The 144179-nt window shown below is 38.1% G+C and overlaps 1 pseudogene; it reads right to left on the reverse strand.

Annotated features, from left to right (window-relative positions):
- Positions 1-1986: 1986 nt before the first annotated feature.
- On the reverse strand, positions 1987-80117 carry LOC100139931 (EMI domain-containing protein 1-like; annotated as a pseudogene).
- Positions 80118-144179: the final 64062 nt, after the last annotated feature.

Here is a 144179-nt window from a genome sequence, read left to right on the forward strand (position 1 = left end):
TAACAGTAGATAGTTGAACTAGAGGGGGAGAAAGGACATCTGAAGAGAGACCTGAGTGTTAGATGGCTAATCCCTGTGGAAGTTGAATTCACAATGATTGATGACAGGTAAGGGGAGGGAGGAGGACAGAGTCTTCAATGAAATAAGTGAAGTTGTTGTTGCTCAGTCTCCAGGTCGTGTCCGCTCTTCACGACCCCATGGATTGCAGCATTCCAGGTTTCCCTATTCCTCACCATCTCCCAGAGTTTGCACACGTTCAGGTCCATTGAATAGGTGATGCCATCCAGTCATCTCATCCTCTGTCACCCTCTTAGCCAAAGTACTGTAGCTTCAACTTCAGCATCAGTCCTTCCAAAGGTTATTCAGGGTTGATATCCTTTAAGATTGACTGGTTTGATCTCCTTGCTTTTCAAGGGATTCTTGAGAGTCTGTTCCAGCACTACAGTTCAAAAGCATCAATTCTTCAGCGCTCCACTGTGTCCAGATCTCACATCCGTACATGACTACTGGAAAGATGATACCTTGACTGTACAGACCTTTGCTGGCAAAATGATGTCCTTGATCTTTAACACACTGTCTAGGTTTGTCATAGCTTCCCTGCCAAGAAGCAATCATCTTCTAATTTCATCACTGCTGTCACCATCCTCAGTGATTTTAGTGAAGTACCATGAAGTTCAAAGTATGAGGCTGTTGGACTTTTAAACTGAATTTTTCAGCTTTAAAAGGAATCTAGAAAGTGAGGTTGTAAAGAAAAACTACAGCTGCTCACTGAATAACTTTAAAACTAAACAATCTCATTTCAAGAACATAGAGATTCACAAGAACATAGAGATTCTTTTTATTTGATATTCTATAAACTGAAGCATAATTACTTCAATCTTAGCATGACAAAACTCTTCTAAAGCCTTAGAAAAAAATGATGATAATATACAAACTATCTCCACTATGCAAGCTTGACCCCAGAATCTCTATTTGGAATGCATTCTATTCTTCTAGCTTTGTTTTTATGAGCAATTGTACGACAACACATAATTCCATTTAAATAGATACATAGCACTTAATAAGAGTTCAGAATTCTTTGCTATGCCTTATTGATCTAGGCAAAAGAAAAATAAATAAATAACAATGTTATCCCTAACAAAGTGATAAATAAATGATTTACAAAGGAAAATACTGTTTCATTATGGGTTCCTTGCCAAATCAGGTGATTAAAACAAACTAGCAAATTGCTAAATGTTTTTCCCAATAACACAAATACTGAGATAGAAGACATACAACTTTGGAAAGACTATCATGTATCAAGAGTTGGGCTTAAAGAAGAGATGCCACCTGGTGTCTCTAGTTCGTTTTTTAATTTTTTTGGCAGTCAGGCGGAGGCCTTTATTGGCTGATACACATCTACCTGCTGGAGCGGTCACAGGCGGTTGTGGGAGCAGGTGGTCCCCTCCTCCAGGCCCCCGGGAGGGACTGAGGGTTCAGTGGTCAGAACTGACACAGGAGCCCTGAACACCCAGTCAGATCAAGTAGCTTGACCTCAGGGTCAGGAACCCAGCACCGGAAAACAGGGAGAGGAGGGGTGCAGGTGGGCTCCCCAGGATTGGCTGGGGAGTGGGGAGGCCGGACTTCCCGTCCTCGTCATCCCCGGAAGTGTGGAGGGCCGGGCAGTTGATGAGATGACAGAAGCTCCAAACCTGCCGTCCCTGCCGCAGACCTGCATCACCCCGCTTCACAGAGGGCAACTGAGGCCCAGGGCCCTGAGCCCTCTCACCTGGTCCACACCTCCCTCTCAGGCCCCAGTCCCTGCTCAGCTTCATAGAAGGCAGACGCGCAGTGAGTACCAGGACCAAGACCCCCACCCAAAGGCCTAGGTGGTGCAAGGGACCCTGAGGATATTAATAAATATGGACTGACCCCAGAGGCAGTCGGCCCAGTCCAGGCTGGGAAGGGAAGCCTGGCCTGGCCCTCCCCATGGGGCCACCACCACCCTCAGTTTGTCTTGTCTCGGCTCCTGGGGGCCAGGATCCTGTAGCTGGTGGTGTGTCCTCCCCTTTTGCCCTTCAGGAGGCTGAGGGTGCCCCTGGGGGTGGCAAGGCTTGTCCCTGACCCCTCTGGTTCCAGTGGGCTCTTCTCATCAAAGTCTCCTTTGCAGCCAGGTTCTCCCCACTGCCCCCATGGAGCCTTGGGGGCCGGGCTACCCTTGCAGTCCTCTTTGGCTCTTCTCTCCAGGGTGGCCTGAGATTTCTTTAGGTACAGTGGGGCCTGGGGGTCCCCTATGTCCAGGACTCCCAGGAATGCCCATGGGGCCAGGAAGTCCAGGAGGACCCATGGATCCCGGGGAGGTGGGGGGGGGTGCTGGGGACCCAGCCGGTCCAGGTGGCCAGTGGCTGCTGGTCTCAGTGAAAGTGTTAGACAGAAACAGGTCCTCAGGCTGGGAGATCCGGGTGTAGGGTGGTCCAACAGGGGCTGGGGGCTGGGGCAGGGAGGCCAGGGGGGCCAAGAGGGCCTGGGGGCACTGGAGGTCCCCTCTCTCCAGGGTACCCACAGCTCTGGCCTGACCAGAGCTCCCTGGGGGGCCCTGCAGACCTGATGGACCTCTCATCCCCATTGGGCCCCCACTGCCGGGGTCTCCTGTGGGGCCAGTGGACCCAGGAAGCCCCTGAGCACCAACTCCATCACCTCAAGGGAATGAAGGAGGCCTCTGGTTTTCTCTGGCTCCCAGCAGCCCTAGAAGGCCTCCATTCCCGGAGCTGCCCTGGGCAACTGGGGATCCCCAAGGCGGGGCAGGGTCCTCGGGGGGGCAGCTGGGGTCGGGGCCCTGCCCACTCCGTGACAGTCAGCCCTGCCGGCTTGGCCTCCAGCGCCTTCAGCAGCTCCGTCAGTTCGACACTTTGCTGCAGGTGAGAAACCAGAGAAGCCTGTGGGCCCCAAGGGCCAACCGCCAGGTGGCGGTGCCCGACCACCCGGGCACCACGGAATCAGAGGAGCCTACAACTTCGTGGCAGCTCGGCAGCGAGGGCCTGGAGGCTGCATATTCACTGGCAGGCGGTCACCGTCTTGTACATCACCTTGTACGTGGGTCTTAACCCCCATCCTGTAGCTGTCACTCAGTCGTGTCCGACTCCCGCGACCCCATGGACTGTAGCCTGCCAGGCTCCTCTGTCCATGGGATTCTCTAGGCATGAATATTGGAGTGGGTTGCGGTTTCCGTCTCCAGGGGATGGATCTTCCCAAACCAGGGATCAAATTCGGGTCTGCTGCATCGCAAGCAGACTGTTTACTAACTGAGCCACCAGGGAAGCCCCTGTAGCTGTTGGCCACCTGATGGCGAAGAGCTTACTCATTGGAAAAGACCTGTTTCAAAACTTCTGATTTTTGTGTACTCTGTTTTTTCCTTCTCACAGTTTGTATCAGTCCAGCACAAGCCATCATCTGCTTGAAGGACAAAAAAGCAGGATGAAGAAATCCTGAGTACAGAATCTAAAATGAGTGAATGAGTTAGCCATAATTTAACATATTGTTCATTTTCTTTGGGTTCCTGTTAAAATACTGACTAGTGTTAGGTAATATTGTAAAACAAAACATGTAATGAAAAATATGTTTTCATTGCCTAATATACATTCTTGGAATCCTAGGCTGAAAGACAGTGATATAAATCATATATATATATATATATATATATATATATATATATATATACACACACACACACACTCACATACACAGTTCTTATATACACACTCACACACACACACACACACAGGCTTTGAATTATTTTTTCCCTTTCCTTACCATGTGACAGTGGATAGATTTCAATGTAGCAAAAGATGATATCTCCCACTTTTATTGTTTAGATTACAATAATGAAACTTAACTCAGAAATTTATCAAAGGAAGGAAATACAATCTGAAAGTTTGTGATGAAGTTAGGGAGACTGTGGTTCAAATTTTCATTAAAATAGGATTAACATCATATAACTCTAGCAACAGTGTTATATTAGAAGCCATCAGATAACATTGTTGCTTTAAATCAGAAGCATGAGTATGAGGGAGAGCTGTCTAACAAATGTGCATCTGTCAATCTTAATGCTTTATGATTCCTACAAATACATAATTAAGTGAAGAACTGCTAGTAATCATTTATGGTTATTAGATCATAAAATTTAAAATATGGAATCAATTTGACAGAGTCTGGAAGAGAAGAATGCCATATTAAAGAGCTCTCATACTGAAATAGTTAAAATTAAACTTTAATTCTAATTTTCCCACTTATAGGGCATATAATTTTGAGAAATTCAGTTAATTTATCTAAATCTCAGATTCTTTCTTTGTAGAAATATTATCAAACCTATAGATTTGTAAAAATTAAATACGTCTCATATATAAAACAGAACTTGGCTTGCAAGAAGTAAACCTCAGTTAATTATGTATGCATAACAGTATATGCCAAAGAATTGATGCTTTTAAACTGTGGTGTTGGAGAAGTCTCTTGAGAGTCCCTTGGACTGCAAGGAGATCCAACCAGTCCATTCTAAAGGAGATCAGCCCTGGGTGTTCTTTGGAAGGAATGATACTAAAGCTGAAACTCCAGTTCTTTGGCTACCTCACGAGAAGAGTTGACTCATTGGAAAAGACTCTGATTCTGGGAGGGATTGGGGGCAGGAGGAGAAGGGGACGACAGAGGATGAGATGGCTGGATGGCATCACCAACTCGATGGACGTGAGTTTGAGTGAACTCCAGGAGTTGGTGATAGACAAGGAGGCCTGGCGTGCTGTGATTCGTGGGGTTGCAAAGAGTCGGACACGACTGAGAGACTGAACTGAACTGAACAGTGTATGTATTTGTATGTATATATATATATATATGTATATTTGTAAATGCCTTCATATGGCTAGATGGATATTCAAATAGGTTTTCTCATTCAATATCCATTGCCAAATAATATTATCCTACAAAATAGCTTACTCCATTAAAAGGACACATGCACAACTCAAAATAAGAGAATTGTTTCTCAAGTAGCATGCTAAGTATATGCAGGAAAATTATCACCCACACTAGATTCTATCTTACAAATTTCAGAAAATCAGTTAAGATCCAAAAGTAACTTGGCAAAAGGAATTGAACTTACCAGGTCAACACATTGTGAATCTAATCTTTTACATTTTGTATCTACTTTGCTGCATGTTTTTTTTTTTTTTTTTGGATTATACAGTTTTATGTTCCTAGGCCACTACAAAATAGAGAAGTGCCTGCTAAACTGCATTAATTGCTCTCAATATAGCTTTAAAATACGCTGTAATATTGCCTTAATCAGACTGTCTCAATAACCTTAGCAGCTCATTGTAGAGCTGCTGGATAAAAGAATCTTAGAAAACTGACTCAAAATTACTTGATTTCAGACTGTGCACACCTAGGTGACTGATCATATTCTAGAAATGGTGTCTAAATTTGGAAGCTCACAAACTCACCAGGCCTGTAAATTACTTGTATAATTAAAATAAGTAGCTGCTTTCTTTAATGTGCAATTTTATGAGAAAGTAACTCTTAATACTATATTAGAACTGAACATGGAACAACAGACTGGTTCCAAATAGGAACAGGAGTATGTCAAGGCTGAATATTGACACCCTACTTATTTAACTTATATGCAGAATACATCATGAGAAACGCTGGGCTGGAAGAAGCACAAGATGGAATCAAGATTGCCAGGAGAAATATCAGTAACCTCAGATATGCAGATGACACCACCCCTATGGCAGAAAGTGAAGAGGAACTAAAAAGCCTCTTGATGAAAGTGAAAGTGGAGAGTGAAAAAGTTGGCTTAAAACTCACCATTCAGAAAACGAAGATCATGGCATCTGATCCCATTACTTCATGGGAAATAGATGTGGCAACAGTGGAAACAGTATCAGACTTTATTTTTTTGAGCTCCAAAATCACTGCAGATGGTGATTGCAGCCATGAAATTAAAAGACGTTTACTCCATGGAAGAAAAGTTATGACTAACCTAGATAGCATATTGAAAAGCAGAGACCTTACTTTGCCAACAAAGGTCTGTCTAGTCAAGGCTATGGTTTTTCCAGTGGTCGTGTATGTGAGAGTTGGACTGTGAAGAAAGCTGAGCACCGAAGAATTGGTGCTTTTGAACTGTGTTGTTGGAGAAGACTCTTAAGAGTCTCTTGGACTGCAAGGAGATCCAAACAGTCCATCCTGAAGGAGATCAGTCCTGGGTGTTCATTGGAAGGACTGATGTTGAAGCTGAAACTCCAGTACTTTGGCCACCTGATGTGAAGAGCTGATTCATTTGAAAAGAACCTGATTCTGGGAAAGATTTAAGACAGGAGGAGAAGGAGATGACAGAGGATGAGATGTTTGGATGGCATTACTGACTCAATGGACATGAGTTTGGAAAACTCCAACAGGGATGGACAGAGAGGCCTGGCATGCTGCAGTTCATGGGGTCAGACACAACAACTGAACAACTGAACTGAAATGAGAAGATAAATTATCTTCATCTGCACAGTGATATGTTTTGGGAATAATTTATAAATAGCAATCAGTTTCACATTCTCCAGTTTTTTTCTGTTGTATACTAGTGGTTTTCAACCCTGGTGCGGCAACGTCCTCCCTAATAACAATCATCAAAGTATAAATTAAAAGAAAACTGTACCATCAATGTGCTCCCCAGGTAGCTCAGTAGTAAAGAATACACTTGCTAGTGCAGGAGACACAGGAGATGCAGGTTCAATTTCTGGGCTGGGAAGATCCCCTGGAAGAGGAAATGGCAATCCACTCCAGTATTGTTGTCTGGGAACTCCCATCATCAGAAGATCCTGGCCAGCTACAGTCCATGGGGTCACAAAAGAGTCAGACATGACTTATTGCCTGAGCATACATACACATACCATCAAAAATTGAGAATACCAAGTGTTCCTGAGAAAGTGTTGATATAGACATTTAATAATTTTCTCCTTAATATTTTTCTGAGGTTGTTTTCATAGGAAGCATTCTCCAGTTTCTAAGCACCGGAATTCTATCATTTGGTAGCTGAAGAAAAAAACAGGCTTTGGGAGCCTCAGCTTACAATATTGCAAAAGAAAACTACAGACAGAATTAACAAGTAAAATATGGAACAATGTCATTTTTTATTGCACCACTTGCAGACTCTAAAATTTGTTAATAATTTATTCACAGATAAAGCATTTATCTCTTGTTTTTCAGATTTTGTGTTCTCTCTAAATCATAATAGGCATTACTCATGTTCAGTATCTAGGTAAAAATATTTGTCATATACCCTTTTATGGCTACAGAATATGCAACATTTTCTAAGCATCCACTAAAGACAAATGCTATAATTCTCAGTGTTAGTAAAGTAGCAAGTGCTTATGTTTTTATACTTCAGTTTCTTTAAAGGCCACCAACTCTTGAAAATAGGACTCAGTTTCAGTATGGCAAAATTTGAAGACTTAATTTTGGCAATTGGATCTTAAAACTATTAATAAGTCATACATGCACATGATAAATTCTTGCCAATAGGTTAACATATTCCTTTAGCTGGTTAAAATAAAATCCACTCATAGGTTACATAAAATAGTTATTCTAAAGTCACTATCCCAGTGATCTTATCATTAACTTGCCCAATTATCACTAAATTTTCTTGTAACGTTAATTAGGAAGTTGGTCTCTCTAGCAGAGCTAGAAATTTTATAAGGTGGGACAATTGTGGTTCTTCATGTCATGGATATGTCTCTTTCCCTAAGGGAATTGTCAGGAGATAGTTCATGGCTGGGGTGCCATTATCCATCATCTATCAGTTAGACAAATTACCTTGGAACCATGGAAAAACCCAACTTCTACAAATAAAAAATAAACCTTTTCAAATTATTATAATTTACATATGACATATAATATTATTATGCCCTGCAAAAGTTGAATTTTTAGTACAGTGTCAGTTTTATTAATAAATCTGGTTACCCAGAAACAGTAAAAATCTTGGTAAAATAACCCAAGGACAGGGACTACTAAAGGGAAGACATTTTTAACTGAGTAGGGTAAAGTAGAAATTACCACTTTTGCAAACCAGAGGTAGTTAATTGATGATCATTTTAAAGAATATTTTCAACTCCAGCTGTCTCATTGAAATACCTCTTATACCAGGAACTGTCATCTCTACTGGGAATTTCTTCCTCAAAACAATTGACAATAAGAGCAAATTTAATAATGAGACATTTAATAACAGAGAAATCATGAATTAATATTGTATCTTTGTGGGGCTTTTTATACAATATGACAATAGCAATAACTTGGCAATGTCTGTCAATTTCACTGAGGCAGTAGTACTTATTACTCATCTGAACTAGGAGTCGAGAACAAAAATTCCAGCTCAGTGAAGTAACTAGCATTTCCCAAGATACTTGCTTTTAGGCATAACTGTTGACAGTGGTCATCGGGTGATTTTCTTCAAGGGAGAAGAGGGGATTAGCAATCTTGTCCAACTCCTACACTGTTTCAAGTAGGGAGACTTTTATGATGAAAAGTTAGTTTTGTGCTCTGACTAGTGAATGAAGTACAAAAGATCTATACATAATCTATGGGAGGTGAGAGGAAAGTGAGAAAGAAAATAAATTACTGTCTCCTATTGATAGGCAGGAATGCTGCCCAACTGGAGACTATGTTAACCACACAGTACAAAATGGAACTCATTAATAGAATGTTTGGATAACGCAGGAAAAAATTTGTTTGAAATTTAATTTTACTGGTCAGCAGGAAGAGATTAAGTTTGAGGGTCGACCAACTGCTTACAGGGTCTTCTTATCCATCATCACTGCCAGAGTGAAATTCAAGTAAGAAGTGGGTTGCTGGTCATGTTTCTAATAATTAAAATAAATTAATATTACAAAATTGGTTAATGGGTGCCACAGACATTTTCTAATATTTAGAGCATAGATCCAAGATGGTAGATCTTGGCACTTGACAACAAATTAATAGATAGGAGACCATAAGGCTTTTCCAGTGAAGATTTAGTGATGTTTTTAGTTGAAAATCCTTAATAAGAATAAGATTCCCAGACGTTTACCATGACACTGTTTGTCCAAGTCAACCTGTGAAAAGAATTCTGTTGACTCATTCTGATACTTTGTAGATATAGTGGCAATGATATCAAATCAAGATGACAGTGGAATGCTGTGGACACAAACCAACTTGACATGCTTAGAGTAATGAATAGAGATAGCTTTCCTGATAGGGATATGGAAAGAATGATGTGAATTTCATTGGTATTTAGGATGTAAATTGGATCAGAGTTTATAATGGACTCTATAAAAAAAGAAAAAATATAAAATGAATTATGAGTGTGAGTATTCTGACTTGCAGGTATTTACCAAAACAAGACACACTATAAAAAGACCAGGGGTGGCTGTTTTATTTGTTCACTCTTTTTCCTCCATTGGGATGGAATTAATGAAATTATGAATTTCAATTTGGGCATGTTGAGCCTGAAATGACTTGGAGATATCCAAGTAAACATCTTATAAAATCTGTTGAATATTCTGACCTGGAGCTCAAAAAGGTGAATAGAGAGGAGAATGTGGGTGGCATAAATATAGCATGGTGGAAGAGTGTGTGTGTGTGTTTTTTTTTTTTTTTTAAGGCAATAAGAAAGGCTTACTTGAGAAGAAGGTAAATATCAAAGAAGAAAATGAATAATTATTAGATGAGAAGATAGGATGTGATGGGAAAAAAGATCTGTACTCAGAAAACTGTAAGATGCTGATGAAAGAAATTAAAGATGACACCAACAGATGGAAAGATATACTGTGCTCTTGAATTGGAAAAATAAGCATTGTTAAAATGATCATACTACCTAAGGCAATCTATTTATTAAATGCAGTCACTATCAAATTATCCAAGGCATTTTTCATAGAATTGGAACAAAATTAGTATGGAAACATAAGACCCATAATTGTTCATAACAATCTTGAGAAAGAAGAGTGGAATTGGAGAAATCATGCTATCTGACTGATCTTTACTGAAAATCGACATTAATCACAATATGGTGCTGGCACAAGAACAGACACATATATTGATGGAATAGGATACAGAACCCAGAAATACACCCACATGCTTATGGTCACTAATCTATGGCAAAGGAAACATGAATATACAATGGAGAAAAGACAGTCTCTTCAATAAATGGTGCTGAAAACTGGACAGTTTCATGGAAAAGAATGGAATTAGGATATGCTCTAACACTATGTTAAAAAATAAAGGCAAAATAGATGAAAAACCTAAATGTAAGATTGGAGGCTATAAAATCCCTAGAGTAAAACATAGGTGTTTGTGCACACACACGTGTGTGTGTGTGTGTGTGTGTGTGTATGTGTGCTGAGTCATGTCCAACTCTTTGTGGCTCCTGGACTGTTAGCCTACCAGGCTCCTGTGTACATGGAATTTTCCAGATAAGAATACTGGAGTGGGTTGCCATTTCCTACCCCAGGGGATCTTTGCCACTCAGGAATCAAACCCATATCTCCTGCATCTCCTGCATTGGCAGGGAGTTTCTTTACCACTAAGACACCTCAGAAGTCCAAAACCATACATGGAATACTCTTTGATATAAATGCAGCAATATTTTTTTCAGATTCTTCTCCTGACCTAGGGTAATGGAAATAAAAATAGACAAATGGTACTTAATAAAACTTAAAAGCTTTGCACAACAAAGAAAACCATAAACAAAATGAAAAAAACAACTTAAGGACCAGGAGAAAATACTTGCAAATGATGTCACCAACAAAGGATTAATTTCCAAAGTACAAAAATAGCTCATAATGCTCAATATCAAAAAACCAAACAACCCAATTAAGAGATGGACAAAATACCTAAATAGAAATTTCTCCAAAGGCATATAGAAGGCCAACAGGCACATGAAAAGATGCTCAATAAAAGTAATAATTAGAACAATGTAAATCAAAACTGCAATGAGGTATCACCTTAAACAAGTCAGAATTTCATCATTAAAATGTCTACAAATAATAAATATTGGAGATGGTGTGGAGAAAAATGAACCCTCCTACAGCATTACTGGGTATGTAAATTCATGAAGCCCCTATGGAAGACAATATGGAAATTACTTTTAAAAACTTAAGATAGAACTACCAAATGATCCAGAAATCCTACTCCTGGGAGTATATATGGAGAAAACTCTAATTTAAGAAGGTAAGTACACCCCACTATTTGTAGCAACACTATTTACAAAAACCAAGACATGGAAGCAATCTAAATGTCCATCAACAGAAGACTGGATAAAGAAGATGTGGTATATGCACACAAATGCATACAATGGAAAGTTAACTCAGCAAAAAAATGAAATAATGCATTTGTAGCAACATGAATGGATCTAGAATCATCATATTAAGTGAAATAAGTCAGACAAAGACAAATATCATGTAACATCACTTATATGTGGGAATTATAAAAATAATACAAGTGAACTTATTTGCAAGGTCAATAAAGACTCACAAACACAGAAAAAAAACCTGTGGTTACCATTTTTGGTAGTGGCAGTGGTGTGCAACATAAATTAGGAGTTTAATTTATAAACACATTGTACTATATATAAAATAGATAAACAACAAGGACCTACTATATAGCACTATGTTCATTATCTCTTAATAACCTGAAAATGGAAAATAATCTGCAAAATAATAGATATATAACTGAATTATTGTACCTCTGAAACTAACACAACATTGTAAATTAACTATACTTCAACTCAGTTGAAAAAGATAAAGAGGATGAAAAAGCTGGTTTTGACGGAACCAGTATATAACAGCCTTAAAATCAGGCATTGAATTTTGATTAGGTATGATTGTTACAGTCAGTTTAAATCATCTTGAGTGCTTGAGCACAGGGACTTGATGTTGTTCAAGTTGAACCCAGTGAAAAATTTGTGTAGTAGAAATTGGAAAAAATATGAAGACATAAAAGTTGGGAGTTATGCAGAACATCTAGGAGTCTATTATAGAATTTAATGTAAAAAGTAACAAAACCATGAAATGGAATGGAAAAGAGTAGGCAGGAGATAGATAGCAACATTTTTAACCGGACATGGAACAACGGACTGATTCCAAATTGATAAAGGAGTTCACCAAGGCTGTATATTGTCACCCTGCTTATTTAACTTATATGCAGAGTACATCATGAGGAATGCTGGACTGGAGGAAACACAAGCTGGAATCAAGATTGCCGGGAGAGATATCAATAACCTCAGATATGCAGATGACACCACTCTTATGGCAGAAAGTGAAAAGGAACTAAAGAGCCTCTTGATCAAAGTGAAAGAGGAGAGTGAAAAAGTTGGCTTAAAACTCAACATTCAGAAAACTAAGATCATGGCATCTGGTCCCATCTGCTACTGCTGCTAAGTCGCTTCAGTCGTGTCCAACTCTGTGTCACCCCATAGATGGCAGCCCACCAGGCTCCCCCGTCCCTGGGATTCTCCAGGCAAGAACACTGGAGTGGGTTGCCATTTCCTTCTCCCTGGTCCCATCAGTTCATGGCAAATAGATGGGGAAACAATGGAAACATTGAGAGACTTTATTTTCTTGGGCTCCAAAAACACTGTACATGGTGACTGCAGCCATGAAATTAAAAGACGCTTGCTCCTTGGAAGAAAAGCTATGATAAACCTAGACAGCATATTAAAAAGCAGAGATACCACTTTGCTGACAAAGGTCTGTATAGTCAAAGCTATAGTTTTTCCAGTAGTCACGTATGGATGTGAGAGTTGAACTATAAAGAAAGCTGAGCACTGAAGAATTGATGCTTTTGAACTGTGGTGTTGAAGAAGACTCTTAAGAGTTCCTTGGACTGCAAAAAGATGAAACCAGTCAATCCTAAAGGAACCTGGTCCTAAATATTCATTGGAAAAAAAAAAAAAAGCTGAGTGCCAAAGAATTGATGCTTTTGAACTGTGTTGGAGAAGACTCTTGGACTGCAAGGAGATCCAACCAATCTATTCTAAAGGAGATCAGCCCTGGGATTTCTTTGGAAGGAATGATGCTAAAGCTGAAACTCCAGTACTCTGGCCACCTCATGCGAAGAGTTGACTCATTGGAAAAGACTCTGATGCTGGGAAGGATTGGGGGTGGGAGGAGAAGGGGACGACAGAGGATGAGATGGCTGGATGGCATCACTGACTCAATGGACGTGAGTTTGAGTGAACTCCAGGAGTTGGTGATGGACAGGGAGGCCTGGCATGCTGCGATTCATGGGGTCGCAAAGAGTCAGACACGACTGAGCGACTGAACTGAACTGAAAAGATTCATTGGAAAAACTAATGCTGATTCATTGGAAGAACAATACTTTGGCCACCTGATAAGAAGAACTGACTGAAATATTGAAGGCAGGAGGGGAAAGGGGATAACAGGATGAGATGGTTGGATAGCATAACCAACTCAATGAACATGAGTTTGAGCAAGCTCCAGGAGTTGGTGATGGACAGGGAGGCTTAGTGTGCTGCAGTCCTGAGTACACACAGGACTGAGTGACTGAACTGAACTGAACTGAGACAGGAGATGGTAATGAACTTCATTCTACAGTATTTTCTGTTGTTTTTGCATAATTTATTTAAAATTTTTCTATTCAGGTTTTTGGAATCAGATATCCTAGGGTTATTGTCTTGTTTTCCTGTTGAGTCTGCCTGCAGAGGGATCCAAATGGGAAGATACTCTCATTAAGAAGCTTGTTGAACCATTTGTCTAACTGGAAGGCTATTTTCTGTGTCTCTAAGTAATGGTAATTACTTTGAACTTTATTTCTGAAAGAAGGAGTGAAAAAATTTATTCTATTGTCTGAAAGAAGAATATTTGCAGTGGAAGGATAGCTTTGCTTTGCTTCATTTTGTCTCCCTCTCCATCAATTAAGTAACACTAACAAATTAAAAAAAAATTAAGGTGTTTTTCTTACAAAAATAAAAATAATGGAAGTGTTCATCAACATTCCCTCCTTCTAGCTAAATGTGTTTTTTTGTTTGCTTTTAATCCATTCAGTTTTTTCTCATGCATTATGTATTATAAACAAATTGGAACAGAAAAACAATATTATTTTAAAACAACTTGTATTTTGAAAATTAATCTAAAAAACAATTTTTATTCTACTTTGTGCCATGTTGAGCTTTCTTCTTGTTTATCTCTTAAATGTTTGGCTTTAGAACTTTCATATAAGAAAATTAAACTATACTATATTTACTTGAAATTATACTCACAATTTTCCACAGCTGTGGAAAATTCTTCAAGAGATGTGAATACCTGACCATCTTACCTGCCTCCTGAGAAACCTGTGTGCAGGTCAAGAATCAACAGTTAGAACAGGACATGGAACAACGGACTGGTTCAAAATCGGAAAGTAGTACTTCAAGGCTGTGTATTGTCACCTTGCTTATTTAACTTATAAGCAGAGTTATTGCTGTTCAGTCGCTCAGTCATATCCAACTCTGTGACTCCATGGACTGCAGCATGCCAGGCTTCCCTATTTTTCTATTGACTCAGATGATGAAGAATCTGCCTGAAATTCAGGAGACCTGGGTTCAATACCTGAGTTGGGAAGATCCCCTGGAGAAGGAAATGGAAACCTACTTCAGTACTCTTGCCAAGAGAATTTCATGGACTGAGGAGCCTGGAGGGCTACAGTCCCTGGGGTCGCTGAGAGTCGGACACAACTAACACTTTCACTTTTTTCAAATCAGAATTTGCAAGATTAAATGATAAATTTAAATTCATTTTTTTTCTCATATCATTTAAACAAAGTCAATTAAGTTAAATATTAAAAACCAATGAATCAAAGAGTGGCATAAAATAGTAATTAGAAAATAATTAGCTAATAAAGTAAGATGGCAATGGAGAAGTCATCAAATGACAGTATCAGAACCAGAACATTAATGAGAACTGACATTGAAGGATAGACATACCAAATATAAAAACAGCTATGATTGAGTGCACATTCCAAAGGCTGATTCCAGTGACAATTTCTCCAGAGTTCAAGGACTCTTCCCAGTGCTGACTTAGTATAATTAGAGGAGAAAAATGAGTATCTTTAAAATTATGCTACTCTAGAGACAATTTCCTAGTAAATAAGTTTATATTTAGAAAATGATTAATTTGAGCTTCTTCAATTTTAGTTATCTGTTTAAAAATGATCATGATTTAATTTTCTAAACAGAAATGATTAAAATGCATACACACCATGCATTAGGAGTTCCATGTGCCTCTTCACAGCTTAAAGCAAGAGAAAAATCTAGTATGTTGTTAAGGTCAGGTCAAATACGAGATGGAAAGAGTAAAATAAATAGCTAATATGATTCCTGTATCTATCAGACAAATACAGAATCAGTAGAATGTGTGTATGTGTGGTGTGCATAAAGACATTTATTTCAAGGACTGATCTTGGCTTACACAAATGTAGGGTCTGGTCAAGGAAGTCTGAAATCAACAGGGCAGGTTGGCAGGCTGTTTACTCTCAGATAAGAGTTTATGTTGGGGTCCACAAGTGGGCTTTCTTCTTCCTCAGGGAAAAGCTATTTTTCTAAGTTCTTTTGGCTGATTACATAAAGTCCACTCAAAGTATGAAAGCTAATCTCCTTTAATGGAAATAAACTAATGATAGATATCAGTCACATCTACAAAATGCCTTCACAGCAACACCTAGGTTAACAACAATTTTGTTAGTGTTGAATAGATAATTGAATGCTTCAGTCCTAGCCAAGTGGACACATAATAATTACAATTCCCAACACTCACCTGTTTCCAGAAGCATTTCTTCTTAATAGTGAAAAGTTTTTAAATCAAACCTTTTCGGGAAATATTGTCTAAGTCTTAGCAGTTAGTTCCTCCTCTATGAATAGTCCTTGTGCAAACAGAAATATGAAAAGAAACAGAGTAAAAGAGAAGAAAAGATTAGACTGTGGCTATTTGACTTCTAGACTTGCTATAAATAAAGACAGTGTGGTTCTGGCAAAAGAGTATTCAACTACATCAATGCTACTGAATAGAGAGTCCAGAAATAGACCTCTATAAATACAGTCAACTAATCTTTGACAAGAAACAAAGACAATACAATGGAACAAAGATAATCTCTTTAATAAACAGTGCTGAAACAACCGGGCATCCACCTGCAGAAAAAATGAATGACTTTATATGCTTCAAAAAATGAATGCGTAATGGATCCTAGATATAAATGTAAAAATGCAAAACTATAAACTCCTAGAAGACAGCACAGGAGAAATTGCTGATGACCTTGAGCATGACAATGTCTTTTTATATACCAAAGATGGGATCCATGAAAGAAATAATTGATAAGCTGAAATTTATTAATATTAAAATTTCTTCTTTGCAAAGCTCAATGTCACAGACTGGGAGAAAAATATTTGCAAAAAGCACACTGATGAAGGACTGTTATCCAAAATAAAGAAACCTTAAAACTCAAAAATAAGGGAAAAAAAACCTGATTTAAATATGAACCAAAGACCTTAACAAATATGTAACCAAGAAAGGATATGCAGATGGCAAACAAGCATGTGAAAAGATGTTCCACATCCTAAGTTCTTAACCCCAATAAGATACAACTGTGTAACTGCTAGAATGGCACAAATCTGAACACTGACACCATCAGATGTGGGGAGAATAGAGAGCAGGAGACGCTCACAGTTATTGCTGGTGGGAAAGTAAAATAGCATGGTCACATTGGAGAATAGTTTGATGTTTTACTACAGAACTAAATGTACCCTTACTGTATGATCTAGCAATCATACTCTCTGGCATTTATGTAAAACGTTAGAAACTTACATCCCCATATTGATTTTTATAGCAGTTTTATTCATGACGGCCAAAACTTGAAAGCAACTAAGATGTCCTTCAGTTAGGTGAGTGGTAAACTCGACTGTGGAATATCCAAACAACGCAACATTATTCGTTACAAAAAATAAATCAAGCCATAGAAATATATGAAAGAGACTTAAATGTGTTAATATGTTGCTGAGTGAAAGAAGCTAATCTGAAATGTCTACCTATTGTATGATTCCAACTATGTATCATTTTGGAAAAGGAAAAACAAATTATGGACACAATGAAAAGTTCAGTGGTTGCCAAAAGTGATTTTGGCAGGGAGCAAGGAGGAAGGATGAATAGACAGAACATAAAGGATTTTGAGGGCAGTGGAAATACTCTATGATATTATAATGATGGATATAAGTCATTATACATTTTTCCAACTCCAAGGGTTGGACCCTAAGGTTAACTGTGGTTGATTATGATTCATTTATACAGTTTCATCTTTAAGACAAATGCACCATTCTGGTGAGTGATTTTTTTTTCAATTGATAAATAATTGACATAAACATTATGTAAGTTTAAGATGTACCTCATGTTAACTTGGTATATTTACATACTGCAGTATAATTTCCACCATAGAATTAGCTAACATCTCTGCTGCTGCTGCTAAGTCACTTTAGTCGTGTCTGACTCTGTGCAACCTCATAGATGGCAGCCCACCAGGCTCCTTTGTCCCTGGGATTCTCCAGGCAAGGACACTGGAGTGGGTTGCCATTTCCTTCTCCAAGCTAACATCTCTAGCATGTCACATAATTATCTTTTTTTTGTGTGTGGTGAGAACAATTAAAATCCAGGTTCTTAGCAACTTGGAAAATTATAATACTGTATTGTTGGCTATAATTACTATGCTCTACAGAGGCTTGTGCTGTAAACATTTCCCCAATCTCCCTATTTTTGTGTCCTGAAACCACCATTTTACTTTCTCTCTCCATATACATATACATACACACACACAAATAATATATATATATATATATATATATATGTATAGGTTCACAACATATATATATATACATATATATATATTTTGTTGTTGTTGTTAACAACAAAACTGAGAGGAAAGTACAATTTCCCATAAACCCCCTATGCCTTGTATAGGGAGTTAAACCCCTATACAATATATAGGGGTTATATGTGTTATAACCTTCAATTAAGGTTATACATGTATAACCTTCCTGTATTATCCCCTTCAATTTCATAGTAACAAATATTTTCATTATGTAACATCGTGCTGTTGTTCAATCACTAAGTTGTGTCCGACTCTTTGCAAGCCCGTGGACTTCAGCATGCCAGGCTTCCCTGTCCTTCACTGTCTCCTGGAGTCTGCTTAAGTTCATGTCCATTGAGTCAGTGATGCCATCATGTAACATCATGAAATCACCAAATGTTATGATTTTTTATGGTATACATTTCTTTCAGTTTTTTTTTTTTTTTTCTTATTCCACACTATGGTATGGAGCTAAGGTCTGTAGTCTGTGTTCTATGAAGTCTTCAAATTTTCTGCTGCCTCTGCATTCTGCCCAGGTGGCAGAACCGGCAGCTGTCTTGGAGAATGTACACTCACATATTAAAAAGCATCAGCTAGCATCCTTTTCATGATGCCCTTGGGTATCTCTTGGCTGAGAAAAATTGTGAAAGTAATGAGTTTTTTTTTTTTTTACTTCTTGAAAAGCTAAACTTTTAATGGTACTTATGTTACCTTCTACTCAGTCTGTTTAAAAAAATACTTTTTTTTTCTGCCTAATAACACAGCTAAAGCTGTGGTCATTCCTCATTCTCAGACTACTCTCACACTCTACTTCACCAGCAGAGCAATTTCCCTTGGTAACTCTTTCAGATATTGCCCTTTTCTTAATTAATTAAAAACAAATAAACAAAAGAGGGAAGGAAAGACAAAGTAACTTTGATGTGAAGACATTCAGTATTTTTTTTTCCACACAGATCATCACTGATGCTCCCCAGATAGTCAGTCAAAATATAAAAGTATTTACTCCTCATTTCCATAATGACACCCCTACCCTGGCACATGTTTATAAACAGGTGATGCTAAGAAGAACTGAACATGATTGATACATTCAAAGTTTCTACAGCATGACTCTAGTAATGTAAGAACTGTTTTATTGTCAACTACACAGACTATTTAAGGGGTGGACACTCAAGACAAATAAAGTGGCTCACTTCCCTCCTCACCACCTTTTGGAGATCATAGGATCAGGATCCATTATTCACCTGAAAAATCCTGAGAGTTTTTATGATATTCAGAATGTTTTTTTAATCAGTTTTTTATTGCCTAAGGTTTAAAGTACAAGCGTGAGCAAAAAAAAAAAAAAAAAAAAAAGTACAAGCGTGAGTGACCATTGGCAAGACTCTTCTAAAATATTTTGAAGTAACAGTCAGTTTAGTTGAGTTCAGTCGCTCAGTCGTGCCTGACTCTTTGCAACCCCATGGACTGCAGCACACTGCATCTCCCTGTCCATCACCAACTCTCAGAGTCTACTCAAATTTATGCCCATTGAGTTGGTGATGCCATCCAGCCATCTCATCCTCTGTCGTCCCCTTCTCCTCCTGCCCTCTATCTTTCCCAGCATCATGGTCTTTTCAAATGAGTCAGTTCTTCACATCAGGTGGCCAAAGTATTGGAGTCTCAGCTTCAGCATCAGTCCTTCCAATGAATATTCAGGACTGATTTCCTTTAGGATGGACTGGTTGGATCTCCTTGCAGTCCAAGGGACTGTCAAGAGTCTTCTCCAACACCACAGTTCAAAAGCAGCAATTCTTTAGCACGCAGCCTTTATGGTCCAAATATCACATCCATACGTGACTACTGGAAAAACCATAGCTTTGACTGTACTGACCTCTGTGAGCAAAGTGATGTCTCTGCTTTTTAATATTATGCTATCTAAGTTTGTCATAGCTTTTCTTCCAAGGACAAAGCATTTTTTTTTTTCATTTCATGGCTGCATTCACCATTCATAGTGATTTTGGAGTCCAGGAAAATAAAATATTTCACTGTTTACATGGTTTCCCCATCTATTTGCCATGATCTTAGGGTTTTGAATGTTGAGTTTCAAGCCAGCTTTTTCACTCTCCTCTTTCACCTTCATCAGGAGGCTCTTTAGTTCTTTGCTTTCTGCCATTAGGGTGGTGTCATATGCATATCTGAGATTATTGATAAATCACCTGGAAATCTTGATTCCAGCTTGAGCTTCATTCAGCCTGGTATTTCTCATAATATACTCTGCATATAGTTTAAATAAGCAAGGTGACAGTATACAGCCTTGATGTAGTCTTTTCCAAGTTTTGAACCAGTCCATTGTTCCATGTCTGGTTCTGTTGATTCTTGTCCTGAATACAGAGTTCTCAGGAGGCAGGTAAGATGGTCTGGTATTCACATCTCTTTAAGCATTTTCCACAGTTTGTTGTAATCCACACAGGCAAAGGCTCTAGCATAGTCAATGAAGAAAAAGTAGGTGTTTTTCTGGAATTCTCTTGCTTTTTTTATGATCCAACAAATGTTGACAATTCGATCTCTGATTCCTCTGCTTTTTCTAATTCCAGCCTGTAAATCTGGAAGTTCTTGGCTCATGTACTGTTGAAGTCTAGCTTGGAGGATTTTAAGCATGACCTTGCTAGCACGTCAAATGAGTACAATTGTGTGGTAGTTTGAACATTCTTTGTCATTGCTCTTCTTTAGGATTGGAATGAAAACTGACCTTTTCCAGTCTTGTGGCTGCTGCTGAGTTTTCCAGTTTTGCTGGCATATTGAGTGCAGCACTTTAATAGCATCATCGTATAGGATTTGAAATTGCTCAGCTGGAATTCATCACCTCCACTACCTTTGATTGTAGTAATGCTTCCTAAGATTCACTGGACTTCACACTCCAGGATAAAGTACAGTAAAAATATTGCTTTCTAATTTTAACAAAATTCAGTTGTCCATTTGTGAAAATTAAGTGACATGGATGAAAATGAAGAGAAAATACCTGAGAATAGAATGACCAGCCAGAGGCAGTTTTCTGAAATGAGAAAGGCATCGATTAATTTCCCCACTATCTATTAGTTAAGGTGTCTAAACTCTCAGGGCTGCAGTTTTTCAGTATATAAGGAAGAATATTCTCTTACAGAGATTCTGCAACTATTAGGATCAATATATGTGAAGTTCTTGGAATATAATGCTTAGGTTCTCTGGCATGAATGTTAAAGGTTCTTTTTAATATTTTTAATAATTTTTTGCTCTTGGGCAGAATTAATTTCTCTTGGGTAAGCTACTGCTATAGAAAAACTAATAGAAAAAAGTAATAACCTATAAAGCACTAATGAGACCGAAGCTCTTGATGTAAAATAGGTTTAAGCTCTATATTTTAACATGGTTTTCATATTATTTCAAATTCTTGAACTATTAAGTAGATGCAAAAGTAATTGCAGTCTTGCATTGTTGAAATTTACCATTTCATATTGGGATATATTCTCAACGTGGTCACCATTTTACTGCACATTTCTCACTTTATGTTTTTTGCTCATGACTTGTTAAATATGCAGGGTGACAATATACAGCCTAAATGTATTCCTTTTCCTATTTGGGACCAGTCTGTTGTTCCATGTCCAGTTCTAACTGTTGCTTCCTGACCTGCATATAGGTTTCTCAAGAGGCCAGTCAGGTAGTCTGGTTTTCTAATCTCTTTCAGAATTTTCCAAGTTAAATGTGATCCACACAGTCAAAGGCTTTGGCATACTCAATAAAGCAGAAATAGATGTTTTTCTGGAACTCTCTTGCTTTTTCTATGATCCAGTGGATGTTGGCAGTTTGATCTCTGGTTCCTCTGCCTTTTCTAAAACCAGCTTGAACATCTGGTTCATGGTTCAAGTATTGCCGAAGCCTGGCTTGGAGAATTTTGAGCATTACTTTACTAGCGTGTGAGATGAGTGCAATTGTGCGGTAGTTTGAGCATTCTTTGGCATTGCCTTTCTTTGGGATTGGAATGAAAACTGACCTTTTCCAGTCCTGTGACCACTGCTGAGTTTTCCAAATTTGCTGGCATATTGAGTGCAGCACTTTCACAGCATCATCTTTTAGGATTTGAAATAGCTCAACTGGAATTCTATCACCTCCACTAGCTTTGTTCGTAGTGATGCTTTCTAAGGCCCACTTGACTTCACATTCCAGGATGTCTGGCTCTAGGTGAGTGATCACACCATCATGATTATCTTGGTCCTGACGATCTTTTTTGTACAGTTCTTCTGTGTATTCTTGCCACCTCTTCTTAATATCTTCTGCTTCTGTTAGGTCCATACCATTTCTGTCCTTTATCAAGCCCATCTTTGCATCAAATGTTCCCTTGGTATCTCTAATTTTCTTGAAGAGGTGGTTGGTCTTTCCCATTCTGTTGTTTTCCTCTATTTCTTTGCCTTGATTGCTGAGGAAGGCTTTCTTATCTCTCCTTACTATTCTTTGGAACTCTGCATTCAGATGCTTATATCTTTCCTTTTCTCCTTTGCTTTTTGCTTCCCTTCTCTTCACAGCTACTTGTAAGGCCTCCCCAGACAGCCATTTTGCTTTTTTGCATTAGGAAAAGGAGTACATAAAGGCTGTATATTGACACCCTGCTTATTTAACTTATATGCAGAATACATCATGAGAAACGCTGGGCTGGAAGAATCACAAGCTGGAATCAAGGTTGCCAGGAGAAATATCAATAACCTCAGATATGCAGATGATACCACCCTTATGGCAGAAAGTGAAGAGGAACTAAAAGGCTTCTTGATGAAAGTGGAAGAGGAGAGTGAAAAGTTGCCTTAAAGCTCAACATTCAGAAAACTAAGATCATGGCATCTGGTCCTATCACTTCATGGGAAATAGATGGGGAAATAGTGTCAGACTTTATTTTTTGGGGCTCCAAAATCACTGCAGATGGTGGCTTCAGCCATGAAATTAAAAGACGCTTACTCCTTGGAAGGAAAGTTATGACCAACCTAGATGACATATTCAAAAGCAGAGACATTAATTTCCCCCAAAGGTCCGTCTAGTCAAGGCTATGGTTTTTCCAGTGGTCGTGTATGGATGTGAGTGTTGGACTGTGAAGAAGGCTGAGTGCCGAAGAATTGATGCTTTTGAACTTTGGTGTTGGAGAAGACTCTTGAGAGTTCCTTGGCCTGCAAGGAGATCCAACCAGTCCATTCTAAAGGAGATCAGTCCTGGGTGTTCATTGGAAAGACTGATGCTGTAGCTGAAACTCCAATACTTTGGCCACGTCATGTGAAGAGTTGACTCACTGGAAAAGACTCTGATGCTGGGAGGGATTGGGGGCAGGAGGAGAAGGGGATGACAGAGGATGAGATGGCTGGATGGCATCACTGACTTGATGGATATGAGTTTGAGTGAACTCCGGGAGTTGGTGATGGACAGGGAGGCCTGGCATGCTGTGATTCCTGGGGTTGCAGAGTCAGACACAACTGAGCAACTGAACTGAACTGAATGACTGTTATTTACTGTATGTTTGTTATTGTTGTTGTTGTCATTGTTAATTTTCAGTTCAGTTCAATTCAATCGCTCAGCTGTGTCCGACCCTTTGCGACCCCCTGGACTGCAGCATGCCCCGCCTCCCTGTTCGTTACCAACTTCTCTGTGACAACACCAGACCACACGTCACACAACAAATGCTTCAAAGTTGAATGAACTGGACTACAAACTTTTGCCTTATTTTAGGCTAGGAAAATACTGTTAGACCCAAAAGCAGTTTGAGAGAGTTTCTTTTTGAGTTCAAAATGGGTCATGAAGCCGTAGAGACAACTTCCAACTACACAACAAATTTGGCCCAGAAACTGCTAATGAATGTACAGTGCAGTGTTGGTTCAAGATGTTTTGCAAAGGAGGCAAGAACCTTGAAGAAGAGGATCATGGTGGTCAGCCATCAGAAGTGGCAATGACTGATTGAGAGCCATCATCGAAGCTGAGCCTCTTACAACTACATAAGAAGGTGCAAAAGAACTCAGTGTTGACCATTCTGTGGTCATTCAGCATTTGAAGTAAATTGGAAAAGTAAATAGGTGCCTCATGAGCTGAACCAATTTTAAAATCATTTTAAAGTGTCATCTTCTCTTATTCTATGCCACAACAATGAACCATTTCTTGATCAGATTGTGATGAAAAATGAATTTTATATGACAGACAACTGGTGATGATCAGCTCAGTGGTTAGACTGAGAAGAGGCTCCAAAGCACTTCCCAAAGCCAAACTTGCACCAAGGAAGGTCATGATCACTGGTGGTCTGCTGCCAGTCTGATCCACTATAGCTTTCTGAATCCTTATAAAACCATTACATCTGAGAAGCCTGCTCAGCAAATCTATGAGAGGATCTGAAAACTGCAATGCCTGTAGCTGGCATTGGTCAACAGAAAGGACCCAGTTCCTCTCCATGACACCAGACCACAGGTCACACAACAAAATGCTTCAAAGTTGAATGAATTGGGCTATGAACTTTTGCCTCATTTGCCACACTCACCTGGCCTTTAGCCAACTAACTGCCACTTCAAGCATCTGGACAACTTTTGCAGGCAAAATGCTTCCACCACCAGCAGGAGGCAAAGGCTGCTTTCCAGGAGTTCATAAAATCCTGAAACATGGACTTTTATGCTACAGGAATAAATAATCGTGTTTCTCATTGGCAAAAATGTGTTGATTGCAAAGGTTCCTGTTTTGATTAACAAGGCTGTGGTTGAGCCTAGTTATGATGATTTAAAATTTACAGTTTGAAACTTCAATATTATGTGTGATAATGTTGAAGTTTTCTGAGAATATTTAAAGCAACTTGTGCAAAACAATTTTTGTGAGTGGTATAGCAAAGAATAAGTTTAATGAAATAATTCCATACAATTATTACTATTTTAAAAAATAAGGTGGGATTATTTTAAAGGAGAATAATATCATATTAGTTTACACACACATATAGATACATATTTAGGTAGATGATAGATAGATGGATAGATCAATAACAAACTTTGTTTATCTGTGTGTTTTCTATAGTGGTGAGTATAAGATATACAGAATATGCAAATTGGCCAGATTGGATTAGTAAAGTTAATGAGGGAAATCAGTGAGTTAAACAACTTTACAGTTTTTCATTATGCTACATGATAGCTTTGCTATGTACAAAGCTATTCTTCCCTACTTACATGGTTGCAAACCTTTTTATATGACCAAATTTTAACCTGTGTTTTCAAATTAGACATTGCTATGAATTATACAAATTTCCCAGTCAAATGTCTAAGAATTACAGATGAAATGAAAAAAATGTTTAAAAATTAAGAATGGTGGTTTTTGTGTTGTTTTATCAGATGGTTTGCAACAAACAGGATTTATCTGGATTCAAATTTTAATTATATTAATAACCTTTCTTATTGTTATGTGGAGTCATAGTATTACAGGGTATTTGGGGACTTAAGAAAAGAAAAATTCCAACAAATAATACACGGCCATTATAGTAAGTACTTATTTTATAATTATGTTAATTTTAAGACCAATGCATTTTATATTTCAACTGAGGATAAAATAAGATTTGGAGTCTCCTTACCAATGCAATGCAAGAGACCCGGGTTCAATTCCTGGATTGGGAAGATCCCTTGAAGAAGGGAATTGATACCCACTCCAATATTCTTGCCTGGAGAAGTCCATGGACAGAGAAGCCTGGCAGGCCACAGTCCCCGGGGTTGCAAAGAGTCAGACATGACTGAGCAACTAACACTTTCACTAACAATTTATTAACATGAAATGAAACCCTTAGGGGTTCTCAAGTCAATAAAATAATGTCATAGAAAAAGTTATAAAATGACATCATTAGGTAAAACTTCTAAAACCAGTCATCATAAAGTAGCATTTTATTTTTCTGTTCAGTTTAATTCAACAATTATTTATTGAGAGAGTAATATGTGCCTAGCTTTGTTCTATAGTATCCCACAAGTGCAGAGTAAGAAGAGGGCAAGATTTTGCCTCAGTTAACTATAGAGTTGATAGAAATGCAATATTTGAATATTGAATCAATAACCTTGCAGCAATGTATATATATAAAGCTAGAGGTGAGACTATAACTTAATTTGAAAGCAAAAGCTGAGAAGGGCCTTTCATAATACTTGAGTCCAAATATATGTGCCCTGAGTAGTCATTAAGATGAAACGATAATATCTGTTACAAACATCTGAATAGGGCTTATGATGAAGCTGGGACTCATCCTAATTTTGAAGAGTGGTCAACTTAGGAAAAACAAAGAGGACATCATCTAAAGAACAAACACAAAACCATAAGAAAATCTAGAGATGTGCAAATGGAAACTGTGTACAGATTGATATAAAGAAATAGACAACTGAATAAGAGAAATCAGGCTTTCAAAAGTACTATCATAGGAGATGAGATAAGGTTGTACAACTGTGAAAGATCACATGTACTGTGAATATTATTTGGAGAGGGAAACGGCAGCCCACTCCAGTATTCTTGCCTGGAAAATCCCATGGACGGCAGAGCCTGGTAGGCTACCGGCCATGGGGTCACAAAGAGTCGGACACGACTGAGCGACTTCACTCTTTCACTTCTGAAGGAAAATTTAACTCTTTATGAGTTTTTGAGCAAAGGTGTATCTGTTTCCCTGGAGAAGGAAATGGCAACCCACTCCAGTACTCTTGCCTGGAAAATCCCATGGACAGAGAAGTCTGATAGACTACAGTCTGTTTCTGCACTATACTGTAAGTTTGAGTCAGATATGTAGTAAACATAATTCACTTTACATTGGCTAATATACTGAAACATTGCATGACTTAAATTCATTATGTAATTATGAAATTAAGGGAGTCTCTGTATTCCCACTGGGCTACTGTCCACCAGGTGACTGTCTGCGGACACATGGGACAGTAGCTGGCAGTGAGTCACCTGTATCCTGCCTCACTAAAATAATGGTCTGTAGAAAATGTTTAAAAGACTATCATAAAGATTTGGCCATTTTCCTAGTCATACTTCCATTAACCTGAAATCAGCACATGTTTATTTTGTGGGTTTCATTATAAAAGCCTATGGATAACACAGACTTTTTATATAAATTTTTTTTTTTTCTTTAAAGTCTAGGGTAACATGTGTTGGCTAAATTAGGTTAGTATTTTAAAGAGTAATTTCTCTAACTCAATTATCTCAGAAGCACAAGTATTGATGAATGACTTATAAGGCAAGGAAGATTTTTTGAACTTTCGTATATTATCATCCCTAAAGTTATTATACACTAATTAGAACCCAACCTCTCTCTCTTGTTATTGTATTAACTGAAGATCAATTTGCTAATCACTTAAACATCACAAGAGCATGACAGGAATAATACAGATCACCTCTGCCTTCTACTGTCACACTTGGTTATGTCTTAGACTCTGTCAGGAATTCTGCATTGAGACTCAAGGACAATGAATGCAGTAGACCTCTTCAATGTTGGCAGGAAAGCTGCCATTAGGAAAGACAGAATGGTGAGCATCATTTGTTGTCACATGCAGTCGCTTCTTGAGAAGTAACATCAGAACCTTTAGCTTGTTTTTGAATTTTTTTTTTTTTTCTCCCATGAGAAATCTCTGTACCACTGGTGGTGGGACTCACATATCTCCTACTTTCTGTTAAATATCTTGAAATACGTCTTTCCCCCCCCCCCCCCTCTATGCTGACTTAGGAAAGGGAAACATGCTGCACGAATGATTACTCCAGAAATCAATTTATCTTTGAAAAAGTGCAGCAATACAAAATTCTCATAATATTTCCAAAATAATGATGCTACAGCAAGAAAGTAAAAATCCCAATAAAATATCCATGTGGATGTCATGAGCTAAACTTATTCCTGCTCATGAAAACAATATCTCAAGTGAATACAGTAGTATTTGTTTGTTGATATTGTTACTATCTCAATATCAAACAAAAGTTCAAGGGTTTTTAATTCCATGACATAGCCATGAAGTTCCAAAGAGTTCCAAAGAATACCAAGGAGAGATAAGAAAGCCTTCCTCAGCGATCAATGCAAAGAAACAGAGGAAAACAACAGAACGAGAAAGACTAGCGATCGCTTCAAGAAAATTAGAGATACTAAGGGAAAATTTCATGCAAAGATGAGCTCGATAAAGGACAGAAATGGTATGGACCTAACAGAAGCAGAAGATATTAAGAAGAAGTGGCAAGAATACACAGAAGAACTGTACAAAAAAGATCTTCACGACCAAGATAATCATGATGGTGTGATCACTCACCTGGAGCCAGACATCCTGGAATGTGAAGTCAAGTGGGCCTTAGAAAGCATCACTATGAACAAAGCTAGTGGAGATGATGGAATTCCAGTTGAGCTATATCAAATCCTGAAAGATGATGCTGTGAAAGTGCTGCACTCAATATGCCAGCAAATTTGGAAAACTCAGCAGTGACCACAGGACTCGAAAAGGTCAATTTTGATTCCAATTCCTAAGGAAGGCAATGCCAAGGAATGCTCAAACTACCACACAATTGAACTCATCTCATATGCTAGTAAAGTAATGCTCAAAATTCTTCAAGCCAGGCTTCAGCAATACATGAATCGTGAACTTGCAGATGTTCAAGCTGTTTTTAGAAAAGGCAAAGGAACGAGAGATCAAATTGCCAACATCCATTGGAACATGGAAAAAGCAAGAGAGTTTCAGAAAAACATCTATTTCTGCTTTATTGACTAAGCCAAAGCCTTTGACTGTGTGGATCACAAAAAACTGTGGAAAATTCTGAAAGAGATGGGCATATCAGACTACCTGACCTGCCTCTTGAGAAACTTATATGCAGTCCAGGAAGCAACAGTTAGAACTGGACATGGAACAACAGACTGGTTCCAAATAGGAAAAGGAGTACATCAAGGCTGTATATTGTCACCCTGCTTATTTAACTGATATGCAGAGTACATCATGAGAAACCCTGGGCTAGAAGAAGCACAAGCTGGAATCAAGATTGCTGGGAGAAATATCAATAACCTCAGGTATGCAGATGACACCACCCTTATGGCAGAAAGTGAAGAGGAACTCAAAAGCCTCTTGATGAAAGTGAAAGAGGAGAGTGAAAAAGTTGGCTTAAAGCTCAACATTCAGAAAATGAAGATCATGGCATGTGGTCCCATCACTTCATGGGAAATAGATGGGGAAATAGTGGAAACAGTGTCAGACTTTATTTTTTTGGGCTCCAAAATCACTGCAGATGGTGACTGCAGCCATGAAATTAAAAGACGCTTACTCCTTAGAAGAAAAGTTATGACCAACCTAGATAGCATATTAAAAAGTAAAGACATTACTTTGCCAATAAAGATATATCTAGTCAAGGCTATGGTTTTTCCAGTAGTCATGTATGGATGTGAGATTTGGACTATGAAGAAAGCTGAGTGCCAAAGAATTGATGCATTTGAACTGTGGTGTTGGAGAAGACTCCTGAGAGTCCTTTGGACTGCAAGGAGATCCAACCAGTCCATTCTGAAGGAGATCAGTCCTGGGTATTCTTTGGAAAGACTGATGCTGAAGCTGAAACTTCAGTACTTTGGCCACCTCATGCAAAGAGTTGACTCATTGGGAAAGACCCTGATTCTGGGAGGGATTGGGGGCAGGAGAAGAAGGGAACGACAGAGGATGAGATGGCTGGATGGCGTCACTGACTCCATGGACCTGAGTTTGAGTGAACTCCAGGAGTTGGTGATGGACAGGGAGGCCTGGCGTGCTGCAATTCATGGGGTCACAGAGTCAGACACGACTGAGCGACTGAACTGAACTGAACTGATATATCCACCCATATTCTTAGATCATTAAGTCAAATATGTTATTCATTTATTCCTAATACAGATGAGAAAAATAAGGCACAGAGGACATATGTACCATCTTCTATAAGTGATAAATTTCTTCAATGCCTATTTCATGTTAAGTAGATTTACTAATAACAATTTATTTCAAAATAATTCTGACCTGAACCTATTTGATCCATTAAATCTATCTAGTACTTATTCGCTTATGAAATATTCATGACCTTTCAGTATGCTATTTTCTAAAATTATTTTAGTTAAAGTTTCTCAAGACTGATACAGTTGTTTTTCCTGCATGTAATCTACAAGGATTTTTTCTTAGAGAAATAGTTTATGCAAATAGAGTTATAGAGAAAAAATAAGGTTTAAGGGAATGTTGAAAAGTTAATTTTCTCAAATTACTATTAAGTGTGGTAATAGATATGGTTTTAAAGGATTATAATAGTCATTGATGAGGACTGGAAATATTGCTCTTTAGAACTTTATTGACAGTATAATGTAAAAAATAAATATGTGGTGTGATTGCTGTGTTAATTAATTGATGGTGGGAATGAATTGATTGTCAGAATTCATTCAATGTGTACTTAGTCACTCAGACATGTCCTGACTCTTTGTGGCCCCATGGACTGTAGCCCTCTAAGCTCCCCTGTTCATGGCATTTTCCAGGCAAGAATATTCGAGTGGGTTGTCATTTCCAACTCTAGGGGTCTTCCTGACCCAGGGATTGAACTGTGTCTCTTGCATCTCCTGTATTGGCAGTAGACTGATTACCACTAGAGTCACCTGGGAAGTCCTCTTACAATAAAAATGTGCATAAATTATTACATTGCCTGCTTTCAGTTCAGTTCAGTCACTCACTCGTGTCCAACTCTTTGTGACCTCATGAATCACAGCATGCCAGGTCTTACTGTCCATCACCAACTCCTGAAGTTCACTGAGACTCACATCCATCGAGTCAGTGATGCCATCCAGCCATCTCATCCTCTGTCATCCCCTTCTCCTCCTGCCCCCAATCCCTCCCAGCAACAGAGTCTTTTCCAATGAGTCAACTCTTCAATGAGGTGGCCAAACTACTGGAGTTTCAGCTTTAGCATCATTCCTTCCAAAGAAATCCCAGGACTAATCTCCTTCAGAATGGACTGGTTGGATCTCCTTGCAGTCCAAGGGACTCTCAAGAGTCTTCTCCAACACCACAGTTCAAAAGCATCAATTCTTCCGGGCTCAGCCTTCTTCACAGTACAACTCTCACATCCATACATGACCACAGGAAAAACCATAGCCTTGACTAGATGGACCTTTGTTGGCAAAGTAGTGTCTCTGCTTTTCAATATGCTATCTAGGTTGATCATAACTTTCTTTCCAAGAAGTAAGCATCTTTTAATTTCATGGCTACAGTCACCATCTGCAGTGATTTTGGAGCCCCCAAAAATAAAGTCTAACACTGTTTCCACTGTTTCTCCATCTATTTCCCATGAAGTGATGGGACTGAATGCCATGATCTTCATTTTCTGAATGTTGAGCTTTAAGCCAACTTTTTCACTCCCCACTTTCACTTTCATTAAGAGGCTTTTTAGTTCCTCTTCACTTTCTGCCATAAGGGTGGTGTCATCTGCATATCTGAGGTTATTGATATTTCTCCCAGCTATCTTGATTCCAGCTTGCGCTTCTTCCAGTCCAGCGTTTCTCATGATGTAGTCTACATATCAGTTAAATAAGCAGGGTGACAATATACAGCCTTGACGTACTCCTTTTCCTATTTGGAACCAGTCTGTTGTTCCATGTCCATTTCTAACTGTTGCTTCCTGAGCTGCATACAGATTTCTCTTTAAGTTTTATTTGTCAATAATACTTTAACAGAAGGAAACATTGAAATTTAAAGGAACAAGACAACAAAATGAACAAACATAGAAAGCCTCTCATACTGTCTCCTTTCTTAATTATTCTAGATCTTCAATTCTGTGTGGCATGTTTTGATTACGTAAGTGGAAAAATTTGGGAGTATATTAGTCACAGTTATCCAGAGAAACAGAACCAGTGGAGGAGATAGAGACAGAGAAAGAGATAGATTATAGAAACCAAGAATTCCCTCCATCTCCTGTCTGCAGACTAGGGATCCAGGAAAGCCAGTTGTTGTTCAGTGGCTCAGTTATGTCTGACTCTTTGTGACACCATGGACTGCAGCACGCCAGGCTTCCCTGTCCTTCACCATTTCCTGGACTTTGCTCAAACTCAAATCCAGTCAGTCACTGATGCCATCCAACCATCTTGTTGTCTGTCATCCCCTTCTCCCCCTGCCTTCAATCTTTCCCAGCATCAGAGTCTTTTCTAATCAGTCTACTCTTCACAACAGGTGGTCAAATTATTGGAGCTTCAGCTTCAGCATCAGTCCTTCCAATGAATATTCAGGACTGATTTCCTTTACAATTGACTGATTTGATCTCCCTGCTGTCCAAGGGATTCTCAAGAGTCTTCTCCAACACCACAGTTCAAAACCATCAATTTTTTGGTGCCCAGCCTTATTTATGGTCCAACTCTCACATCCATCATGACTATTGGGAAAAAAAAAACATAGCTTTGACTAGACAGATCTTTGTTAGCAAAGTAATGCCTCTGCTTTTTAATACACTCTCTGGGCTTGTCATAGTTTTTCTTCCAAGTAGCAAGTGTCTTTTAATCTCGTGGCTGCAGTCACCATGTGCAGTGATTTTGGAGCCCAAGAAAATAAAATCTCTTATGGTTTTCCATGAAGTGATGGGACTGGATGCATGATCTTAGTTTTTTTAATGTTGTTTTAAGCCAACATTTCAGTAGTGTAATTGAAAATGTCAAAGAGCCAGAGATCTAATGGTTTAAATTCCAGCCTGAGTGTGAGGTCTTAAGAATCAAGAGAACCAAAGCCAAGTGAACATTGATATTCCAGCTCAACAGTCAATTAGAGAACAAATTTCACCTTCACCTGCCTTTTCATTTGATTCAGGCCCGCGATTGGATTGGATGATGCCCACCACATTAAGGAAATGCAATGTGCTTTATTCATTCCTCGTCCAAAAACATATTCAAGACTCACCTGGAAATAATGTTTCACCAACTGGGCGCTCTGTGGCTCAGCCAAGTTGATACATAAAATAAACTGTTGGGGTCCAGAGTGAGGTACTCAGCCTGTGGCAAAGGTCATGAGGAAGGAGGCTCGACATACGCAAAGGCGGGATCGAGCCTCAGGAGTCCCCCTGGAACTCCTCGAGCATCTACCCCCATAACCAGAGCCTGCCTATTTTACTACTTTGTGCTCTCACCTACACCTCTGACTTTACAGGGGGCGGGGGGGTGCTGTCCCCCACCACCTCTTTTGGAGAAGGAGTTAACTTAGAGCTCCAGTTAATAAAAACTCCTGGGTGTGACAAGAGTGTTTTAACCTACAAACTCCTCTGAAGGTTCTCTGGCCTGCCTGACAGGCTTGTCCGGCCACATGTGATCTCTCACAGCCTCCCAACCGTGAGAGGCACGAGATGCTTTAAACCTTCTAAAAACAGGTTCCTTAGAAAAGTATTAGTATAAGTATAATGGGCTGATTAGAAATTGTATTGGTGAAGGGTTTTTCATTTGTTGAGCCAATGTTTGTTGCTAAGTCTCCACATCCCCTGCCCTTACACACGTTAACGAGTATATAGAAGAAATAAGTATTAACCTTTGATATTAATCATGTTAGACCTTAGGCTAAGTAAATTCTTTCTTTAACTAAAACCCACTATACCCTCACCCTATAGGAATGTAACTTTATTTGGGTGGTGTCTGTTTTAAGAATAATCACCCCTGGAGAAATAAGTGTCCTGGTTGACTGACCGCTGTCACAAGGAGAGGGTCATAAATTGTCAGCAGGCCCCCATGGCCAGAAGATGATGTAACACCCCTAAGACCTCTGTATACATTTGTATGAAGCACCTGACTTTGATAAAAGTCAGGACTGCTCACCCCGCGTGACTTTTGCATAACATCTCAGTGTATAAAAGTAGACCATGGAAAATAAAGAATTGGGATCAGTTTCTCGAAATACTGGTCTCCCCATGTCGCTCTCTCTCCCACTCTTGCTGAGTCTCCATCTGGAGCGTGGAACCCACCATGCTTACTAATTATGCCTGGGCTTCTAAGATCTGACCGGGGAGGCCTCAGTGTCTCCTCTCCTTTGGGAGAACGGAAGGACGCCTGTGGCCTACGTAAGTGGTGCAAGCTTCTTGTCTTGAAGTTTTATTGGTCTCCCGCGTAAACCAAGCTACTCAGCCTCTTTTCTCCACTGAATGTTCCTACTGAGCTATCCTCATCCTATTACTCTTTATATCTTTGATAAAATATTTAAATAAATAGGTCGCCGATGCTGTCCCCGCTTCGAATACCCTGGATCAGCTGGGGCTGGACCCCGGCAATAAACTATCACAAAGAGAGATTGGTAAAATAGTACAACCATCAGCAGAAGCTTATCTGTATTAATTTTAGAGAATGTTTCTTCTCAGTATCAAATTCTGCATTGCTCTCTTGTATAGTATTACATTATACCTGTGTCACTTGCCTTCTTACTTGGCTTTATTTTTCCATTAGTTCATATCACCCACTGACATATCATGAATGTATATGTTAATGTCTTTCCCCTTCCCCACCCATAAGAGAATGTAAAACCTAAAAGCAGAGAGTTTTCTTTTTCACCAGTGTCTCAAGAATCTGAAGAAGTCATGGTGCACAGGACAGGCTCAGTAAATATCTGTTGAACGAGAGAATGTTCATGTATCAAAAGAATTAATAAATTATTCTAAAATTATCTTTTGTATCATATTCCTCCATTATTGAAATTTTAGTTTCCTAATTTTTCTTAGAAAATAAATATGGTTATATATTGGCACTGTTCTGCTTTTTTTGTCCACACATTAAATGGAAGATTTAAAGAACAAAGAATAAAGTGACTCAGTAGTGGCTCACAGCCAATCATTAGTGGAGAATGTAACAAAACTGAAATCTGTAGCATTAAATTTTGTGAGATTATCTAGGTGTTTGGCAGCTTCCATCTTACTATTTAAACGTCAATTGTCCTCTAGATCAGGATGTAATTTGCTTGTGGCAGCTCAAGGTTGTACTTTCTGAAGGCATACACTGTTTTGCTCTCCATCACTGATTTAAAAAAATAAGCACAAAGTGAGAGTTGTAAATTAAATTTTATCTGGGGCAAAATGAGGACTGCAGCCCAGGAGACAGCATTTCAGATAGCTCTAAAAAACTGCTCAAAGGATCTGAAGGGTGTGCCAGGATATATAGGAGATTTTCAACAAAGGGCAGGTAGTTGAAACATCAAAAAATTGCTGTTAATTAAAGAAAGCCAAATATCTCAAGTTAAGGAATTTAGTGCCTTTCTATATATGGGAATATGCAAGAGTGTGAGCTCACTGAAACCATGTCTTTGACATGGACCTCAACTGTCTGAGGCTAATATCCTGTGTTTTCACATCCTGAGTTTCCTCAGGGATCACCATATGGAGTGTCTGCAGTCTGATGGTCGCTAGATGGCTTTTCCTTTCTAAGTTTTCTCAGGGTTCACTGGCTCATGTGGAGGGCTGTAATTGCTGATAACTGACATTCTTATTTACTTATATGGAATGAGATAGTCCATTCCTCTTTCTGCACTTGATGTTGTGTGCAAAAGATACAGAGGAGAAAAGTGTTATTGTTGCCTCACAACTTGAGTCATCCAGCACATCCTTTGTGGATATTCGAAGACAAGAGGGAAAAGGAAAATTCAACTCTTTTCTATCTTCATTAATTGTACCAAGCAGTAGTGATCAGAAGGAAGACATGTCCTGATTCAGAATTAAACAGAGCATACACACCTGATGTGAATACACACCTGACTCACTTGAAAAGACGCTGATGCTGGGAAAGACTGAAGACAAAAGAAGAGGGTGACAGAGGATGACATGGTTGGATACCATCACAGACTCAAAGGACATGAATTTGAGCAAACTCCAGGAGATAGTGAAGGGTAGGGAAGCCTGGCATGCTGCAGTTCAAAGGGTTGCAAAGAGTTGGACACAATTTAGTGACTCAACAACAACAGCAATACACTGGTGGTCCATGGGGTAGCAAAGAGTCAGACATGACCGAGAACAGATCATGCGTGCACACACTATCCTAAATGGGCACTAGGTTTCTATAGCATAAGCTGAGCAATTAAGGGCTATATAAAATGTAAGAACTGAAAGCCTTACAAAGGCAAACTAATTTTAGGACACATCTTCTAAAGTTATTAGGTTCATTCTCCACATGTGCTACAGATCAGCAGTCTGTAATTGCTAAAATGTCTCTCTATGGATACTTAATTTCAGCTTACTAAAAGACAATAGATTGTGTCCAGAGGTATATGCAAACTAGTTGTGAAAGTCAAGGTGGTGAGATCAGATGAATAGACTGGGTGGGCAAAGACAACATTTTTTCAGTCGGGATGCTGAAAAGAGTTATTTTTGTCTAAGCCCCCTTTGTTTGGAAAGGATTGAAAAGCTGTGCTCCTACTTTATCATTATTGCAGCCTTTGCCTCTGCTTCCAGAGTTGGCAGATTGTGCTGGTTTCAAGTGTGATTCAGCCAAAGTTGCTTCTATTCCTTTTATTGTGCTTTGGCTTACTGAAAACTCTATGGGCAGCAGCCCAAAAGTACACATACACCCTACCAGTGGTGCCAAGTTCCTCCTAAATGCCCATCCCTGAATGCTTTTACCCTGCTCTAGTATGTGCAACTGAGCTTTAAGGTACGGTTCCAAGAAAACCCAGTTCCAATCTAAAAGGCTGATTCATTTAATTGGATGATGAGTATCCTTATCTTAACTTTTTGTTTGCAATGTTTCATTGCAGTTTTATTTCTCCTATCATGTTCTCTATATATAGATATGCACTTAGAAGTTGCTGGATAACTGACTCCAAAATTGCATAGTGATAGACCACAGAAGTAGATAGTGTTGACAAGCAAAAAGCCTAATTCTACCTCCTACACTTTATACAAGGCTCCACAGATATATTTACCTTATCTTTGCTTTATTAAAACATCTTGCTTCAGTACAAAATGGCTTAATGTGATTCTAATTTCCATTATCTTTCAAAGTCTCTGCTGTTTGGAAAGTCATCTGCATCTTTCCAGTGACCTGATCATTAGCTTCTTGTTTAAACCCCTGACCCCACTGTAAGAGTTCTGCAATTTTCTTTTATCCACTGTCTCTAAATATGACCTACCAAAATAACATTTCCTCAGTTGCAAAGTGTGCCCTAAGCTTTTTATTAACTATTAAAAATTTCTTGTTTTTGTGATTTCCATGATTTCAAGTATAATCTAAAATAGCTTTAAACTTATTTTTACAGAATAGTCATTTCTGTCACAGAAGTACTCCTGTGCATTCTTAATTGTGAAGCAAAAGATTTTAGTTGCAGCTGGAATGTAGACAGATTGGATTTCATCATCTCTGTTGGAGCTTCCAGTTGTTTCTCAATGCTTATCAGTTTTTACCTTTTATAATTTATTGCCTTCTCAATTACAGTTGTTGTTCAGTCCCTAAGTCAAGTCACTCGTGGTTTCCCCCATGAACTGCAACTTGCAGGAACTTCTGTCCACCAGTATATCATGGAGTTTGCTTAAATTCGTATTTAGTGAGTCAGTGATACTATCTAAACGTCTCATCCTTTGAAACTTCCTTTTTCTTTTGCCTTCAATCTTTCAGGTCCCCCCCCCCCCAATAAGTCAGCTGTTCACATCAGGTCGCCAAAGTATTGAAGCTTCAGTAGCAGTCCATCCAACGAATATTCTGGGTTGATTTCCTTTAGGACTGACTGGCTTGATCTCCTTGCAGATTCTCAAGAGTCTTCTCCAGCACCTCAATTCAAAGGCATTAATTCTTTAGGGATCAGCCTTCTTTATGGTACAACTCTCACATCCATACATGACAACTGCAAAAACCATAGCTTTGACTGTATGAACCTGTGTCAGCAAATTGTTGCCTCTGCTTTTTAATACATTGTCTTATTTTGTCATATCTTTCCTTCCAAGGAGCAAGCATCTTTTAATTTTATGGCTGCTAGTCACCATCCACAGTGATTTTGCAGCCCAAGAAAATAAAATCTGTCACTGTTTCCACTGTTTCTCCTTCTACTTGCCATAAAGTGATGGGACCAGATGCCAGAACTTAGTTTTTTAATGTTGAGTTTCAACCCACCTTTTTCACTCTCCTCTTTCACCCTCATCAAGAGGCTCTTTAGTTCCTTTTCACTTTCTGATACTAAAATAGTATCATCTTCCTATATGAGGTTGCCTACATTACTCCCACCAATCGATTCCAGCTTGTGCTTCACCCAACCCGGCATTCTGCATGATGTACTCTGCACCAAAATTAAATAAGCAAGGTGACATTATACAGCCTTGACATGCTCCTTTCTCAATTTTGAACCAGTCAGTTGTTCCATATCCAGTTCTAACTGTTGCTTTTTTACTTACATACAGGTTTCTCAAGAGGCAGGTTGGGTGGTCTGGTATTCCCATCTCTTTAAGAATATTCTACAGTTTGTTATGATCCACCCTGTCAAAGGCTTTAGCATAGTCAATGAAGGAGAAGTAGATGTTTTCCTAGAATTTCCTTGCTTTTTCTTTGATGCAATGAATGTTGGTAATGTCATCTCTGGTTGCTCTGCCTTTTCTAAATACAGCCCGTACATCTGGAAGTTCTCAGTTCATATACTGCTGAAGCCTAGCTTGAAGGATTTTGAACATTACATTGCTAGCATGTGAAATGAGTGCAACTGTGCAGTAGTTTAAATATTCTTTGGCATTGCCTTTCTTTGGGATTGGAATGAAAACTGACCTTTTCCAGTCCTGTGGCCACTGCTGAGTTTTCCAAATTTGCTGGCATATTGAGTGCAGCACTTTCACAGCATCATCTTTTAGGATTTGAAATAGTTCAGTTGGAATTCCATCTCCTCCAATAGTTTTGATCATAGCAGTGCTTTCTAAGGGTTACTTGACTTCACATTCCAGAATGTCTGTGTCTAGGTGAGTGACCATACCATCAGAGGTTCATTAAGACCTTTCTTGTATAGTTCTGTGTATTCTTACCCCCTCTTCACAATCTCATCTATTTCTCTTAAGTCCTTACCATTTCTGTCCTTTATTGTGCCCACATTTGCATGAAATGGTCCCTTGATATATCCAATCTTCCTGAAAAATCTCGTCTTTCCCCTTCTATTGTTTTCCTCTACTTCTTTGCATTGTTCATTTAAGAAGGCTTTCTTACCTCTCCTGTCTATTCTCTGCAACTCTTCACTCAGTTCGGTATACATTTCCCTTTCTCCCCTGCCTTTCACTTCGTGTTTTTCTTCAGCTATTTGTAACACCTCCTCAGACAACTACTTTGTCTTCTTTCATTTTCTTTTTCTTTGAGATGATTTTGGTCACTGTCTCCTGTGCAATGTTATAAACATCCATCCATAGTTCTTCAGGCACTCTTTCTACCAGGTCTAATCCCTTGAATATATTTATCACATCCACTGTATACTCATAAGAGGTTTGAGTTATATCATGCTTGAATGGCCTAGTGGTTTTCCCTACTTTCTTCAATTTAAGTCTGAATTTAACAATAAAGTACTTATGATCTGAGCCACAGTCAGCTCCAGGTCTTTTTTATGATGTTTCTATAGAGTTTCTCCATCTTTGGCTGCAAAGAACACAAATAATCTGATTTCAATATTGATCATCTGATGATATCCACGTGTGACGTAGTCTTGTGTTTTGGAAGAGGGTGTTTTCTATGAGCAGTGTCATCTTCACAAAACTCTGTGAACCTTTGCCCTGCTTCGTTTTACACACCAATACAAACTTGCCTGTTAGTCTGGGGATCTCTTGACCTCCGAATTTGGCATTCCAAACCCCTATGATGAAAATGACATCCTCTTTGCTATTAGTTCTAGAAGGTGTTGTAGATCTTCATAGAACCATTTAACTTCAGCTTCTTCAGCATCAGTATTTGGGGCTTAGACTTGTATTACTCTGATGTCTAATAGTTTACCTCGGAAAAGTGAAGTCACTCAGTCATGTTCGACTTTTTGTGACCCCATGGAATGTGGCTACCAGGCTCCTCCGTCCATGGGATTTTCCAGGCAAGAGTATCAGAGTGGGTTGACATTTCTTCTCCAGGGGATCTTCCTGACCCAGGGATTGCACCCAGGTCTCCTGCATTGCAGGCAGAAACTTTACCCTCTGAGCCACCAGGGAAGCCACGAGGAAACAAACACAGATTATTCTGTCATTTTTGAGACTGCGCACAAGTACTGAATTTTGGAATCTTTTGTTTTCTATGAGAGCTACTCCATTTATTCCCAGGAATTCTTGCCTACAGTAGTAGATATAATGGTCATCTGAATTAAATTTGCCAGTTCCCACCCATTTTAGTTCACTGATTCCCAAGATGTAGATGCTCATCTTGCCATGTCCTGTTTGACCACATGCAATTTACCTTGATTCATGGACCTAACATTCCAGGTTCCTATGCAATATTATTCTTTACAGCATCAGACATTACTTTTACCATTAGACACATCCACAAGTGAGCCGACTTCCACTCTGGCCCAGACACTTCATTCACTCTGAAGCTATTAGGAATTGCCCTCCACATTTCCCCAGTAGCACACTGGACACCTTCCCACCTGGGGATGGGGGTTATCTTTCAGTGTCATATCTTTTTGCCTTTTCACACTGTCCATGGGGTTCTCTAGGCAAGAATACTGGAGTGAATTGACATTTCCTCTTCCAGGGGACCCCATTTTGTCAGAATTCTTTACTATGACCTGTCCATCTTGGGTGGCCCTGCACAGCATGGCTCATAGATTCACTAAATTATGCAAACCCTTTTGCCATGACAAGGCTGTGATCCACAAAGGCAATCAAACTCATATCTTCTGCATTGGCAGGCAAATTCTTTACCATTCAGCCACATGGGAAGCCCTCTTCCCAGTATGCATTGAGCCACATGGGAAGCCCTCTTCCCAGTATGCAATTGGATAAATATATTTATTTCTCTCCATTTAAAATAAGTCAACTAACCCACATTATGTCTCAGTACTTGTTGTAGGCATTAAGAGAAAAAAAAATAAATGAGATATACTAGTGCACCTCATGGAACCTAAAATCTAATGGGAAAATATAAAAACAGAACAAGAGAGATCCAGGCCTTGGAAAGAGTAAGAGTAAAATCTTGAAGTAGGAATTAACATGGGATTCTCAAGGAATATTGAAATCAACATCAGTGACTTTGATGGAGAGAAAAGTAGATTTTTATATTTTTCTTTACTAGTTAACATTATATTTATGTTGAGGGCATCAGTTACTGAATTCTTTTATCTTTCTCAGGGAAATTTTTTTCTAAATTAATATTTCAGCCTTAGGATTTATGTAAGGCCTATCCTTTATTTTATTTTATTTTTTTATGGCAAATGATGTGTCCCTTTTATAGTGTTTAAGAAACATAATTAAGTCATATTGAGTCATCTTGAGTTTTTGGTTGCTGGATTGATCCTTTGGCTCTAACACCTCTTTGTGACCTGAACCACCTCTGTCATGGTTTCAACAAGGCTGCTGCGCTCAGAGGAGTGGGTACTGGGGAAAGCTGCTCTGAAAAGATGGTGAATTGGCCAAAAATTTGTGGAAAGTTTATGCCAAACTATAAATTTAGACACTAGAATTTTTCTTTTGGTTTTAGGTCTTGGGCAAAAAAGTCAGAAAAAAACAGTTCTAGATAGAGTTAAGAGACATACTTATTAGGCTTTGCTTTACTAGATGGTCCCTTCCTTCATTCAATATATGGTTGAGTGAGCAGTTCTATCTATCTGCCAAGTCTGAGCTAGGTGCCGGTATTCATCTTTGTAGGTAATTTTGAGCTGTGTGTATGTGTGTGTTTTGGCCATGCTATGGGGGATGTGGGATCTTAGTTCCCTGAAGAGGGATCAAGTGGAAGTGCCAAGTCTTAACCACTGGATTGCCAGGGACGTCCCCAAACTGTGCATTGAAAGGTGGATAGGAGATTACAGACAGAGAAAAAGGGAAGGGAATGTTAGGCAAAAACATAGATCCTTAAAATGGCAAGGAGTCTTCCAAATGAAGAGAGCAGGTTAAGGACCTCAAGTCTAGGAAATGTGTAGTTATGAAAAAAAAAAAGTGATTAATTTCCCTACTGTTGGCATTAAGGATGTCTCCATTTTATTTATTTAATTTTTAGGCTTATCCTTTAAATGAACAAGTTTTGGGGGAAATATTATCAAATGTGAAAGTTGTTGTGAAAGGGTTTTAAAGCCATGTTGTGATATGAAAAAAATTAAAAATAGGTTTTCCTAAAAACTACTATACTCACTTCCATTATCTCTCAAATATAAGTCTTGCTAAGTCTCTTCAGTCATGTCTGACTCTATGTGACCCCATAGAGGGCAGCCCACCAGGCTCTCCTGCCCCTGGGTTTCTCCAGGCAAGAACACTGGAGTGGGTTGCCATTTCCTCCTCCAATGCATGAAAGTGAAAAGTGAAAGTGAAGTCCCTCAGTCTATCCGACTCTTAGCGACCCCATGGACTGCAGCCTACCAGGCTCCTCCGTCCATGGGATTTTCCAGGCAAGAGTACTGGAGTGGGGTGCCGTTGCCTTCTCCGTCAAATATAAGTTTAAAATTCATTTCAGTAAGATTTCATTCTTGAACTTTGTTCAGCTTTACCAAATATGTCCAATTAGCATTCCTGGAAGTTCACAAGTAGAGTGCAGTTTTTAGGGGTGCATTTAGCAGAATCCAACAATCTCTGCGAGTCCCATACAGTTACAATACTGGCTTTCCCTCACTCATGCTACCTGGGACTCAGCCTTCATTTCCACAATGTTAATAACTACAACTGCATACAGATTTCTTAGGAGGCAGGTCAGGTGGCTGAGTATTCCCAACTCATTAAGAATTTTCCACATTTGTTGTAACCCACACAGTCAAAGGCTGTGGCATAGTAAATAAATCAGAAATAGATGTTTTTCTGGAACTCTCTTGCTATTTCAATGATTCAACAGATGTTGGAAATTTGAGCTCTGGTTCCTCTGCCTTTTCTAAATCCAGCTGGAACATCTGGAAGTTCACAGTTCACATACTGCTGAAGCCTGGCTTGGAAAAATTTGAACATTACCTTCCTAGTGTGTGATGTAAGTGCAATCGTGCAGTAGTTTGAGCATTCTTTGGCATTGCCTTTATTTGGGATTGGAATGAAAATTGACCTTTTCCAATCCTGTGGCCATTGCTGAGCTTTTCAAATTTGCTGGCATATTGAGTGCAGGAATTTCACAGCATCATCTTTCAGGATTTGAAACAGCTCAACTGGAATTCTATTACCTCCACTAGCTTTGTTCATAGTGATGCTTCCTAAGGCCCACTTGACTTCACATTCCAGGATGTCTGCCTCTAGATGAGTGATCACACCATTGTAATTATCTGGGTTGTGAAGATCTTTTTTGTATAGTTCTTCTGTGTATTCTTGCCACCTCTTCTTAATGTCTTTTGCTTCTGTTAGGTCAATACCATTTCTGTCCTTTATTGTGCCCACCTTTGCTTGAAATTTTCCCTTGGTATCTCAGTTTTTATTGAAGATATCTCCAGTCTTTCCCATTCTATTGTTTTCCTCTATTTCTTTGCATTGATCACTGATGAAGGCTTTCTTATCTGTGGCAAATAGATGAGGAAACAGTGAAAGACTTTATTTTGGGGGGCTCCAAAATCACTGCAGATGGTGACTGCAGCTTTGAAATTAAAAGACCCTTGCTCCTAGGAAGAAAAGTTGTGACCAACTTAGACAGCATATTGAAAAACACAGACATTATTTTGCCAACAAAGGTCCACCTAGTCACAGTTATGGTTTTTCCAGTAGTCATGTATCGATGTGAGAGTTGGACTATAAAGAAAGCTGAATGCCAAAGAATTGATGCTTTTGAACTGTGGTGTTGGAGAAGACTCTTGAGAGTCCCTTGGACTGCAAGGAGATCCAACCAGTACATCCTAAAGGAGATCAGTCCTGAATACTCATTGGAAGGACTGATGCTGAAGCTGAAGCTCCAGTGCTTTGGCCACCTGATGAGAAGAACTGACTCACTGGAAAAGACCCTGATGCTGGGAAAGATTGAAGGCAGGAGGAGAAGGGGATGACAGAGAATGAGAAGGTTGGATGGCATCACCAACTCAACGGACATGAGTTTGAGTAAATTCCGGGAGTTGGTGCTGGACAGGGAGGCCCGGCATGCTACAGTCCATGGGGTCTCAAAGAGTCAGACCCAACTAAGCGACTGAAGTGGAATGAGCAACTACACCTCAAAAATTTCATGTAGAATTATACTTAAATAGCTTCAGATATTAGTAGGTACTTTTATATTATAGACCAATGATTATACAGTTCTATTAATACCCTGTAATTTATTTCCAAGAGAAGCTCATGGCTCAGTGGTAAAGAATCTGCCTACCAATGAAGGCTAACCACTCCAGTATTCTGGCCTGGAGAATTCCATGGACTGTTTATTCCATGGGGTCGCAAAGAGTTGGACACTACTGAATGACTTTCACACACACACACACACACACACACACACACCAATGCAGGAGATGTGGGTTTGATTCCTGGGTCAGGAAGATCCCCTGGAAAAGGAAACAGCAACCCACTCCAGTATTCTTGCCTGGAAAATCCCATGGACAGAGGAGCCTGACAGGTTCATGGGGTCGCAAAAGAGTTGGACACCACTGAGTGGCTAAACAACACTATGACTTCCAATTTATTTTTATTTATTTATTTCAGAGTCATAGAAAAATATTCTAACATTTTCTTCTTTAAAAAAAAAGTTTCATTACTTATTTTGATCTTACTCATATGGCAAAAAGTTTTTCAGCAATTTTGGACAATTTTTGCTATATTTTCAAATGATCTGTCAAAATGATAAGAGTTTTGATAGCACTTTTATAAATAGCACTATGGCGTATTATACTTGAGGTTGTGTTTTCATTTAAAATAAATGGTGTACTTTAAAAGCTATACTTTCTCTTTTAAAGCAATTCATTTTTACATCCAGTTTGGAATCTTTTCAATTAATAATTCTTCTGTATTTAAACTTTTTTGTTTTAAAGTATTTTTAATTGTAATTTGAGAAATAATAAATTTGAAGCTTGACATTTTTATTTGAGTCAATGTCGCTGATATTGCTTAGCTTTCTAGTTTATTTTAATAGTAAAGAATTCATACTTACTATGCATGATTACTAATTAAATCCAAAATTCTCATTAAGAAATTATAGTTCACAATAACTTTATAAAATGTTTATCAGGTTAGTTTTCTACACATATTCATTTGTATATTTATTATAATTTATTGTTAGACATTTCTTTAGCCACCTCCACATATTTAAAATTACTTTACCCAGATTTTAAAGGTCAGCTTTATTGACACATAATTTTAATACACTAAAATTTGCTATAAATTTTCAGTAAGTTTTCACTGTAAATGTGAGTATATGCATACATTTGTTAGCAACTAGCATAAAATTTCCATCACTCCCCAAATTTTATTTCCTCCCTTTTAATTGACAGTCCTTATAATTTTTACTCCATTTTTAAAATAAGTTCTTTTAGTATTTTAATATAAAGTCTCACAAATCTTTTGCTTCTTTTTTTTTTTAATTCATCATATACCTAACCCACTCCAGTGTTCTTGCCTGGAGAATCCCAGGGATGGGGAAGCCTGGTGGGCTGCAGTCTATGAGGTCAAACAGAGTTGGACATGACTGAAGTGACTTAGCAGCAGCATACATAACCCTTAAGCTATTAATAAATAATATATACACATAACCTAAATGAATCTCTAAGACAAGCCTATGAGATAAATGCTATAGATAGTTACACTCTGCAAAAGTAGAGAGTGAGGTTTAAAAATGTTAAATTTCTCCAAGGTCCTACAGCTGTTTCACAAACAGTGGGATACAAACTCTGTTCTCTGTGGTTCTAAAAACTGATCTGGTAGCAGCTATGTGATACTACCTTCATAGAATAGCATTGAAACATGTATAATATCATGTATGAAACGAGTCGCCAGTCCAGATTCGATGCACGGTACTGGATGCTTGGGGCTGGTGCACTGGGACGACCCAGAGGGAGGGTAGGGGAGGGAGGAGGGAGGAGGGTTCAGGATGGGGAACGCGGGTATACCTGTGGTGGATTCATTTCGATATTTGGCAAAACTAATACAATTATGTAAAGTTTAAAAATAAAATAAAATTAGAAAAAAATAAAAATAAAATTTAAAAAAAGAAAGAAAGAAAAAGTAATACAAGTAGAGTAAACATAAGTCCAGTTTTGCTTTATATCTGTTATTGTGGATTAATTTTTACAGTGCCCATTTATGGATACTTGCAAAAAATTCCTGCTTGTTTGGTAAATTGTATGATCACCCTATTTATAATAGGCATTATTGATTGACATGATTTATACTGAGTATGTGAAACCTAGAGAGAGATTTATAGAGTTGAAGGAGATGAAGTCTGTAATGTCATTTACTGATGCTTCATTGACTTTTATAACTTTGACTTTTAGAGAAAAATGACATAATGCTGACACTTACCAGAGATTTGTTAGTATTCAGCAATTTGTTACCTAGCAATTCCAATTCTTCTACTTGGTGCCAGATGAGATAGATACTTAAGTACAGAGATTAAATGAAGGAGTGAACTTTGTGAACACTCAATACTTCTTTGCTCTTTCAGCTTTGACTGAGAAATACAATCATTAAAATTTTTAACAGGAACCTATAATAGAGTGGCTTTTGGTGGGGGGTGGAAATGTGGATCAAAAAGTATGATGAGAGCAGAAGAAAATAAATAGAAGTAGTATAAAAGAGAGGTGAATACCAACAAAAATTTTAATCATGCCAGATCTATACTTTAAAAGAGAGAGATAAAGAGTGTTTGACATAAAAACAATCCATTCCTTCATTTCAGTCATTCTGAACAGATATAATGGAATATTTAGTATTATTCTATGAAAATGTGACTGGGCTTCCCTGGCGGCTCAGAGGTTAAAGCGTCTGCCTGCAATGCAGGAGACCTGGGTTCGATCCCTGGGTCAGGAAGATCCCCCGGAGGAGGAAATGGCAACCCACTCCAGTATTCTTGCCTGGAGAATCCCATGGACTGAGGAGCCTGGTGGGATACAGTCCACGGCGTTGCAAAAAGTCGGACACAACTGAGCGACTTCACATATGCAAATGTGAACAAGATGGTGAAAATAAAGTAGAAAATATTCCCAGCATAAAGGTCACTCTGTTATTAAAGGATGTCTAAATTATTTTATCTGTGATGTGCAGAAAAACACTGGAGTTTTCAACTGAAGAAAGTACGGAATGACGCTGCTGCTGCTGCTAAGTCGCTTCAGTCGTGTCCTACTCTGTGCGACCCCAGAGACGGCAGCCCACCAGGCTTCCCCGTCCCTGGGATTCTCCAGGCAAGAACACTGGAGTGGATTGCCATTTCCTTCTCTAGAATGACACTCTAGTAACTGATAAATAGTTCAGAGACAATCATGGAGTAAATCAGATAAAACTGCCTACTTTTTTTTTTTTTGTCTGTTTTTTTTTAATTTTATTTTATTTTTAAACTTTACATAATTGTATTAGTTTTGCCAAATATCAAAATAAATCCACCACAGGTATATATGTGTTCCCCATCCTGAACCCTCCTCCCTCCCCCCTCCCCATACCATCCCTCTGGGTCGTCCCAGTGCACTAGCCCCAAGCATCCAGTGGGGCTGGACTGGCATCTCGTTTCATACATGATATTTTACATGTTTCAATGCTATTCTCCCAAATCTTCCCACCCTCTCCCTCTCCCTCAGAGTCCATAAGACTGTTCTATACATCAGTGTCTCTTTTGCTGTCTCGTACACAGGGTTATTGTTACCATCTTTCTAAATTCCATATATATGCGTTAGTATACTGTATTGGTGTTTTTCCTTCTGGCTTACTTCACTCTGTATAATAGGCTCCAGTTTCATCCACCTCATTAGAACTGATTCAAATGTATTCTTTTTAATGGCTGAGTAATACTCCACTGTGTATATGTACCACTGCTTTCTTATCCATTCATCTGCTGATGGACATCTAGGTTGCTTCCATGTCCTGGCTATTATAAACAGTGCTGCGATGAACATTGAGGTACACGTGTCTCTTTCCCTTCTGGTTTCCTCAGTGTGTATGCCCAGCAGTGGGATTGCTGGATCATAAGGCAGTTCTATTTCCAGTTTTTTAAGGAATCTCCACACTGTTCTCCATAGTGCCTGTACTAGTTTGCATTCCCACCAACAGTGTAAGAGGGTTCCCTTTTCTCCACACCCTCTCCAGCACTTATTATTTGTAGACTTTTGGATCGCAGCCATTCTGACTGGTGTGAGATGGTACCTCATAGTGGTTTTGATTTGCATTTCTCTGATAATGAGTGATGTTGAGCATCTTTTCATGTGTTTGTTGGCCATCTGTATGTCTTCTTTGGAGAAATGTCTATTTAGTTCTTTGGCCCATTTTTTGATTGGGTCATTTATTTTTATGGAGTTGAGCTGTAGGAGTTGCTTGTATATTTTTGAGATTAGTTGTTTGTCAGTTGTTTCATTTGCTATTATTTTCTCCCATTCTGAAGGCTGTCTTTTCACCTTGCTAATAGTTTCCTTTGATGTGCAGAAGCTTTTAAGGTTAATTAGGTCCCATTTGTTTATTTTTGCTTTGAGGTCTCTGTAATGCTGTTTCTTTTGCTTGGGAATCTTCCTCCAGTTATACATATGGTTTTCCTTATCTCAGTCACTGAAAAGTCACCTGCTTAGTGAGGACTTCCACAGTCACCCTACTTAAGTCGCTAAATCCTGTACGCATATGCATGCACACACATGCAACACTTTCTAGCCTCCTCTCTGTATTTGCCCACTTACCACACCATTCCACCTGTTACAATATATATTTTTCTTATTTTTTATGTTCATGATCTCGATTCTACTAAAACCTGAAGGTCATGAAAGCGGGGATTTATATTTATTTTGTTCACTGCTGCTGCTGCTAAGTCACTTCAGTTGTGTCTGACTCTGTGTGACCCCATGGACGGCAGCCCACCAGGCTCCCCGGACCCTGGGATTCTCCAGGCAAGAACACTGGAGTGGGTTGCCATTTCCTTCTCCAATGCATGAAAGTGAAAATTGAAAGTGAAGTCACTCAGTCGTGTCCAACTCCTAGGGACCCCATGGACTGCAGCCTACCAGGCTCCTCCATCCATGGGATTTTCCAGGCAAGAGTACTGGAGTGGGGTGCCATTGCCTTCTCCATTTTGTTCACTACTAACCACCAAAACACAGATCAGTACCTGGTAGGGTTTAATAGATTTCAGTCTCATGCATAAAGAATGAAAGAAGAAATAATTCTACTTCAGTCCAGATAGTTTTACAAAGTCATGGGGAATAAACCGGAGGGTAGCATGTTAGCTCAGTTCAGATAAATCACTCAGTCATGTCCGACACTTTGCAACCACATGAACCACAGCACATCAGGCCTCCCTGTCCATCATCAACTCCCAGAGCCTACCCAAACTCATGTCCATTGAGTTGGTGATACCATCCAACTATCTCATCCTCTGTTGTCCCCTTCTCCTTCTGCCCTCAATCTTTCCCAGCATCAGGGTCTTTTCAAATAAGTCAGCTCTTTGCATCAGGTGGCCAAAGTATTGGAGTTTCGGCTTCAACATCAATCCTTCCAATGAACACCCAGGATTGATCTCTTTTAGGATGGACTGGTTGGATCTCCTTGCAGTCCAAGCGACTCTCAAGACTCTTCTCCAACACCACAGTTCAAAAGCATCAATTCTTTGGTGCTCAGCTTTCTTTATAGTCCAACTCCCACATCCTCACATGACTACTAGAAAAACCATAGCCTTGACTAGTAGCATGTTAGGCTCATCTGCAATCTGTCTTTTTATGAGTTAATAGTTGCTCAGACCATGAGTACAACATTCCTAAAGTGACTAGATGAACTGATCATAATACCTTTAAGACTCACAGACTGGATGAGAGGTTGAATTTGAATTTCATTTTCTTTAATATAGAGAAATTCTGATGACATAGGGAAGGTACAAAAAGCACTACAAATTACAATAATAAAATAAAGAATGTCTGTCCCATTTGATCTTGGGGCTTGCTAGTTTTCTGCTATTGTATCTAACCCTAAAGACTTGCTTGTGTGAATCTGAAAGACAATGATTGAGCCAACAGGAAGGGTGAAGAATGTCTGGACTCTGGGAGTGAGGGTGGAGGACATTGATTATGCAGGAGGAGCAGTAGTGGATGGAGGTTGTTGTGCTTTTTTTAGTAAAATAGGTACAGTTTAGAACACAAACATTTGTACCAAATGGGGGAAAAAGTATTGTTTTATATGTCTTTATTTCTTTAACAGTTTTATAGATACAAAATCATTTTTTTGGTTTTTAAATATGACTCTAAAATTTAACTGACTCAGTGAAACAATTTGAGAAAATGAAAAAATTTGAGCTCAACAGCACAACTTGAAACAGCAAAGACCTGCCCGTACTGTTGTGCCAAATTCACTTGATAAAATCAGTCAGTTCAGTCTCTCAGTCGTGTCTTACTCTTTGCAACTCAATGGACTGCAGCATCCCAGGCTTCCCTGTCTGTCACCATCTCCCAGAGCTTGCTCAAACACGTACCCATTGAGTCTATGATGCCATCCAGCCAAGTCGTCCTTTGTTATCCCCTTTTTTTCCTGCCTTCAAAATTTCCCAGTATCAGGGTCCCTTTCAGTGACTCAGATCTTCTCATCAGGTGACCAAAATATTGGAGTTTCAGCATCAGCCCTTCAAATGAATATTCAGGACTGATTTTCTTTCTGTTCAGTTCAGTTCAGTTCAGTAGCTCAGTCATGTCTGACTCTTTGTGACCCCATGAATCTCAGCATGCCAGGCCTTCCTGTCCATCACCAACTCCTGGAGTTCACTCAAACTCACGTCCATCGCATCAGTGATGCCATCGGGTTTAATCTATTTGTAGTCCAAGGGACTCTCAAGAGTCTTCTCCACACCACAGTACAAAAGCATCAATTCTATGGTGCTCATTTTTCCTTATATTCCAACTTTCACATCCATACATGACTACTGGAAAAACCATAACTTTGACAAGATGGATCTTGGTTGGCAAAAACATGCCTCTTCTTTTTAATATGTTATCTAGGTTGGTCATAGCTTTTCTTCCAAGGAGCAAGTGTCTTTTAATTTCCTGGCTACATTCACCATCTGCAGTGACGTTGGAGTCCAGGAAAATAAAGTCTTGACTGTTTCCATTGTTTCCCTATCTATTTGCCATGAAGTGATGGGACTGGATGCCATGATCTTAGTTTTTCAATGTTGAGTTTTAACTCAACATTTTTGACACTCCTCATTCACTTTCTTCTAGAGGCTCTTCAGTTCCTCTTAAATTTCTGCCATACAGATCTCCGTATCTGAGGTTATTGACATTTCTCCCAGCAATCTTGATTCCAGCTTGTGTTTCATCCAGCCTGGCATTTCACATGATGTACTCAGTATATAACTTAAATAAACAGGGTGACAATATACAGCCTTGACATACTCCTTTCCCATTTTAGAACCAGTCCACGTTCCATGTCCAGTTCTAACTGTTGCTTCTTGACCTGCATACAGATTTCTCAGGAAGCAGGTCAGGTGGTCTGGTATTCCCATCTCTTGAATTTTCCACAGTTTCTTGTGATCCACAAAAGGCTTTGGTGTAATAGATAAAGCAGAGATAGATGTATTTCTGGAATTATCTTGCTTTTTCTATGATCAAACGAATGTTGGCAATTTGATCTCTGGTTCCTCTGCCTTTTCTATATCTGGCTTGAACATCTGAAGGTTCATGGTTCACTTACCGTTGAAGCCTGGCTTGGATAATTTTCAACATTACTTTGCTAGTGTGTGAGATGAGTACAATTGTGTGGTAGTTTGAACATTCTGTGACATTGCATTTCTTTGGGATTGGAATGAAAATTGACCTTTTCCAATCTTGTGACCACTGCTGAGTTTTCCAAATTTGCTGGTGTATTGAGTGCAGCACTTTCACAGCATCATCGTTTGGGATTTGAAATAGCTCAACTGAATTCCGTCACCTCCACTAGCTTTGTCTGTAATGATGCTTCCTAAGGCCCATTTGACTTCACATTCCAGGATGCTTGACTCCAGGTGAGTGATCACACCATCATGATTATCTGGGTCATGAGGACATTTTTTTGTATAGTTCTTCTGTGTGTTCTTGCCATCTCTTCTTAATATCTTCTGCTTCTGTTAGGTCCATACCATTTCTGTCCTTTATCGAGCCCATCTTTTCATGAAATGTCCCCTTGGTATCTCTAATTTTCTTGAAGAAGTCTCTACTCTTTCCCATTCTATTTTTTCCTCTATTTTTTTGCATTGATCACTAAGGAAGGCTTTCTTACCTCTCCTTCCTATGCTTAGGAACTCTGTAATCAAATGGGTATATCTTTCCTTTTCTCCTTTGCCTTTTGCTTCTCTTCATTTCCCAGCTATTTGTAAAGTTTCCTCAGACAGCCATTTTTCCTTTTTGCATTTCTTTTTCTTGGGGATGGTCTTTATCACTGCCTCTTGTGCAATGTCACAAACCTCCATCCATAGTTCTTCAGGCTGTCTGTCAGATTTAATCCCTAGAATCTATTTGTCACTTCCATTGTATAATCATAAGGGATTTGATTTAGGTCATGCCTGAATGGTTTAGTTTTCCCTACTTTCTTCAATTTAAGTCTGAAGTCTTCAATAAGGAGTTCATGATCTGAACTTGAACTTTTATTTCTGACATTTAATAGTCTTGGAGGATAACACTTTGATGATGTTTAATAAAATGTACATGCACAATAATGTGTTGTCACTGCCCTTCATTTAATTTCTAACTACATGGCATGTACTGTGGAAAGTGAAACTTGCATACATAATTTTTAATTCTCACAGCAACTCAGCCAAATAGATATTACAATCTGTTTTATGCAATAAGGTTAATTTGGAGGAGATCAGATAATAAAAGGAAGAATGATCAGCACTGAAATTGTGTCTTGCTGATTTCATCAGTTAAAACATTTTTATAAGTAGTGCTCTTATTTTATATTTAGAGTGAAAATTAAAGACAGAAAAGAAAGAAAAAGTATTATAATAAAGAACCTAGAAGTATAAACATATGTATATGTATACATTTAATTAATTTTTGTCATGGTTATTAATTAAATGCATAAATTAAAATATATATTTGTATATTATGTAGAAATTAAAGGGCAAATTTTCCTAGAAAGAAAATCACTTTTCTGATACAAGCCACCTGTAAAGCCATAAATATTTTACAACTCAGCTCAAATATTTAATTTTGTTTCCAAGTTGAGATTGCTAGCTGAAATTTGTCTAAATGTCTAAATTAGGGGGGAAAAATGAACATTACTGGAAATATATTGAAATAGTTTACTAATTTATACTACATTTAAAATGCCAACTTATACATATAAATCAAAAATATTTATGAGAACTGCCATAGGAATATAGGCACAAATAAGTTTATCATAAATAACTTACAGGTGAAGAAGAGGTAGTATCTGATGCCACATGTGAAGAGCTTTAAAGCCATCACTTCTGTTCTCACTGCAGATAAAGACTCAAAAATTGAAAATCTACAACCCTTCTTAGATCCATTAGAATATTGAGGTCATGGGTAAACTGCCAATATGAAAAACTGAAGAAAGGGCCAAATACAGAGAATCACAGCGTAGTGTAAGCAGAAAGCTCTGGAAATAACTGACTGGAAGATTTACATAGTAATTAACAAATTGCTGGAGGTTAGGTGTGAACTAGAGTTAAAACTATTGAGGCCCTTTTGTGAGTTTTACCTCCAGAAGCAGTATCAGATTATCACAGATAAAACCAGAAAAATATCCCCTTATACTCAGGTTGGCAGAAGTGAAAAGTAGTCATTGTTAACAAGTTAAGGGGGAAAGTAGCCATTTTATTAGAAGCTTAGAGTGTTCTATTTTCCTTAGAAAAAGCTCACACACCTAAGAGTCTGTATCCTGAAAATGGTCCCATTAGTAGAATTCCTGTTTTTCATTTTAAAAAGCCAAAATAAATTTATCTACTTATTTATCTATGCATGTTTTCAAATCCCTTGGAAAAAAAGTCATATCTTGAATCACATTTTTTTCTTTTTTTTGCTAAAACATGATTCTGGTGTTTAATGTAAATGCTATATAATCTGTGGTTTAAATAAGCAGTGAAAGATACTTATGAGCAAAAATTGCAGTCAAATTGCCTTCTTCCTTCCAAATCAAATTCTTCCTTTTCCTAGTTGTATGACCTTGGTCAATCTACTTGATGTGTCTGTGTTTTATTTTCCTAATCTGTACAATATGATGTACAGTGTACATCAGTTCAATTCAGTCACTCGGTCATGTCTGACTCTTTGCAACACCATGAACTGCAGCATGTCAGGCCTCCCTGTCCATCACCAACTCCCGGAGTCCACCCAAATCCATGTCCATTGAGTCGGTGATGCCATCCAACCATCTCATCCTCTGTCATCCCCTTCTTCTCCTGCCCTCAATCTTTCTCAGCATCAGGGTCTTTTCAAATGAGTCAGCTCTCCACATCAGGTACCCAAAGTACTGGACTTTCAGTTTCAACATCAGTCCCTCCAATGGACACCCAGGACTGATCTCCTTTAGGATGGACTAGTTGGATCTCCTTGTAGTCCAAGGGACTCTCAAGAGTCTCTCCAACACCACAGTTCAAAAGCATCAATTCTTCGGCGCTCAGCTTTCTTTATAGTCCAACTCTCACATCCATATATGACCACTGGAAAAACCATAGCCTTGACTAGATGGACCTTTGTTGGCAAAGTAATGTCTCTGCTTTTTAATGTGCTGTCTAGGTTGGTCATAACTTTCCTCCCAAGGAGCAAGCATCTTTTAATTTCATGGCTGCAATCCCCATCTGCAGTGATTTTGGAGCCCAGAAAAATGAAGTCAGCCACTGTTTCCACTGTTTCTCCATCTATTTCCCATGAAGTGATGGGACAGGATACCATGATCTTTGTTTTCTGAATGTTGAGCTTTACGCCAACTTTTTCACTCTCCTCTTTCACTTTCATCAAGAGGCATTTTAGTTCCTCTTCACTTTCTGACATAGGGTGCTGTCATCTGCATATCTGAGGCTATTAATATTTCTCCCAGCTATCTTGATTCCAGCTTGTGCTTCCTCCAGCCCAGGGTTTCTCATGATGCACTCTGCATATCAGTTAAATAAGCAGGGTGACAATATACAGCCTTGACGTACATACTCCTTTTCCTTTTCCTATTTGGAACCAGTGTACATAGCACAGTGTAATAGCCTCTACCCTGTAGGGTGTCTGTGAGGATTTGAATGAGTGTTGTATAAGTAGTTTTGATACTGCCCCTATTGTTAATACTGTTATTGTTGCCATTGTTGTTTTAATTCTAATGGGTAACAAGTTGACTCATATTCATATAATCAAAGGAAACTGTCCTCACCATTCCATGTTAACCACTGGAAATGTTGATCACTTATAGCAACATTTTTTCAGGAAGCCCTTCAATACTTTATATCAATTAAAATATAATATCTTGCTTTAGGGACAGAGACCGACATTGTTTTTACTACTATCTCATCAAGAACCCAGTATTGAAGTTATCTTTCTCAGCTAGCTGCTGCTGCTGCTGCCAAGTCACTTCAGTCATGTCTGACAAATGACCTGATAGACGGAAGCCCACCAGGCTCCCCCATCCCTGGGATTCTCCAGGCAAGAACACTGGAGTGGGTTGCCATTTCCTTCTCAGCTAGAGACATATGCAAATATTATGTATCAGTTCAGTTCAGTCGCTCTGTAGTGTCCAGCTCTTTGCAACCCCATGAATTACAGCACACCAGGCCTCCCTGTCCATTACCAACTCCTGGAGTGTACTCAAAGTCAAGTCCATTGAGTCAGTGATGCCATCCAGCTATCTCATCCTCTGTCGTCCCCTTCTCCTCCTGCTCCCAATCCCTCCCAGCATCAGGGTCTTTTCCAGTGAGTCAACTCTTCCCATGAGGTGGCCAAAGTACTGGAGTTTCAGCTTTAGCATCAGTCCTTCCAATGAACACCCAGGACTGATGTCCTTTGGGATGGACTGGTTGGATGTCCTTGAAGTTCAAGGGACTCTCAAGAGTCTTCTCCAACACCACAGTTCAAAAGCTTCAATTCTTCAGTGCTCAGCTTTCTTCACAGTCCAACTCTCACATCCATACATGACCACAGGAAAAACCATAGACTTGACCTTTGTTGGCAAAGTAATATCTCTGCTTTTCAATATGCTATCTAGGTTGTTTATAACTTTCCTTCCAAAGAGTAAGCATCTTTTAATTTCATGGCTGCATTCGCCATCTGCAGTGATTTTGGAGCCCCCCAAAATAAAGTGTAACACTGTTTCCACTGTTTCCTCATCTATTTCCCATAAAGTGATGGGACCACATGCCATGATCTTAGTTTTCTGAATGTTGAGCTTTAAGCCAACTTTTTCACTCTCCTCTTTCACTTTCATCAAGAGGCTCTTTAGTTCCTCTTCACTTTCTGCCATAAGGGTGGTGTCATCTGCATATCTGAGGTTATTGATATTTCTCCTGGCAATCTTGATTCCAGCTTGTGCTTCTTCTAGCCCAGCATTTCTCATGATGTATTCTGCATTAAGTTAAATAAGCAGGGTGACAATATATACAGCCTTGATGTACTCCTTTTCCTATTTGGAACCAGTCTGTTGTTCCATGTCCAGTTCTGACTATTGCTTCCTGACCTGCATACAAATTTCTCAAGAGGCAGGTCAGGTGGTCTGGTATTCCTATCTTTTTCAGAATTTTCCACAGTTTATTGTGATCCACACAGTCAAAGGCTTTGGCATAGTCAATAAAGCAGAAATAGATGTTTTTCTGGAATTCTCTTGCTGTTTCCATGATCCAGCAGATGTTGGCAACTTGAGCTCTTGTTCCTCTGCCTTTTCTAAAACCAGCTTGAACATCTGGAAGTTCGCGGTTCACGTATTGCTGAAGCCTGGCTTGGAGAATTTTGAGCATTACTGTACTAGCATGTGAGATTAATGCAATTGTGAGGTAATTTGAGCATTCTTTGGCATTGCCTTTCTTTGGGATTGGAATGAAAACTGACCTTTTCCAGCCCTGTGGCCACTGCTGAGTTTTTAAAATTTGCTGGCATATTGAGTGCAGCACTTTCACAGCATCATCTTTTAGGATTTGAAATAGCTCAACTGGAATTCTGTCACCTCCCCTAGCTTTGTTCGTAGTGATGCTTTCTAAAACCCACTTGACTTCACATTCCAGGATGTCTGGCTCTAGGTGAGTGGTCACACCATCGTGATTATCTGGGTCATGAAGAACTTTTTTGTACAGTTCTTCTGTGTATTCTTGCCACCTCTTCTTAATATCTTCTGCTTCTCTTAGGTCCATACCATTTCTGTCCTTTATTGAGCCCATCTTTACATGAAATATTCCCTTAGTATCTCGAATTTTCTTGAAGAGATCTCCAGTCCTTCCCAGTATATATATCTTTTTAGTATATTATGTATACTCATACTCAATTAAACCAAAAATGACTAACACTGCCCATCAGCTTGCCATATTTTTTCCACATAGTATAGCATAGGTGTCCTGTCAGCTTTATGACAAGTTTCTGGCAGAGTTATGCATCCTCTGGGAAGTTTCCTATAACTGCTTAAATCCCTTACACATAAAATTCTAAGAAGTTCTCCAGAAAAAAAAAAAGAAAAACAAAATCTTTAACCATTCTGCCTTCTATTCTCTGCTTTATCTTCACGTTTCTGTGAATCTTGATTTAGTATAAATGTGTCATTAATCTTTAACATATCAACTCAAGAACACAATTAAAGTCAAATAGAATAATGAGTGTCATTAAACAAATACATAGGAGCACACACAAGAATGCATTCAACCACTCCATATGCTGCACAGTTACACACACACCCACTAATTTGCACAGATCCAGAACTTTTAATTCCTTGTTATAAAGCAAGGTTTGATAAATCTTTTCTGCAAGAGTCCATAACGTTATCAGGTTATGCTTTATGGGCACAGTAATCTCTGTTATAACTACCAAATTGTCACATGGAAGTAACCACAGATAGTACTAGAGAGAATAAGAATGCATTTCCTAATAAAATTTTATTCACAGATGCTGAACCTTCATTACATATAATTTTCATATGTACCACATATTATTCTTCCTAAAAATTTTGTGAACTAATTAAAAATACAAAAGCAATTCATATGTCACAGGCCATACAAAATGTGTGACAGGCTCAATTTGGCCCAGAGGTAATTATTTCTTGATGCTTGATACACAGGAATCAGAATGTTTTAAGGTGATTTTTTTAATCTAATGGGGAAGGAAATGGCAACCCACTCTAGTGTTCTTGCCTGGGAAATCCCATGGGCAGAGGAGCCTGGTGAGCTACAGTCCATAGAGTCGCAAGAGTCAGACACGACTTAGTGACTAAACAACAACATTTAATTTAAATATTACAACCACGACCTAAATCAACTAGCAATATAAATGTCTCAATGCACGGATTATAATATCAGCTTTATTTTCATGATTTATTTTGTCAGGTTTCACACTTTGACATCAGCGATAACAGATTATAATTTCACAACTACCACTAGTTTGAAAGCCTTGAATGAAGACATGACCTCTGTGAATCTGTTTCCAAAAATTCAGAGTAGGGCAGGTTAATTATATCAGTAGTGCCAAACTATCACCAATGATCAGGATCATCTATGGAGAAACCAAGGCCTACCACTGAGAGATGTGGCTTCACAGGGGGATTTCAACCTACAGACAGGGTTGAAAACTAATGGTTATGATATCCAGATCTCTTCTTGCTCCATAAGTTCAAGTATTTACCTTCTGTATATTTTACATTAGTATAGTATTCAACAGTGATATAATATAACTTCAGAGAATATTGATGCAAATAATGAGTAGAAAGCCTCTGCAAAACATCTATAACTTTTTAATTCCTCTTTCTTTATGGTGGCACAAAAGAAAAACACATTTCACTTCTGTTAACTTATTAGTGAAATGAATAGGAAAGAAAGACTGAATAGATTCAATCAGTACAGTTCAGTTCAGTTGCTCAGTCATGTCCGACTCTGTGACCCCATGGACTGCACCACGCCAGGCCTCTCTGTCCATCAACAATTTCCGGAGCTTACTCAAACTCATGTCCATTGAGTCGCTGATGCCATCCAACCATCTCATCCTCTGTCATCCCCTTTTCCTTCTGCCTTCAATCATTTCCAGCTTCAGGGTCTTTTCTTTTCTTTTTTTTTTTAATTATTTTTTTTAAATTTTATTTTATTTTTAAACTTTACATAATTGTATTAGTTTTGCCAAATATCAAAATGAATCCGCCACAGGCATACATGTGTTCCCCATCCTGAACCCTCCTCCCTCCTCCCTCCCCACACCATCCCTCTGGGTCGTCCCAGTGCACCAGCCCCAAGCATCCAGGGTCTTTTCTAATGAGTCAGTTTTTCACATCAGGTGGCCAAAGTATTGGAGTTTCAGCTTCAACATCAGTCCTTCCAATGAATATTCAAGATTGATTTCCTTTAGGATAGACTGGTTGCATCTCCTTGTTCTCCAAGGGACTCTCAAGAGTCTTCTTCAGCACCACAGTTCAAAAGCATCACTTCTTCAGTGTTCAGCTTTCTTTATAGTCCAACTCTCACATCCATACATGACTACTGGAAAAACCATACCTTTGACTTGATGGACCTTTGTTGGCAAAATAATGGCTCTGCTTTTTAATATGGTGTCTAGTTTTGTCATAATTTTTCTTCCAAGGAACAATCATCTTTTAATTTCATGGCTGCAGTCACCATCTGCAGTGATTTTGGAGCCCGCCAAAAATAAAGTCTGTCACTGTTTCCACTGTTTCCTCATCTATTTGCCATGAAATGATGGGACCAGATGCCATGATCTTAGTTTCAATAGAGACATTGAATATTCTAAGAATAGATTCAATAGAAAATGAATAAGCAAAGCAACCATACATATTTCGATCTCAATAAGTAAACCATAGAAATCTTAGAGGAGAAAAAAGCGACAACCATCAAAAAATCTGTGTTTTTCTTAATGTTTCTCTGAAACCCTTATTTCTGCACTTTAGAGTTCTTTGTAACTGAATGATTGCAGCATCATTTTCTGCTTCCATTATCCCTATTTTAAAGATTAGTTTATTCTAAAGATATGCCAAACAGTAATGTACAACATCACAGTATGGATTACTTCCTTTTAACTTTCTAGCTTTCCACTGTAAATATCTTGTCTCTACTTACCTTCTTGATTCATTGTCAATTGTCAAATTAAAAAAAAAAAAGATCATCAGGAAAATCAGATAATAAAGCAAAGCTTAGCATTTAGACTTCTTATAGTAATGAGAAAAACAGGCACACAAAACACCCACATGCACATACACACACACTCCTAAACAGAGCTTCAGTAATGTCAACAAGTTTTGGATATTTGGGAAAGAAGTGTTCAGGACTTTTATGGTATGAACTGAGTGACCTTAAGATGGATCTTTCAAAGCAGGAAACTAGTTGAATTAGGGGAGAGGTTATAAATTAATGGCTTTGAACAGTGAGAAACATGTCTTGAAAGGAGTTTTAATAAGCATGCTATCACTCTTGAATAGTTAATGAATTTGGATCAGAGTCTTGTCTTAAAAATAAATATGAATAAATACCTAAAGTTGGTTTTGCTTGCTTTCCGTATTTTTTTTTAACACAGGAACATGTAAATACTCTTAGCACCTGTATTACACAAAGACAGAAAAGTATGTCTGGTTTGACACAAGAAGAGAAAATATGCTCATATTAATTCTCATTGACTGTGTTGGTGATGTTTTAGGCTAAACCAGAATATAAATCATTATATTCTGGGGATATACTTAATAGAGTCCAATATCACTGTTTGCTATGTCTCTGCAGTAGATAAAAACACTCTCCATTACCCAAAAGATATCTACTTCTTAAATCCCGGAACCTGTGACTGTGTTACATTACATAGAAACATGTAATTTAAGGTTACATATAAATTTAAATTTGCTAATTAGTTGATTTTAAAAATAGGATGTATTCTGGATTATCTAAGTGCGCACAATATAATCTTCAAAATAGAAGCAGAGAGAACACTTCCAGGATGACAGTGTGAGGAGCTCCAGCAGCCTTGCCTCAATGAAACTAGTGACAATTATTTAAAGAAAAAGCCTTCCTGATGAATAACACCACAGACATAGCAACGTTGAGTGAGGGATATAGACATCACTAATATAATTCAGCTCTGAAGTGGGGGAGACCAGCAGTATCCAAAGTTCTTATAATACTTTATTTATAATGTCCACTTTGCAAGAAAAAAGTATAAGGCATGCAAAAAATCTGGGAAGTAGAGTACATACATTGGAACAAAAGCAGGCTGTGTGTATGAGCAACCAGATGTCACATTAACAGGAAAAGACTTCAAGGTGATCACTATAAATATGTTCGCATAAATAAAGTGAATCATGAAATAAAAAGTAAAGGAAGATATGATGACAATCTCACACCAAAAATAGAATATCAATAAAGAGATAGAGATTATATAAAAGGAAAAAATTGAAATTTTGAAGCTATAAGTGTCATAGCTGAAGTGAAGTATACATCAGATGAGCTCGATTATTTATACTTGAATTGACAGAAGAAATAATCAGCAAATTTGAAGATAGATTGATATGGATTGGAGTATCTGAAGAAGAAAGAGGAAAAAAAAAAGAGAAGAAAAATGAACCATCCCCCACCTCAGGGAAATGTGGCACACCCATTAAGTGTATGAACATACATGTTATGGCAACCATAGAAAACTAATACAGGCCAGCTGTGATGGGCATTTAGTATGCCAACATGGATAAGCTATAGACTCAAGATAAATTAGGTGTTTCTGTGAAGATATTTTGTAGAAGTAATTATAGTCAATAATCAAGGGACTTTAAGGACAGAAGATTATTCTGGATCATCCGAGTGGGAGTGGTTCAGTTCATTACAAGGCATTTAAAACAGAGCTGTGTCTTCTCTGAAGAAGAATTTCACTCTATGCCTGAAAGTTCCTGTCTATCCTTTGTGGAAATCTGACTACAGATTTAGGACTTACCTAATCAATTCCCACAAACACATTAGCCATTTTCCTATGATCCAGCTCTCAATATACCAAGGGCACATTTCATGCAAAGATGGGCTCGATAAAGGACAGAAATGGTATGGACCTAAGAGAAACAGAAGATATTAAGAAGAGGTGGCAAGAATACACAAAAGAACTGTACAAAAAAGATCTTCATGCCCCAGATAATCATGATGGTGTGATCACTCATCTAGAGCCAGACATCCTGGAATGTGAAGTCAAGTGGGTTTTAGAAAGCATCACTACGAACAAAGCTAGGGGAGGTGATGGTATTCCAGTTGAGCTATTTCAAATCCTGAAAGATGATGCTGTGAAAGTGCTGCACTCAATATGCCAGCAAATTTGGAAAACTCAGCAGTGGCTACAGGACTGGAAGAGGTCAGTTTTCATTCCATTCCCAAAGAAAGGCAATGCCAAAGAATGCTCAAACTACCACACAATTGCACTCATCTCACAAGCTAGTACAGTAATGCTCAACATTGTCCAAGCCAGGCTTCAGCAATACGTGAACCATGAACTTCCTGATGTTCAAGTTGGTTTTAGAAAGGCAGAGGAACCCAAGATCAAAGTGCCAGCATCCGCTGGATCATGGAAAAAGCAAAAGAGTTCCGGAAAAAACATCTATCTATGTGGATCACAATAAATTGTGGAAAATTCTTCAAGAGAAGGGAATACCAGACCACCTGACCTACCTCTTGAGAAATCTGTATGCAGGTCAGGAAACAACAGTTAGAACTGGACGTGGAACAACAGACTGGTTCCAAATAGGAAAAGGAGTACGTCAAGGCTGTATATTGTCACCCTGCTTATTTAACTTATATGCAATGTACATCATAAGAAACCCTGGGCTGGAAGAAGCACAAGCTGGAATCAAGATTGCCGGGAGAAATATGAATAACTTCAGATATGCAGATGACACCACCCCTATGGCAGAAAGTGAAGAGGAACTAAAACGCCTCTTGATGAAAGTGAAAATGGAGAGTGAAAAAGTTGGCTTAAACTCAACATTCAGAAAACGAAGATCATGGCATCTGGTCCCATCACTTCATGGGAAATAGATGGGGAAACAATGGAAACAGTGTCAGACTTTATTTTTTTGGGCTCCAAAATCACTGCAGATGGTGACTGCAGCCATGAAATTAAAAGATGCTTACTCCTTGGAAGAAAAGTTATGACCAACCTAGATAGCATATTCAAAAGCAGAGAGATTACTTTGCCAACAAAGGTCTGTCTAGTCAAGGCTATGGTCTTTCCTGTGGTCATGTATGGATGTGAGAGTTGGACTGTGAAGAAGGCTGAGCACTGAAGAATTGATGCTTTTGAACTGTGGTGTTGGAGAAGACTCTTGAGAGTTCCTTGGACTGCAAGGAGATCCAACCAGTCCATTCTGAAAAAGATCAGCCCTGGGATTTCTTTGGAAGGAATGATGCTAAAGCTGAAACTCCAGTACTTTGGCCACCTCATGTGAAGAGTTGACTCATTGGAAAAGACCTTAATGCTGGGAGGGATTGTGGGCAGGAGGAGAAGGGGACGACAGAGAATGAGATGGCTGGATGGCATCACTGACTCGATGCAGGTGAGTCTGAGTGAACTCTGGGAGTTGGTGATGGACAGGGAGGCCTGGCGTGCTGGGATTCATGGGGTCACAAAGAGTCGGACACGACTGAGTGACTGAACTGAACTGAACTGATTCTACTTTTCTTAATCAACTCTAATGAATATAGCCACATGTGAAGTGCTCATTGCAGCTCTTTCAACATTTATTTTGGAAAAAAAACTGTTGACTAATCACTTGTTAGAAATCCTCATGGGATAACAACTGCATAACATTTTTGACAATGACTGAGAAATGCCAGTTGACTACAGTGGCCAACTTGTCCTTAATGATAGTGAAAGATTTCATTATTATTATTTTTTTTTTCAGATTTTCTGGTGCCAACAACTGACCATCCTGAAAGTGCCAAGAATTATTCTCTTCTAATTTGTGAAGATTCTTTTTCCAGTATCCCTTTATCTATCTTAGTGACAAGTAGTGAACAGTGAAATCTGACCTGGGCAGATTTTTATTTGGTAAGGAGTCATGTTCTAGGGGTAAGTCAAGATATGTTGATGTATATCTGACCTGATAGTCTCCTTTATCAATCTTAAACTGTGACCCATCAACAAGTGATATTAAATCTGGATTTCTTTTTATAAGAGTTTCTAATAAATCTCTTCAGAGCCAGGCAGTTTTTCAGAGAAATGCTGGAAAGTTATGAGTTTTTCATTGTTTAGGAAATGGGAAAAGACTTGAAGATTTAAAGTATTATGAATGAAATTGATGAAAAGAAAAATAATAGGATTTTATAGGATAAGTGTGTCATATTTTTGAGAGGAAAAAAAAGTGTATTTTCAGTGACTAAAAAAGATTATAAAGCACTAAGAGCCATGTAGTTTAGTGAAAGCTTTAAAATAAGGCAGCATTGGGTTGTACCAGTTTAGATTTAGCTGTTATTTATTTATTTATTTTTTTTAACTCTTCAGTGTTTTTATTTTTTTATTTTTTTTTTCATTTTATTCTTCCAATTTTATTTTATTTTTAAACTTTACATAATTGTATTTCATTGAGGCAAAATGGGGAAATTTCTGGCACTAGTCCAGGTGAAAAGCTGTAGTAAGTTATCGATCATTGATAATTTCCATAAAGCCGTCATTCTATCAAGTGCTTCTCCAGACGACTCCACCAAAAGGTAGATAGATCGGTAATTATACGGCAGACTTGAATTTGAGAGTTGTTGGAAGTGATAATTTTAAGTTGCATAATCTTTAATGCTCTTTTAGTTCCTAAGGAAGAATGTTTACTTTACTATATTTGACTGTGCTTAGTCACTTCAGTCAAATATAGTTTGAGGAGCCCTCCAGGTTCCTCTGTCCATCAGATTATCCAGGCAAGAATACTGGAATGGGTTGCCATGCCCTCCTTCAGGGCATCTTCTCAACCCACATCTCTTACATCTCCTGCATTGGCAATCAGGTTCTTTACCACTAGCACCACCTAAGTCAAATATTGCCATTATAATTGCATAAAAGTTGGGAATCCATTTTCTACAGGAACAAGTGGGATTCAAAAATTGTCTTAATTATCTGTAAGAGATCAGGAATGTTTGAATTATTTGTAATCTGTCAGAAGCAAGATGACTATCTCCTCTGGCTATGCCAAGTCCTTTCATATAAAAATGTAAAGTTTCCTTTGAAAATTTTAAATCCTTCTGAAGCTCAAACAATAAGACAATAAATATAATCAATGTGCTCATTCCACCATTAGAACAGAGCAATTAGACATTCACATAAGTATACTTAAGTTCTTGAATAATTATTTATAAGAATTGTGTGCAAGGAAATGCCTGAGTAATCCAGATATGTTGATGTTTCCTGGAAAAGACAAACAAATATTATGTATTTACCTGAAGGACACTAAAGAAGGTAGAACATAGGTTGACAATTATAATGCAGCCCAAGGGATAAATAACTATTTACATTCAATACCACAAGAAAGTGTAGTATGACTATTTCAATATGGCCCTGGGGTGATTACTATTTCAATAAGCCTCTTCAGATGAGTTTCTTTGCTGAGAGACTATAATTACATAGAAAGGTGCAAGGGATGACCTTGAAATCTGCAAGGCTTTCAAATATTGATTTTCAGTTCAGTCAGTTCAGTCACTCAGTCATGTCCAACTCTTTGCAAACCCATGGACTGTAGCATGCCAGGCCTCCATGTCCATCACCAACTCCCAGAATTTATTCAAACTCATGTCCACTGAGTCACTGATGCCATCCAACCACCTCATCCTCTGTAGTCTCCTTCTCCTCCTGCCTTCAATCTTTCCCAGCATCAGGTTTCCCAGCCTTTTCAAATGAGTCAGTTCTTCACATCAGGTGGCCAAAGTATTGGAGTTTCAACTTCAGCTTCAGTCCCTCCAACGAATACTCAGGACTGATTTTCTTTAGGATGGACTGGTTGGATCTCCTTGCAGTCCAAAGGACTCTCAAGAGTTTTATCCAACACCACAGTTCAAAGCATCAATTCTTTGGTGCTCAGCTTTCTTTATAGACAAATTCTCACATCCATACATGACTACTGGAAAAACCATAGCTTTGATTAGATGGACCTTTGTTTGTAAATTGATGTCTCTGTTTTTTTAATATGCTGTCTAGGTTGGTCATAACTTTTCTTCCAAAGAGCAAGCGTCTTTTAATTTCATGTCTGCAGTTACCATCTGCAGTGATTTTGGAGCGCCCCGCCTCCAAAAATAAATAAATAAATAAATAAAGTCTGCCATTGTTTCCACTGTTTCCCCATCTATTTCCCATGAAGTGATGGGACCGGATGCCATGATTTTAGTTTTCTGAATGTTGAGTTTTAAGCCAACTTTTTCACTCTCTTCTTTCACTTTCATCAAGTGGCTTTTTAATTCTTCACTTTCTGCCATAAGGGTGGTGTCATCTGCATATCTGAGGTTATTGATATTTCTCTCAGCAATCTTGATTCCAACTTGTGCTTCTTCTAGACCAGCATCTCTCATGATGTACTCTGCATATAAGTTAAATAAGCAGGGTGACAATACAGTCTTGATGTACTCCTTTCCCTATTAGGAACTAGTCTTTTAGTTTTTCTTTAATTTCTAGTTTTAAGGGGTGCTGTGCAAGCCTGCTTCTGCAGTTATTATGTGTCAATTGGTACCTTTGTGGGTTTAGCCCCAATAATTATGTGATTCAGTAGAAATTTGGCTTGCAAAGAGAGATCTTCAATTTGGGCTTGACGTACACATGGATATTGCTAAGGCAATGTTCAAAATAGCTATGGCTTGATTATAAATTGAGCTGTCCTTGGAATTAAAAAAAACAAAACAAACAAAAAAAACAGTACATTAGAGAGCATTTGATCTGAGAATTCTATTTGCATAGGAAACCTCTTCTTGATTAGCAGATGTGATATCACAAAATAGAAAAGACTATCCCTCAATTTTAAGGTCTGAAGATATTGATTATAGGATGAGAGGTGAGAGAAACCTGAGAAGTATGAGAGATACCTGTCCTGTAATTAGTTTTTGACCCTGAGGAAGAAGCTGTGCCCGGTTAAAGGGTGCACATTAAATATTGTGGCACCCAAGTCAATCACACATGTTCAAGTGTTTTGTTCAAATATTTGCATGGAAATTCTCATTGTGAATTTAAGTGTAAAATAGACACTTGGCCGTCCATTGAGCAGTGTTATTAATCTTCAACCTTTTTTTTTTTTCATTCAGTGTCTTAGATAGTATAAGACAATTATTTTTCCAATGTTCATTCATCTATCACATCTACACTTTTCTTTATCAAAAGTCTCCCTCACCTTGATGATTAATAACAGATGTGGAAGAATCTAAGGCCACCAACTCAGTCTGTATCTTTTTATGCTTTGGTTCGTAGGCTCTTTCAAAGTATCTATAGAAGTATTGGAGTTTTGGTAACAGGACTAATTCTCACTGCTATTTTTTTTTCACATTATATTCTCATTTCTGGCTTATATTGTTCTCAAAAAGAAGAGTTTAGCTCACATATACTTCAGGATGAACTGCTTAATGCTACCTAAACGTGTTAGAAAATCTATTCCTGAAATTTCAAATGGACTAATTTCTTCTTTACCTGCAAGTACAGATTAGAGTCCAATCTACTTTCTTAGTAAAGACATTAGAGATAGTCTCCAAAATATGTTAAAGAACCTGTGAAGCTTCTAAGAACTTCTCTGATTTTCAATGTAATGAATGGACTGAAGTGGGGAGAAAGATTTTCTCTTAACACTGAGATTTTTCTGCCTTGCATTTCCATCCAATTGTTTGAACTTGAGGTCTCTACTATCTTAAAAAAATTAATATGGATAGGAACTCTGTATCTTCCTAGATCTGTTCTGAATCCTTCTGGGAATTTTGTTCTTTGATGTCTAGGCTTTGGAAAGCTCTTTACAAGAATGAAGCTAAGGCTTAAAATTGGTCACAAAGAGCTTGCTCTAATCCAAGAATGTTTAACTTAAGAAGGTAATTAAAATATGAAGGTTTGCTGTTCAGCAGAGGGGAGAGGAAGTAGGTCAGAAGAGGGGGTCAGAGCAAAGCATAATGGAGAATTATAAGGGTAAAAAAAGGAATAGTGGAATAAGGTCTCTTAGGTCTGAGGTATGACTTCAGGATATAAAAAAGAAAGAGTTTTACAATTTTCATTTGAATTGGCTAAAAATCTTTTGCAGAAATGACTTTAGAATCTGAATTTCTTTTGTAAGCTCTCCCTTAGCAGCCAAAGAACTCTGAATGTTGGATGTTTGGAAATGCATTCCTCCTTTTGTTCTAATTGTAATTTATCCTTGAGAATTTATGTGATTTAGAATATAAATGCATAATTAAATTATAGAGTTGTTGAACAAATAGATTGTCAGGTATTTCTCCAGAAAAGATGAGTTTATTCGGGGTCAGCCAATTGCAGTTTAGTGTCTGCAACCATGGAGGGCTACATGCAAGTCCCTAAAGGGCAAGGGAAGAAGATGCTTTCAGAGAGAGGAAAAGGAAGTTCTTAGATGAAAATTATCTCAGAGTTTTCTCTTCTACCCATCTTGTTACATAAATGTGGCTTCAGCAGGTCTTCTTCAGATGTCATCAGTTTCAATTCTGAGAAATGTTTACTTTCTGGTCTCCAGATAATTGTAGGTCCAGCTAGCAGTCAGTGTTTTCTTTAGGTGTGTCACTCAACATTATTCCTTGAAGTTGGTAGCATAAGGGCTTCCCCAGGTGGCACTACTGGTAAATAACATGCCTGTCAATGCAGGAGGCAAAAGAGACGTGAGTTTGATCCCTGAGTTGGGAAGATGCCCTGGAGGAGGGCATGGAACCCACTCCAGTATTCTTGCCTGCAGAATCTCATGGACAGAGGAGTCTGGCGAGCTATAGTTCATGGGGTCTCAAAGAGTCAGACATGACTGGGTGACTAGCACATATGCACGTGCAGATATACTGCAAATATTTATTATTGAATTACTTGTAATGACAGAAGCCTGGAAACATCACTTAAAGTCTACACACAGAGGAAAGATTCAATAAACTCAATGGTAGATTCAGGAAGCTGGTACCTGAATATGGGGAACAGGGGAGAGGATTTTGGGAGGAGACTTATGGTGAGATGTAGTTTATTGTCAGTGAAGCTTTTGTTTTTGGAGGTGGATAAATGGGTGCTTTTAACATTACTAAAAATAAATGCAACTGGTACATGAAACATGCCTTCCAATCATGTACCAATAGTGAATTTTTGTCATGGACTTACAGTGTAATTTATCCAACTCAGAACAATGGAAATTCAAACAAATGAGATAGATGGTAGATAGAGAAATCTGTAGTCAAATAGAGATAACTGTGCATGTAGATAAAACCTCAATTACACATACATATATACTTGTGTTTGTGCATGTGTGGGGGAGGGGGGCGGGTGTGCTGTGTGCTCAGTCTCCCAGTCATGCCTGACCCTGTAACCCTTTGGACTGTAGCATGTTAGGTTCCTATGGGATTTTTCAGGAGGAGGGTTCAGGATGGGGAACACATGTATACCTGTGGCAGATTCATTATGATATTTGGCAAAACTAATACAATTATGTAAAGTTTAAAAAAAAAAGAATACTAGAGTGGGTAGGAAACACTGGAATGGAGTTGGAAAATAAAAAATTTTAAATATATTTAGAATAGAATCCAAATCCTGAAATGTTTAGAGATAAGTTTAACAAAATGCATGTAGGACTACTATAGTAAAAATTATAGAACAAAACAGGGAAATAAAAAGAAAGCTTAAATAAATGGAAATTTGGCAGTGTTCAATGACTGGAAGATAACATCACTATGATGTCAGTTGTTCCCAAATTTATCAATAGATGCAACACAATCCCAACTCAAAAATCAAAAAAAAAATTTAAAAATAAAAATTGACAAACTGGTGTTAAAGTTTATATGGGGATTCAAAGTTCTTAGAATAGCCAACACAATTTTGAAAAGACTACATTTGGAGAAATTACAATAACTGACTTTGAGATTTAAAACAAAGCTAGAGTGATCAAGTCAACACTGTACTGGTTAAAGAATAGGCAAAAATAAGTACATGGTACCAAATAGAGTTTCCAGAAATAAACCAAGCTTATTGGTTTCATAGTTTGTTTGTTTGTTTGTTCTCAGAGATGTCAAAGCAAATGTACCTTTTAAAAATGATATGAAACAAGTGGACATGGAGAAAAAGAACTTCAACTCTCACTTCATGCCATTGTTTTTCAGTTGTGTCTGACTCAGTTGTGTCTCACTCTTTGTAACTCCATGGACTGTGGCATGCCAGGCTTCCCTGCCCTTCACTATCTCCTGGAGTTTACTCAGACTCATGTCCATTGAGTCGGTGATGCCCTGTCATCCCCTTCTCCTGAGTCAATCTTTCCCAGCATGAGGGTCTTTTCCAATGAGTCAGTTCTTTGCATCAGATGGCCAAAGTACAGGAGCTTCAGCTTCAGTATCAGTCCTTCCAATGAATATTCAGGACTGATTTCCTTTAGGATGGACTAGTTGGATATCCTTGTAGTCCAAGGGACTCTCAAGACTTTCTCCAACACCACACTTCAAAAGCATCAATTCTTTGGTGTTCAGCCTTCTTAATGATCCAAATCTCACATCCATACTTGACTACTGGAAAAACCATAACTTTGACTGTATGGACCTTTGTCAGCAAAGTAATGTCTCTGCTTTTCAATATGGTGTCTAGGTTTGTCATAGCTTTTCTTCCGAGGAGCAAGCATCTTTTAATTTCATGACTGCAATCACCACCTGCAGTTATTTTGGAGCCCAAGAAAATAAAGTCTTGACTGTTTTCATTGTTTTCCCATCTATTTGCCATGAAGTGATGGGACTCGATGCCATGATCTTAATGTTTTGAATGCTGAGTTTTAAGCCAGCTTTTCCACTCTCCTCTTTCACCTTCATCAAAAGGCTTTTTAGTTCTTCTTCACTTTCTGCCATAAGGGTGGTGCCATCTGCATATCTGAGGTTATTGATATTTTTCCCAGCAATCTTGATTCATGACATGCTTCACCCAGCCCAGCATGTCACATGATGTACTCTGCATGTACATTAAATAAGCAAGGTGACAATATACAGCCTTGACATACTCCTTTCCCAATTTGGAAACAGACTGTTGTTCCATGTCCAGTTCTAACTATTGCTTTTTGACCTGCATACAGATTTCTCAGGAGGCAGGTAAGGTGGTCTGGTATTTGCAAATGATACATGCAATAAGGAGTTAATTAATATCCAAAATGGGGTTACCCAGGAGGCTCAGTGGTGAAGAATCTGCCTGTCAATGCAGGAAACACAGAAGACGTGGGTTGGATTCTCGGGTTGGAACGTTCCCCTGGTGATGGAAATGGCAACTGGCTTCAATATTCTTGCCTGGGAAATTCCATGGACAGTGTCGTCTGGCAGGCTACAGCCCATGGGATCCCAAAGAGTTGGACACAACTCAGGGACTGAGCAGAGTACTCTAAATAGCTTTTTGCCTTGACTGACCATCCAGCTAGAAATGCACATGAGGGTAGACTGTGGTTTTGAAAGATAAAATTGTCTGAAGTTCTTGTTGGGAGGGGTGCCCTCAAAGTACTAAGATGGCTGGGATCCCATTTCCTAGAGATTTTTCCTCTAGAGTAAAGAACAATTGTAAAGCAGTTCAAACAGCTTACAGCACAGACAGCTCAATTCCAACAGCTTGCAAGCCAATCCTAGCCAATTCAAACAAAAACATAAACAAACCTCTTACTGGAGGAACCAGGTCAAAGGCTTTTTAAGCCAGTTTCCAGGGAATAGCCCTTCAAAGGACTATACCAAAGACTGAACTGGCACAGTTTCATTTGAAGCAACCCATTCCAGAAAGAACTGGGCCAAAGGCATTTTCAGCTAGTTTTGGTTGAAACAGTCTTGTCTTAAGATCAGATAGAGGGTTCAGACAACTACTCATATACAAAACAAGACCTTAGCCAGAAGGAAAAAACCTTTAAATAGGTCCCAGGCTTCCCTGGTGGTCTATAGATCCCTTGCCAATGCAAGGGATGCAGGTTCAATCCCCGGCCCAGGAAGACCCCACATGCCACAGAGCAACTAAGCCCATGTGTCACAGCTATCAAAATGCTCTGCAATAAGAGAAGCCACCATAATGAGAGACCTGCACTAATACTAGAGAATGGCCCCCACTTGCCACAACTAGAGAAAGCCCACGTGCAGCAACAAAGACCAAGTACAGCTAAAAGTAAATAAATGGATACATTTTTAAAAATATAAATAAATCAATCCCAAATATATCCTGGATAGCTTCAGATGCAAAGAGGTCATGAGTTTGGAACCAGGAGAAAGACATGCCTTCAAATTCAGGGTCAGGGAGCAAAGAAGTGAACCCAAAGGACTCAACTGCCAATACTGCACTTGTCTTCTCACCAGTCTGGGGCCTTTGGGAGTCTTCTCTGATCCCAGTACAGGCCACCAAAATGCAGACCTGAAACAAATAGACTACCAGGTATTTATCCCCAAAAATGGGTTTATTTGGGATCAGCAGAGAATTGCAATTTACAGTCCACAACAGTGCTAAGCCAAATGAAATCACTTCACAGCATGGGAAGAAGAATATTTTTACAGAGGAGAAAGGAATTTGGGAAGACTATAGCAAATAAAGAGTTCATAAATTTATTGGCCTAGTCCTTACTAGCAAAGGAGTCTCCTTTCTGTTGGGCTCTACTATCTTCACAGAGCATGAAAGCAGCTCCTTCTGATCTCCTGACTCTATGTAACTGAGATTTCTGTCTACTTTCTATATCTCTAAATGATTGCAGCCGTGAAATTAAAAGATGCTTGCTCTTTGAAAGGAAAACTATGACAAATCTGACGCCATATTAAAAAGCAAAGACATCACTTTGCCAACAAAGGTCCATATAGTCAAAGCTATGGTTTTTCTAGTAGTCATGAATGGATATGAGAGTTGGACCATAAAGAAGGCTGAATGACAAAGAATCGATGGTTTTGAACTGTGGTGCTGGAGAAGACTTTTGAGAGTCCCTTGGACTGCTGAGAGATCAAACTAGTCAATCCTAAAGGAAATCAACACTGAATACTCATTGGCAGGGCTGATGTAGAATCTGAAGCCCCAATATATTGGCCACCTGATGAGAACTCATGATGGCCAACTCATTGGAAAAGTCCCTAATGTTGGGAAAGATTGAAGGCATGAGAAGAAGCAGACAACAGAGGACGATATGGTTGGGTGCCATCATCAATGCAATGGACATGAGTTTGAGCAAACTGGGAGAAAGAGAAGGACAGGGAAACCTGCTGTATTGCAGTCCATGGGGTCACAAAGTATTGGACATGACTTAGTGACTGAACAACAATAGCTCTAAATATAATCAATCCTAACCTTAAAACAGGGAGGCAGGAGGGTCACAGTAAGGGGAGATGTGATCACAGATGCAGAAGAGAGCCAGAGAGAGCAAGAGATGATAATAGTATACCACTGGTTTGGAGGATGAGGGAAGAGCCCATAAGCCAAGGTATGTAGACAATTTTTGAAAGTTGGAAAAGGCAGCGGAAGATTTCAGAAGAAACTCATCCTGCAAACACCTTGACTTTAACCCAGGGTGACTCATTTTGGACTTTTGACCTCCTCATATGTAAAGTAACAATCATATATTGTTACTGTGAAGGCTCAAATGGGACAATCTGAGAGTTAAAAACTTCAAATAGACCCAACGGAGTAGTATTCACCCTAAAACAATGGGTTATCAAACCATGAAAAATATGATTAAACTCAAATGCACATTGCTATTTGAAAATGCCCAACTGAAAAGACTATATATTTTATGATTCCAACTTTATAGCATTCTGGAAAAGATGAATCTATGGAAATGGTAAAAAGATCAGCAGTTTCCAGGGCCTGGGAGGAGAGAAATTAACAGGCAGAACAAGGAGGAATTTTATAACATATAAAATACTCGGTTTGATACTATAATAATGAATGCATGCATTTATGCTTGTCAAAGCCTTCAGAATGTGTGACATCAAGAGGGAACCCGTATGTAAACTGTGGACCACAGTTTATGCTAATGTGTCAATGCAGATATGTCAATCACAACAAATGTCCACTTTGATCGGGAAGATGAGTGAGAAGACACAGAGTATACTTGGGAATTCTCTGTACTCTGATCTCTTCAACATATGTCTGGATTTAATATCCCCCTGCAGGGGTTCCCAATCATTTATATGCATCAGAATCTTGGGAGGAGCTTGGAAAAAATATTCAATACAAATATCAAGGAAGGTCCTACCCAAGAGCAATTGAATCAGAGCCTCCCAGCGAAGGGCCCCAGAGAATGCCTCTTGGCTACTGCAGTGTCTTCCTAGTTGTTTTGTCTTTCTTGGGGAGCTTTCCTAGGCACAGTAACTTTATATCTTAACATACCTCAAAATGCCCCTGAATCAGATTCAGACAAATATTTTGTCTACAATCCACATGAATATTGCATATCATGAAGGTTGCGTTAGATAGAATCTGGTGAAAAGATTTTCATGAAGTGGTTTTGCTGATTCCATGGTAAATCAGAAGGGCTTTGAATTGAATCCAAGCAGATTGTGCATTGTGTTTATTCCACATATCTCTGTTTTCATTGGGACCTTCAAAAAACTAAGATGGCCTCTACTTCCCCTTCACAAATGTAGAATAATCTTAAACAAAAATGTGGTATGCCCACATGAAAAAATGATGGTGTTTATTTAACTGTCCCTGCAAGTTAACTCACATTGTCCATCTCATTAGACTATATGTTTTGTGTGTTTTTCAATTTGTAGTTCTCTCTGGTAATGTTTGAATACAAATGACCTAAATGGGAGGCTTCCCGGATGGGTCAGTGGTAAAGAATCTGCCTGCCATTGTAGGAACCACAGGAGATGCGGGTTTGAGCCCTGGGTCAGGAATATCCCCTGGAGGAGGAAATGGCAACCCATTTCAGTATTCCTTCAAGGATAATCCCATGGACAGAGGAGACTAGCAGGCTACAGTCGATGGGGTCGCAAAGAGTCAGATACAACTGAGTGACGGAGAACACATACACACACACAATGTATGTGGGAAAAATTTTTTTTAAACAGTGGATATGTATATGTATGTACAACTGATTCACTTTGCTGTATAGCAAAAACTAATACTATATTGCAAATCAACTATACCCCAATAATTTTTAAATGAAATAATCTGAATTAAGTCTGAAATTAAAACAGACAAAATTTGCTACTGGAAAATTATATCTCTGTTAATAAGAAGTTACTGACAGATTTTAGAAAGAAAGATGATAAAAAGCAGAAGCAATTTCAATCTTAACAGATGTTTTTCACATCAATTGATATTCAAGTGAACCACTAGTTTTGTGACTATATATTCTCCTAACTGACTAATTTTATGAATGAAATGGGAGCAGACAGTACCATGTAGCCTCAGAATTGTCCAGGGTGCACTGGAATGATGGTAACCCTTGCTCTTTGCGACCCAGAGTTAAGAGACAGGGGACTGAAGGCAGAGGTCAGCTGTACTTTTATCCTCAACATGTCAAGGTATAGCTTCCTTCTTATCTCACTCAGGTCATAGGATAAAGAGTCCATTCTGGATGCTGGGAGAGGATGGGCAGAAGGAAGCACATAGAGTGGGTCCCAGTAGGAGTGACAATCATTAACATGAACCAGGGAACAGAGAATAGTGGTTTTCACTGGAGAACGGTACCTGAGACTAAGAGTAAACAGGGAGTTTGAAGGAATAATCTATGAACTACATGATGGATTGTATGCAGGTATGAGGCACAAAGGAAAGGTCAGGAGGGGTCCTCAAGTATCTGGTCTGGGCAAGTGAGGGGACATGAGATTATCTACTGACACAGGAGATTCTAGATATGATTAATAGTCTAAGACTGGCTCACCCAAGGAGGACTGAAGTCTTTGATTCACTGTGTCTCTCTGAAATATGTTGTCCTCAGGACAAGATTTCTCCATGGCAGATAGGAGCTTCGGAGAGTCATATCACAAAGAACTCACCTATATAAATTGTACATCAGTTCTGACAGGCCATTCATGCCTCTGCTTGGAATGCCTTTGGCCAGAAATGTCCCAGTCTACTTTATCTTCCCAAAACTCCTACCCCATAATCATCTAAAAATCCTTGCTATTCCATGCCTGATCTCAATATGAGCATCATTTGGGACCAATACAGAGGTCAGACCCACATAGACTTGATGAATCATGATTTGCTTTGTAACAAGACCTCCAAGGGCTTCATATGCCCATTAAAGTGTGAAAAGCACTGTAGATAAATCCCACTTATTCTCAGTATTCAGCAAAGGGGTTATCTCCTCCAGAGAGCCCCATATGACCTACCCATCCCACACCCAGTCTACTGAAAGGACAGTTAGGGTCAGGCATGGTGGCAACAATGAGTGCAAAGGTCACATTCATGGGTGCTTCTAGTCCATGGGTCTTTCTCTTCCACTGGCTGTGTACTCTGTGGATACATTTGTTATTCATCTTGCTCTCCCCGTGAGTAGGGTTATATAAGCTCAACTCAAATAGAAAATTCATCACACTGGAATCATCACCCTGCACTCAAACCCCACTGTACCACCTGCTTTTGGAGTCTCTGTTATGTAGGCACCAGAGAGATGGATCCCTTGATCATGGGGGGTCTTCAGGAATGGAATAAACACCACGGTGTCCATATGGATGGACATACCTTCTCCACACTCTTTTCCTGTGAAAACCATGCTTTCACTGGTTGTAATACTTCCATGAATTGATGACCTTTATCAGGGTCCCTTAAATTTATTAGGATTTACTTAGTGCTAAATGACACAGAGCACTATTAGAAAAGTTCTATGAGCCCTTCTTCATCTGTTTTTCCTGAACTCAAACCTCCCAAACACACCCCCATCTGTCTTTCTCCTGCATCTCTGTGACTAACACCCCAGTGCCATTCCCCACAGCTCCATATAGATCCCTATGCAGCCCTTCCCTAAGTCCTGCCCTGCATTTCCCTCCCCACATTACAATCTCTCTGAAACCAAGTCACATTGTGTCCATATCCTTCAACACTCTCTCCAGGTCTACTCTTCCATATAGTGTCACTAACTGCAGTAGAGCCCCTAACCTCTGCAGTGGGCTTTGTTTCATACCCACTCTTCACTGTCATTTTTGCCACCTTCCCCTGCTGCAGAAGCCCAGTCCTAAGGCCTTCATAGTTTCTGAGCTCTGTGCCAGAAATATCCTGCCTCCCAACCTCCCAGTCTAACTCCTCTTACCTGATAAATGTCAGCATAAACATCACCTCCTGGTGTTACCCTGTGACACCCTCCCCCCTGCCCCATAGCCCAAGCAAAGCAGATAGCAGCAATCTATGTTTCTTTGTCCTTTATTATCTGACCAGCTGCTGCTGTTGCTAAGTCACTTCAGTAGTTTCCGACTCTGTGCGACCCATAGACGGCAGCCCACTAGGCTCCTCTGTTCCTGGGATTCTCCAGGCAAGAATACTGGAGTAGATTGCCATTTCCTTCTCCAATGCATGAAAATGAAAAGTGAAAGTGAAATTGCTCAGTTGTGCCCGACTCTTAGAGACCCCATGGACTGCAGCCCACCAGGCTCCTCCGTCCATGGGATTTTCCAGGCAAGAGTACTGGAGTGGGTTGCTGTTGCCTTCTCCGATTGTAATGCTAAATAATCCAAAACAAGCTTATTTAATAAATAATCTAAATAACTTCTAGTTTAGAATTGCAAATCTGACCTCAATTCAGTTCAGTTCAGTCGCTCAGTCATGTCTGACTGTTTGCGACCCCCTGAATTGCAGCACGCCAGGCCTCCTTGTCCATCACCAACTCCCGGAGTTCACTCAGACTCAAGTCCATCGAGTCAGTGATGCCATCCAGCCATCTCATCCTCTGTTGTCCCCTTCTCCTCCTGCCCCCAATCCCTCTCAGCACCACAGTCTTTCCAATGAGTCAACACTTCGCATGAGGTGGCCAAAGTACTGGAGTTTCAGCTTTAACATCATTCCTTCCAAAGAAATCCCAAAGGAAGGGCTGATCTCCTTCAGAATGGACTGGTTGGATCTCCTTGAAGTCCAAGGGACTCTCAAGAGTCTTCTCCAAGACCACAGTTCAAAAGCATCAATTCTTCGACACTCAGCTTTCTTCACAGTCCAACTCTCACATCCATACATGACCACAGGAAAAACCATAGCCTTGACTAGACGGACCTTTTTTGGCAAAGTAATCTTTCTGTTTTGAATATGCTATCTAGGTTGGTCATAACTTTCCTTCCAAGGAGTAAGTGTTTTAATTTCATGGCTGCAGTCACCATCTGCAGTGATTTTGGAGCCCCCCAAAATAAAATCTGACACTGTTTCCACTGTTTCCCCTTCTATTTCCCATGAAGTGATGGGACCAGATGCCATGATATTAGTTTTCTGAATGTTGAGTTTCAAGCCAACTTTTTCGCTCTCCTCTTTCACCTTCATCAAGAGGCTTTTGAGTTCCTCTTCACTTTCTGCCATAAGGGTGGTATCATCTGCATATCTGAGGTTATTGATATTTCTCCTGGCAATCTTGATTCCAGCTTGTGCTTCTTCAAGGCCAGCGTTTCTCATGATGTACTCTGCATAGAAGTTAAAAAAGCAGGATGACAATATACAGCCTTGACGTACTCCTTTTCCTATTTGGAACCAGTCTGTTGTTCCATGTCCAGTTCTACCTGTTGCTTCCTGACCTGCATACAAATTTCTCAAGAGGCAGATCAGGTGGTCTGGTATTCCCATCTGCTTAAGAATTTTCCACAGTTTATTGTGATCCACACAGTCAAAGGCTTTGACATAGTCAATAAAGTAGAAATAGATGTTTTTCTGGAACTCTCTTGCTTTTCTGATGATCCAGCAGATGTTGTCAATTTGGTCTCTGGTTCCTCTGCCTTTTCTAAAACCAGCTTGAAAACAAGAAGTCCACAGTTCACATATTGCTGAAGCCTGGCTTGGAGAATTTTGAGCATTACTTTACTAGCGTGTGAGATGAATGCAATTGTGCAGTAGTTTGAGCATTCTTTGGCATTGCCTTTCTTTGGGACCTAGTCCTCACTAAAATTTAGCCTCTGGAATACACAGGTCTCAAACCTGGTGAGTTTTTTTTTTTTTTTTAATGGCTACATCCCAAACACACAAAAGAGTGCTAAAAGAGTGAAAATGAGAGTGTTAGTCACTTAGTCATATCTGACTCTTTGTGACCCCACGGACTCTAGCCTGCCAGGCTTCTCTGCTCATGGAATTCTCCAGGCAAGAACACTGAAGCAGCTTATCAGAGGATCTTCCTGACCCAGGGATTGAACCCAGGTCTATTGCATTGCAGGCAGATTCTCTAACATCTGAGCCACCAGGGAAGTCCATAAAATAGTGCTGAGGATATCTTATAAGCTTCATAGATATTTACCAAATAAACAGATGTGAATGAAGGCAAAGCACACACACACATATGCACATGCACATACACAAGTTTTAAGTGTAAGTGTCTGGTCATTCACCAGAATTTTTCAGATTTTCATTTGATCCACTGTGCGCCGAGGGCTGAGTCTTCTGGTCTTGGCTGCAGTAGTAAACCAGAAGGCAGGAGAACAGAAGTTGGGAGGAGTTTTTCCTGTTCTAGTGACAGCAGCCACTGGGCTCAGATGCCACCACTTTCCTCTCCTCTTCCAGAATCATGTTGACAAACAGCTTCCATATTAAGAGCACTTGCAGGACTTTCAAGTTCCCATTATCCACGTGGTCTCCAAAGAGGTCAAGCAAGTCGATTGTCTTCGGTGGGTGTTCAGCCACTGGTGTTAGCTGGTTGACTTTATCATTCAGGATTTGCTCCATTTGTGTGTTTGACTGCTCCAGCCTTTCTTTCTCCTCTTCCTTGAACTCTCTGCTTCCATTTCACAATTTCTTAATTGAGCATTTCTGGACTTTCTGGAAAATAAGTATTTTCATTCACATCATTCATTATTTTCTTCTGAAGTTGTTCTCCATTTTTTCCTGCATTTATGGTGGGTTTTCCATCATTCACTTGGGATAGTTGAGAAATCTGGCTCCTCTGTGCCTTTCCAGTAAGTCCACAGTGCTCAGAAGAGATGACCTCTTCAGGTTCATATTCAGTGCCAACAAGCACAAGGTTTGTACCACGAGAGGACTCACATACATCCTAGGGGTTCCTGAGGGCTTCTGCGGCTTTTGTCATTGGTCTGATGTTCTCACTGCATTCTCCACAGACTTCAATGTGCACAAAATACTTCTTGCCTAGCAACTTAAAATGTGAAGTCTCTTTATTATTAGCATCACAATGCATACCAGTATATCCCAGGAAAATGAAGGGAGATTTGGCATTTTTCTCAAGCCTTCAGCAGTCACCAGCAGAGTACCCTCCAGGTGCTCCAAGGATAAGGAAAGTGGATCAGTTGGCAGGTAGCTAGCCCTCCATGGCTGCGTAGAACTCCACAACTCTGCCTCAGAGGGCCCTGGTTCTATGGGTCACAGCTGACCTCTTAGAACCCTGTAGAGTGTTCTGTCTCTAAGGAAAACAGGTGCCCGGCAACCTGATAGATCAGTTCAGCTAGGAGAGTAGAGTCCAACCAAGTCCTAGAAACAAATTTTCCCTAACTTTGGTCTGAACATGGACATCACCAGATGGTCAACACTGAAATCAGATTGATTATATTCTTTGTAGCCAAAGATGGAGAAGTTCTATACAGTCAGCAAAAACAAGACCAGGAGCTGACTGTGGCTCAGACCATGAACTCCTTATTGCCAAATTCAGACTGAAATTGAAGAAAGTAGGGAAAACCACTAGACCATTCAGGTATGACCTAAATCAAATCCCTTATGATTATACAGTGGAAGTGAGAAATAGATTTAAGGGCCTAGATCTGATAGATAGAGTGCCTGATGAACTATGGAATGAGTTTCGTGACATTGTACAGGAGGCAGGGATCAAGACCGTTCCCATGGAAAAGAAATGCAAAAAAGCAAAGTGGCCATCTGGGGAGGCCTTATAGATATCTGTGAAAAGAAGAGAAGTGAAAAGCAAAGGAGAAAAGGAAAGATATAAACATCTGAATGCAGAGTTCCAAAGAATAGCAAGAAGAGATAAGAAAGCCTTCCTCAGTGATCAATGCAAAGAAATAGAGGAAAACAACAGGATGGGAAAGACTAGGGATCTTTTCAAGAAAATCAGAGATACCAAAGGAACATTAAATGCAAAGATGAACTTGCTAAAGGACAGAAATGGTATGGACCTAACAGAAGCAGAAGATATTAAGAAGAGATGGCAAGAATACACAGAAGAACTGTACAAAAAAGATATTCATGATCCAGATAATCATGATGGTGTAATCACTGACCTAGAGCCAGACATCCTGGAATGTGAAGTCAAGTGGGCCTTAGAAAGCATCACTATGAACAAAGCTAGTGGAGGTTATGGAATTCCAGTGGAGCTATTCCAAATCCTGAAAGATGATGCTGTGAAAGTGCTGCATTCAATATGCCAGCAAATTTGGAAAACTCAGCAGTGGCCACAGGAGTGGAAAAGGTCAGTTCTCATTCCAATCCCAAAGAAAGGCAATGCCAAAGAATGCTCAAACTACCGCACAATTGCACTCATCTCACACGCTAGTAAAGTAATGCTCAAAATTCTCCAAGCCAGGCTTCAGCAATATGTGAACCGTGAACTTCCTGATGTTCAAGCTTGTTTTAGAAAAGGCAGCGGAACCAGAGATCAATTTGCCAGCATCCGCTGGATCATAGAAAAAACAAGAGAGTTCCAGAAAAAACATCTATTTCTGCTTTATTGACTATGCCAAAGCCTTTGACTGTGTGGATCACAATAAACTGTGGAAAATTCTTAAGCAGATGGGAATACCAGACCACCTGATCTGCCTCTTGAGAAATTTGTATGCAGGTCAGGAAGCAACAGTTAGAACAGGACATGGAACAACAGACTGGTTCCAAATAGGAAAAGGAGTACGTCAAGGCTGTATATTGTCACCCTGCTTATTAAACTTATCTGCAGAGTACATCATGAGAAACGCTGGACTGGAAGAAACACAAGCTGGAATCAAGATTGCCAGGAGAAATATCAATAACCTCAGATATGCAGATGACACCACCCTTATGGCAGAAAGTGAAGAGGAACTCAAAAGCCTCTTGATGAAAGTGAAAGTGGAAAGTGAAAAAGTTGCCTTAAAGCTCAACATTCAGAAAATGAAGATCATGGCATCCGGTCCCACCACTTCATGGGAAATGGATGGGTAACAGTGGAAACAGTGTCAGACTTTTTTTCTGGGCTCCAAAGTCGCTACAGATGGTGACTGCAGCCATGAAATTAAAAGACACTTACTCCTTGGAAGGAAAGTTATGACCAACCTAGATAGCATATTCAAAAGCAGAGACATTACTTTGCCAACAGTTTCGTCTAGTCAAGGCTATGGTTTTTCCTGTGGTCATGTATGGATGTGAGAGTTGGACTGTGAAGAAGGCTGAGCGCTGAAGAATTGATGCTTTTGAACTGTGTTGTTGGAGAAGACTCTTGAGAGTCCCTTGGACTGCAAGGAGATCCAACCAGTCCATTCTGAAGGAGATCAGCCCTGGGATTTCTTTGGAAGGAATGATACTAAAGCTGAAACTCCAGTACTTTGGCCACCTCATGCAAAGAGTTGATTCATTGGAAAAGACCCTGGTGCTGGGAGGGATTGAGGGCTGGAGGAGAAGGGGACGACAGAGGATGAGATGGCTGGATGGCATCACTGACTCGATGGATTTGAGTCTGAGTGAACTGCGGGAGTTGGTGATGGACAGGGAGGCCTGGCGTGCTGGGATTCAGAGGGTCTTAAAAAGTCGGACACAACTGAGCGACTGATCTGATCTGATCTGATCTTGGTCTGAAAGTAGAAAGTGATCTCACCAGTTGCTGTTGTTTAGTTGCTAAGTCATGACCTACTCTTTTGCAACACTATGGACTGTAACCAGCTAGACTCCTCTGCCCAAGGAATTTCCCAGGCAAGAATACTGGGGTGGGTTGTTATTTCCTTCTCCAGGGTATCTTCCCCACCCAGGGATTAAATACACATCTCCTGTGTCTTTTGCATTGCAGTCAAATTCTTTACCACTAAGTCATCAGGGAAGCCCTATTTTATACATAGTATCAATAGTGTATATGTGTCAATTCCAATCTCCCAATTCATCCCACCCCACCATTTCCCCCCCTGGGGGAAAGAAATCCAAAAATGAGGGTATATATATGTATATGTATATAAAGCTGATTCACTTTGCTGTACAGTACACCTGTGGCGGATTCATGTTGATGTATGGCAAAACCAATACAATATTGTAAAGTAATTAGCCTCCAATTAAAATAAATTTTAAAAAAATATATAAAGAAATTAGGAAAACAATCCCATTTACCATTGCATCAGAAAGAATGAAATACCTAGGAATAAATTGAACCAAAGAGGTAAAAACACAAAACTTGTATTCTAAAAACTGTAAGACATGGATGAAAAAAAGTTGAAACCACACATGCATATTTAAATTTAGAAGACTATTCCAAACTGTTTTCCAACATACTTGTGAAATTTTTATTTTGATGAATGCCTGAGTTCTGGTTGATTCTGATATTCTCTAAATTCATTATTATCAGACTTCAATTTTTGCTAAACCTATGTGAAAAATAGAATTTAATTCTTTTTAGAGGTTTAATTTGTATCATCTAAGTTTCCAATGACTGAGAATTTAGTATTGGATATGTTGGCTACACGCTGTGTTTACTTGGTAAAATACTTACTTATATTCTGCATCTATTTTTCTTTGGCATTGTTTGTATTTATTTTATTTTATTTTTTTTTACAAATTTGCATTTCTTTTCTTTTTTTTTTTTGATTTTTTAAAATTTTATTTTATTTTTAAACTTTACATAATTGTATTAGTTTTGCCAAATATCAAAATGAATCCGCCACAGGCATACATGTGTTCCCCATCCTGAACCCTCCTCCCTCCTCCCTCCCCACACCATCCCTCTGGGTCGTCCCAGTGCACCAGCCCCAAGCATCCAGTATAGCACATCGAACCTGGACTGGCAACTCGTTTCTTACATGATATTCTACATGTTTCAATGTCACTCTCCCAAACGTGTACCCCAATGTTCATCGCAGCACTGTTTATAATAGCCAGGACATGAATGCATTTATTTTCAATTCATAGATTGCTTTATATTTTCTGCCTTATTTAAGACATTACACAATTTGAAGATCATAAAAATATTATCCTGGGTCACATTGTGTTATATTATTATTGTCTTATATTATATATATTGTGTTATATTATCTTGCGTAGAAATTGATTTTTTGAAAATTAGAAGTCAGCAGTTATTTTTTAAATAAAAACTATTTAAGTGATTTTTTCCTTATTGATAAATGTGTCTACCTCCACTGCAATCAGAGTTTTCACATGAAGAGTACCCACTTTCGAGTTATTCTAATGTATACCACTGGCTTACTTTCAATAATTATGTTTTCCACTTCTTGTAGCATTCTGTAAAATCTTTTACATTAAGGATATTTCCCCTGTAAAAACACAGTGTTTCTCTTTACTTCACTTTTGTTAATGCTTTATTCAGAAATCTTACAGTTATTAAGGATATTAACTTTCAAATTTTAATTTAGTTTTTTTATTTGTATATTAAAATATATTTGCCTGATTTCAGTAGGTGATTTCAGCTTCACAAAATTGTTGCAAGGTGTTTCTTAAAATATTGGTTTTATTTATTTTTTCTTCACATAATGGAGAAAAATTACCAATGAAGCTATTTAAGCCAGTATTTAATTTCACAGAAGGTTTTTAATTAGGAGATAAATTGTTGGAATAAATACAGGATACTTTGTTATATACTTTTTCTGATTTAATTTTAATTATTTTTCCCCATGATACTTGTAGTTTTAAACTAAATTGTTCAAAGAAAGAAGTTATTGAAATATTGATTTAATTTTTTAATAATTGAGAATATTCAAGTCTTTTATATCTTTAAGTTAGAGGATGTTTGCAATCATTAATTTTCTACTCCATCTGTTTTTACATTTATTGGCATAAAAGTGTTTCTAATTTTATCATATATTTTCATTATCTCTAGTACCTAGAGAGATCTAGAGAACTTTTTTTATTCTCCTTTCCCCTGGATTAGTCTGTTTAGGTACAATTTTTTAGCCTTTCTAAAATAACGAATTATGACTTAGTGTTTTTTTTTTCTGTTAAATTTATTTTTATATTTTATTTTGTCTCGTTTCATTGATATCTTTCTTAACTCTCTTAGTTTTCATAGATTTAAATTGTACCAATTTTTTTTTTCAGGCTTTATAATATGGATTCTTGAATCATTTATCTTCAGATTTTTTTTTCTTTCTAATACAGCATATGAGACCAGAATATCCCTAAAGCACTGCCAGAATTCATTGCACAAATTTTGACTTACTGTATTTTATTATACTTCAGGTGAAGATATTTTATGTTTCTCTGTAATTTATTTCTTCCTGTCAAGGTTATTTAAAATTCTGTTACTTGATTTCTAAATATATGTAATTTATTTCTGCTCTTCTTAGAGAATATAAACAAATAGATACAGTCCTTAAAAGTAACTTGTCTCATTTTATAGTCAATTAATCATTATTTACCAATCAATTTTGGTAAACGTTTTATGCCAGCATGAAATAATGCATAATTAGTTTTACTCAGATGCAATTGACTTTCCATAAATTTCATTTGTCGGTTTTGTTAACTGTGTCAAACAGATTTACTGTATCTTTACTGAATTTTCTCTGGTCTAGTAATCCACACAAAACACAGCAACAGGATTTGCTTTGTGTGTGTGTGTGTGTATGCGGGTGGCGCTCAGTCACTCAGTCATGTCTGACTCTTTGTGACCCCATGGTTGAACACACCCAGGCTTCTCTGTCCATAGAGTTTTCTAGGGAAGAATGTTGTTGCTTTCTTAGCTCATAAATAAATCCACACATTAATCAATTGCCTAGACAAAGTTGTGGCGGAAATATGTCATCTCTCAATGCTTGCTTTTTATTATATTTATTATATAGGTTTGTGCAAAAATAATTGCAGTTTTGCATTGTTGAATTTTGCTGTTTGATATTGGAACATATTCTGAAATAAATGTGGCTATATTATATATCTTTAATGCTCATTTCTGATGGTTTTCCTTGTGTGTGTGTGTGTGTGTGTGTGTTTTTGCTAATCACTCACTAGTTGCTGATTATTTTATATTTATTTTAGACTATAGAAATGATGTTAGACCAAAAGCAAATTTGAGCGATTTTTAAATTTACATTCAAGATGGGTCACAAAGCAGTGGAGACAACTTGCACCATCAGCAAAGCATTTGGCCCAGGAGCTGCTAGTGAATGTACAGTGCACTGGTTCTTCAAGACCTTTTGCAAAGGAGATAAGAATCTGAAGATGAGGAGGGTAGTGGCCTGCCATCGAAAGTTAACAATAAACAATTGAGTGCCATCTTTGAAGTTGATCCTCTTACAGCTGCAGGAGAAGTTGCCAAAGAATTCAGCATCAACCATCCTACAATAATTTGGCATTTGAAACAAATTAGAAAGGTGAAAAAGTTCAATAAATTTGTGCCTCATGAGCTGATTGCAAATCAAAAAAATCATTATTTTGAAGTGTCGTTTCCTTTTTTTTTTTAATTTTATTTTATTTTTAAACTTTACAATATTGTATTGGTTTTGCCAAATATTGAAATGAATCCGCCACAGGTATACATGTGTTCTCCATCCCGAACCCTACTCCCTCCTCCCTCCTCCCTCCCCATACCATCCCTCTGAGTCGTCCCAGTGCACCAGCCCCAAGCATCCAGTATCGTGCATCGAACCTAGACTGGCAACTCGTTTCATACATGATATTATACATGTTTCAATGTCATTCTCCCAAATCTTCCCACCCTCTCCCTCTCCCACAGAGTCCATAAGACTGTTCTATACATAAGTGTCTCTTTTGCTGTCTCGTATACAGGGTTATTGTTACCATCTTTCTAAATTCCATATATATTCATTAGTATACTGTATTGGTTTTTTTTTTTTTTTTTTTCTGGCTTACTTCACTCTGTATAATAGGCTCCAGTTTCATCCACCTCATTAGAACTGATTCAAATGTATTCTGTTTATTCTATGCAACAATGAACCATTTCTCAATTTGATTGTGTTACATGATGACGTTTCACTTGTGATGTGTGACAAAAAGTGGATCTTATATAATAGGCAACAAGCAGCTCAGTGGCTGGACTGAGAAGAAGCTCCAAAGCACTTACTAAACCTAAACTTGAACCAAAAAAAGATCATGGTCACTGGTGGTCTGCTGTCCATCTTTCCACTATAGTTTTCTGAATCCCAGCAAAACCATTACATCTAAGAAGTACGCTCAGCAAATTGATGAGATGCACCAAAAAATGCAGCGCTTATAGCTGGCATTGGTGAACAGAATGGGCCCAATTCTTTTCCACAACAATGCCAGACCACACTTCATACAACCAATATTTCAAAAGTTGAACAAATTGGGCTACAAAGTTTTGCTTCATATTTCATATTCACATGGCCTCTCACCAGCCAACCACCACTTCTTCAAGCATCTCCACAACTTTATGTAGGGAAAACACTTCCACACCCAGCAGGATGCAGAAAATGCTTTCCAGGGTTCAAATCCTAAAACATGATTTTTTCCCTATAGGATTAAACAAGCTTATTTCTCATTGGAAAAATGTGTAGATTGTAACCGTTCCTATTTTTATTAATAAAAATACCTTTGAGTCTAGTTATAACGATGTAAAATTCATTATCTGAAATCTCAGTTGCTTTTGTACCAACCTGATAATTATTTTCTTCTGCTTATATATTCGGAGAAGGCAATGGCAACCCACTCCAGTACTATTGCCTGGAAAATCCCATGGATAGAGGAGCCTGGTAGGCTGCAGTCCATGGGGTCGCTAAGAGTTGGACACGACTGAGCGACTTCACTTTCACTTTTCACTTTCATGCATTGGAGAAGGAAATGGCAACCCACTCCAGTGTTCTTGCTTGGAGAATCCCAGGGATGGGGGAGCCTGGTGGGCTGCGGTCTCTGGGGTCGCACAGAGTCGGACACGACTGAAGCGACTTAGCAGCAGCAGCAACAGCTTATATATTAAAAAATGCAAAATGTAACATTTTTCCTTTTGCTAATTTCAATTATAATTGCCCAAGATATGATTGAATGGAAAATTTGAAATCTATAATATTTTAAAAGCTACATTCATAACCAAATAAATATATGAGAAAGAAGAAATATTTAAAGTACTTTTGGATAAAAAAAATAGCTTTCAAATAACATATTTCCAATTTATTTTTTTCTGTGACTTAATTGTAACCTGTATCACAACCATGTAACACCGTGATACCAGAATATTTATCATTTTGTGTGGTGAATTATATAGTTTCTACTCTGAAATCAATACACAGAAATATCCAAATATTTGCATGATCTAGCTTATACTAAAATAAAGAAAAGAGTATAATTTAGAAGTTGGGCCTGGCATAAATTAATGACATTTATTTCCAGTACCTAGAAATTTCCTTTAAAAGTCAATTTTAAAATATGTGAATTCAGAGCAATTCAACTGATACCAGCTCAAAAATCTAGAGTAATTTAAAATATGAATAACATATGAATAAGTTGAGTAAGTATGTACATTATATTTTCTGGTATTTGATAATTTTTCAAATGTTTAAGCAGATCTTCACTTATGGTTTTATTTGTACAATTTAATATGGTTATAAGAGTGCAGACACCAAAATGAGTAAAGAGAATTAAGGCCCCAAATTATGTCATGTTACTGCAAATTGTATCACCATTTTTTAGCCCTATGGCCTTATAGTTTGAAACGTCCTTGATTTAATGACAATCAAGAGTCTCTTTTACTGCCATTAATAGGTTAATCAACCATTAAATTTGCCTTAATAGTTCTTTGATCTGAGTAAAGAATTTTAATTTTTTCTTTGGATTATTTCAATTGAAACATACGTTTGGTTTTAGAGTAATGTATTTTTCTTCTTTTTGGAACCTATGATGCTCATTCCTTTTCAAGAATTTTTTGAGAAGATGTTTTATTCGTAATCACTCTTGTTTTCTGTAAAGCAAATGCCGCAATGATTGATCTGTCCAATACTGAAGGAGCCCTGTTTGAATTGATCCTGAGTCAATACATACTCTTAAAAACGAATGAGTCCTGAGAATGAGTATCCAAGATTTTCCATCACTAAAGTTCAGTTTAATTCCTGGTTGGAAACATTTTCCAAGATTGTAGCACAGGAAGAAGGCACACAGGTGAAGAATGCTGCTCTCATTGAGTTATAATGATAAAGCGGTCTTCTGTGGAGGCCTAGGCAACCAGAGTTCCAAAGCAGGCCAACAGAGAATAGAATGCTTTGCAGAGAGAAAATTCTGGCAATCTGTAAGATCCTCTTCAAGCCTTCCTCTGGGTGCTAATCAGCGTATATGTATGAGGAAACTGGGTAAGTCAAGGAAAGAACCATACAAAAGTGTTTCAGGAAAGAGTACTTGGAGCCAACACAAGACAAGGAATAGTATATCTATTCTTTTAAGTTGGATGGAAGATTTGATAATTATGGGCCATGATGAAAATAACTCAGAAAGTTATTGCCTTATTATTGAATTATTGAAACATAGTAATATTAAAATTAACCATATATCTAAATTAACCGTATAACTATAGTAATTATTGAAAATATCCATATACCTGAATAGTGTGTGTATGTGTGTATATATATACATATAAATATAAATATAATTTTTTTAACTTTATCACAGAAAAAACTATAGAAATGTTATAGAAATACAAAATATCCAGGGTCCAAAAAGATAAATCCTCAGTGTCTATCATACAACCAAAAATGACCAGGCAGGCAAAGAGAAGGAAAATATGAATCATAATATAGAAAAAAATCAGTGCTGACCTAGTATAGAACTGACATGATGTTTAGTTAGTAACAAGATGTAAGAGATGCTTTGTTAATTAATAGCTGTTTAATTAGTAACAATAATATTAAAATAGCTACAATTGAAATTAAAAAGCACTTGATCCTTGGGAGAAAAGCTAGGACAAACCTAGACAGCATATTAAAAAGCAGAGACATTACTTTGCCAACAAAAGTACGTATATGCTAAGCTAACATTTTTCCAGCAGTCATGTATGGATGTGAGAGTTGTACCATAAAGAAGGTGAATGCTGAAGAATTAATGCTTTTAAACTGTGATGATGTATGGCAAAACCAACACAATATTGTAATTAGCCTCCAATTAAAATAAATAAATGTATATTAAAAAATAAATAGATTAAGAAAAAACTAAAAATAAAATAAAATAAACTGTGGTGTTGGAGAAGACTCTTGAGAGTCTCTTGGATTGCAAGAGCAAACCAATCAATCCTAAAGGAAATCACTCCTGCATATTTGTTGGAAGGACTTGATGCTGAAGCTGAAACTCCAATATTTTGGCCACCTGATGTGAAGAGTCAACTCATTAGAAAAGACCCTGATGCTGGGAAAGACTGAAGGTGGCAGGAGAGGAGTATGACAGAGGATGAGATGGTTGGATGGCATCACTGACTCAATAAACATAAAATTTGAGCAAGCTCCAAGAGATGGTGAAGGACAGAAAAGCCTGACATACTGCAGTTCATGAGGTTGCAAAGAGCTGGACATGATTGAGCAACTTAACACCAATAACAAGAAGCCAGAAGAAAGATTGCATATTTTAAAGTAGAGATATGAATATAAAGAATCTTAAATTTTCATAGGGAAAGCTAAAATGTTCAAGATTATAACAAAATGCACTAATTGGGAATAACAAAAATTTAAAAATTGAATAAATAAACATTTGTTAACTTGAAGACATAAAAATAGAAACTATCATAAAATATATTCTTGCCATCTCTTCTTAATATCTTCTGCTTCTGTTAGGTCCATACCTTTTCTGTCCTTTAGCGAGTTCATCTTTGCATGAAATGTTCCTTTGGTATCTCTGATTTTCTTGAAGAGATCCCTAGTCTTTCCCATTCTGTTGTTTTTCTCTATTTCTTTGCATTGATCACTGAAGAAGGCTTTCTTATCTCTTCTTGCTATTCTTTGGAACTCTGCATTCAGATGTTTATATCTTTCCTTTTCTCCTTTGCTTTTCACTTCTCTTCTTTTCACAGCTATTTGTAAGGCCTCCCCAGATGGCCATTTTGCTTTTTGGCATTTCTTTTCTATGGGAATGGTCTTGATCCCTGTCTCCTGTACAATGCCACGAACCTCATTCCATAGTTCATCAGGCACTCTATCTATCAGATCTAGGCTCTTAAATCTATTTCTCACTTCCACTGTATAATCATAAGGGATTTGATTTAGGTCATACCTGAATGGTCTAGTGGTTTTCCCTACTTTCTTCAATTTCAGTCTGAATTTGGCAATAAGGAGTTCATGGTCTGAGCCACAGTCAGCTCCTGGTCTTGTTTTTGCTGACTGTATAGAGCTTCTCCATCTTTGGCTGCAAAGAATATATTCAATCTGATTTTGGTGTTGACCATCTGGTGATGTCCATGTGTAGAGTCTTCTCTTGTGTTGTTGGAGGAGGGTGTTTGTTATGACCAGTGCATTTTCTTGGCAAAACTCTATTAGTCTTTGCCCTGCTTCATTCTGTATTCCAAGGCCAAATTTGCCTGTTACTCCAGGTAACAGAGAAATTCAGAAAACGAAGATCATGGCATCTGGTCCCACCACTTCATGGGAAATAGATGGGTAACAGTGGAAACAGTGTCAGACTTTATTTTTCTGGGCTCCAAAATCACTACAGATGGTGACTGCAGCCATGAAATTAAAAGACACTTACTCCTTGGAAGGAAAGTTATCACCAACCTAGATAGCATATTCAAAATCAGAGACATTACTTTGCCAACAAAGATTCGTCTAGTCAAGGCTGTGGTTTTTCCTATGGTCATGTATGGATGTGAGAGCTGGACTGTGAAGAAGGCTGAGTGCCGAAGAATTGATGCTTTTGAACTGTGGTGTTGGAGAAGACTCTTGAGAGTGCCTTGGACTGCAAGGAAATCCAACCAGTCCATTCTAAAGGAGATCAGCCCTGGAATTTCTTTGGAAGGAATGATGCTAAAGCTGAAACTCCAGTACTTTGGCCACCTCATGCGAAGAGTTGACTCATTGGAAAAGACTGTGGTGCTGAGAGGGATTGGGAGCAGGAGGAGAAGGGGACGACAGAGGATGAGATGGCTGGATGGCATCACTGACTCGATGGACGTGAGTCTGATTGAACTCCGGGAGTTGGTGATGGACAGGGAGGCCTGGCTTGCTGGGATTCATGGGGTCACAAAGAGTTGGACACGACTGAGCGACTGAAATGAACTGAACTGAACTGAACTCTCCCTTAAATAGAAATACTGTTCATAGTGAAACTGCATCATGAATCACATACCTGAAAGTTTGTGACAGGCATGTTCAGAGCAAAATCATCTTCTTTGTAAACATGTACAGATATTTGCCTATTTAGCAATAATGTACTGTCATGATTAGCACAAAACTGATACAACAAAAGATTAACATAAATTTTCTATGTTGTTTTGTTTCAAACTATTACACACTCAACTTTTAGTTATTGGACACAATTATGTGCAATGCAAAACTAGCCAAATCCAGATTTATTAATTTTTCATGAAATATTTTAAAATCAGCATGAAGTAAATATACACAGCTGAGAAATATACAAACACTCATATAGTTTTACATAGTGGTTATATTCTTACTCTTTTTATTAGCATCTTGTAGGTGGGAAAATAGAAGTGATTAATGACAATAAAAATAAGTGATTTGCCTAAGATTACACAATAGATTACTGGTTCTGAAACAGATTTGAATGCAGACAATCTCCCTATTTTGGCCACTTGATGCAAACAACTGACTCATTGGAAAAGTCCCTGATGCTGGGAAAGATTGCGGGTAGAAGAAGGCATCAGAGGACCAGATGGTTGAATGGCATCACCTATGCAATGGACATGAACTTGGGCAAATTCCAAGAGATGGTTGGGGACAGGGAGACCTGGCATGCTACAGGCCATGGGGTTGGACATAGTCGGACATGACTGGGCAACTGAACAACAAATAAAATCTGCCTTAAATCCATTATTTTAGCCAATGCATTATGCTGCCTCTCATAATAATTGCAATATTTTGCATTTTTAAAAAAATGTAAATATTAAAAACTCACTTGTTACTCTTCTATACAGAATAATTATCACAGTGATATTCTTTAAAGACCAACCTAAGTTCAGTTCAGATCTGGCGCTCAGTCGTGTCCGACTCTTTGCGACCCCATGAATCGCAGCACGCCAGGCCTCCCTGTCCACCACCATCTCCCGGAGTTCACTCAAACTCACATCCATCAAGTTGGTGGTGCCATCCAACCATCTCATCCTCTGTCGTTCCCTTCTCCTCCTACTCCCAATCCCTCCCAGCATCAGAGTCTTTTCCAATGAGTCAAGTCTTTGCATGAGGTGGCCAAAGTACTGGAGTTTCAGCTTTAGCATCATTCCTTCCAAAGAAATCCCAGGGCTGATCTCCTTCAGAATGGACTGGTTGGATCTCCTTGCAGTCCAAGGGACTCTCAACAGTCTTCTCCAACACCACAGTTCAAAAGCATCAATTCTTCGGCACTCAGCTTTCTTCACACTCCAACTCTCACATCCATACATGACCACTGGAAAAACCATAGCTTTGACTAGATGGACCTTTGTTGGCAAAGTAATGTCTCTGCTTTTCAGTATGCTATCTAGGTTGGTCATAACTTTCCTTCCACGGAGTAAGCGTCTTTTAATTTCATGGCTGCAGTTACCATCTGCAGTGACCTAAAGGTAAACAATAAAGTTTAAAAGTAGCTTTATGTGAAAGTATTTACCTTTTCATTTCCAGTCATTCAGTCCTGCACTGAGGGTAACAAGAGTTATGAATTATACCAAAGTTTTCATAAACCAGTAGCTAAAATGGCAGACATGCTCCACACAACCCGTCAATCACAAAAGGAAAAATGGTACCATTTGGATTAGAAGTAAGAAGACTAATGCATTTTTATCCTTAAGAGTTAGAAGAAAAATAGATCTTTCAGCTCCAAGATAGCAAAACAAGCAATATGAAATCTTTATTTGCACAAGATATTTTGCCCAACAAGCAATCCAAAAGCATTATTTCTTCACAGTATTTTGTAGCATCTGTTCCATTCATCATTGGAGGAATGGTTGAGACTTGGAAACCTTTAGTTATGGTTCTGGCCCAGGATCAGTTTAATACTGATGTTCAGATTAATACCTTAGGTTTAAAGGTGACTGACTTCCCCCCAAAGGCTGAACTGCAGTAGCTAGCCCTAATTATCAATGTTTTAAGTTCCAGTGTGTTTTGAAAGGAAGAGATAGGTTTTGCTAACCTGAGGAAATGAGAACTAAAATGAAATTGTACAAATCATTTTCCCCAAAGCAAATGATTAAACAATATTATTGCATGCAAATGATATTAATCCCTGTCAACTTTCTTTTTATATATAATTATAAAGCAATCTAGAAGGTGAGGCATGTCTTTGCCTTTGATGCTATTCAGTTCCTGAGGGGAGACTTTCTCAAGTGTTTTTGAAATCTAAAAAGAAAAGAAAAGGAAAGGAAGGATTGCAAGGAGGTAACCACAGATTTTCTATATGAATCAACAATTAGGAAAAAGAAAAAAAACAACTTCAAAGGCATGGTATGTAAGACTGATAGAACATGCAAGATATGTACCATATATATTATCATACATTCACAGCATAAAAGCCTAGAGACACAGGGTTTGTTTGATGTTGTCAACCACCTAATATCTAATGCAATTAAAAACAAAACAAAATTAAATGACTTAGTAGGACCAACATCTATAAGACTAACATTGACAATATATGGACCAATTTGATTATGAATGCTACTGATAAATATACAGTTAAAAAAGCTTCAGCACCTACATTGTTTTTAAATCAAATTATTTTGTTTATCTAAGTCATAGGTCAAATAAACTGAATTCTTAAATAAGCAACAAAAGTATGTCAGCATAACAACATACGACAAGTACAATTCTAGGCACTGGAATTATATCATTTTTGATCTTACTATGTACCATACATTTAAGCAGGAGACAGAGGTAAATACAACCAGACTATGTTCAGTGCCACAGGGCAGACTGTTGGGCAGTGTGTTGCAGGGAGCTCTGTCTGAGAACATGAGAGTGGATCTATGATGAAAAGAAATGTTCTCACAAAGGATTATGTGGAAGGCATTGCAAGGAGCATCAACAGCCTGAAGATGGGGAGGGGAGGCCATACATTGGAGGAAGAATCAGGAAGTCTGTATCTGGAAGCAGACTGAGACAGGGTGAACATGAGCAGAGAATGGCAGGGAAAACAATCAAGTAAAGCTAGAGAGGTAGTGAGGAGTCAGATGATAACAGATTGTGACATGCATATGCTTCTATTATATCATGGAATGCTTTAAACAGAATTTTAGAGTACCATAGTGACTCCTGAGGAGCAATATGGAATATATTAACTGTATATAAATGATATTCTTGGACCTGTAGTTTCATGAGTTATTTTAAGGCACGATGTATTAGTTTCTCAGCATTATAGTGATACTATAGCAGTTGGATTTATGACTTAAATTTGGTTACACCAAAGCTTTTGGAGGATTGATAGTTGAGACTCTCCAGGTAGCTAGAAAGTCCCTATGTGACACCGTGTTAGACTCCCAACAGAAGTAGACTCTGGGCTTCTTCAGTGGTCCCTGGTGCTGGAGGGTTTACATGCACACCCCTTGTAGTTTGAATCTTGTACAGAACATGCCCTGAGAGACCCAGCAGTAGAGAAGGAAAAGGAAGACTACTCCATTTACACTTGTGCATTCCATTTGTACACTGTATCCTACAGTTGAGTATATACAATGTTGAATCTGTAAGTCTTTCTGCAAACACTTAAATAATGCCTAATTAAAAGACACTTACTCCTTGGAAGGAAAGTTATGACCAACTTAGATAGCATATTGAAAAGCAGAGACATTACTTTGCCAACAAAGGTTTGTCTAGTCAAGGCTATGGTTTTTCCTGTGGTCATATATGGATGTGAGAGTTGGACTGTGAAGAAAGCTGAGCTCCGAAGAATTGATGATTTTGAACTGTGGTGTTGGAGAAGACTCTTGAGGGTCCCTTGGACTACAAGGAGACCCAACCAGTCCATTCTGAAGGAGATCAGCCCTGGGATTTCTTTGGAAGGAATGATGCTGAAGCTGAAAATCCAGTACTTTGGCCACCTCATGTGAAGAGTTGACTCATTGGAAAAGACTGTGATGCTGGGAGGGATTGGGGGCAGGAGGAGAAGGGGACGACAGAGGATGAGATGGCTGGATGGCATCACTGACTCGATGGACGTGAGTCTGAGTGAACTCCGGGAGTCAGTGATGGACAGGGAGGCCTGGCATGCTGCGATTTATGGGGTTGCAAAGAGTTGGACACGACTGAGCGACTGATCTGATATGATCTGATCTGAACACCGTTCCTTACAGTTAAGAAAGAAGTCAATAAAATATTTTGTGTCTGTTACTTTTGGAAGGTTATTGGTAATAGTTTATTCAATAATTTGATGTTTGTTAATTCAGATGTTTTATCATTAATTTGTAAGTAAACTACAGCCTAGCTACTGAACTTAGTATTTCAGTAGTAGTTTTAAATTTTTTTAATCCTAAATCCTTTCTTAAAAAGATTAGACAAGGAAAATGTATAAAACACATAAAGCAAGGCTGCTTTGGATAAAGGAGAATAAGAGGAATAGAAACTTATTCACTCTACTCAAATAATAGAAATTAATGGTGATTTTCCCACCAATGTACATTACCATGAATTTAGCTTTTAATATTTATGAAACACTTCAGGAATTTTAGAAACAGACATAAGTCCATCTGTATTGGCACTAAATCATCCTCAAATGTTTAATTCCTGATTATACAGTGTACATTGATAAAGTACCAATATTTTTTTGAACCATGAAGGGATGTTTTAGGAAGTTCCAATACTGTGGCCACCTGATGTGAATAACTCACTCATTTGAAAAGACCCTGATCCTCGGAAAGACTGAGGGAAGGAGGAGAAGGGGGAGACAGAGGATGAGATGGTTGGATAACATCACTGACTCAATAGATAAGGAAGCCCGATGAGCTGATGTCCATGTGGTTGCAAGGAGTCATACATGACTTAATGAATGAACAACAGCAAATGTTTTTGGAATAAAGAGTTTTCTTCCAAATACATGGGCTTTCCTAGTGACTCAGATGGGAAAGAATCTGTTTGCCATGCAGGAGACTTGGGTTAGGCCCTTGGGTTGGGAAGATCCCCTGGAGAAAGGAATGGCTACCTACTCCAGTATTTTCCCCTGGAGAATACCATGGATAGAGGAGCCTGGTGGGCTATAGTCCATGGAGTTACAAGTAGTAAATGCATATTTAGTTCACTTCAGTTCAGTCATTCAGTTGTGTCCAACTCTTTGTGACCCTATGAATTGCAGCACGCCAGGCCTCCCTGTCCATCACCAACTCACGGAGTTCACTCAGACTCACATCCATCAAGTCAGTGATGCCATCCAGCCATCTCATCCTCTGTTATCCCCTTCTCCTCCTGCCCCCAATCCCTCCCAGCATCAGGGTCTTTCCAATGAGTCAACTCTTCGCATGAGGTGGCCAAAATACTGGAGTTTCAGCTTTAGTATCATTCCTTCCAAAGAACACCTAGGACTGATCTCCTTTAGAATGGACAGTTGGATCTCCCTGCAGTCCAAGGGACTCTCAACCATAGCTTTAAGAGTAAGTAGGAATGCATCTAGACAAAAAATACATCTAGGCAAAAAAGCAATCTTGAGAAAGAAGAATGGAAGTGGAGGAATCAACCTGCCTGACTTCAGGCTCTACTACAAAGCCACAGTCATCAAGACAGTATGGTACTGGCACAAAGACAGAAATATAGATCAATGGAACAAAATAGAAAGCCCAGAGATAAACCCACACACCTATGGACACCTTATCTTTGACAAAGGAGGCAAGAACATACAGTGAAGAAAAGACAATCTCTTTAACAAGTGGTGCTGGGAAAACTGGTCAAACCACTTGTAAAAGAATGAAACTAGAACACTTTCTAACACCATACACAAAAATAAACTCAAAATGGATTAAAGATCTAAACATAAAACCAGAAACTATAAAACTCCTAGAGAAGAACATAGGCAAAACCTTCTCCAACATACATCACAGCAGGATCCTCTATGACCCACCTCCCAGAGTATTGGAAATAAAAGCAAAAATAAACAAATGGTATTTAATAAAATTAAATGCTTCTGCACAACAAAAGGAACTATAAGCAAGATGAAAAGACAGACTTAAGAATGGGAGAAAATAATAGCAAATGAAGCAACTGACAAACAACTAATCTCAAAAATATACAAGCAACTCCTGCAGCTCAATTCCAGAAAAATAAATGACCCAATCAAAAAATGGGCCAAAGAACTAAATAGACATTTCTCCAAAGAAGACATACAGATGTCTAACAAACACATGAAAAGATGCTCAACATTACTCATTATCAGAGAAATGCAAATCAAAACCACAATGAGGTACCATTTCAGGCCAGTCAGAATGGCTGCGATCCAAACGTCTACAAGCAATAAATGCTGGAGACATTTTCACTGTTGGTGGGAATGCAAACTAGTACAGCCACTATGGAGAACAGTGTGGAGATTCTTTAAAAAACTGGAAACAGAACTACCATATGGCCCAGTAATCCTATGGCTGGGCATACACACCAAGAAACCAGAATTGAAAGAGACACCTGTACCCCAGTGTTCATCACAGCACTGTTTATAATAGCCAGGACATGGAAGCAACCTAGATGTCCACGAGCAGATGAATGGATAAGAAAGCTGTGGTACATATACACAATGGAGTATTACTCAGCCATTAAAAAGAATACATTTGAATCAGTTCTAATGAGGTGGATGAAGCTGGAGCCTATTATACAGAGTGAAGTAAGCCAGAAAGAAGAACACCAATACAGTATACTAATGCATGTATATGGAATTTAGAAAGATAGTAATGCCAACCCTGTATGTGAGACAGCAAAAGAGACACAGATGTATAGAACAGTCTTTTGGACCCTGTGGGAGAGGGAGGGTGGGATGATTTGGGAGAATGACATTAAAACATGTGTAATATCATATAAGAAACAAATCAGCAGTCCAGGTTCGATGCAGGATACAGGAAGCTTGGGGCTGGTGCACTGGGATGACCCAGAGGGATGGTTTGGGGAGGGAGGTGGGTTCAGGATGGGGAGCACGTGTACACCCATGGGGGATGCATGTTGATGTATGGCAAAACCAATACAATATTGTAAAGTAAAAAAAAAAATAATGATAATAATAATAATTAAAAAATTAAAAAAAAAAAAAGAGTCTTCTCCAACACCACAGTTTAAAAGCATTAATTATTTGGCACTCAGCTGTCTTCACAGTCCAACTCTCACATCCATACATGACCAATGGAAAAACCATAGCCTTGACTAGATGGACCTTTGTTGGCAAAGTGATGTCTCTGCTTGTGAATATGCTGTCTAGGTTGGTCGTAACTTTCCTTCCAAGGAGTAAGCATGTTTTAATTTCATGGCTGCAATCACCATCTGCAGTGATTTGGGAGCCCCCAAAAATAAAGTCTGACACTGTTTCCACTGTTTCCCCATCTATTTCCCATGAAGTGATGGGACCAGATGCCATGATCTTATTTAAATGCATATTTAACTATACTGTTAATCTATCATTGCAAAATACTTCCATAAGAATAATATGAAATATATTACAATGTGAAGCATAGCAGATGATGTAATAAGAGATATTATGCTGTAAAATTTTATTTGGTCTTAATATAGGAGTGATCAACACCATTGTTCTAATCTGGTAGAGCTGCCATAGCAAAATACAAGAAACTGGGTGGCTTAAACAACAGAGATTTATTTTCTGTTTTGGAGGCTGAAAATCCAACCAAGATCAGAATGTTAGCAGCTTTAATTTTTCACGAGGCCTCCCTTTCTGCCTTGGGCATGGCTACCTTCTCACTTTATCCTCATTCAGCCTTTCCTTTGTGTGCGTTCCTGGCCTTTCCTCCTATTTTGCATAAGGCCATTTGTCTTATTGGACTACAGCTCACTCATGTCACCTCATTTTGCCTTGATTATCTCCTAATAAGTTCTCTCTCCAAATACAGTCACACTGGGGACTAGAGCTTGATGACAAATAAAAGGATAATGGAGTAAGCATGCTGCTGCTGCTAAGTCACTTCAGTCGTGTCCGACTCTGTGCGGCCCCATAGACGGCAGCCCACCAGGCTCCTCTGTCCCTGGGATTCTCCAGGCAAGAACACTGGAGTGGGTTGCCATTTCCTTCTCCAATGCATGAAACTGGAAAGTGAAAGTGAAGTTGCTTAGTCGTGTCTGACTCTTAGCGACCCCATGGACTGCAGTGTACCAGGCTCCTCCGTCCATGGGATTTTCCAGGCAAGAGTACTGGAGTGGGTTGCCATTGCCTCCTCCGGGAGTAAGCATAGCTCAGGCATAAAAATGGAGTTGGGCAGCCATTGAGTATCTAATCTCAAACATATTTATGCATCTCTGAAAACTTGGGTTTTCTCTGAACTGTACCGAATTCAATGACACCACATCTATATTAGAACAACATTGACCAGAGAAATCTATGATCTCAAAGTCCCCTCTTGTTACTATATAACTATTTCAGACTCAACCAATCTTTGCTTAACCAACAGCCTTAGATCTTGACAGCTCCAATTAAAATTCTTGAAAAATAACTTATGTTACTAACTGGAGCTTTTAAGTTTTTGCCTTCATAAGCCTCCTCCACTTTTAATTCTAGTGGAACATAATTCAAGTGCTTCTCAAATTTGTGTCTCCTGGACTATAATCCTGATAAACCTCAAATAAGTACCTCTTTATTTTAATTAGTTCTCTATTTCTGAAATTTTACTTCAACATATTAATATGGAAGTGCAGAATTTGGTACGTAGAAATCATAGTACCAAGTGATCATCACCAGGATTTTGTCTTGGAAGAGCAAGTTTTATTCATAATATAAAACTCTAATACTAAATTCACTCTTCTTTGTTCAGTATTATGTGATTAAGACGATTAGGGAATCATCTGGTGATTATAATCCTGAGTAAGTGAAAGTAAACATCTTAAAGTTATTATTTTTATTTTATTTAAATATTTTAACCACTTATTCATGAGATAAAGACAATAGCCAATTCTACATTTCCAAAATTGAGTATTTTATTGTTATTATTTACAATAACAACTCCCATTATTTTGAAGGCTAATTACACACCTGCTCTATTCTTAAAAGAATTCAAGTTACTATCTGATGACTTTTTATTATTCCAAGTCTCATTGCCATGTTTAGGATAATATGTTTGGATAGTTTTGCTCATTTCTTCTAAAACAGAGATTGATTTCCAATAAATATCCAAGGAAAATTAAAGGTCAGTATTTGGTGTGTATTTTAAAAAGCTATTCATGTACTTATTCTAGAAATAGGCACAAGCCTGTATGATGTTTTTGCTTAAACTTTCCATATAATGATTCCAAATTCAAGTAAAACCCTACTGCCATAAAATAAATACCATGGTAAAATTTGAACACACACACAAAAAAACAATTTAGATATTATGATTTCTTTATGTTGCAAAAAATTTTGTTTTTAAAAATAACTCTACAAAATGTATCTAATATGTTCTTCTTTCTCGCTTACTCATTATCGAAGAAATATTTTTGTACTCTCAATACTACTTGATTTCTGGTCACCAAATGTGTGGGTTTTTCACCTATTAAACAATTCTCTAACACCAGCTGGGTTTCCTGAAATTAATGCAGTTCTGACACTGACGAGAGTTGGCACAGATCCCACAGGTTAAGGACTCAGTCTCACAAGATTGCATCCACTCCAGATGGCTATTGCAAGTGGTAGGTCCCCATTACCTGCACATTCCTTCTGTTGTTGTTCAGTGGCTAAGTCATGACTGACTCTTCCTGACCCCATGGACTGCAGCATGCCGGGCTCCTCTGTCATCCACTATCTCCAGGAGTTTTCCCATTCTTTCTGACTTGGCTATAGATTGGAACATCCTACAACCCCCTCTTTGGATCAGATTATCTGCTATAACAGCTCACAGAACTGTGTAATGTTCTGGAACTTAACTGGAATTACTTATGTTTACTAACTAACTCGGAGAAGGCAATGGCACCCCAGTCCAGTACTCTTGCCTGGAAAATCCCATCGACGGAGGAGCCTGGTAGGCTGCAGTCCATGAGGTCGCTGAGGGTCGGACACGACTGAGTGAATTCACTTTCACTTTCCACTTTCATGCATTGGAGAAGAAAATGGCAACCCACTCCAGTGTTCTTGCCTGGAGAATCCCAGGGACAGGGGAGCCTATAAAACAAAGGATATGATACAAGACACAGGTGAACACTCAGATGAAGGGGTGTATAAGAAGAGGTCTGGAATGATCTCAAAGGCAGAAACATCTGTCCCCATGGAAATAGGTGTGCAACACCCACAGGTACATCGATGTGGTCACCAATGCAAAGCTCCCTAGCCTCTGTATTATTGGGATTTCTATGGAGCCTTATTACATAGGCATGGTCAGTTACTAAATCCAATTTTAGCTTCTCTCATCTCTCTGGAGAAGGGGGGTTGAAAGTTCTCTTTGAGGAGGGGGATTGAAAGTTTTAGGTTTCTAATCATGGCTTGGTCTTTCTGGTAACCAAGCCCCTCCAGAAACCTAATGAGCTACCTTATTATAACAAATATTTGTATAGTGAAAGCTATGGTTTTTCCAGTAGTCATGTATGGATATGAGAGTCAGACCATAAAGAAGGCTGAGTATTGAAGAATTGTTGCTTTCTAACTGTCATGTTGGAGAAGACTCTTGAGAGTCCCTTGGATAGCAAGGAGATCAAACCAGTCAATACTAAAGGAAATCAACCCTGAATATTCATTGGAAGAACTGATGCTAAAGCTGAAGCTCCAATATTTTGGCCTCCTGATATGAAGAGCTGACTCATTGGAAAAGGTCCTGATGTTGGAAAAGATTGAGGACAAGAGGAGAAGGGGGTGACAGAGAATGAGATGTTTGGATGCCATCATCAATTCAATGGACATGAGTCTGAGCAAACTCTGGGAGGTGGTGAAGGACAGGGAAGACTGGTGTGCTGTAGTCCATGGGGTCACAAAGAGTTGGACATGACTCAGTGACTGAACAACATTGGAACAAAAGGTGTTTCTATCACCCAGGAAATTCCAAAGGATTTAGGAGTTCTGTGTCAGGGACTGTAGTCAAAAACTAAATATTAGAAAAAAAAAAAAAAGATCTCTTAGCACCCTTACTTATAAGGGTTTTAGGATCTGATATTTGTGCCATGAACCAGGGTTGCAATAAGTATTTTGTTGAACATGCCCTTTTAAAAATTTAATGCACTTAAAGCAAACAACCGAAGGTATAATAATTAACATGAACCATGAAGAAAGACAATTTGATGATTTGATTTTTAAGGCTATTTTGAGTCATACTAGCCTATCTATCTATCTATCTATTATTTATGCATCTATCAGCCTTTAGAACTGTAAAAGATTATAATGGACTTTGATAGAATCACCCATAAAAATGCAATTGATACTAGATGCATATGTGAGAGCCATCAAAATATCCCTCTTATAGGGTATCTCCCTTCCTCCCTGTTTTGCTTTTCTATTGCTGCTGGGACAAATCATTGCAACCTAGTGACTTAAAAACTAGCAAAACTTGTATTTCCAGATTCTGTATGTCAGAAATTCAATATGGGTCTCACTAGCATCAGGAGGGCTGCATTTTTTCTGGTGCTCTAGATAAGAATTATTTTTCTTGCCTTTTCCTGCCTTTAGAGGTCTCCCTCTGCTTCTTGCGTATGGCTGCCTGCATGCCAGAATTAGCAGTGTGGCCAGACGTTCTTTTCATGTTGCCTTCTCTCTCTGATCACAGCTGGAAAAGGTCCTCCAGTTTTAAGAACTCCCTTGATTAGATGGTACTCTGCTCAGATAATCTAGTAAAATCCAACCATCCTTCTCATCCTAATTTAATTTCTATTCTGTCTGCTGACAGTTGATGATGACCCATACGAATATGAATACCTGATTTAATTTGGATCAAGGAGTGCATCCGTGGGATTTTGTTTTGGGACTGCTTGCTGGCCATTCTCTTTTATGGTGTCTAAAGCTATACATTTTAAAATTATAAAAGTGTTAGCTGACATGTTTCTCTCCATTTGGAGGCAATATGCCAGTAAAGAGAATCCATCACAGATGCAGATTTAGAGACAAGAGCCAGAGATAAAGTAAGATTGACATTATTTAAATCTTCATAAGGCCCCTGAGGTCCAGATCTGTCTCTGCCCTTCCTACACCAGTAGTTCAATTTGACCTTGAATTCTAAGAACCAAAGTTATATACACACTTTATTTTTAGTGAAGTCAATTTGAACTTCTGTTCTTACATTCAAAGGTCTTAACAAATATGCAATAAATTGAACTTGCCTAGAGACTGAGACAGAAAACTAATTCTTAACCAAGCTACACTCACTTTGATTTTATTTATATATAAATTAAATAGCTAAATCCCCTTACTTATTGCCTCAACCAATGTTATTTTTTCATTGTTCTGAATTTATTTAGATCAATAGTCTCCATAGATATCTACATCATTTCTAAACTTTTGCCAAAGATACATCTTAAATTCCAGAAATGAGTTCCACCAAGTTTTTGCATATTAATGGCAACCCACTCCAGTATTCTTGCCTGAAGAACTCCATGGACAGAGAAGCCTGGCAGACTATAGTCCATTGCGTTGCAAAGAGTCAGACAAGACTCATGTCAGTGTATGGCAAAACCACTACAATATTGTAAAGTAATTAGCCTCCAACTAAAAAAATAAATTTGAAAAAAATAAATTAACTAAAAAAAGACTGAAACTAAAACTTTCACTTCTTTATTTAAGTACTCTCTCAAAACATACTATACACTCAATTCTTTAAGCAACTACTTTGTTTTTTGAAATTATTATTATTTTTTTTTTTGATGTTGACCATTTTTTAAAGTCTCGATTGAATTTGTTGCAGTATTACTTTTGTTTTTTGTTTTGGTGTTTGGTCCACAAGGCTTCTGAGATCTCAGCTCCCCAACCAGAGATCAAACCTGCAGTCCCTGCATGGCATGGCGAAACCTTAACCACTGGACAGCCAGGGGAGTCCCACAACTACCTTGTCTTAATCAGAGACTTTCCTTTATAGCTTTACATTATAGATTTTATCCCAAGAAAACAGATATTTCCACATTGAATTAGCAGATAACCTCACTGGTTTTGCAAAACCAAAAAACGTAGTTAAGAGGAAAAGTGGAAGCAGAAATTGCTTCCTCCTTCTGATGGGGCCACTCTTTTCTTTCATCTTTGTTTTTTTCTCTGCATCTGTTTCATGCTTTTTTTTGCAAAATAGTTCCCTTTGTTCACTTGTGAATTCTCTTCCCTTAGATTATTTTTCTCACATGTAGATCTTACTGGTCAAGTCAACACCTCTAGGATCATCTCTATACAATATTTTAGCTTAAGTGGCCACACCACATGATAGAGTGGCAATGCTTCAATGCACATTCCCAGGAGGGAGTCATTGTTGGGCCCGGTTTGAATTATATATCCTTCTCTAGCCAGTTAACTATGCTTCATATTTAGATGCTAATAAGCTTTTCCCTTCCTTGATCTTCTGGATGGTGTGTCTGCTTACAAATCCAGATGTCCGCTTCATTACTACTTTGCACTACTAATTTATTTTTTAAATATAGAAATTTCTTTTTTAGTGTTTTAGCTTTTCTCTGGCAGCCACTGTATCTTGTATTTCCATGAAAACCCTATAGCATGCAGACAGGCTCACACTTAGTAGGCTTTCTTAAGATTAGTTTTCTTAGTCTTATTATATCTTTGTGCATGGACTGTAGTCCATCAGGCTCCTCTGTCCATGTGATTCTCCAGGAAAGAATACTGGAGTGGATAGCCATGCCCTCCTCCAGGGGATCTTCCTGACTCAGGGATCAAATCAACATCTCTTACATCTCCTGCATTGGCAGGAGAGTTCTTTATCACTGGTGCCACCTGGGAAGCTCCTTTATCTTTACATAAAATTTAAATCTACTTCTATATCTACCCAATATAAACATCTCATTATTTCTAAAATGTGTTTAAATTAGTTGCTAAAGAGCATATAAAGTATAACTTACAAAAGCACAAAAAAATCAGATAAACCAGATCAATGACAATGGTAGATTATGGCTTTACTATTGCTATGAGAGTGTCATATACTGATTACTAATTTTATAGAACATGAAATCAAATGGATCTAAATTGTTTATTAGACATGTTATACAGAGCAAGTTCATTCATTTCTTATCGAAAATATGGAAAACATAAGACCTTTTTCATAGGGTGGTTTGCTATGTAAATGAGAGAGTAAGTACAAAACTATCCTCAATGCCTTAAATGTAACACTCTCTCAATAACTGTTAGCTGTTTTTAGTATAATTGCTAGTTTCATTGTTATTATTGTTTTTATATTATGAAGCTGTCTTTGATGGATTCATTTGCTCAATAGCTTATTATGGAAATCCTACCATATACCAAGTTATATTGGCTACAAGGAATTGACAAAAACCAGCTACACTCAGCTTGCCCCTTATGGAGCTTATGTTTTCATGAGGAAACAGTTTTGGAGAAAATCAACTAGTGAACAAGTAAACTAATTAAAGAGTAAAGACGATCCTATAAGAAAGCAAGTGAAAAGCAAGGGAGAAAGGGAAAAATATGTCCCATTAAATGCAGAGTTCCAAAGAATAGTAAGGAGAGATAAGGCATTCTTCAATGAATAATGCATAAAAACAGAGGAAAACAACAGAAGGGGAAGACTAGAAATCTCTTCAGGGAAACTGGAAATTTCAAGGGAACATTTCCCCCAAAGATGAAACCATATAAAACTATACCAAATAACAGAAGAGGTAAAACCACAAAACTGACATATAAAGGAATATAATATTGGCAGACTCTGGTTGAATCAAGCAAGATAGCAGGACCTAGATTGTCTACACTTTTGTCTCTCAATAACTTTCTCTACTATGGTTTTCCCAGATGGCCCAGTGGTAAAGAATCTGCTTGCCAAGCAGGAAACCCAGGTTTGATCCCTGTGTCAGGAAAATCCCCTTGAGAAGGAAATGATAACCCACTCCAATATTCTTGCCTGGAAATCCCATGGAGAGAGGAGCCTGACAGCTAAAGTCCATGGGATTGCAAATAATCAGACACAGTTTAGTAACTAAACAAGAACTTTCCCTACTAGGAATTCCAAAATTCCCAAATATATCATTTTTAAAACCACTAGGATGGTGGATAAGACCTCAGTGCAAATTTAGAAAGCCAGTGTTATCCTGACATAGCTTCTATACAGCCACACTATAATTGTGTGGCTTTGATCTCTGTGACCTTCAGCTTATTCAAACTCAGATAAACCAGTGAGTGTGGGAATGAAGACGATGACTAAAATTACACCCTAGTCAAAACATTTACAATGTTTGATCTACATTTAATGACTTACAAAAATGGAAAGGCTTAAGAGTTTACAACCAATGTATTTCTGAAATCCAAAACAATAAAGTACTCAGAGGAAATGTAGCAATAAATCATTTTTCAGACAGTTTGAAATACAAGCAATCTTTTTCCTTTGTATTTTAGAGCAATTTTGAATTCCATATAGAACCCCTGTGACTTTCTCTGATCATAAAAATGAATGACTAGAATGAAACAGATGAATAGCCAATGGCTATAAAACATATTAATTGAATTATTTCCTAAGTACTTCACAAATATGAAATCATAATAGCTATTACAGAAAAAAGAAATTTCAGTCTTCATAATATCTAAAAGTTGACAATCCATTTGAAGCAGAGAGAACATAGTGTTCTCTTTTTCCTGGATTCATTGTGTAGGGGTTTAAAAGAACAAAAGAACAGGAGATTCCTAAGAATAAAATAAAATATTTTCTCAGGTTTCCTTGTTGTGTGTCAGTTCAGTTTTTGACCTTTAGAACTCATGAGAACTTCTATTCATTATGAATATTCAGTCATTCTACTGTGATTCCTCTATTGTGACATCTCAATCTAGTATATCTAGATCTATGAAAAAAATGAAACAGTTTTGAAATAATCATCAGAACATTAATATGTCTATCAAGCAGTGCTCCCATAGACAATTATTCGGGTAAATATAAATCAAGCAAATACCTTAGAGAAAACAAACTATTTTTCTCATAATTATGAATGCTCAATTTTTAATATTTTGGTATTATACCTCCTTGGGCTTCCCTGGTGGCTCAGCAGTGAAGAATCCCCCTGCCAATGCAAGAGACACAGATTTGATCCCTGGATTGGGAAGATCCTCTGGAGAAAGAAATAGCAACCTCTCCAGTATTTTCCAGTATCCTTACCTGGAAAATCCTATGGACAGAAGAGCCATAGAGTCACAAAGTGTTGGACACAACTAACGACTAAGCAACAGCATTATGCTTCCTTAGTATCCACTTAATGCCTAGGCTGCTTTTGACTTTTCCTAATGTAAGGGACTTAACTCACAGGAAATATTAAAATAATTCATTGCCCTCTGCGTTCCAGCATTATTTGGCCAATGTTGATAGAGAATATGTTCAGGGTACATATTTCCCTTTTCCCCTGTGTGGGACTTCAACTGCTTCCCTTTCTGTAATTTCTCTACAGGACTCTCTCCTCTGGATCTAGGTAACCTCTTTTCCCTCTCATCTTACTTAGGGAATACAAGTGGTAACACTGATCATTCTGCTTCTGTGTTGCTGCAGTGTTCCCTGTGGTTTTTTCACAACCTGCCTATACATTGGTAAATACTGTCTGTATAAAACCCTCCAGTAATTGTGGTATATGTGTTTGACTCCTACTTATTGTGGTCAGTAATTAACACCTACTATATCTAGTGACAACATGTAATACAAAATGTCTCAGACCTGACCCTTTCAAAGTTCTATTTAGTCTTTAAGCAAATATTAAATGAGTGCTTACACCATGTACAAGTTATTCTGTTGTATAATGAAAAAGCAGTACTATATTACTGTCTCATCCTGTTGTTACTAACATCTCTAAGGGCTTCCCTGATATCTCAGTTGGTAAAGAATCCACCTGCAGGGCAGGAGACCCCAGTTTGATTCCTGGGTTGGGAAGATCTTCTGGAGAAGGGATAGGCTACTGATTCCAGAATTCTTGGGCATCCCTTGTGGTTCAGCTGGTAAAAAATCCACCTGCAATGCGGGAGACCTGGATTCAATTCCAGGGTTGGGAAGATCCCTTGGAGAAGGGAAAGGCTGCCCACTTCAGTATTCTGGCCTAGAATTCTATGGTCTTTATAGTCCAAGGGGTGGCAAAGAGTTGGACACACCTGAGCGACTTTCACACTCACACAACATCTCTAACTGGCTATCACCTCTAAGGCTTCCTCAGATTCATTATCTAGTTTTGAAAGTCTTCTTTCAAATATATAAAGATTTTACCTTAATGCTTGCTACAGCTCTGAAGGAATTTTTTTTCTTTTCTTCTTTAATTTGTTATGTTTCTTTTTTTTAATGCATTCATACCTTGAGCAGACTCACTGAGCATCTTCATCGATCAGAAGCTAGGATGGATGCAGTGAGCAAAGTTTAAAAATCCCTCCATCCTCTGGAGCTCATATCCTGATATTCATTCTTTGCATTATACCACAGGGCAGACATTCATCTTTAATCTGATCATGAAAACATTAATCTTTTCCACATCACTCTACAGGGATCATTTCATATTTCTCAGTAGCAGGAAACTTCAGCTACCTTTTTTTGTTGTTGTTGTTCAGTGACTAAGTCATGTCCAACTCTTTGTGACCCCATGGACTACAGCATGCTAGGCTTCCCTGTCCTTCACTGTCTTCTGGAGTTTGCTCAAATTCATGTCCATTGGGCCATATTTTTACACATCTTATATGTGGCCTCAGTTCTTCAAACTGCTTATATCTCCATAGAAAATCTTTCTGTGGCATTTAGACTGGTGACTTGTTGATATTCAGGCTGTTAATGTCAATGTATTCTCATCCTTTCTATTTAAAGTTATTTTTTTCCATTTTTTTCTAAAAATGTAAAATTTGAATGGCAACATTTAAGATTTAAAATAAAGTGTCTAACAATTTCTTCACATATACCAAAAGGGATGTTATAGATAGATCTTGCTGAGAAAGATGTTTGGAATAGACAAGAATGTTTCTATCTATTTATTTTTGGCTTGAATACTTTTAAAATTTTAAGATGTAACTTTAAAACTATTTAATTAGAGCAAAACATAAAACCCTATTGTCCAGGACCAAGTTCTCATTTCCTTTATGATTCCTAGAATCTTCCCAGGGATGTGGAAATTTTCTGTGGTACATATTAGCTGGAAAAGAATGAAAGCAAAAGGAGTAGGGGGCTGCAGAGAATGAGATGCTTATGTAGCATCACCACCTCAATGGACATGAATTTGAGCAAACTCTGGGAGGACAGAGGAGCCTGGCATGCTAAAGTCCATGGGATCCCAAAGAGTCAGACATGACTTAGCAACTGAACAACAATAAATATTTGAATTAGGAGCCAAGTTGCAGCTGCAGAGTCTATAAATGTTCTGGAGTCATCTAGTTTTACAGATATCAGAGATCTTTTACAACCACATACAATTTACTTTCCAGAAACAGAATGCTCATGAGTACATGACAGTCTCCGGATTTCCCTCCATGTATCCAGTTACTGTGTAAACATTAAGCATAATACAAGATCAAAATAAAAATATAGGTTTATGGTTATTTCATTTTCAGTTTTTCAACCTAGTAAGTAAACATTTACTATTTTTTTCTTCAAAGTAGGCTTGCTTTCGGTTTCAAGACACTGACTGCAGGGATTTCTTTGAAATCAGCAGGAAGTAGTTCTACCAGGTTGTTAAGTGGTTACTATATGGCTGAAACCCTTTGAAATTTCTGAACAGGAAACGTCAGATGAACGTCTCTGTCTGTGTCAAAATGTCACTTGCGGTATATATAGATATGTTTTACAAAAGGAGCGCTGTTGCCTCTGAGTCTTGAGTCTAGGGTTGGTTACAAAGAGTAATCTTTGTGTTATACTGATTGTTCAATGTCTTTAATTTCTACTAGAAATACACTCCAATATATTGTACTAGTAGTAGAAATGAGATCACTGTCAATTTTATATGTAGGATGAAAATAAATATCATTTTAGGATTCTATTGTTCTGTCAGTTCAGTTCAGTTCAGTTCAGTTGCTCAGTCCTGTCTGACTCTTTGCATCCTCATGGACTGCAGCACGCCAGGCCTTCCTGTCCATAGCCAACTCCCAGATTTTACTGTAATTCATGTCGACTGAGTCAGTGATACCATCCAACCATCTTATCCTCTGTCATCCCCTTTTCCTACCTCCTTCAATCTTTCCCAGCATCAGGGTCTTTTCATATGAGTCAGTTCTTTGCATCAGGTGGCCAAAGTATTGGGCTTCCCTGGTAGCTCTGATGGTAAAGAATCTGCCTGCAATGCAGGAGACCTGGGTTCCATTCCTGGGTTGGGAAGATTTCCCTGGAGAAGGGAAGGGTGACCCACTACAGTATTTTTGCCTGGAGAATCCTGTGGGCAGAGGAGCCTGACAGGCTACAGTCCATGGAGTTGCAAAGAATCAAACCCGACTGAGCAACTAACATTACTATTTCTCAGTTCAGTTCAGTTCAGTTCAGTCATTCAGTCGTGTCCGACTCTTTGTAACCCCATGGACCACAGCACACCAGGCTTCCCTGTCCATTACCAACACCTGGAGCTTATGAAAACTCATGTCCATAGAGTTGGTGATGCCATCCAACCATCTCATCCTCTGTCGTCCCCTTCTCCTCCCACCTTCAATCTTTCCCAGCCTCAGGGTCTTTTCCAATGAGTCAGTTCTTTGCATCAGGTGGCCAAAGTATTGGAGCTTCAGCTCCAACTTCAGTCCTTCCAATGGATATTCAGGACTGATTTCCTTTAGGACTGTCTAGTTTGATCTTGCAGTCCAAGGGATTGTCAAGAGTCTTCTCCAACACCACAGTTCAAAAGCATCTGTTCTTTGGTGATCAGCTTTCTTTATAGTCCAACTCTTACATCCATACATGACTACTTGAAAAACCTTAGCTTTGACTAGATGGGCCTTTACTACTACTACTAGATCATATTAGAACATTCAGTTGACCCCCACATCTCAGTGGCTTAAAACAGAAAAAAAAAATTTCCCTATCAGGTTATATATCAGTTATGAGTTAACAGGGTAATATCAGCTTCTCAGTCATTCAGATACCTGGGCATTTGGAGACACTGTCTGTTAAAAGAGAATTCTCCATGAATCACTTGCAGTGCCTAATAGAGATGTTGGAAGGTTTTTTCCCAGATTCTATTTTTAAGAATAGAATAATAGTCTTAGAACAGCAGTATTTAATTTGAATAATAGTCTTAGAACAGCAGTATTATCATCTTTTAGAGACAAGGCAGACTTGTTTCCTGATTGAGATAATAAAAATTCTGTCTCTGGAACAAAGGCTAGACTGATCTGCTAGAAGTCCCTTTAAAATATCGGGGGTTTCTGAACCCCTGGGCTCCTCAACTGGACAAAACTCACTGTACAGCAGCATTCCCTTGGGATATTTCCAATGGGACTTGTGGGCAAGGGGAACCTATGTGAACATGAAGCTTCTGCTTTTTGTTGTACTGTGAGGGATAAAGTCATTTGTCTCTGACCCAGGAGTCTCAAGTGTTCTGCTAGCATCCAAACATTATATTTCCATTTTTAACTTTTTCTGTGACTTTAATGTAACCTATATGACAAACATATAACACTGTGATGCCATGTGTGTGTGTGTGTGTGTGTGTGTGTGTATAGATGTATATATATATATATATATATTTGCATGGTGAATTATAAAGTCCACTCTGAAATCAATAAAATTAAAAAAAAAAAACTTCAGTGTATGCATGATCTAGTTTATACTAAAAATAATAAAAAAAGAAAGTGTAATTTGGTCATTGAGGTTGGCAGAAATTATTAAACAGTTTATTTCCAGTGTCTAGATAGTTCTTTTTCAAGTCAGTTTTCAAATATATAACTTGAGAGAGGCAGTTCAATTGATAGCAGTTCAAAAATCTGGAGTAATTTAAAACATAAGTAACATATAAATAAGTTGAGTAAATATGTACATTATATTTTCTGGTGACTGATCATTTTTCAAAAATGAAACTGTGACAAGTTAATTGGTTAGTCTTCAAATACTGTAAAATTACAGCTCCTGATTTTCTCACCTTCTGTACTATTTGGAACATAGGTGTCTATGATATGTATCTAGAAGATGCTAACAAAATAAAGTCTTATCTTTTTATGCTTCAACCCAAAATTGACACATCAAAGACTATCACTGGAATTTGTCACATGACCCTAACAAGTGGGAAGGTAATGTACCCTTCCTGGGTTCAGTTCTCCAGAAGAAAAGAGCCCTGCATATTGATGAATTCTAGTAATGCTTAACCTCATGGGCTTTCTCTATCATGTGACCTATGGATTGGCCTTCTACACCTTTATAAATGCCATATATAGATAATGTGCATTTGCTGAAATAATTCCTATAAAGATCTTCCTCTTTTTATGACTATATTTATTTCTAGCTTTCCAACTTGGGAGTACTAGCGTACTTTTTTAGATTTGTGTTGAAAAATGCACTTTTTTTTTTTTTTTTTCCCCAGTAAAGATTATAGTGACTTGCCTCTTGGTGCATTATTTCACTTTTTTCTCAGAGGCAAAAATCTGATCTTCAAAATTTCACATATTTCAATGATTTCTTGACATTATTCTCTCCATATTAGACTGATTTACCTTCTGTCTTTCAATTTAGACTGTATAATGAGTATTGGGAAGAGCACTATTAATGTGTCATTCTTACTGGATGTTCCCAAGAAAGCTTTGGAGATTTTTAAATCACTGTACAGTTTTCAGTAACTCTAAGCTATTCCATGGCATTGAAACTGTCTCATAGAGTTTCAGACTCTGGGTGATAAGTAGGTTTAATCTCATAAAGCATTTCTGAACTATTGGTCAAATAAGCTTGGATTACTTTGTGGAAAAGTGCTGTGCTAGCTGCCATGGGCCTGCAAGGAGGAAAAAGTACATGCAGTGAATAGTATTCCAAGCCAACTGAATCCTCTAGGAATATCACAAAAAAGCAGAGTCTGATTGAGAAGGAACATGTCATTAGATGAGAAAACTCATTTGCCAGCCCAAGTGGGACCTCCTGAACATTATTAAAGATTTTATTTATTTATTTTTATTTTTTAGGTTGTTTTATTGTGCTGGAAACCCACCAAAGGAGTTTAGCCTGATAAATCCCCCTCATTCCCACAGAACACAACTGTGTATATGGCTGCTTTCTCTTTTAAATAACTGACTTTTTCTCTAGACATGACTCCTAAGATTAAAACTTAATCTATTAAAATATCTATCGCCCACTGCTGGGCATAACACACAGAGGAAACCAGAATTGAGAGAGACATGTGCACCCCAATATTCATTGCAGCACTGTTTATAATAGCCAGGACATGGAAGCAACCTAGATGTCCATCAGCAGATGAATGGATAAGAAAGCTGTGGTACATATACACAATGGAGTATTACTCAGCCATTAAAAAGAATACATTTGAATCAGTTCTAATGAGGTGGATGAAACTGGAGCCTATTATACAGAGTGAAGTAAGCCAGAAAGAAAAAACACCAATACAGTATACTAATGCATATCTATGGAATTTAGAAAGATGGTAACAATAACCCTGTATGCGAGACAGCAAAAGAGACACAGATGTATAGAACAGTCTTTTGGACTCTGTGGGGGAGGGAAGGGGGGATGATTTGGGAGAATGGCATTGAAACATGTATAATATCATATAAGAAACGAATCGCCAGTCCAGGTTTGATGCAGGATACAGGATGCTTGGGGCTGGTGCACTGGGATGACCCAGAGGGATGGTATGGGGAGGGAGGTGGGAGTGGGGGTTCAGGATTGGGAACACATGTACACCCGTGGCAGATTCATGTTGATGTATGGCAAAACCAATACAATATTATAAAGTAATTAGCTTCTAATTAAAATAAATACATTAAAAAAAAAATCTATCACCTCCTTGAAAGAAAACAAAAGGAGACTGATAAAACTCAGATGGGCAAAGTATTTCTGTTAAGGCAAGGTGCTTGTTGATCTGCAAAGACAAGGGAATGTCTCAGAGGATAAGGTCTAGGGGAGACTTAGCAAACTGGAGTTATTTAAAATAATCTCCATTTCTCTGAATACTCTGTCTAGTGCTCTGAATTTTGAAAACATCTTGTATTATTGATGACTCTAAAATTTTGATACGGTTATGACAGGTTTTTGGTTATTTATTGATCCACACACTTAAAGCAACAGAGAATTAAATTTAATTAAATTCTTGCCTATTCTAGCATATTGATATTATAAACATTTTCCTTTTCTGATTTTTTACATTTGATAGTTTGTGAATAATTGCTAAGCTTTTATGAAAATCGATTTTAATTACTTTATAGTTTTTATTTTTATAATTTTGATAATCTGGAAAACAAATGTTATTAACCTAAGATTGTGATGTGTGTATGTGCTAAATCACTTCAGTTGTGTCTGACTCTTTGTGACCCTGTGGACTGTAGCCCACCTTTCTGCAAAAAAACCATAGATTTAGTACCTCCAATACACTCTAGGAAGTAATTAACTGACATGACCAGTCATTATCTGTAGTAGTTTCATGGGAAAAGAAATTTGATAAATCTTCAACCCACAAGTGCATTAAACACAGAGGCATAAAGTTTCTGGCTAAAATATATCTGCTTCTTGAGCAACATCATGGAACTCAAAAAGTAATGTGCTATTTTTTTTTAACTTGGCCTAACAATAGGAAATTTGTATTTGGATTAGTTCTGTAAGATGTAGATCTGAGTTAATCAGATATGAACCCAAGAAGAATGTTTATCTGGAAGAATGCTATAGGCAGTTGTTATCAGTTTTCTCTTGATAACTGTTTTCTGCCCCATGAATTATTCCATTCTTATGAATCATAAATTAAAACACACTTTTGAGATAGTGGAATAAAAGTAGCAGCATCATGATTAGTAATACCATTTTCCAAAATATCTATGCAAACAAAACAGAAGAAAGAAATACATATAAGGCTAAGGGATGTGATCTACAACTGTATACACAGTCTTGGTATGAATACCAGGTTCCGAATCTATTTTGTAATGTAAGAGTGTTGGAACTCTTACATGCAAAATAAAGTTAAGTAAACTTTTTTAATCATAAATATTTAATGAAGTTTTCTTAAGTGAATGAATAAATAAATCACTAGAATCTATACAATAAAATTATTCCTGATTATTACTTTGGTTGAATACAACAAAACATGTTAATAGAAATGGATTTCGAGATGATTTATTTTAGACTAAAAACTCTTATTAAACATCAGCTTTCTAAAAAACCAGTAGTAAGAGAAAAATCAGCTTTTATTTTGCCAAGGACTTTAACGTTTACTGAAAAAATTTACTAATGAGTTGTATCAAGAAGGATATACTAATTATGATACAGATATTTGTAGAATAGAAATTTCAATAGATAATGTTCTAAAAATGAATTTCTCTAGCTTATAGGGATGTTTAATTTACAAATAAAATGTGTATTTTCTTAAAACAAAAGTCAAACAGTGTTTCAAATATTTTAAATTAAATGTACATTACTTAAAGGGAAGTAGGTACAAGAACTGTAGCCAAAGATAATAAACTCTGTAGAACAGCCTTCTGAGAATCCTTTCTGTGTTTACGGTGAGCACATGTTTCAATATCAGTCTGAGGAAGAACAGCTATTGATAGCTTGTTTAGCCCTCTTGTGCTCCCCCAGCTCCTTTCTGCTAGGTGTGTTACTTTGACTGCGAGGACTGTATTAGTTCACTGCTCTGTGCTGCTTGCAACACCGTCTCTTAGGACACAAGAATAAAGGTTGCTTAGAAGATTCAAAATTGGACATCTGATTCAGATTAGTGATATTTCAGTGAACAGGTTAGTTCACCACTCTGTTGTGTGTAATACAGTCTGAAAAAACACACACATAAACAAGACGTTTCTTTTTTTTTAATTTAATTTTATTTTTAAACTTTACAATATTGTATTAGTTTTGACGTTTCTAAGACAGCTAGCTATATGCGTGGTTCAGGATAGTGTTACTTCTGACTTGACTTCAACTCTTTCTGCTCTTAAATGTGAACAGAATTCACACGATCTATGGAGGCTGAGAAGTCCTAAAATTTCATATTATGCTGGAGATCCAAAGGAGCCAATCTGATCTGAAGGTCTGGGCACTCGGAGACGTGAAAGCTCCAGTTTGAAAAACAGGAAGTTTGAGACCCAAGAACAGCTAATGTTTCAGTTTGAGTCTTGTGGCAGGAAAAGACCAATGTCCCAGCTAAGGTCTTCATTTGATTTCATGGGATCAAGAGTCAGACACAGCTGAACATGCATGCACTCTTACTAAGGAGGACAATACTTTATTCAGTGTACTGATTGATTCAAATATTAAGCTCGTCCAGGATGATGCTTACAGGCACACCCAGACTACTGTTGGACCCAGTGTCTAAACAAACTGAGGCCCAGAAAATTTGACATGTAAAATTAGCCAAAATGCAGGAAATGGTGAACTTAAACTATGCATAGACATAAAGAATTAATCAGTAACTCTTAAACAGCCTACTGCATTAAACATTCTAAGTATTTTTTTTACATTGTCAAATAGAAATGATAAACATCTTTGTTAAATTTTATAAGAATTGAAATTGCAATAAATTAGATATGTATTGCTGCTGCTGCTGCTATGTCGCTTCAGTCGTGTTCGACTCTGTGCGACCCCATAGACGGCAGCCCACCAGGCTCCCCTGTTCCTGGGGTTCTCCAGGCAAGAACACTGGAGTGGATTGCCACTTCCTTCTCCAATGCATGAAAGTGAAAAGTGAAAGTGAAGTCGCTCAGTCATGTCCGACTCTTTGTGACCCCATGGACTGCTGCCTACCAAGCCCCTCTGTCCATGGGATTTTCCAGGCAAGTGTACTGGAGTGGGTTGCCATTGCTTTCTCCAGATATGTATTAGGAAGTATGCATATAATAGTGGGAAAAAAAAAACATATTTTCTAGGATTTCGAATATTCAGTCATTTTCTAAGACTCTGAAATCCAGGCTAATTTGAGCTCCTAATGGAACCATGGTAATGGACATGGATTATTTCCCTCCATTAAACATATATAACCACCCAGTCAGTAATGAGTTCATCAATTTACTTCCAAAGTTTGTAGAAATATTTATCTTTGTAAAATTTTGCATAATATTTTTTTATTTACCTATGTAAACATATATACCATCTTCTTTTCAGAAACTGAGGTAGCTGAATCAAAGAAAAAAATTCATTTCTTATTAGTAAATAAGATCCTTCTTTGCAAATATGTAGCTGAAGTAATATGGCCATTTCAGTCATAATCTCACAAGTTAGAATTTTAGAAAACTTTACTGACTTTTCTAAGTCTCAAGTATATCGTTCAGTATAATGTGTGCTAATTTCCTAAATAATATCCAAGTGGCTTAAAAGAGCACAACTTTCCAAAGGGTTGCTTAGTCTCCCTGGTACAGTTTTCATTGTGACAAATTACAGTAAATAATGTCACAAATGTACATTGTAGGGTAGAACACAATTGCTACAATTATATTTGGGGTTGTTTTTACTAAATAATTCTCAAAGGAATGCATTTCTAATAATGTGGTAAAATTTTCATGCTGATATGCAATATTAAGAGAACATTTTCCATTTTCCCAAGTTTTACCAATAATGTTTATGTTCATCCACAAGCCAGTTTTAAGACTACTTTTAGGACTGAATGTTTATCAGTAAGGAAGGGTGGTATCAGGGCAAATTTCTTTACTGCCTGTGGAATGATGGTTTTCATCAATCCCTATTGCTCTCTGAGGTCTTTTTACAGTTCTGCACAATTATATTGTCTTGTTTTAAAGCTTGAACAACAAATGAAACATATTATTTTGTCCAATGAAATTATATGAAGGCAAAAATCTTGCTTGTCTAGGATAATTAGATTCTTCAGCTTTCTGAGAGAAAATACTCCTGTACAAAAGAATTGTTCCATGCACAAAAAATAAATATTTTCATTATTTTATTGATAGGTAAATCATAGTTGAATAAACACCATATTGTTCCTATAATATCACACAATAGAAATACTAGGATTATTTTATTTATTTTGACAATGATTATAACCACTTTTTTCAATGTTTGGAGTAAAATGTTTAAAATTAATAACTCTTTAGTAATAGAGAACTATTTTTTCCTATAGACTCAAGTTTATTTCTTTTAGTCACTCAACATTAGAAAGCTTTGCATTTCTACTGAAATAGTTTCAATTTTTAACTGGATAAATTTTTGAACAGGAACAAATTGAATAATTATTATAAATATAAGATTTCTTCTGTATTTGGGAAACTTCTTTGATGGGATAAAACTATATTGATGGGAAATTCTGTATTTTGGATTTGTTGAGAGAAATTCAATGTGACTAAGATACAAATAACAAAACAATAAATATAATTATATACATGATATATGCACATCTATTTTATGTATATACAAGTAAAAGAAAAACAATATAATGATGAACATTTATTGAAAATTCTGTGTTCAAAATTATTTCTAAGAATGTTATATGTACTGTCTCATCACATTATTAAAATAGCCCATGCAACCAGTACAATATAAACCCATTTTATAGATGTAGAAATTGAGACTTAGAAACGTCAACTTAGTTGCCTGTCATAACATGGCTAAGAGCTGAGATGAAGCACTGACTGCTGTTGTCCAGTCACTAAGTTGTGTTCAGCTCTTCACGAACCCATGGCCTCGAGCACAACTGGCTTCCCTGTCCTTCACTGCCTCCCTCAGTTTGCCCAAGTTCATGACCGATGAAACTCTGTCATCCCAGTCTCTTCCTGTCCTCAATATTTTCCAGCATCAGGGTCTTTTCCAGTGAGTTGGCTCTTCACATCAGGTGGCCATATTATTGGAGCTTCAGCTTCAGTATCAGTCCTTTCAATGATTATTCAGAATTGATTTCCTTTAAGATTGGCTGAATCTCCTGGCTGTCCAAGGGATTCTGTTTTTTTTTTTTTTAATATAAATTTTTTTGTTTTAATTGGAGGCTAATTATTCATGTCAATGTATGGCAAAACCACTACAGTATTATCGAAGGAATTCTTAAGAGTCTTTTCCAGCACCACAATTCTAAAGCATAATGAGCCATCAAGGAAGCCCATGAGGAATTGATTGGAAGTAATACAAAATAAGTACAGTTTACAATATGTTGGTCTCAGTTTACAATATGTGTTACTTCTATCACAAAGATAATGACCTAAATTTGAGATTTTTTTCCATCAGATCTCCACTTAGTGTTACCATACTTTAGTTGTTATAATGTTAGGTCACTATAAGGCAGACATGAATTTTAATTTCTCTGTGCCCTAACACACACACACACACAAATAACAATTCCCAGTAACGAAAAATTCAAATAAGCAGTGGCTCCCTTTAATGCAATGGAGGATATTTGGCCTCCGGTGTAAGAAGGTAGAAGAAAAGTAAGATGGAAGAAGCTGATTAGCTTTTATCTGCTGTTGCTGCTGCTAAGTCGCTTCAGTCGTGTCTGACTCTGTGCGACCCCACAGACGGCAGCCCACCAGGCTCCCCCGTCCCTGGGATTCTCCAGGCAAGAATACTGGAGTGGGTTGCCATTTCCTTCTCCAATGCATGAAAGTGAAAAGTGAAAGTGATGTCGCTCAATCGTGTCCGAGTCTTAGCGACATGGACTGCAGCCCACCAGGCTCCTCTGTCCATGGGATTTTCCAGGCAAGAGTACTGGAATGGGGTGCCATTGCCTTTTCTGAGCTTTTATCTGCCATGGCCTAAATCAGAAATACACCACTCCAGTCACATTCCTTTGTCCTGAAGTATTTGTATGTCTTCAATTCAACCTCAAGGGGGAATGTAAAGTGCCAGGTAATACATGGATATCTAGTGAGTGCAATACCTTTCACAGCATTTACACCAATTTTTAAACCTTACATGCATTTTTGTATTTCATTGTTATGATTGGCTTTCCCCCAAAGGCGACTCTAAAACAAGGGATCAAACAGATGTACTACTTTCAGCTAAAGAACCCAGGAAACACTGGTAGAGGAATGAGGTATTTGAATGAATAAGAGGTGGAAGTCAGTAAAGGTTAGACTATAAAGGAAGTTGCAAGTAGAGCTTACTTTTCCTGGAAACTCTGGTAATAGGAGGATTCAAAGTCATTAACAGAGAAAAGAGGAAGGTGAAATGTTTGTGCACTATCATCCATTTGTCGCTATTAAGGACATTAGTTCCTTGGAACTTTCAGTCTGCCCCAAGAGTAGAATTGAGTGTTCCAGGGGTAAGAGAAAGCCCCTTGGTAAAGAGATCCAGATATTGCTGTTGGAAGTCATGAAAAAGGGGAACATGGACAGGATGTTTACTATAAATACACACATTATGTCTGTGTGTATGTGTTTAAATGCTCCTTATTTTATTTATATATGCACATACAAATATGAAACATATATCAATGAGTATCATATATATGATTTATGTATTGAATCTGTGGTTCCCAACATTTTGTCACCAGAGAACAGTTTCAGGGAAAACAATTTTTCCATGGACTGGTGGGGGGAGAGGGTCATTTCAGAATGATTCAAGCATTTTACATTTACTGTGTATTTTATTTCTATTATCATTACATCTGTTCCACCTCAGATCATCCGGCATTAGATCCCAGAGGTTGGGAGCCCCTGTACTAAACAGTATACATAATATATGATAATAAACAATACTGCTATTAAATGCATTATTTTCTTTCGGACCAAAAAAAAAAAAAAATCTGCAGGTAAGATAAATTGTTTTTCTGACTGTCCCAGTGGAAAGCAAAGTTATCCTTAATGCTTGCACTTCTTGAAGTTAAGGAAATGATACGGTTTGACTTGCACACAATGCAATTCTCACATCGCATTCACTGCTGCAGGATTTTAAGCTGAACATTTGAGAACTAAGGTTTCTGAGTGAGAAAAAGCACCCTGTATGATATGAGTTGCCTGAGATGTGCTATCTGTGAATGGGGAATATAGTTGTGATATTACATACACTTCTTCAAACAACATAATGTATAATTTGGATCACTCAGTGATTGGTAAAGAATGCACAGGTAATTGTGAGTTGACAAAATATGCAATTTTAATATAAGAGTAAATCATTTATAAACCATTAATCAATGTTAAAACTATGAAGTTATTAAACTGCTGTGTATATTATTTTTTAAACCAGCTTTAGTTCATCCATTTTAAATGTATACTACTTTACCAAATGTATTTTATTTCTCTTTTTCATCTTGTGATTTCAGAGGTTTTAACTCTTTAGTTAGTAAATATTCTGTATATAAGAGTTTCAAAGCAGATATATGCTCAAATTTATATTTTTAGAGGAAAGAAAAACATTTCTTCTAAAGCCCTCATTTCTTCATTTCCAACTCTAAGTTTCTTACTATTTTCATAAAGAGCTACCTGATTTGGCTTGTGAACAATTCTCCAATATCATGTCTTACCTCTTTACCCATTGCTCATTTCATCTTAATTGACCACTTTCATTTCTTCATGCATGTCAAGAACACACTGAGCTTTCACATTTGCTTTTTTCACTGAAATTGTCTGTTACCAGCTATGTGTACTGTTCTCTCAATATGTTCAAATCTCTGCTAAGAGGTGAAATCATCAAATAGAATTTCCTGGATCATAGCACCTAACATGCAGCCCCAAATTTATTCTTTCCCTACCCTGGCTTTATTTCATTACCGATGTTTGTCATTCTTGAGAACATTCATACGTTCTTATGTTGTGTGACTGCTTATGAATGTGTGGTGTTCTCCTTAATTAGTCTCCATGATGGCAGGGATCTTTACCTTAATCTCTCTAAAATTCCCAGTGCCTAGAACATTGTCTGAAATATAGGACACATTAAAAAAAATTTCTTTAATTGATACAAATCAATAAATAGATGGACAAATTCATTTTAAAGAGATGATTGAAACATAAAGCAATTGTCTCATAATATGAAATAGTTATCTTCAACACAAGTCATGTCAACTATGATATTAAACCAAGATTTCTGATGACCATATTTGAATTAATTAATTTGTTCCTTTCAAAAAACCCTGAGAACTGGATTTTATTATTATTTCTGCAGTATTAGGGTAAGATAGTATCTAAGTTTCAGATTTAGTTTATACAGATAATTACTATTTAAGCATTCATATTTGTGGACTAATTTGGTGGAATGATTAACTAGCCAACTTTATTTTCTGAAACCAAATAGGAATTTCTCAACAACAGAAGAGAATTTATATTTTTTGTTAGTTATTTTGCTTGCTTGTTTTGTTCTAAGGGGCTGCTGAGTGACTGCTGAGTGGAGTTATTACTTTAGGATATATAAAATGTACAATTATCATATTATATCAATCAGAGCTAGCAAAAATGATTCATAATATTGTATTTAGGATATTAGAAAAATGTGGACCAACCAGAAATAAGAAAAATATTGAAACAATTTATTATTCTAAATGGGAGTATAAACCATTGACCTTAGCCTTTCAACATTAGGGAGGAAAATGTCTAATCATTTTAAAATACTTGTGATGGTAGTATCTCCTCCAGCAGTCCTGTTAATCAGCTTAACTTGTATGTTCTGGGACTACTTACTTCCCTAGGTGGGACCATAGTCCAAGTTTTGTTTTATTAAGCATTATAATGTAGCAAAAATAATCTGGATCAGAAATATGCTTTATCCTGTACGTCGTTCTGAAACCAAGTTTCCTATCTGCCTCATTGGGTTCTTTCCATTTCTTTGTGAGAGCTTAGTGTGTAGCTTGGCTGTTCTGTTAATTGCATTTAGCCATGGATTTCTGGACTATTTGGTCCTGATAAATGGGGTTCATTGGAAAGTATAGTACCATTGTGTATGTGTGTGTGCATGTGTGTGTGTGTGTACAGTTTCCTGGAATCTGGGATCAAATTACTCAATGTAAGGAAAGGATGTTGGAAATACACGGGGATTCTAAAGATGGGAGAACAAAGCATAGGCAATGTGTACTTTATACAGATGATAAAGAAAAGGAAAAAATAAAAATAAAACAGGCTGTCAGTGATGCCAAAGGAACACAGCTTCACTGTTACCTTTGTTGCTAGAAAATGTAATGTAATTTTCCCCCTTCCATTAATTTTTTCACCATTAGTTCTTTCAGGGCAAAATCAGACATCTATTCTTCAGGGATATATAAATAGCAAGTGACTAAAGTGGTGAGTTTTAGGGAAAAGGGCTTCCCTTGTGGCTCAGCTGGTAAAGAATCTACCTACAATGTGAGAGACCTGAGTTTGATCCCTGGGTAGGGAAGATCCCCTGGAGAAGGGAAAGGCTACCCACTCCAGTATTCTGGACTGGAGAATTCCATGGAGTGTATGGGATCACAAAGAGTTGGACATGACTGAGTGATTTTCACTTTCACTTTTAGAGGTAAAAAGAGGGCTTGAATAAATCAGTGATTCTGAAAATTGGATCTTGATTATAATTTTTTTCTGTGGGGTTGTGACTTTTTGAAAATGTATAGATTCCAGAGTCCCATTACCAACACTACCAATTTAGACTAGGCAAGCTTGAACGATATAAATCAGTACATTCATAAAGTATGACAGGTTGTTAGAATAATCAGTCAGAGTGGGAACAACATCATTTACTGACTTGAATGCTTGCCCCTGTTCTGAGAGTCTAAGATACTGAACTCTCCTCTACGGTCTCCTCCTTGTCTCCCGTGGCTACAGTGAGAACGAAATAGTAATGCTCCATTGACATTGATCCCACCTGTTTGAGCATCTATAGCCTGAAAGACTGATGGATTTCCAGCACTCTCTGTTCCATAGCTGGAGAGTGAAAAACATGGAACTATGTTTAGAACTTTTGCTAAACAAGTCACCTTAATCTGACAACAGCTCAGGGACACTTAACCTGCAGTTCCCTGGTGTGCTGAGGGTATGCTGCTTTGTTTTCAGTTGCATTTCAGGGTATCTTGGAATGTCTTCGCTAATCACTCTGTCTTAGTCTTCCCACTAAATTCCACTATATTGACATGTACACACTGTTATTAATATGCTCAAAACAGATAATCAACAAGGCCAACTGTATAGTACAAGGAAGTTTTCTCAATATTCTGTAGTAATCTAAATGGGAAAAGAATTTGAAAAGGAATAGATACATGTATATGTAAAAAAGCAATTAAAAGCTATTTTAGTATATCTTACCAGTTAAGTTTCAGCATGTGATTGGTATCACTGCACCTGTTTGGAAAGTGAAGTTGGGAGATTAATTCTGTTCTATATTTTGGTGTTACTGATTCTGTCTTAATGTTATGTACTTTGCATGGATGATAATGACAATGCTGCTGCTGCTGCTGCTAAGTCGCTTCAGTCGTGTCCAACTCTGTGCGACTCCATAGACAGCAGCCCACCAGGCTCTGTCGTCCCTGGGATTCTCCAGGCAAGAACACTGGAGTGGGTTGCCATTTCCTTCTCCGATGCATGAAAGTGAAAAGTAAAAGTGAAGTCACTCAGTTGTGTCCGACTCTTTGCTACCTCATGGACTGCAGCCTACCAGGCTCCTCCGTCCATGGGATTTTCCAGGCAAGAGTACTGGAGTGGGTTGCCACTGTGGCATCAAACATTTTAAAAAGCCAAATTGTAGTACCTATGAGTCTTAGAAATTCAGAGCTATCATTAATATATATACCAAGGCATATTAAACATAATATTAATAAATATATTATTTATATTAAAATATATTATTAATGTATAAGTGTATTATTAATAAGCATCCTGTGGCTCAGATGGTAAGGAATTTGCTTGCAATGCAGGAGACTTATGTTCGATCCCTGGGTCAGGATGATCCCCTGGAGAAGAAAATGACAACCCACTCCAGTATTCTTGCCTGGAGAATCCCATGGACAGAGGAGCCTGGTGGACTACAGTCCATGGGGTTGTAAAGAGTCAGGCAGGATTGAGTGACTAATACTTTCACTTTCATATTATTTATATATAATAAATATATAATATAGATAGTAAATCATTATATGATATAATAAATGCTATAGAAAATAATAGATAATCATACATGCCATATGTCATATACATACGTGTGTGTGTGTGTATATATATATATATATATATATATATACTTACTTTAAATGAAAATTTAATAGGATATCTGTACCAGAGAATTTACTTATAGCTCAAAAGGTATTGTAGCATTCTTGATTTGATTTGCTTCTATTTAAACTTATTTTCATAAGAGAGGGAAAAGCATGGAGTGATTATTTTAAGATCATAATTTCATGTGAAAATTACGTCTTTGAATTCATTTCCCCTTTGCTGATTGGTGACATCAGACTTATTTCACATGGCCATTCAAAGCACAGCATGAATCTGCAAATTAACTCAGAGCTGTTGTAATTTCCTTATGCAATTGTCTTATTTTTTTCTGTTATGTAAATTATCCAGATGGCAATAAGCTCTTAAGAGATAAACAATATAACATAATTTGGATAAAATCATACATGATTATATCTATGTCTGATAGTGGGAAAATGAAGGTAGAATGATGACTTCAACTTTTGGAAATATAGTTTCTTTTTCCAAGTTTGAATTATTCTGCCAGTTGCTTTTTCTTGTTGTTTTTGAGCAAACTTTTGGACTTAGGTTTCAGATCTAGATTGTCATTGATAATATAGGAAATATAAGACTAATCTTTCAAGTGTTTTAAAGCCTAGAGAAAATATTTGTAAAATGTCTGTCTCACAACTTATACTCAAGTTATTTTTACCACTGTAGTCTCAAAAGTTAATACGATAAAGTAATCACACTAACGCAGTGGTGATTGTTTAGCCACTGAATTGTGTCTTACTCTTGAGATCCCATAGGCTGTAGCCCCTTGCCCCCCCAGGCTCCTCTGTCCATGGGGATACTCCAAGCAAGAAAACTGGATTGTGTTGCCAGTTCCTTCTCCAGGGGATCTTTCCAACAAAGGGATCAAGCCTAAATCTCCTGCATTGGCAGGCATATTCTTCACGGACTGATCCACTGGAAATCTTTACATCACACTAATAATCATATATATACATATATGTTGCCTGGAGATCTCTATGGACAGAGGAGCCTGGTGGGCTATATAGTCCATGTGGTCACAGTCAGACATGATTGAGCCACTGAGCACAGCACAGCATATATATACAGCATATATATGTATGTACATATATATATCTCACTTACAAAATATAACTGGGGTATTGGACATATAAATCATATATATATAATTTGACATTTGTAATTTGATCATAAATCACAATCAAAACTACTTAAATTCTTCAGGTTTAGGGAAGAAAATAGTTTTTCATATGCAAATTTTCTAGAAATGTGACCTATTGCTTCATCATGACCACAGGTATAACCTTCTCTTTTTCCTTGCCTTTAGAGTTTGGACACTATAATTCTAAGGTTGTGGATGCTTTCCTTCTCTTAGGTATTTCTCTGCACATCAGTTAAGTTCCTGCTTGTCTTGACCTTTAATGACTCTGGTTGGTATAACTTCATGTGTCCTGAATTCTTTGTTGTAGACACTGCCCTAGTTCTCATTTGTGATCCACATTGTGAACAAGCTCCAGAACCATACATGACAAAGTTCTGTCAGGCCATCTGCACATGTCACCTGCACTTGTATCTTAAAATACTTCCTTAAGCTTGGTTTTGGAGAAGGAAATGGCAACCCACTCCAGAATTCTTGCCTGGAGAATCTCAGGGACAGTGGAGCCTGGTGGGCTGCCATCTATGGGGTCACACAGAGTCGGACACAACTGAAACGACTTAGCAGCAGCAGCAGCAAGCTTGGTTTGGCTGCTATTTATACACATTCATTCTATGATAGGAGGAAAACAACTTTCAATTGACGTTTGTTTATAATTCAAAAGAGAAACTCCAATCACAGTCCACAATAACTGTTGTTTAGGTGAGTTCAGTTATAGAATGTGAAAGAATTGGTCAGTAAGAGGTCAACCTAAAGTGTTCTTGAATCTGTTTGCTGGTATTTACTGCCTCATCTCTATGTTAGTCCTGCAGGAACAATTACTTGGAGAACTTTATCTGGCGCTTCTGTGTTCACTATGCATGACTGCTCTTACACATTTGTTTCCCTTGAGATCACATCTATTGCTGTTTACATATCACTATTTCTTGGCTATGATTGTAGGACACATGACAAGGATATGTAAAGGATGACATAAAGAGATCATGGGATGAAATGGAAGCATGCACTTTGGAGTGAAAATGTAACTAAGTCAGTGATTTTTAAAGGATCTATTTAGATTAGTTTACAGAGTGTTTCGGAGAAGGCAATGGCACCCCACTCCAGTACTCTTGCCTGGAAAATCCCATGAGCAGAGGAGCCTGGTAGGCTGCAGTCCATGGGGTCACGAAGAGTTGGACATGACTGAGCGACTTCACTTTCAATTTTCACTTTCATGCATTGGAGAAGGAAATGGCAACCCACTCCAGTGTTCTTGCCTGGAGAATCCCAGGGACGGGGGAGCCTGGTGGGCTGCTGTCTATGGGTTCGCACAGAGTTGGACACAACTGAAGCAACTTAGCAGCAGCAGCAGCACAGCACAGACTGTTTAAAGAAACAAAACCTTCAACAATCACATTGGCAAAGGTAGTGATTATATTGATGCTTAGGAGTTAGAGACAAATCTTTACAGAATTTGAACAAACGCATGCTGAATTAGTGACTAATGTTTATGAAATCTGAGTTAGTTTCAAATGTTTGGGTAAAATTGAACTTTATTTACAATGGCAACTTAGGTGGTAGAATACTAAGTAGATTAATTTAAAAAGTTACCATTTCATTTACATATTCTGATATGTACACAAAAGCCCTCATGGGGCAAGCTTCTTTACAAATAGCTAATTAATTCATTAATTAAGTCAACATATACTACTGTGTTCTAGACACTAGGACACACAGGAAATATAACAAGGGATAAGTTCATATTGAGGAGATATACAAGTTAATCAGTCAGTTAATGTATAGAAGTATGTTCTGAGTAATAGACAATGTATGCTATACTGTAAGTCAAGAAGCCACAACCTTAAAACTTCTTATTTCTGGAAAGAAGTACACATTCACATACAACTTACTTTCCTGTTGAGAATGTTGAGAAATTCAATGAACAGAGTATGTATAATGGTGTGTAAGTGTTTAGAAATGTTAGAACATTTAGAAACTTCTCTAACATTTCTAATGTTAGAAACATTAGAACATTCCCTAAATGTTAGAAATTTAGGGAATATTCAATTTTATAGGTTCAAAACTAAACTCATCCTCATCAATATCCCTCAAAGAACATTTTTAATGCATTTTGGTTCATGACATTCCCCTTTATGCACGGAGAAGAGTAAAGTACTCAAGGGGTGGAGGATGGGGGTGGGGCACGATTAAGAAAACAAACATGTTTTTTTTTGCCTAGCCTTGAAGTTGGTTGTCACCACTAAGTACTCAATTGGAGAAGAAGGTACACAAGAGGATCAAAAACAGATCTCTGTGTTCTCACCATGTATATATGTATGTATGCACATATGTGTGTGTCATTGTGGGTGTGTTACTGTGTTCTCTGTGGTGTGAAGCAGAATTAAAAATATTACACCTTCTTCCTTAAAAAGAAAAAAAAAAAAAAAACAAAACACAGAAATCACCTATTCCAGACCACTTCTGTATAAGTGAATATAACATTTGTTTAACCATGGAATCTGACTAATTTAGAATGGAATGTTCAATTTTATAGGCTCAAAACTAAAGTCATCCTCATCAATATCCCTCAAAGAACATTTTTAAGGCATTTTGGTTCATGACATTCCCCTTTATATAGTTCAATAAGCTAGAATCTTAAAAACATGTGTTATTTTGTCTTTTTCCCTCATTCTCAGTGGCTGTTGCTGTTAAGTCGCCTCAGTTGTTTCCAACTCTGTGCGACCCCATAAACGGAAGCCCACCAGGCTCCCCCGTCCCTGTGATTCTCCAGGTAAGAACACTGGAGTGGGTTGCCATTTCCTTCTTCAGTGCATGAAAGTGAAAATTGAAAGTGAAGTCGCTCAGTCGTGTCCAACTCTTTGTGACCCCATGGACTGCAGCCTACCAGGCTCCTCTGCCCATGGAATTTTCCAGGCAAGAGTACTGGAGTGGGTTGCCATTGCCTTCTCCTATGTCTTTCCAAATCATTTTGGGATCTTTAACTTCACAACTTTCTAATTATGCTCATCTGCTTCATATATATTGTTTCTCTTTCCTATTTTTGTTTTCAAAGAGTAGTACTCACCATAATAAAGACTTTGGCAGCCCTTTCCTCAATATCATCAAGTAGGAGTCAACCACATCTATAACTTCTCCACAATCTTAGCTTTCTAACTTACAGCAAGCCATCTCAGGTGGAGCTAGTGGTAGAGAACTCGGCTGCAATGCAGGAGATGTAAGAGATGTGGGTTTGATCCCTGGGTTGGGAAGATCCCCTGGAAGAGGGCAGGACAACCCACTCTAGTATTGTTGCCTGGAGACTCCCTTGGACAGAGGACTGGCAGGCTACAGTCCATGGGGTTGCAAAGAGGTTGACATGACTGAAGTGACTTAGCACATATGCATGTCTTACACGACCTGTACACAAACTTTGAGTCTGGGAAAATAATTCTGCATCTATGTTTTTAAGAGTTCATTTTAATGAAATTCTGAACCTCTTCCATGAGGAATCATCATGGTCATCCTGGCAAACCTGACCTCTACCTCAACTGCACTTAATTATTAAAAATGACTACTTACTTTCATAGTCAATTAAGGTAAATGGGTTAAATGTTTCAGCTCCAGTCAATTCAGACTCATTGGTGGATCTTTCCTACAAGTACTTGATTGATAATTAGTGACTAACAGTGAACTCCTGAGCTTTCTTAGTTACCATAACACCCAGAGACAGACACAAGGTTATCTTCCAATAGAAATCAATGACACGAATTGAGGAAGCAGAGATCTGTACCCCAATGTTCATTGCAACACTATTTACAATAACTAGGACATTTAAGCAACCTAGATGTCCATCAGCAGATAAATGGATAAAGAAGTTGAGGTAAGGGTAAGACAGTGGAGTAGAAGGACATACAATCATCTTCCCCTGTAAGAAAACCCAATGGAATAGTACTCAGCTATAGAAAGGAACACATTTGAGTCAGTTATAATGAGGTGGATGAACCTAGAGCCTATTATACAGAGTGAAGTAAGATGGAAAGAGAAAGACAGATATTGCATATTAACACATATATGTGGAATCTAGTAGGATGGTACTGATGATCTTACATACAGGGCAGCAAAGAATGCACAGACATAAAGAACAGAGTTCTGGACTCAGTGAGAGAAAGGGAGGATGGGATGAGTTGGGAGAATAGCACTGAAACATGTGCATTACCATATGTAGAATGAATGGCCAGTGAGAGTTTGATGCATGAAGCAGGGCACCCAGGGCTGTTGCTCTGTGACAACTTGAGGGATAGGGTGGGAAGGAAGGTAGGAGGGGAGTTCAGGCTAGCAGGGGGCATATGTATACCTATGGCTGATTCATGTTGATGTATGGCAAAAGCCATCACAATATTGTAAACTATCTTTCAATTAAAATAAATAAATAAAAATTTAAAAAAGCAGCATAGTTTCTCATTCCAAATGCTAAGGTTTAAGAACAATGATGCTGGTAATTTATGGCTTTTTCTCTTGCTGATCATTCTCTTTCAGAATAAACTTCCAGATCAACAAGGATGATCCCACATGTTATTGGAGGTCAGCAGGGAAGTATAAATATTGCCCAGTTTGGGTAGGTTGTCTTTAACCACCAGTTTCTCTGGGTGGCATCTGCTGAGTCAAATCTCATATTGTTCTGCTCAAATCATTCTGAATAATCATACACTGGAATCAGATACTGAAATCCATGCTTGTGTCATGGGCTCCATTCTCCTGGGCCATGCACTTTGCAGGCTTTTCCATCTGATCCACCCAAACATCCTCAGGCTTTTTGCTTTTATTCCTGACCATTGGACTGCTCAGCTACACTCTGCTGAGGTGTGCAGGTCTCTGTGAGGTTACTCTATGACATTTTTATGTCTACTTTTAACTTCAATATCATAAAATATAGATAATCGACAATGGAATTGGACATTTTATTAGTTGTGCAGTCACACTAACTACTCTTTGGAGATGTAAACACACTGTCTTCTCACCTCAAACATTCTTACTCTTTTCTTTCCTCTAGTCTTTTGAATGTGCATTTCTTTTCTCTACGGGAGAAATTCTAGCGTTTGTATAATTTTCCATTGTTTCCCACTCTGTAGATTTCATGGTGAAAACTGTAGGCTATGAATCTTTCAGACTCTTTGCATTGGTGTGCTAAAATTCATCTGTAAAACAGCCTAGCTTTCAAAGTGTTTCTGCTTTAAGACTAGTATCTCTTGTAAACATGAAAAATAATTTATTTAGAAATGTACCTTTCTTCCTGAAGCAATGAAAGTCACTGATATTACATACATTTTAAGATATTTTTGCCTACAAGAAACAGAATTTAGTCTCAAGTTGGTTTAATCAATAATAAAACATATATTCCTACATGAAGGAAGACTAGAAGAGTGGTGTTGTCTTGAGGGTAGTTGTTTCAACAGTTCAACAACATTTTAAAACACTGGACTCCAGATGGCTTCACAGCTGAATTCTACCAAAAATTTAGAGAAGAGCTGACACCTATCCTGCTCAAACTCTTCCAAAAAATTGCAGAGGAAGGTAAACTTCCAAACTCATTCTATGAGGCCACCATCACCCTAATACCAAAACCTGACAAAGATGCCACAAAAAAAGAAAACTACAGGCCAATATCACTGATGAACATAGATGCAAAAATCCTTAACAAAATTCTAGCAATCAGAATCCAACAACACATTAAAAAGATCATACACCATGATCAAGTGGGCTTTATCCCAGGGATGCAAGAAGTCTTCAATATCCGCAAATCAATCAATGTAATACACCACATTAACAAATTGAAAAATAAAAACCATATGATTATCTCAATAGACGCAGAGAAAGCCTTTGACAAAATTCAACATCCATTTATGATAAAAACTCTCCAGAAAGCAGGAATAGAAGGAACATACCTCAACATAATAAAAGCTATATATGACAAACCCACAGCAAACATTATCCTCAATGGTGAAAAATTGAAAGCATTTCCTCTAAAGTCAGGAACAAGACAAGGGTGCCCACTTTCACCATTACTATTCAACATAGTTTTGGAAGTCTTGGCCACAGCAATCAGAGCAGAAAAAGAAATAAAAGGAATCCAAATTGGAAAAGAAGAAGTAAAACTCTCATTGCTTGCAGATGACATGGTCCTCTACATAGAAAACCCTAAAGAATCCACCAGAAAATTACTAGAACTAATCAATGACTATAGTAAAGTTGCAGGATATAAAATCAACACACAGAAATCCCTTGCATTCCTATACACTAATAATGAGAAAACAGAGAGAGAAATTAAGGAAACAATTCCATTCACCATTGCAACGGAAAGAATAAAATACTTAGGAATATATCTACCTAAAGAAACTAAAGACCTATATATAAAAAACTATAAAACACTGGTGAAAGAAATCAAAGAGGACACTAATAGATGGAGAAATATACCATGTTCATGGATTGGAAGAATCAATATAGTGAAAATGAGTATACTACCCAAAGCAATTTATAGATTCAACGCAATCCCTATCAAGCTACCAACAGTATTCTTCACAGAGCTGGAACAAATGATTTCACAATTTGTATGGAAAAACAAAAAACCTCGAATAGCCAAAGCGGTCTTGAGAAAGAAGAATGGAACTGGAGGAATCAACCTACCTGACTTCAGGCTCTACTACAAAGCCACAGTTATCAAGACAGTATGGTACTGGCACAAAGACAGATATATAGATCAATGGAATAAAATAGAAAGCCCAGAGATAAATCCACGCACATATGGACACCTTATCTTTGACAAAGGAGGCAAGAATATACAATGGATTAAAGACAATCTCTTTAACAAGTGGTGCTGGGAAATCTGGTCAACCACTTGTAAAAGAATGAAACTAGACCACTTTCTAACACCATACACAAAAATAAACTCAAAATGGATTAAAGATCTAAACGTAAGACCAGAAACTATAAAACTCCTAGAGGAGAACATAGGCAAAACACTCTCTGACATACATCACAGCAGGATCCTCTATGACCCACCTCCCAGAATACTGGAAATAAAAGCAAAAATAAACAAATGGGACCTAATTAACCTTAAAAGCTTCTGCACATCAAAGGAAACTATTAGCAAGGTGAAAAGACAGCCTTCAGAATGGGAGAAAATAATAGCAAATGAAGCAACTGACAAACAACTAATCTCAAAAATATACAAGCAACTCCTACAGCTCAACTCCAGAAAAATAAATGACCCAATCAAAAAATGGGCCAAAGAACTAAATAGACATTTCTCCAAAGAAGACATACAGAGGGCTAACAAACACATGAAAAGATGCTCAACATCACTCATTATCAGAGAAATGCAAATCAAAACCACTATGAGATACCATTTCACACCAGTCAGAATGGCCGCGATCCAAAAGTCTACAAATAATAAGTGCTGGAGAGGGTGTGGAGAAAAGGGAACCCTCTTACACTGTTGGTGGGAAGGCAAACTAGTACAGCCACTATGGAGAACAGTGTGGAGATTCCTTAAAAAACTGGAAATAGAACTGCCTTATGATCCAGCAATCGCACTGCTGGGCATACACACTGAGGAAACCAGAAAGGAAAGAGACACATGTACCCCAATGTTCATCACAGCACTGTTTATAATAGCCAGGACATGGAAGCAACCTAGATGTCCATTAGCAGATGAATGGATAAGAAGGCAGTGGTACATATAAACAATGGAGTATTACTCAGCCATTAAAAAGAATACATTTGAATCAGTTCTAATGAGGTGGATGAAACTGGAGCCTATTATACAGAGTGAAGTAAGCCAGAAGGAAAAACAGAAATACAGTATACTAACGCATATATATGGAATTTAGAAGGATGGTAACGATAACCTGGTGTACGAGACAGCGGAAGAGACACTGATGTATAGAACAGTCTTATGGACTCTGTGGGAGAGGGAGAGGGTGGGAAGATTTGGGAGAGTGACATTGAAACATGTAGAATATCATGTAAGAAACGAGTTGCCAGTCCAGGTTCGACGCGTGATACTGGATGCTTGGGGCTGGTGCACTGGGACGACCCAGAGGGATGGTGTGGGGAGGGAGGAGGGAGGAGGGTTCAGGATGGGGAACACATGTATGCCTGTGGCGGATTCATTTTGATGTTTGGCAAAACTAATACAATTATGTAAAGTTTAAAAATAAAATTAAATTAAAAAAAATAAAATAAAAAAAAATAAATAAAACACTGGACTCTTTAGAAATTCTGAATTCATTCTCAGGCTGGTAGGAAGATAGCTATAGCCATTCTAATTTTCACAGCTCCACGCACATTCACATCATGAGGAAAATGAGAAGCCTATCTCTTCTTATCTTTTTCTCCTTAAAATGGGAAAATTCCCTGAAGTTTCTGAGGTCACTGCTACCAGTCATAGTAGTAGAAATGCAGTCCACTGCTGCACCAATCTCTGGAAAGATATCAGAGATTGTCCTAAGGTTGATTATGCCAACGGAATTCACCCTCCCCCAGGTCATCATGGGGGCAGAGGGAACAAGTATATATCTTCAACAAATGGGTTCTATTTGGAAGGAGAATGGCATGAATGTTCATTGTGTCACAAACAGTGATGTCTACAACAATCTTAAAGTGATATTATTCCTCAAAAATATACTTGTGAGGAATTTGAAGACACATTTATTTAGCATGCTAAAGATTTTAGACTTATCCCTAAAAGGAGGGACACCATCAAGGGTTTCTGAACAGAGGTGTAAGATGACAGTATTTGCATTAAAGGCTGAACTTAGAAAACATGGGAGCAAATGGAGTTCTGATGTATGATGCGTGAATGGGGTGGGAGTGGAGAGGGAGTGACATAGAATTTCAGGAAGCCCCACAAGTTTATTAAGAAAGTGACGAGAAGTGAAGTGCTCAAACACAAAGAGTGTAGAGACAGAAGAAAAGGTTTTTATTTTACAAATTTTCCCACTGTCTTTTCTTTAAAAAGAAAGTTTCTGCCGAGATTTGCCTCTTCAGACACAAGTTTCCATATGAAAGTGTATGGGGCTGGCCTCTCTAAACGGGAATGGAGAAAGGCAACTATGAAATTGCATTTCTTTGGGATTCAGTTGTTCTTTTCCTAATTTTAATGAGTTTGGGCATAAAAGAGTTTAGTTTTTCTTTCATTATATGAAGCCACATTTATCAATTAATTGATACTAAAATACTGTTTTGTATTCATTATTCACCCAAATGTGTTCACCCTGTATTCATATTTTTCTCATGTGTTGTTGTTGTTTGTTTGTTAGCTCAGTAGAGTCTGACTGTTTGTGACCCCATGAACTGTAGCAGGCCAGGCTTCCCGGGTTCTTCACCATCTCCCAAAGCTTGCTCAAACTCATGTCCACTGAGTCTGTGAGGTCATCCAACCATCTCATCCTCCGTCATCCCCATCTCTTCCTGCCTTCAATCTTTCCCAGCATCAGGGTCTTTTCTAATGAGTCAACTCTTCCCATCAGGTGGCCAAAGTATTGGAGCTTCAACTTCAGCATCATTCCTTCCAATGAATATTCAGGATTGATTTCCTTTAAGATTGACTGGTTTCATGTGTCACTGAACTCAATTTACTAATATTTAGATTAGGATTCTTGAATCAATTGCTATGAGTATGATAAATGTACACCTACCCTTTTTTCCCCCACTGTTTTTTGTTTGATTTTGACATCAAGACTATTTTCCACTTGTATAATAAATTTGAGATTGAACTTTTTCCTGCCATCTAAAACAATTTCTATAAGTTTACAGTGAACTATTCTTTGACATTTAGTAAAATGGGAGCCATCCAGAGGTGGTGACTAAGGAAAAATTAATTACTGGCTCATTTTTCTAAATGTTTCCACAGGGCAGGTGAACAATTTTCCCAACAGAAACTATGTTCAAGAATAACCACAAAAGTAAGGGAAGAAGAGACTCTCTTTGAAAGAGATATTCAGGACATGTTATATTTTGTTATATAATCTTATAATGAAGCCTCAAGAAGGCTTGAACATTGAAGGAATGTGTAATTAGCTAAGGCTATGTTATTTATTGAGAAACCTATATACAGGTCAGGAAGCAACAGTTACAACTGGGCATGGAACAACAGACTGGTCCCAAATAGGAAAAGGAGTACGTCAAGGCTGTATATTGTCACCCTGCTTATTTAACTTATTTGCAGAGTACATCATGAGAAACGCTGGAGTGGATGAAGCACAAGCTGGAATCAAGTTTTCCGGGAGAAATATCAATAACCTCAGATATGCAGATGACACAAACCTTATGGCAGAAAGTGAAGAGGAACTAAAAAGTCTCTTGAGGAAAGTGAAAGAGGAGAGTGAAAAGGTTGGCTTAAAGCTCAATGTTCAGAAAACGAAGATCATGGCACCTGTTCCCATTATTTCATGGGAAATAGATGGGGAAACAGTGGAAACAGTGTCAGACTTTATTTTCTGGGGCTCCAAAATCACTGCAGATGGTGACTGCAGCCATAAAATTAAAAGACGCTTACTCCTTGGAAGGAAAGTTATGACCAACCTAGATAGCATACTGAAAAGCAGAGACATTACTTTGCCAACAGAGGTCTGTCTAGTCAAGGTTATGGTGTTTCCTGTGGTCATGTATGGATGTGAGAGTTGGACTGTGAAGAAGGCTGAGTGCCGAAAAATTGATGATTTTTTTTTAAATTTTATTTTTAAAATTTACATAATTGTATTAGTTTTGCCAAATATTAAAATGAAAATTGGTGCTTTTGAACTGTGGTGCTGGAGAATACTCTTAAGTCCCTTAGACTGCAAGGAGTTCCAACTAGTCTATCCTAAAGGAGACCAGTCCTGGGTGTTCATTGGAAGGACTAATGCTGAGGCTGAAACTCCAATACTTTGGCCACCTCATATGAAGAGTTCACTCATTGGAAAAGATCCTGATTCTTGGAGGGATTGAGGGCAGTAGGAGAAGGGAACGACAGAGGATGAGATGGCTGGATGGCATCACCGACTCTATGCACATGAGCTTGGGTGAATTCCAGGAGATGGTGATGGACAGGGAGGCCTGGCGTGCTGTGATTCATGGGGTCGCAAAAAGTCGGACACGACTGAGCAACTGAACTTAACTGGGTTGAAATGTATTTCAGAACAGTCAAAACTTAGATGAATTTTAAAGCATTTGGGTCTGATTAGTATCTTTTCCCCAAGCCCTTCACATCTTTCAGAAACATAAATGTCAATATTGTCAACCAGCCACTATTCATGTCCTAGGAAAGTATTTGAGGAACCTACAATTGTCTAATACTGATATTTTAGGGCATTTAAGTAAAAATGTAACAAAGAGAAAAAAAATAGGCCAAAATAGGCCACCAATATGATAATCCTTCATTGGTATTAACGAAAAGGTTCTTATTCAAGCCACTCATATGACTACTCCTGGAGAAGTGCGAGGCAACCCACTCCACTATTCTTGCCTGGGGAATCCCATGGACAGAGGAGCCTGTTGGGCTAGTGTGCATGGGGTCACAGAGTCAGACACAACTGAAGCAACTTAGCACACACATATGACTACTACTTGCAGCCAGAGAAACTAAAAAGAATAGAATCAGTTCAATTCAGTTCAGTTCAGTCACTCAGTCATGTCCAACTTTGCAACCCCATGAATCACAGCATGCCAGGCCTCCCTGTCCATCACCAACTCCCGGAGTTCACTGAGACTCATGTCCATCGAGGCAGTGATGCCATCCAGCCATCTCATCCTCTGTTGTCCCCTTCTCCTCCTGCCCCCAATCCCTCCCAGCATCAGAGTCTTTTCCAATGAGTGAACTCTTTGCATAAGGTGGCCAAAGTACTGGAGTTTCAGCTTTAGCATCATTCCTTCCAAAGAAATCCCGGGGCTGATCTCCTTCAGAATGGACTGGTTGGATCTCCTTGCAGTCCAAGGGACTCTCAAGAGTCTTCTCCAACACCACAGTTCAAAAGCATCAATTCTTCCGTGCTCAGCTTTCTTTACAGTCCAATTCTCACATCCATACATGACCACTGGAAAAACCATAGCCTTGACTAGACAGACCTCTGTTGGCAAAGCAATGTCTCTGCTTTTCAGTATGCTATCTAGGTTGGTCATAACTTTCCTTCCCAGGAGTAAGCATCTTTTAATTTCATGGCTGCAGTCACCATCTGCAGTGATTTTGGAGCCCCCCAAAATAAAGTCTGACATTGTTTCCACTGTTTCCCCATCTATTTCCCATGAAGTGATGGGACCAGATGCCATGATCTTCGTTTTCTGAATGTTGAGTTTTAAGCCAACTTGTTTACTCTCCTCTTTCACCTTCATCAAGAGGCTTTTGAGTTCCTCTTCACTTTCTGCCATAAGGGTGGTGTCATCTGCATATATGAGGTTATTGATATAGAATCAGTTAGCCCATGGCAAAACCATAAACAACTTTACAGCTCAGATGAAGAGACTGTAAAATGATCTGGTCTTTACCAAAATTTTCAGAATTTTTCTACTCTAGAATCACAAGCTCATCAAATTTCATTCTTTTATAAATTATAATTTAAACTTGCTCTAAAAGCTGAACTTTATTATGATGGTTTCTTAGTACTTTCGTGTCTGAAAAGGTTAATATATTCATCATTCCAATAATTCATTTAAAAGTATTGTGTGTATTTAGGTCAGTGAAATTCTGAATTTTTAAAAAAATTATTTGACTATTTCTTACAGTTAGACATCTGGTTATAAAATGAAGAATTTATTTTAATGTTTTCAAAAGAATTTTTAAAATTCTTTTAGCTCTCTTAGCTAGGAACTACCCCAGCAATTAGCATAGCAATCATGCAAGATTTTTCTCATTCCATTTAGATAGCAAATTATGATAAATTCCTCTTATCCTCTTTTGTCCTATTGTAAGAGGAATATTATCCATAATCAGAATCTATGAATATAAACCTCAGAATATGGTTCTGTAATAATTACAGAATAAAATGAAGTAATTTGCCATAATAAATAAATTTCTATACTTGTACATTTAAATGAATAAGTGTACTGTTTCAAATATAAATCAGTTTGTAAATTGCAAACTATTCAAATGCAAGCTGTTCAAATGTAGTTTTTAAAGAGTAAAAGAAAAGCTTTTCGTTCCTGTCATTTAGCATTTGGCAATTAAATGTGTATTTCACTAAGCTCTCTTCTTTTATATTGTTGCGATAATGTGAAAACTCTGGCATACCAAAGACATAATGAAAAACCAAGTATTAAATATTAAGAAGTTATTACTATAACCAAAATAATCACAAATGAAAATGTATTTGGAATCTCTGTTCCTAAAATAACTATTTTAAAAAGTTAGACGTTTACTGGTTTGATATAGAAGGGTTAAATAAAATAATATCCACTGAAATTTGGAAATTTCAGAATCTCTTGTTAAATATTTCACTCTTATTTAAGGTGACAATTTTTAAAATTAAATAAACATTTATCTATATGACAGGTAAATTAAATAAATACATTTTGGAAATTTCATTACCATGTGATTATAACATTTATTAATTTGTCACAAATACTAAGAGAATATGGTCTCAGTGACACTGTGGGCTTTTTGCAGGAGGTTAGTGTTGTTAGATCATTTACCATTATTGTTAAAATGGGAAATACTGAGATTTACCTCTGGATCTGGTCCCAGAGATGCAAAATGACTTTTCACTGGTCAAATATCTCATGAATGACAAATCTTGAGTTAGAATCTCAGCTTCTTGACCTGTAGACTGCTGAAACTTTATTAGCCTCACAAAGGAGGAAAGAACCTTACTGGAGCAGTCAACAGGCTAGAATTCCAATGCCACTTCTGTTTCTTAAAATATTTGTGACATCCAGCAGATTCATTATATTTTCTGATTTTCACCTTTCTCATCTGCTTAGTGAAGACTGTAACAATTTATCATTATGAAGATTTGATGATATAAAATTGGGAAAGGAGTACATCAAGGCTGCATGTGTGACCCTGCGTATTTAACTTTTATGCAGAAAACATTCTGTCAAATGCCAGGCTGGATGAAACACAAGCTGGAATCAAGATTTCTAGGAGAAATATCAATAACATCAGATATGCAGAGACACCATCTTATGGCAGAAAGCAAAGAGGAATTAAGCAACCTCTTGATGAAGTTGAAAGAGGAGAGTGAAAAAGCTGACTTAAAATGCAACATTCAAAAACCTAAGATTATGGCATCTGTTGCCATCACTCCATGGCAAATAGATGGGGAAGCAATGGAAACAGCGATAGACTATTTCCATGGGCTCCAAAATCACTATGGGCCATGAATGCCATGAAATTAAAAAAATCCTTGCTCCTTGGAAGAAAAGCAATGAGAAACCTAGACAGCATATTAAAAAGCAGAGACATTTCTTTGCCTACAAAGGTCCATATAGTTAAAGCTATGATTTTTCCAGGAGTCATGTACAGATGTAAGAGCTGGACAATAAAAAAGGCTGACTCCTTAGAGGCCTTAGAACTGTGGTGTTGGAGAACACTCTTGAGAGTCCCTTGGAGAGCAAGGAGATCAAACCAGTCAACCTTAAAGGAAAACAACCTTGAATATTCATTGGAAGGACTGATGTTGAAGGTGAAGCTTCAATATGTTGGCCACATGATGTGAAGATCTGACTTAATTGGAAAGACCTCGATGCTGGGAAAGATTGTAGGCAGAAGGAGAAGGAGATGACAGAGGATGAGATGGTTGGATGGCATCATGGACTCAACGGACATGAGTTGAAGAAACCCCGGGAGATGATGAAGGACAGGGAAGCCTGGTGTGCTGCAGTCCATAGAGTTGCAAAGAATCAGACATGACTGAGCGACTGAATGAAAACAACATTTTTTTTTTTTTAATAACAACCCACTCCAGTATTCTTGCCTGGAGAATTGACAGACAAGTCCAGTGGTCTACAGTCCATGGAGTCACAAAGAGTGACTAATACACACACACATACAGACACACACAAAATTTCACTGGGGCTTCCTAAGTGGTGCAGTGTTAAAGAATCCGCCTGCCAGTACGAGAGACCCAAGAGAAGTGGATTCGATCCGTGGGTCAAGAAGATCACCTGGAGTAAGAAATGGCAATCTACTCCAGTATTCTTGCCTGGAAAGTTCTATAGACAGAGGAGCCTGGTGGGCTATAGTCCATGGAGTCACAAAAATGTTGGACATGAATGAATGACTGAGCATGAACACATGTGGTGCCATTGAACATCAGCTATTTCATTACCACAAACATTTTTTCACTGTAGGTGTTTTTGATATAATGCTATAAACATAGAAGCACTGCTCTGTGTCTCCTTTCAGTTCAGTTCAGTGCAGTCGCTCAGTCGTGTCCAACTCTTTGTGACCCCATGGACTGCAGCACTCCAGGCCTCCCTGTCCATCACCAACTCCTGGAGTCTACTCAAACTCATGTCCATTGAGTCGGTGATGCCATCCAACCATCTCATCCTCTGTCGTCCCTTCCTCCTCTCGCCTTCAATTTTTCCCAGCATCAGGGTCTTTCCAAATGAGTCAGCTGTCCTTTAGAAGTAATATTTTAATTTTAGATATTACTCTAATAGTATAACATGGGATCTACGTTTAATTTCAATATTGTATAGCCATCTTGGTTTTAAAACTCAACTTCGTATTAAGAAGATTTAAACACTATTTTATCTAACTTAGGAGAAGTTATATCCAACCCTTATCTCTTTGCTTCTCCTTCAGTACTAAAGTAATTGCCAGCTCAGCAAATTAAAAGAACAAAACAAAAAACAACTATGCCTCTAAAATGGAAATGTCCATGTGTATCCGTTTCATAAGTATTTCCTAATGTTATTTAAGATCTCAGTGAGAGTTACTGAGGTAGTGTTGGATGCCAGGAAATTTGCCTCAATCTTGTGTTCCCAGTTTCAGGTTC

This window comes from Bos taurus, chromosome 1, assembly GCF_002263795.3.
Source record: "Bos taurus isolate L1 Dominette 01449 registration number 42190680 breed Hereford chromosome 1, ARS-UCD2.0, whole genome shotgun sequence".
Lineage (NCBI taxonomy): Eukaryota > Metazoa > Chordata > Mammalia > Artiodactyla > Bovidae > Bos > Bos taurus.